Source organism: Sphaeramia orbicularis, chromosome 17 (assembly GCF_902148855.1).
Source record: "Sphaeramia orbicularis chromosome 17, fSphaOr1.1, whole genome shotgun sequence".
NCBI lineage: Eukaryota > Metazoa > Chordata > Actinopteri > Kurtiformes > Apogonidae > Sphaeramia > Sphaeramia orbicularis.
In genome coordinates, this window is record NC_043973.1 from 56,329,347 (window position 1) to 56,473,525 (window position 144,179).

General features: G+C 40.8%; 4 protein-coding genes and 2 pseudogenes across 4 annotated transcripts; 3 read left to right on the forward strand and 3 right to left on the reverse strand.

The window, feature by feature from the left end:
* Nucleotides 1–4,438: 4,438 nt before the first annotated feature.
* Nucleotides 4,439–25,419, reverse strand: LOC115437478 (ATP-dependent RNA helicase A protein-like; annotated as a pseudogene).
* Nucleotides 25,420–28,240: 2,821 nt separating this feature from the next.
* Nucleotides 28,241–55,770, forward strand: LOC115437502 (laminin subunit gamma-2-like). The gene is made up of 21 exons (XM_030160701.1): nt 28,241–28,428; nt 29,936–30,112; nt 30,447–30,564; nt 30,934–31,043; nt 31,229–31,360; nt 31,769–31,958; nt 34,538–34,650; nt 35,231–35,623; nt 36,343–36,576; nt 39,373–39,509; nt 42,486–42,645; nt 42,810–43,015; nt 44,112–44,191; nt 47,332–47,469; nt 48,683–48,827; nt 48,954–49,103; nt 51,333–51,447; nt 52,415–52,611; nt 54,119–54,277; nt 54,429–54,528; nt 55,134–55,770. Exons 1-21 carry the CDS (start codon nt 28,353–28,355, stop codon nt 55,385–55,387), a joined length of 3,384 nt encoding a protein of 1,127 aa, XP_030016561.1. The 5' UTR covers nt 28,241–28,352; the 3' UTR covers nt 55,388–55,770.
* Nucleotides 55,771–58,332: 2,562 nt separating this feature from the next.
* Nucleotides 58,333–61,140, reverse strand: LOC115437510 (tripartite motif-containing protein 16-like; annotated as a pseudogene).
* An 11,692-nt stretch (nt 61,141–72,832) lies between these two features.
* On the forward strand, nt 72,833–90,948 carry LOC115437499 (deubiquitinating protein VCIP135-like). Its single transcript, XM_030160698.1, has 5 exons — nt 72,833–73,770; nt 75,122–75,534; nt 77,455–78,937; nt 85,648–85,734; nt 85,990–90,948. Exons 1-5 carry the CDS (start codon nt 73,017–73,019, stop codon nt 86,745–86,747), a joined length of 3,495 nt encoding a protein of 1,164 aa, XP_030016558.1. The 5' UTR covers nt 72,833–73,016; the 3' UTR covers nt 86,748–90,948.
* Nucleotides 90,949–92,251: 1,303 nt separating this feature from the next.
* On the forward strand, nt 92,252–103,588 carry LOC115437528 (dual specificity phosphatase 28-like). The gene is made up of 4 exons (XM_030160756.1): nt 92,252–92,661; nt 96,051–96,461; nt 97,165–97,317; nt 101,421–103,588. Exons 2-3 carry the CDS (start codon nt 96,117–96,119, stop codon nt 97,297–97,299), a joined length of 480 nt encoding a protein of 159 aa, XP_030016616.1. The 5' UTR covers nt 92,252–92,661; nt 96,051–96,116; the 3' UTR covers nt 97,300–97,317; nt 101,421–103,588.
* A 1,142-nt stretch (nt 103,589–104,730) lies between these two features.
* On the reverse strand, nt 104,731–114,450 carry LOC115437512 (vitamin K-dependent protein C-like). Its single transcript, XM_030160738.1, has 8 exons — nt 114,116–114,450; nt 113,361–113,518; nt 113,256–113,280; nt 110,216–110,326; nt 109,014–109,154; nt 107,635–107,753; nt 107,319–107,436; nt 104,731–105,371 (listed from the first exon to the last, which is right to left on the reverse strand). Exons 1-8 carry the CDS (start codon nt 114,183–114,185, stop codon nt 104,794–104,796), a joined length of 1,320 nt encoding a protein of 439 aa, XP_030016598.1. The 5' UTR covers nt 114,186–114,450; the 3' UTR covers nt 104,731–104,793.
* Nucleotides 114,451–144,179: the final 29,729 nt, after the last annotated feature.

The following is a 144,179-nucleotide window of genomic DNA, read 5'->3' on the forward strand; positions in this document are numbered from 1 at the left end:
CCGAACTTTGTCCGAAGTCTGCGCTCAGTTCCCGGTCACCGACGGAGTCAAACGGATCCGACTGTCCCGTGCGAACATGCGGCGCCGGTGTGCGTCCGCGGCGCGTGCAGAGCCTGTTGCCCCGGTCCGGTCCTGGTCCTGGTCCTGTTCTGGAGTATGTCGGGCCTCAGCTCTTTGTGTCCACCGCCATGGAGAAACTCCAGCAGGAAAAGACGAGACCTCCGACTACACCCAGTCCGGCACTGCGCATGCGCCAGGCGCAGAGGACACTGCGGCCACTTCCGCGTCAAAACTTTCACCAAAGTGCGCAAACCCAGACCCGGTCCGGATTAAAGCGGTCCGGGAGCCACAGGGGCCCCGAACGCGCATCTGGACGGTTTTCTGAAAACGGATATTCAAAAGAAAAAAAAAACAGACTTTATCAATCAGCTGTGTGTTTGTATTTTGAAGGCTGAACTGATGAAAAGCACCTCCTTTGCACAGTTAGGATTCCTGTGGTCTGGAAAAGAATGAGGAGAAAACAACAGAAAGTCAAATACACTTAAATGATAAAAGATAAATAAAATAAAAAAATGTTAAAAAAAAAGTTGAAGTCTCAGTGGAAGAACTTTAAAGCTGAACTTAGATTCTCTGATGAAAACTGTGTTTTTACCTGAAAAGAAGAAAATGCAAGCTTTTAACAGAACATTTAGTTTGTTTGTTTGTTTTAATTTTAAAACGTCCTCATCATCACTGTTTTATGCATAAAGTGTTCAAGGTTTGAATCTGTTTTGTAAAGTAATATAAGAATAATTTCACAAAGTAAAACCAAACATTTAGAGTAAAATCTGAACCTTAAACAACAGGAATGAAAAAACAGTAAATGGGACTAAACTGAACCTCCAGTCAAACTGTTCATTTAAGGTGTTAATGACAAAGAGTTTGAGTTGAAACAAAGTGTTTTAACTTCAAGAAGAAAAAAAACAGAAATGTTTTTTAGTTACAATAAAAACTTACATCAAGTTCACTTTAATGAATTTGTCTTTTTTTGTGGTAAATGAATAAAAGTACAAATCTGTGAAACTGAACAAAACCAGACCTGAAATCAGAGAGAAATTCACTTCATTATGTCAAATCCAGCATTTAGACAAACACTAAAACCACTCAAATGCAGCAGACAAAATAAATAAACAATTCAGAACAAACTGAAGTGAGAAAAATTAAGGAACATGAAGTGGTTTTTCTCATTCATCTGAGCGCATCCCAGACACAGTTTGACTGTAAAAGCTCAGTTTGTTCTGAAAAACTTCAGTGGTTTTGGTTTAATGAATGTGCATTTGAAGGCAGGTTTGAGTCTGTTTCTGATCCTTTATTCATGTGTGTTTCAGGTTTAATTCAGATATGATCCGGTTCAATTGTTAATGTCACTGATTGATCATCCTTGTGTTTCTGTGAATTTTTCTCTATTTGTGGATGAAAAATGGATGAAAAACATTTAATATCATCAGTTTGTTCCCGAGTAGAAACATGAGGACTGAATCCAGGGAACAGGGATCTGTACGTTCACAAACAGCTAGACACTTATTTATGTGTGTGTATACATACTGTGTGTGTACATATTATATATATAATATATATAATATATATATAATATATATATTTTACACACATGCACACACTCTGTGTCCGACAGCTGTGGACCCACTGAATTCAGGTGTTTCTGTTCTAACGGGTCTGGGATCCAAACAATAAGGACTAATGTCAATATAGAGTTTATATTATGGGATAGATATCAGTGCATTGGTTCATTTGGGTTCAATTCTTCTCTTTGTTTCTAAAATGACTCACAGAGGTTTGGACTGAATTTATATCAACACTGATTTTAGTTTTTTTCTCCCTGACTCTGATTTTCAATGTTCTTCCTCTAAATGTCTTAATATTTTTCCTGCTCTGACTGAAATAATAATTTCCATTTTGTCATCATATCTGACTGAGGAAGAAAAACCTACCATTAAACTACAGTGAAATACTGATGTTTCTAAACTCTATGGACTAAATATGTGGACATCAGTCTCCAGCTGTCAGATGTCCTGTTCAGGAGGATCAGACACAAACAGCAATATTTCACTAAAGTTTAATTTCCTTAAAGGATCTGAATGACTAGGTCTTGGATCCTGGGGTTCCAAGTCAGTGAGTAAATGAGTAAAAAAGACCAAAATAATCAACAAAATGAACAAAATAATCAACAAAAGGACCAAAATAATCAAATGAACAAAATAATCAACAAATGAGTAAAAACAAAACAAAATAAGCAACATAATCAACAAAATAATCAACAAAATGAGTAAAAAAAATTACCAAAATAAGCAACAAAATGATAAAATAATCAACAAAATGAGTAAAAAAAAGACCAAATAATCACAAAATGAACAAAATAATCAACAATGAAAAATTATCAACAAAATGAGTAAAAAAGACCAAAATAAGCAACAAAATGAACAAAATAATCACCAAAATGAGTAAAAAAAAAGACCAAAATAATCACAAATATCCACGACTCTGATTTTCAGTGTTCTTCCTCTAAATGTCTCTAATTTTTCCTGCTCTGACTGAATAATAATTTCCATCTACTGTTGTCACATCTGACTGAGGAAGAAAAACCTACCATTAAACTACAGGGAATATTGGTGTTTTTCTTTGTTAAATGCTCTTCAACAGGACATGTGACAGTTGGACTAGGACTGAACCAGTGTGTGTGGGTGAACTGGTCAATGCGGTGGCGCCTCCTGGTGGTGTTTCAGTCAAACAGTAAAAACCTATGATCGTAGCTCATTCCATTATCCTGCTGAAGCTTTGAGGAGGTTCAGAGAAGGTGAATACGAGTCTATATATGCAGCAGATTGGACTTATGAACACACACACATACCGGATGTTTTAGACTGACTTTATCTAAGTTTCATTCATTTGTGTGAAATGTCACTAATAGTATTCTCAGTATTTTTATTTTGCATCATTCTCAGATTTACAGATACACAGTGGTGACTTATCAGTAGAGGGCGCTAGGGCACCGCCCACCTGTCTGACATGAAGAAGACGACGACAGGAATCACATCAATAAATTTACAAAAACATGAATATTTAAATGAAGGCACTCCACATGACCCCAGCCATGTGTACTGTGTCTAATGTGCTTCCCAGTGGAGTTTAAACATGTTTGGGTGGTTTACGGAACAGTCAGGTCACCTGTTCCTGTTTGGGGCCAAATCTGTGCCCAAGCCCCGCCCACAGAAACTTTAAGCCCCACCCACAGGAGGACACGTCACATCAGACATGTAGGGGAAGCCATGGCCTAGGTGGCTGGAGAGTCAGCTTGTGACTGAAAGGTCGCTGGTTCAATTCCCTGGACTGGAGGAGAGTTGTTGGCTGATGTGCCCTTGAGCAAGGCACTAAACCTCGCCCATTTGCTCCCTGGGCACCTAATATGGTGAGAACACTGTTCCTGACATGCAGTGTGTGATGCATGGTCTAATGATGGGTCAAAGACACATTTGGTGTGTGAACCCACGGACAAAAACTTAAATTGTATTCTACTCTATGGTACTGTATTCTATTCTACTCTACTGTATTGCATTCTATTTTACTGTATTCTACTTCATTCTACAGGGTGTCCCATAAGTCTCCATACACAGGAAAAATAAACGTTTCTTGACATAAACCATTTTTATTTATACAACATGCTCTATGACTGCTATTTTGTTGGGAACACATTTCAATGCATGTCTGCTGAAGAACTATAAGAAGAAATATAAAGAATACATGTTAGAACCATAAGTATTATGTCCCTATGTATGGAGGCTTATGGGACACCCTGTATACTAATCTACTGTATTGTATTCTATTGTATTCCTAAAAGAATCCAGACCTTCCTCAGAACTGACTTGACACCAGATGGTCTAAACACTTTAATCGACTCAGAGCCAATGCTGGACGCCCTGTGTGTTTATCTGTAATCAGCAGTAGATCAGTGGGTACATGTCCCAGACCAGGGTTCTGGTTCTGGTTCTGGCAGCAGCTACAGCTCACAGACTCACTGGTTCTTCTTTTGAAGTGACTTGAATACACTTGAATAGTGGTGCGTGTGCTTTGGCATCCCCTAGTGGTGATATGTGGTCATGGTGCATCTTCACCTGCTGTCACTGAGCTAACGGTGAGCGGCCAAAACATTAGAAACCACAGCCTCTTTGTGTTCAAGCAGAGAACCGGACCAGACCGGACCAGAATCACACTTGCTGGTTTTTCTGGTTGTGGAAAAAAACAAAGAGTCCGATTTCAGCCACAGTACAAATGTTTTTATTGACGACGATAATGAATCAGAACTAACTAGAACTAGAAACCGAACCAACAGCAGAACTCCAGAACCCACCCACTGCTCTGGGCGGGGCAGTGTTAGTATCCTCCCCTATACCTCCCCCTCCCCCTCCCCTGTAGCCTCCACCTCCTCTATAACTCCTCCTCCATATCCTCCTCCCCCTGTACCTCCTCCTCTTCCTCCCTGTACCCTCCTCCTCCTCCTCTCCCTGTACCCTCCTCCCCCCCCATATCCCCTGTATCCTCCTCCATATCCTCCTCCCCTGTAGCCACCGCCCCTCCTCTGTAGCCACCGCCTCCTCCGTAGCCACCTCCTCCTCCGTAGCCACCTCCTCCTCTGTAGCCGCCGCCTCCCCCTCTGTAGCCGCCGCCTCTCCATCAAAGCGGGACATCTTGGGAGGAGGTGGGCCGTCTCCCATCCTGTGAACAGAACCAGAACAGAACCAAACCCATGTGAGAGGAGGTCAGTCCCATCCAGGTCCTGATCCTGGTTCTGATCCTGGTTCTGACCTGGTTCTGACCCTAGCCCTAGTTCTGATCTTAGTTGTGATCCTGGTACTGACCCTGGTTCTGATCCTGGTCCTAGTTCTGATCTTAGTTGTGATCCTGGTACTGACCCTGGTTCTGATCCTGGTCCTAGTTCTGATCTTGGTTCTGATCCTCTGTGGTCGTGATCCTGGTTCTGACATTGGTTCAACCCTGGTTCTGACCTTGGTTGTGATCCTGGTTCTGACCCTGGTTCTAGTTCTGATCTGGTTTTGGTCCTGGTTCTGATCCTGGTTGTGATCCTGGTTCTGACACTGGTCCAACCCTGGTTCTGGTCCTGGTTCTGACACTGGTTCAACCCTGGTTCTAGTCCTAGATTGTGATCCAGGTTGTGGACTTTGGACCGTGCTTCTGATGGGGGCTCACCTCTGGTGTTGGGCACCATGTTGAGTCCACACGCTGACGGTTTGGACACATATCTGATGAGGTTGAGGAGCCGTTGGTTGGTTTGGTCCATCTGTCGGATGTATTCGGGGTCTTTGGTGACCTCCACCACCAGGGCTTCTAGGGCCGCCCGCAGACCCACGATGCCGCCCGCCACCTCATGAGGGATCTTCAGTTTGATCCTGAACACATGAAGGTCAAAGGTCGTTTCAAAGACTTTAAAAGTGAATATTGGTTCCAAATATTAAGTACAGAAAATCAAAACTGTAATAAATTCAAAGTACACTCCAATCTTTGACATAAAAGCAGATCTATACATGGGGTTTTCTCTGGTCCCCCCAGTTCCATGAAGTAATGGTACTAATGTAAGCAATGATGTTCAAAGGGATCATGTGGATGTGGACAGGGGTCTGGACTAGAACACATGGGGGCTAATGGGACCAAAGGAAGGTTCTAATGGCACCAAAGGAAGGTTCTAATGGGACCAAAGCCAGGTTCTAATGGGACCGAAAGCAGGTTCTAATGGGACCAAAGGAAGGTTCTAATGGGACCGAAAGCAGGTTCTAATGGGACCAAAGCCAGGTTCTAATGGGACCTAAGCCAGGTTCTAATGGGACCAAAGGAAGGTTCTAATGGGACCAAAAGCAGGTTCTAATGGGACCAAAAGCATGTTCCTCACCTACATGGGTTTTTCTTGTATTTTTTATATTTATTTCTTGTATTTTTTTTTTGCCACTTACGGGTAAGGAACCAAATAAGGTAATTTCATCTACAGAATATTCTCCTGAGACCCAGGACAGTACAAGTTTTAGCTTTTTTTACATTAAATAATTGCCTTTATTGGAAACAGCGTAATGCAACAGTTTTTAGATGCTTTTTTTTTTTTTTTTTATGGAATGTATTCTGCAGTGGACAACTTTTTTTTTTTTTTTTCAATAAAGCTGTGAAACTCTTGTCTCCTACAGAGGAAAAAAAAGCATTGCTGGGTCTCAGGAGGATATAACAATTGGAAAAATTCCATCAAAGTACTAAAGTCTTGTTAGGTCCTCCGATAACATACTACGGTTGAAGTTTTGAATGTCGTCGTGTTTCTATGAGTGAACTCTCAAAGGTCCAACCCCTGCGACCACCCGTCGTCTCTGCACTGACTGTGATGTGTGGATGCTCACCATTCGTCCAGCTCCACGGTGTCTCCGTTGGAGCTGACCTTCTTGCAGGCGTACAGCAGCAGCTGCAGAGGGCTCACCAGAGTCATCCCTTTAGCTGAAATCGCCCGGGTTCGGATCTGAAACGGCAACAAACTCGCTCATATCAGCCGCCGCGTTCCCTTTACTAACTGAAGGCCAACTAGAACATGGCTCATTTAGTTGGTTTCGACAATGAAGGAGAATATGGTTCTGATGAAGCACCACCGCTGTCAATGTTACCTTCTCACTGAAGACGAAGAATGGGCTGGGGTAGGTCAGGTCGTGGTTGCTGAAGGGGCAGTTGACGGACACTTTGTGGATGAGGGCATTGCGTCCCTCGGTGGTCAGGATCTTCCTCTTCTCTTTGTGGTAGCACACGTTGGGGTAAAGGCCGAAGGTCAGCAGGGACACCACCACGTCCAGGTTGTTGTCAGGTCCGACGTTGTTGAACATCTGCGTCATCAGACTCTCTGAGGGGACGAGAACGGCTTCAAACGTCTGACAGAGTGTCAGGTCACTTCAGGTCAGGGTTTTAGAGCAAACAAAAACTACGACTAAAATTAAAACTAGTGGTGAAAAAACAACTAAACCAGGAAATAAGAACTGAAGCTGAAGAAGACTGCAATTGTTTCATTTCCCCCTGTCCGTTGGGTATTTATGGAGTTTTAATCTGGACTTACACAGGAGTGGATCAGTCTCAAAGATGTATGCTTTTTATAATGAAATGTTGTTCTCAGCATGATAGGCCACTGGAAACTACTTTAACCTCCTGAGACCCACTGTCCACGTTTGTGGACAAGAGTTTCACAACTTTATACAAAAAAAAGAAAACTGTCCACCACAAAGGACATTCCATAAAAATTTTAAAAACTGCATCTGAAAAAACTGTTGCATCATGATGTTTCCAATACAGGCACTTCTTTAATAAAAAACAAAAAAGCTTGTACTTTGCTGACATTTCCTGGGTCTTAGGAGGTTAAAGTTTGTCTTCACTTTGTGTTGAACAACGTTCAGGGTTCATGTTGAACAAGAACTTAACATCTGTTCCAGACATTTGATGTTATACAGACTTCACATCCAAGTTTTCTCAGCTTCTATAAACAAAGACTTCCCTCACAAACCTGAAAAACTCAACTCTTCTGGTCAAATCCAGGAGCCAGACTGAAAAACCAAAACCTTGAGAATGTTTCAGCCATGTGTGCTCCCGATCAGGTACCTTCAGGGAATCCGGAGTTGACCAGGATCTCCTTCAGCTGGACTTTGGCCTCCCAGGTCATCCTCAGAGTTGACATGTTCAGACGTTTGTGTTCACAGAATCGAATCTCCGCCTCCTCGCCGTTGATCCTGAACAGCAACGCAGCAGCGTTAAGGTGACTGATCACTAACAGACCCCGCCCCTTTTAGCTAGGAGTGCTCAGACTCACCTGACGTCGTCCCATGCCTGGAACACTGACAACAGGGCCACGTGGTCAGAGAAGCGGGTACCAGCAAAGTTTCTGTGGACGAAGCCCAGACGTTTGCCTTCGCTGATGAAAGGCTCCGGGAAGCAGGAGGCGGCTGAAATGGTGCACATGGCATCTCCAACACTAGAGGGCGACACACACACAAACACCCATAGGCTTTAACAGACTCACACAGACACACAAAACTACAAAGAGACTGAAGACCAAAAGAAAAACTGACTGGAAGATGCAGCCCATGATCGCCATCTTCCCCAGACGAGGCTCGATGGGCAGTTTGGCCAGAATCCGACACAGAGGAGTGAGCTCGTCGTTGGTGTCCAGAGCATCCAGCTCTGAAACACAAGCACCACCTTTATTTAACAGAGGCTTTTCAGGGTTAAACTGTTTGCTGTGAGTTTAAAGTCACAGAAACACTGTTATGATAATCGTCTTAAAAAACAAACTCATGAAATCAAATCGTGTATGAGTCGAACCTCTTAGAGTGTGTTCAGCCTCGATGACTGCGTCCAGCGGCGGCGGCTCGATGGCCTTGGACAGGAAGTGTCCGATGGCGCCGAGTCTCAGGAGTTTGATGCTCAGAGCGACTTCATGCAGCGGCGTCCTGAAGATCTCAGGGGTCATGTGAGTCTCCAGGCTGAAGGGACAGGGAACAACTGTGAGCACGACCCGAGGAAACACCGCCGCTTTTATGCCGACGGACAACGCAGCATCGTACCGCTCAAACCGCGCTCGGCTGCAAAGGTGGAAGCAGAAGCCGGGTCGCACACGGCCAGCTCGGCCTTTCCTCTGTTCCAGGTTGGTCTTGGATGCCCAGACGGTGGCGTAGTTGGTCATGTTGTTGTGGGAGGTGAAGAGCTTCACCTTCTGCCTGTTGGACAAAGAACATGGAGTGAGACGCGCAAACATCAAAGAAGAAACTTCCACTTTTAGCAGCAATCAGACTCACTTGCAAGAATCGATGACGTAGACGACGTCGTTGATGGTGATGCTCGTCTCTGCGATGTGGTGGACAGGATCACCTGGAACATCAGATGTAAACGTCAGATACAACCAGAGGCAGTATGAGCTCTAACCTTCTGTGGTTTTATCACGACCTTTGTGATGCTGTCAGGAACCGGTTCAAACACCCTCCTCTGCTCCTCAGGGGGATCTGGGAGTGTAACGGCAGAATGCGGTACCTGTTATCCTGGAAGCAAAAAACACAACCCTCTCCATTACAACCTGACTGATTATGCGTTTATTACCAGTTTGGAGGATGATTTCATGGTTTGTTCGTACAAAGGCTTTGGTACACCAAGGTTATTATCGTTAATGAAACCTAACGAAATTACAAAAACTAGAATGGAAAAATCATTTTTGTTAACTGAAATAAATAAAAACTATAATTAAAAGAAAGAAACGATAAACTGAAACTGTATTGTGAACTTATAAAACTAACTAAAACTTATAAAATTCCCTTCGTTTTCGTCTTTATCAATGCCAGATTGATACGAAAGCGATTATTTGCTTTAGCAATTTTAGCTAGCGGCACCATACAACACTTGATGGTCTGTCACTTGTGGTTTCCAGTCGTTCTGGTCCCCACTCTACCTGGAAACATGGAGACTAAAGTTGGGGGAAAGCAGCAGAGTCCTGTCTGGGATTTATTTGAATACGACGACAGAGAAGAAGAGAAAAGTACGACTAAACTAAAACTATGCATTAGAAAAAAATGAAAACTAATATAAACTACCAAACCTGCTCTACAAATGAATTAAAACTAACTGAATTAGAGAAAAAAAAAGGCAAAACTAAATAAAACTAAACTAAAATGAAAAATAGGACCAATGGCCCTGTAGCTTACCGGCCAAATTAAAAGCTTTGGGAAATGTATCCAGATGCCATTTATTATCACCCAGTTATGTGTATTTATTCTACTGTATTACAGAAATAGCCCATGTTTTGGTCATATTCCAATCAATCTGTAAAAACTTCAAATTCCAACTTGATATCATTGATACTTACTGATTTATTGGATCAATCCAATTCCTATCTCTTATAATGGGGAAATATTTCAAAGTCGCACCAAATCCAGAATCAATCTGGATCGAAATAATTTCAATACCTTGTGTTGACATCATCATACAGAAGCTGTATAGCAAGTTTGAAGTCAATCAGAACTGGAGTTTCGGAGGAGAGGACGACTGAAATTTTTTCCCCATAAGAGCCCATGTTAAATTTTCCGTAAGTTCCCGGATCCAGAAGAAGATCCTGATCAGCATGTGGCCTTATGTTGTGGTCATCTCCCATCAGGGCTGGACTGTAGAAATTTACACTTGATATCATTTATATTTACTGAGTTATTGCATCGATCCACTTCCTATCTCTTATAATGGGGACATTTTCAAAGTGGCACCAAATCCAGAATCAGATCCGGATCAAAATACTTTCACTAACTTTTGTTGACATCATCATAAAGAAGCTGTATACCAAGTTTGAAGTCAATCGGAATTGTAGTTTCGGAGAAGAAGACAATTGGAAGTTTTGTAACGGACGACAGACGACGACACATGACGACTTTTAGAACCTTGGGTGACACTAACTGAATGAACAGCCCTCAGCTTTTCTCCGCTGTGGGGTTGGAGGCGATTCCTACCAAAGTGTGGGTTGGTCTCCAGGTGTCTCTGCATGGAGTAGATGAGGTTCCAACCCGGCAGGAAGATGAGCACAGCGCCGGCCACCTGTAACGTCTCGATGTATTTGAGGAGAGCCTCCACCAGTTCGAAGGACGTCTCCTTTTCATTAATCTGAGCCATCGACTGCTTGGTCTCCACCGTGTACCCGCTTCCAATGATGGCGTTACAGTTGGTCTGCGGACACGCCAACAAGAGTCCATACATGCATCACACATCAGACGACGGAACATACTACTGTCAAATCAGAACACGCATGCTTACGTCCTCATCCCCTCCTTCCTCGTCTTTGTCTTTTTCTTGCGGTCCACTGGTGGAGGGACAAAGTTTGTCATCTGGATGCAATCCTCCAGGAAATACTCTACAAACAGGAACAAGAGGTTTTGATTCAAAAATCCTCCCACAGATAAGATGTGAAAATGAGCGTAACCCCACAGGAGATGCTTCCCATGTCTAGGTTAGATCATACAAAGGTGATTTGAGTGGATTATTCCAGCTACTGGAAGTTCAACACATACACACTACTAGGGTTGTAAGAATTTATCAGTTCTGCAATATATCGTGATATTTCATTTCACAATACTGTATCAATAAAAAAGTACTGTATGAATATTTTTAGGTATTTATTCAGATGCAGATATTGTGGAGGTTCATTTTTGTTTTTCTTTTTGTTTATTTTATTTATTATTATTTAACACTCTTTTGTTCAATAATGTTAGTTCCTTTGTTGGGATTGAACTAAAATTGTTCTGATGTTAGTTCTGAACTAATAGAATATGAACATTTGAACAGGATCTGAAACTGTAATGTCTGTAAAAACAATTTCAGTTTGAACACAGAAACATTTTGTGATATAACATTAGATCTTGTTGGGATCAAATAAAAATGTGTTTAGCATTTGTGAAGATTTCTGGTGTAATTCAAGGAAATCATTTAAAAAAAAGAATGACCTTTTTAACAGTATCATGATATACGTGAATATCGTATGGTGATCCTAGTATTGTGATTTGTATCATATCCCCAGATTCTTGCCGATACACAGCCCTACACATGTCAGATCAGTGGTACCTTGAACAGGGAAGGTCCGACCAAAGACCTCGATGATGGGGCAGTTGAAGAAGTACTCTCTGAACATAGTGGTGTCGATGGTGGCCGACATGAGGATGACACGGATCTGCGGATAGGCCTGAACCACGTCCCTGAGGACCACCATCAGGAAGTCGGTCTACAGACAGGCAGACAGTTGACTCAGACTGATACCACTGGCTCCGCCTACTGGCTTCATCTTATAACCTGATGTCCTGTTCAGACAATCAGCTGAAATCTGAACTCACATTGATGTCTCTCTCGTGGATCTCGTCAACGATAACGTGGCTGATGCCTCTGATTCCTGCTTCGAGCTTCCGCAGCAGAACACCTGAAATGTGTCAACATCAACCCAACATGTTAAACACGCCAGTCTCTGTGTTCTGTGTCTGCGGTGTGTTTACGTACCGACAGTGCAGAAGAGGACGCTGGCGTGGGGGGGGCAGGACAGATTCGAACCGTACGCTGTAGCCACAGCTTTTCCCAAGATCTCCTCTCTCATAGGCAACTCGCTCGGCTACGGACACAGCGCTGATCCTCCTGGGCTGATGTTACCAGGAAATGCAGTTACTATCATTAGCCTGAGTGGCCGTACACACCTGTGGAGAAACGCTGACATTACCTGGGTGACCACGATGTTGCAGTCAGACGCCTGGCCCACCTTGATGAAGCGGTCCAGGATGTACTGGGGGACCTGGGTGGTTTTCCCGCAGCCCGTCGCTCCTCTGATGATCACCACGGGTTGTTGTCAACGGCCCGCATGATCTCCTCCTCAAACTGTTTGACGGCAGCTGCTCACGCTCTGCCAGGGTCTGAACAGCACAGCGTCACGTTACCGTTCTGTCTCATCGGCTCACTGCCCTCTAAACCTCCCAGCATGCACCTGTGGACGGACTGACCTTCTGCAGGTTGTCGTCATGCTCCAGCTGGTACATCAGCTCATTGTGCAGGTCACTACTGATCTGCTCTGGGGTACACTGGATAAAAACAAAGCCTCATTATTAATTATTAATAGGGCAGGGTAAAAAATTGATTTGATTGATTTCTTTTTAATTTTGCATAATCGATTAATGGTGGATGAGATCGATGTTTCAGAGTAGGACTGCGAGTAAATGACCCAGAAACTGTCGATGCAGAAGCACGGCCGGGTCCAGGCATCTTGGTCTTGCTCGCGACAGTTCTGGCGTGGGAGGAATGAGGAGGAAGGGTGGGGAAAACCCCTCAGCGGGAGGAAGGGGGGGAAAACCCCTCAGTGGGAGGTCCTCCTAGCCTCAAACTCGAACCCACAGTGTGGAGGAACTGGCCGGTGGAGGCGGGTCGCAGAACCCAGTCGTTGGAGAAATATTAACTTCAATCACTAGCTGAGGGCAGAGTTTGAGGAATAGTAAAGCGGAAATCACGAAGCTCGCCCACCCTCCCCCTCCAGTGAGTTTCTTTTACCAAGGGCCCAACATGATCTGTTTCAGGGGGGCCAAACTGGTGTTGGTGCCCCAGGGTGATAGTAATGTGCCTTAAGGCTGGAAGCACCAGGCAAAAACAGAATAAAGATGAGGAAGAAGTCTGTTCTGATCCACTGGAGAAACATGGACATGTTTGTGTCCTGTTCATTATTTCAGAGCAGATTCATCTATTTACTGCTGAAATGTCAGATTTATTTCCTTTCTAATATCAATATTGATTCTGTGTTGCATGGCTGCAGTAGTCAAATCATCAAGTTACAACTCAAAATTGTACTTTGATATCACGCAGGAATCTGAATCAATCAATTAATACTGAATTGAATCGCAATTAATCGTTTCAGAACCTTATGAATCAAAATCGAATCGATTAAGGAAAGTGGCCATGATACCCAGCCTAATTATTAAACAACGCATTCACAAGAAACTACAACTCATATGCACAGGAAATGGTTCTATGACATCAAACTTTAACAGGTTTAGAGTGTGTAAGGTGGACGTTCTCTGAGGGTCTTGGAGACTCACGAAGGCCAGGGGTCCCTCATCGATGTTGCTGCTGGTCCAGGGTTCCAGTTGACCTGCGGGGGGGACAGGGGACGACACCAGCGACCCTGTTTCTGCGACGGTTCAAACATGGCCATCTTCCCCTGGAGCAGAGACAGGGTGCTGGGGTCTGCGGGCTGCATGGGAGTCCAGGTTAGAGACCAGAACACAATCAGGGTCAAAGACTGAGGTTAGCATCGGTCCAAGGTCTTACAGGAGGGGGGATGTGGATTCCCAGCTCCTGGGATGACGCCAGCCAGCTGCTGCTCCAGGTCTGGAGACACGTTGACTTCAAACGCCTCCAACTGGACACAAACACAAAGTCACTGTCTCAACATTTCAATCCAGGATCAGACATCACGGAAGACTCTGAACACTCTGGACACACTTTGGATGAAACACAGAAGGCACCGAATCGGGGTTTAAAACAAGTGTATTTTTACACATCGTTAGCCTCATAGCGTAATTACCAAACTCAGACACAGATGGACCAAAGTCTGTGGACCCATTGAATCCAGGTGTTTCTGTTCTAACAGGGGTCTGGGATACAAAACAATAAGGACTAATTTGTTTCCAAAAAGACCCACAGATGATTTGGACTGAATTTATATCAACTTTGATTGTATTCTTTTTTCTCCCTGACTCTTGATTTTCAATGTTCTTTCTCTAAATGTCTCAAATATTTTTCCTGCTCTGACTGTAAATAATAATTTCCATCTACTGTCGTCACTTCTGACTGAGGAAGAAAAATCTACCATTAAACTACAGTGAAATACTGATGTTTCTAAACTTTATGGACATAAATATGTGGACACATCATGTCTCCAGCTGTCAGATCTCCTGTTCAGGAGGATCAGACACAGAAACATCAATATTTCCTTAAAGTTTAATTTCCTTAAAGGATCTGAAATGACTAGGTCTTGGATCCTGGGTGTTCCAAGTCAATGAGTAAATGAGTAAAAAAAGACCAAAATAATCAAAAAAATGAACAAAATAGTCAACAAAATGAGTAAAAAAGACCAAAATAGTCAACAAAATGAACAAAATAATCAACAAAAAATGAGTAAAAAAGACCAAAATAATTAACAAAATGAACAAAATAATCTATAAATGAGTAAAAAAAGACCAACATAATCAACAAAATGGACAAAATAATCAACATAATGAGTAAAAAATCGGACCAATGGCCCTGTAGCTTACCGGCCAAATTAAAAGCTTTGGGAAATGTATCCAGATGCCATTTATTATCACCCAGTTCTGTGTATTTATTATATTACAGAAATAGCCCATGTTCTGGTCATATTCCAATCAGATCTGTAAAAAATTCAAATTCCAATTTGATATCACTGATACTTACTGATTTATTGGATCAATCCACTTCCTATGCATTATAATGGGAACATTTTTCAAAGTCGCACCAAATCCAGAATCAGATCTGGATTGAAATAATTTCAATACCTTGTGTTAAAATCATCATAAAGAAGCTGTATACCAAGTTTGAAGTCAATCAGAACTGGAGTTTGGGAGAAAAAGTTGATTGAAATTTTTTCCCCATGAGAGCCCATGTTAAATTTTCTGTAAGTTCCTGGATCCAGAAGAAGATCCTCATCTGCATGTGGACATTATGTTTTGGTCATCTCCTCATCAGGGCTGGACTGTAGAAATTTACACTGGATATCATTTATATTTACTGAGTTATTGCATCGATCCACTTCCTATCTCTTATAATGGGGACATTTTTCAAAGTGGCACCAAATCCACAATCAGATCCGGATCCAAATAATTTCACTAATTTTGTTGACATGATCATACAGAAGCTGTATACCAAGTTTGAAGTCAATCAGAATTGTAGTTTCGGAGAAGAAGACGATTGAAATTTTGTAACGGACGACAGACGCCAACGCCGCATGACAACAATAGCTTACAGCCTGTCGGCCGGTAAGCTAAAAAAGACCAGAATAATCAACAAAATGAACAAACTAATCAACAAATATCCATGACTGATTTTCAATGTTTCCTCTAAATTTCTAACCATCTACTTTGGTTTTTTTGTGTATTTGCTCATTATGATGCTGTTTTCTTCATTTTTCATGCTTGGTTTGCTCATATTTGTTCATTTTGAGGCTTTTTTTTTTGTTCTTTTTCAGGCCTGTGTTTTTCATTTTTATTTATTTTGTTGATCATTTTGCTCATTTTACTGATTCTTTTTCCTAACCATCTACTGTCATCACATCTGACTGAGGAAGAAAAATCTACCATTAAACTACAGTGAAATACTGATCTTTCTAAACTCTATGGACAAAATATGTGGACACATCATGTCTCCAGCTGTCAGATGTCCTGCTCAGGAGGATCGGACACAGAAACAGCAATATTAATAATCAATAGGATATTTATCCCATAATATCAAACTCTATTCTGACATTAGTCCTTATTGTTTTGGATCCCAGACCCCTGCTAGAACAGAAACACCTGGATTCAATGGGTCCACAGACTGAGGTCCATTTGTGTCTGAGTTAGACAGTTGTGAAAATACTTCCAGAGTCTGCTTGACTGTCTGACAAGCATTTGACAAAAGCACTTAGCCAATAGCATGACAGATCAACTGTTACATAAGTGTCTGGTTTTACTTTTCACATATGGATGCATTATGTTTTGTATTTTTTTACACTGAGCGTGTACCGATGTCCACAGGTGGTCTGTGAAAATAAGAATCTTAACATTTCACTCCTCCATGTTGCTTTTGTACTGTTTTTTTAAATCCTCCTTAGACTGGACCATCCTGATGGGATCCAGATGGTCTAATCTGGATTATCAGGGTTCTAAATGGAACCGGTGGAGGTGATCCAGGCTGAGTATAGACTGTTTGCTTTTGCTCATTGTACAGATGCGGTCCAGCGGGATCAGGTGTGATTAGGTGGTTTCTGTCCACGTACCGTCTCTCCCTCCTTCTTCTTGGTGATTCCAGAATAAGCCTCAATGACTCCCAGGTGGTACAGCTGCCGGATCAGGGACAGGGCACAGGACTGGGCTGCCAGCTTCTTATTGGAGCCGTGTTCTCGAGCGGTGATCCCTGCAGGACGCAGTCAAACATTCTGACATGTGAAACATGCACTCACACCTGAACAATCTCGATCAACAGCATGCGGCGAGTGCAGGATTCCAAGACACAAAACAACATTTGTAAATTCAGCATTCTCATGTGTGGCCATGCGACAGTGGATCACATTACCAACAGAACTACTAACAGTTACAAACTATTACACATTCTCCCGCATGGTGAAAAAACAGCTACTGTCAAACCAAACCTATAGATTTAATGCAATGTAAACATGTTTAGAGTGTGTGTGACAGACTGCAGTGGGATGAATAAGAGTGAATGGTTGGATGTGAATGAATATTTTATACAGATGGAGTTATAAATATGCATTTTTTACTGTTTTTTAATGTTTTAGTTTTTATTAATGTCTGTTTTTTTACTGCTAACATCAGCCTGCCAAAGGACTACAGGTGGAAATTAGCACTAGTGCTACAACCTGGCACACTACATCTGTCCTGTTTAAGGTTCATGTATAATGTGCATTGTCCCCGTCTAAATAATAAAATAAATGAAATGAAATGAAACAGTGGCTGTTGGACACAGATGTGTTGAGTCTTACTTCTGCCGAGCTGCCGGACAAACAGCTGCATCTCTGCTATGAAGCTCCTGTGGATGCAAACACAAACACCTTCACTTCCTGTGTTCAGATGAAAGGCGGTGGTCCAAAGCCAAAGTGCAGCGGTAGACTCACCTGCCCCGCTGTCAGGGTGAAGCCTGTATGCTTTTCTGCCAGACTTGGGATTAAAAACACCATTGGACAGCTGAGTCTGCATCCAGCCCTGTGGTGAACAGCGACAGCAACATCACAACCAGACTGGGCCGAATGCATCCATGAGGCAGCTTTAGTTTCACCTAAACGCTGCCCCATGTCTTCTGTCTGTTTGGGCTGGGACCGTCTGCTGTCGCTGCCACACTCATGACTTTCTGTTCCTTCCAGATCAGATGAAAGCCTCAGTACAAGCAGGACTTTCCCGGCATATGAGCAGTGACCAAAAGTATGTGGACGTCCTGTTGATTCCGTAGTTTGTGTCTTTGGCGTTTATTCTGCAGTTTCAGGTTTCATTTTAGCTTCATCCAGTTTGATGAGACTATTTTTCCATTTCAACAGAGCAAGGACTGTTTTTACAGTCATTGCTTTTACAGCCTCTGTGGACCAAACAGATCCATAAACACGTGTTCTGCAGCCGTCCACACACTTTTGGTCACCTGAAAGTTGGGTTCACTGTGGATTCAAACGGTGAGATCTCTGTGGTGTAAGCCGACACACTCGGAGGTCTCTGGGTTCACAGCAGTCCAGCAGAAAAACATACAGGACCATCCAGACCGCCACCGTGCTCACATCACACAAGCATTCAGTATGCGTCATCTAATTTCCAGGTGAGTAGGTCAGAGTGAGGGTGAAGTCCGTTTCCGGTGTTTGATTCTAAACTGAACATTCCTCACACACTCACGCCGACTTCACCAACACCAATGCACCAACACATGGTGTGGGCGGGGTTTTGTCGTAGGTTCCTGCAGGTCAGACTTCATAGGAGGTACCTGCTCTAACACTACCACTGGGGCACACAGAACTCTGCTGCTGGTACCAGAGAAACCGTCAAAAAATAGTTTATGGACAAGAAACCCTGAGATGTACTCTTATTATTATGGAATGTGGGAAGTCTTTTAGTGTCTTCTGTCTTATTACTGCCGCCAAGTGAAACAACAGAGGTTATGTTTTCATCTGGGTTTGTCTGTTTGTCTGTTAACAAGATAACTCAAAAAATTATGGACGGATTTGGATAAAATTTTCAGGAAATGTCGATACTGGCACAAGGAACAAATGATTACATTTTGGTCATTTGTCTGTCTAGTAGCAAGAAAACTACAAAAAATTATGGATGGATTTGGATGAAATTTTCAGGAAATGTTGATAATGGCACAAGGAACAAATGATACATTTTTGGTGGTGATGGGGGGTGGGCTATTCTGCCTTGGCGGACTGCTTTTCCAGTTATATATTGTTTTTGAATCCTTCATGTGACTGAACAGGTCAAACGTAGCCTGACTCTTACACGAACACAGCTGGTATTTTCCGTTTACTGACGTCTACCTCATGTCTGTTTTTCTTTCCTTTCTTTTGAATGAATGCTTCTCTAATGGGTCCGTTTCATTCGACTGACATATCATGACTATGAGTCCAGCAGGTTACTGTTAATCTCTGTATGTACCCTTTGGTAAATTACATATGTATATAAATTGATTATTTTTTTTGTTTAAACAAATAAACAAAGTGAGCATTTCTCGTGGTTTGTTGTGTCGGACCCCCCCAGCTGATCCAGACCTGTTGTGGTCCGGTCCCACTTGGCTGTATTTATACTCAGCGCTGGTTTTCTCCTTCTGGAAGAACTGGTTCAGACGGGCCTTGGCGTTCTCCAGCGTCCAGTTGCCATGGAGACTGGCGTTCAGGTCCACTTCCTCCGACTCCAGAGTCTGTAAAAAAAAAAAAAAAAAAAAAAAAGACACTTTTGAACCCGGTTTGGGACTGGATTTCAGAGCATCATGTGAACAGCGATGTCTTACCGCCTGAGCTTCCTGTTCATCTCTCTTGGCGTAGTACTCCTTCAGGTTGGCTCCTCGCTCCCACTCAGCTCCTCCTCCTCCTCCTCCTCCTGCTCCTCCTCCTCCTCCTGCTCCTCCTCCCCACCCAGGTCCTCCTCCTCCAGAGTAACCCAGTCCTGTCACACCGGGATAGGGACACTGTGGCCCTCCTCTGAAACCACAAATATTTACTCTAAACAGGATCCAGGGCCACCATCAGAAACCAGTGTATCTTCAAACCCTTTCAACACTGACTGCAGGTAAAGGTTCACATATTAACCCTTTAACTCCTGATTCCAGGTAAAGGTTCTGAGGTAAATCTGCGTCTGTTTCAGGTTCATTAAAGCTGCTGTGAGTTTGTGCTTGTGTTCCTTTTTCTTCAGTGGTTTTGTTTTACTTTTGTAAAATTTGTCAAATTTTACAAAAGTAAGTCTTGTTATGTCCTCTAATAACACACTAAGGCTGAAATAATTCTATGACTATAAAAACAGTAGTGAAAAAACAGGCAATTACACATTAGAAAGTACTCGGAGAAATAAAGTAATAATAATAATAAAGAGTAATTATACTATAATACGCATAGTATGTCTCTCTCTCTCTCTCTCTCTCTATATATATATATATATATATATATATATATATATATATATATATATATATATACACACACACACACACACACACTTTATATAATAGCAAAACTACTAATAATAATCATAATGAAAATGAAAATGAAGTGATAAAGTGCTAATTACTTTATTATTATATTAAGTTCAGTTTGACTTTACCTTGTTCAGCTTTCACCACCAGGTGAGGGGGCAGTGGACCGGTGGACGGCAGGTTTCCAAAGCCTTCATTACCCTCCTCCTCCTCCGCCCCCCTTCTCCTCCTCCTCCTCCTCCTCCATCAGGTACATCACCCACCTGAGGACAGCAACCTGGGTTCAGTCGACACCAATCAAACCTGTCGAATCACCAACTCCACCTTTTCCTGTCAGCTGAACTTGTCACTGGATAAAGTGTGTAACGTTTTCAGACTCCGTTTCTGTCTAGAATAATGCTGCCTTCGGGTACCATGGAAATTAGGGTAAACACTAAGTATGAACTCCAAAACTGCACATGAACGCACCTTCATGTCGTATTTTCCACTGGAGAACTGGGAAAAAATTTGATCCATGAGATGATAATGACCTTTGACCTTTTCAACATGGTGGAGAGCAACAAGGGATTCAAGGTCAATAATAAACAATGGTTTTATTAGCGTTCTGCTGCTGTTAGCGGATGATTTTACAGATTTATAACATGCACAATTTCCAAAAACTGTTTAAAAAAGTACAGTATCAGATGAATGAACTCATCCAGAACTGTTTTACCTCAGTATCAGGTCACAATAAGCTGTGTGGCAGACAGTTTTCATTTCACTACCACAACAAAAGCACCTGAACACAACACACTGGTAATTTCAAATTCACTAGAGGAAAGGAACATCTTCCTGACAGCACCTGAATGCAGCATTAGACAAGTGACCCTTCCGTTTCCTTCAGAGGAAAGACTTAATCCAAACTGATGAGACTCCGAGATGTGGACTGATATTAAAAAAAAATAAGGCTGATATCGACCTTAATTTTTTTGTTTTTTTTTAATGTTATTAGATATTTGATCAGGCACCTGTGTGGGCAGCAGTTGAAGTTCAACAAATGTTAACAGAGTACTATGTGTACGTGTATTAATAATTTATTTTGCAGCATAAAAATCTTAATTATCTGAGTGTTTCAATTGTATTTTACATTCAATGTGATTTAAAATCAAAATATAATAAATTAGCCTTAAATATCAGCCATTGGCTGACCAAATTGTTTTTAAAAATCAGCATCAGCCTTAGAAAAACCCATATCGGTTGACCTCTAGATGTGTATTTAAAGGTGCGGGAGACTTCCGTGACCAATTTTTCATCAAATCTGTCCAACCTCTGTCATATCCTCAGTATCATGAATCTGTAAGCAGTGGTGGAGAATCCCAGCTCCATAAAGGAAAAGTCCTGCCATGTATTGGTTCTACCTGGCAGCTGTGGCTACAGATGTAGTTTACCACCACCAGAGGGAGAATGTGAGAGTGAATGAATAATGGGTCAATTATGTAAAGCGCTTTGGGTGTCTAGAAAGGCGCTATATAAATCCAATCCATTATTATTATTACCTGTTCACTTAACACAGGTGATTCCACTGATTATCCCACCTACCTGGATGAGGAGTTGTGCTCATCAAAATGGGCTGGTTCAGTAAATGGTTGGAACAAATACAAGGCAGGACTTTTACTTTATGGAGCTGGGATTCTCCACCACTGTCTGTAAGTCTGTCTGTCATTACTCACCTGAATCTCTTCCCTCATGGTGAACAGTTTCTTAGTTCCATCCACCAGAAACAAACCATGTGTTTACAAACAGAGTCAGTAGGGAACTGGGGTATCTGAGGAATTTTGTCGCGACATGCATTGTGGGAAACGCCGGTTTGTGCAGCCGCCTGACAGCGGCAGCTGGAACAGACACGACGCAGAAACGGCAGGAGCTCCCTTCCCTATATGCATATTCCTCCAGACATTTCTGCATTTCAGATGTTTTTGAGTGTTTTTTTCATCCATGTAATATCATATGGTTGTGCTGCCACAGTCAGGTGGCTGCACAAACCTCCCTTTCCCACAATGCCCGTCGTGACAAAATTCCGAAGATGCCCCAGTTCCCTCCCGGCTTTGTTTGTAAACATATGGTTTGTTTCTGGTGGATGGAACTAAGAAACTGTTCACCATGACGGAAGAGATTCAGGTGAGTAGTGACAAACAGATTCATGATTCATGATACTGAGGATATGACTGAGGTTGGACAGATTTGATGAAAAATTGGTCACGAAAGTCTCTTACACCTTTAACATTGGGTTAAAAAGACAGGTTACACACACACGCGCGCGCACACACACACACACACAGCTGTTCCAGGGGGAACTCACTGCTGCTGATCCATGAAAATAAGTCAAATTCAGAAACATGCCTCAGGTTTATCATTTTGGTTCAGAAAACACAAACAAACAGAACCGACCCCCAGAGATGGGACTTCAGCCGCCTTCATTTCTCCAACTCTGACCAGGTAGTTGACGAAGTCCCTGGCAGCATTGGTCTGGGCGTCCTTCTTATTGGTGGAGTTTCCCATCCCAATGTAGTTGAAGCCATCAATGCGGACCTGTGACAGACAGACAGTTAGATGGACTGACGGACAGTGGATAAATACAAAGACTGACCAAATGACTGACCTCGCACATAAACTTCTGTCTGTTTTTGTTCCCTGCAGCCCTGATGTCATAGTTCGGCGTCAGCTTCTTTTTTCCACACCAGGCATACAGGAAATTCTTGATGTCCGCCATGGTGGACGGGCAGACAGACAGACCGGACAGAAACACTTCTGCAACCTGAAAAACATGAAGGTAAGAATGAGAACACATACATGTTGGACAGAAGTGTGAAAGACTCTATCAGTCAAACTGGACCAACTGTCCCTTAACAGAGGCGGGGTCTACGCCATCACCTGTCACCTGTTGTGCCAAATTCTACTCCCTGCTGAAAACTGCCCCCTCAGTCCGCCATGAAGAGGACAGTGTGCACCAAACCCCCCGTCACAACTTGCTGAGAAATGCTCCCCGCTCACCCTGGCTGATTGATTTTACTCTTGTCTGACTGTAGGGTATGAAATTAAATGTGATTTATTCAACCTCTTAACACCATCATAGCTGTGTAGCAATTAACTAATAAATAATATTGTAATTTAATGCAGTTACGTTTTTTATCTGTTTGATATTAAATGAATAATTTTATTTCAGTTTAGTACAAAACACATACATATACAGAACATACTGCAGCAAATAAAACATTAACACAAAGTAATTCACACTCAATTTCTTCAGTCACTTAGAGATCATTTTACCTTTATAGCCCTGGACAATTTAACAAACTCAAGCTTTTTTAAAACTCAACAACGAGCAACACAATTTCAATTCACAATTCAACTGATTCCATAATTTGACACCAATAACAGACACACAGCCATATTAATATGATTATTATTATTATTATTAGCATTCACTCTTACTTTAGGTGTTTTTAAAGAATATTAAAAAATGTGCAAATTGTAAGGTATATAAAGAGTCTGGTTTGGACCAGCTCGATATGTAAAGTGTCATGAGATAACTTTTGTTATGATTTGGCACTATATAAATAAACTTTGATTGATTGATAAAACCTTCAAAACTTAAAGGAGTCGTGTGTGCAATCACATTCCAAATACTGTAGAGTGGTACCCCACCCCCACCCCCCCCAGACTAGGGGTTACCAGATCCAGTATGAATGTCTACTACAAGGAGCTACTATGGCAAGAGACCAGTCCTACACCAGTATTTATACTGGGCCCGGTCTCTTCACCCGGTCTCAGGTCACAGTCTCTTTTCCAAGGAGAGCTGGTGTCGGTCTTCAAATTCTTCTCCCCTTTCATCTGTCTCCATGTTTCTAAACCATCTCCTATACATCTCCTTGTTTTGTTTCTCACTTTGTCACCACGTATTTGGAATAATCAGAGTCCTTCTAGGTTTAGTAACATCAGACATTTGTGATCAGAAATGTTCAGATGCAGCTCAGTGGATCTGCCAACCTGGATGAACAAACACTACTCACTCTGTGATTGGCAGCAAGGTTCTAATAGTTTTATAATTTTTCATTATAGTTTTATTTAGTTTAGACTTTTTTTTCTCTAGTTTTACTTTTTTATAGCAGGTTTGCTAGTTTTTATTAGTTTCTGTTTATTTCTAAATGCTTAGTTTTAGTTTAGTTTTAGTATTAATGTTAGTTTTGTCGTCTCTTTTCTCTTCTTCTCTGTCGTATTCAAATAAATCCCAGACAGGACTCTGCTGCTTTCTCCCAACTTTAGTCTCCATGTTTCCAGGTAGAGTGGGGACCAGAAGACGACTGGAAACCACAAGTGACGGACCGTGAAGTGTCGTATGGTGCCACCAGCTAAAATTACTCGAGCGAAATAAACCGATTGAATATCAATCCGATATTGACAAAGACGAAAACAAAGGGAATCTTACCCATAATTTTTATACCATTTAGTTAGTTTTGTCAGCACACAATACAGTTTCAGCTAGTTATCGTTTTTTTTTTCTTTTAAGTATAATTTTTATTTATTTCAGTTAACGAAAATGATTTTTCCATTCTAGTTTTGGTCATTTCGTTAGTTTTCATTAACTACAATAAGGGTGATGGGCGGAGCATCAGACCAAAACACACAATGACAACATAAACATTAGTTGTGGGCTGACACGGAGTATTTCAAAGGTGAATACTGTGTCTGGACTACTACTTGAACAGCTGACGTTTGGAGCTCTTCTGGTGGGGCAGGGGGAGTTTGGTGCACAGTGTCCTCTTCATAGCTGACTTGGGGGGGCTGTTTTCGGCAGGGAGTAGAATTCAGCAAACATCTCCCCACGTATCATACAGTCCTAACTACTATGCCACGCAAATTCCACCGTAGACATAACGGACCCGTTAACCGCACAAAGGCCTGGATGTGCGGCCGGTACTGCAGACACACAACCGGATCCATAGGACCTCCAAGGCGTTTACACAGGGAGAGAACACAGACCCGGCTCCAGCACCAGCAGTGTGTAGATCTGATGAAGCCCCTCGGATGAGAGGTGAAACGTCATCAAGCCAAAATACAAGTCCAGTTACTTTAGATTTAACCGATTGAGGAGCATCCTGTACGACGCTTGTTAGCATTAGCATGTTAGCTGGATGATGCCGAGTCTGCAGCTAGCGTTAGCTCTGTTAGCTTCATAATGGTTCATAAATTCAGACACGGTCAAATACATACATAAACAGTCATTTAAACAGGCCCAGTCAGAAAACGGTAGCATAAATATAACAGCACGTATCACAGCTGAACAGATGACTTACAGACTCTCCAACAGACCGCTAACCCGCCGCTGTTTCCGTGATTGTGACGCACTTCCGGTGAGGCTGTGTATGTGTGCTCTACCGCCACCTGTCGGACCAGGTGCGGAGGGTGTCGGTATTGCATATAGTTATATAAAAATATTCAATTTTAATATCTATATATGTGTCATAATTTCAAATAGTTTGTTATAGTTTTATACAGTATTTGTTATGCCGTGAAAACATTCTTATGACATAAAATCTTCTGGTATAAATTTAAATATTTTTCTAACTGTATAAATAGATTTTAACATTTAATAAGCCTTTTCAGACATGTTATGAACTAAGATATTTCTACTAATCAAACATATTTTGTTATGACATGGAAGTGTCTTTGTATGATGTGAAAATAGCTCACTATAAATGCTAATATTTTTCTAACCCTAATATGTTGTTAAAATCCAAAACAAACAAACAAAAACTTTTAAACCTTCTTATAATGTCAGTATATCCTGTTATGAACTAAAGTATTCTATTATAATCTACTTTTTTGAAATATATAAAACGGTGTCTTGTGTAAAGCACAAATATCATGTTATAGCCTAAACATGTAATTTATTTTTCTATTGTATTTGATTCCTAGTGTCTTGTGCTGCTGTAAACTATCAATAAAGTCTATTTTATCTTATCACAGGTCATTTAATTATATTTGAAACATTGCATACTGTTGTATTTACTGTCATAAATAATAGTTTATGTTGGTATAAGATGAAATATTTGGTTCTGACAAAAAAAATTTCACATTATAACATGACACTGAGGTGAAAATGGTAATAAACCACAAACTGTTGGTGTATTTACGTCCAAATTCGTGTATCTTTCACATGTGTGTTTTTCTTTTCGGAAGTAGAATAAACTGTGTAAATGAGCAGGTCTGGTCTTCATGTGTGAACCAAAGGTCACGTCAGATGGAAAAAGTACAAACGGTTCCTGTGACTGAGGTGAAAGTCGGCTCGCTGTTGAAAACCCCCACAGGTGTGTGTTCAGGGTGTGGTGTTGACACGGCAACAGGACAGGGAGGGTGTGGCTCAGTGTGTGTCCAGGCTTATCGCCGGGGAAAGTGTTGAAGTGTGTATTAGAGTGTGTTTGTGTGCAGGTGTGTGTTTGTGTGCAGGTATGTGTAATCAGGGCGTGTTGGATGGGTCATGGTGTTTGTGTGAATAAGTGTCTGAGGTTCAGGGTGTGTCGAGGAAATTCGTCGCCTCAGGAAATAGTTTTACAAATGTAAAAAAAAAACAACACATTGGTAAAAACACACAATCAGAGATTTAACCCTTAAAGACACAGTTGTACTTTCATGTCAGTTCTCAAATTACTTTTTTTTTCTAAATTTATTTAACCTTTTTTAACTGATTTGTCACCATTTATTCTAATATTAATCTCTGCATTTTACATTTTTCATGTAAATCCTGTATTTTCCTACATTTAATTCACTGATCATGTAGACGTTCATTCAAACTAAAGAGTAAATTCAAAGGTTATTATATCAGAAACAGATGAAACTGAATAAACAGTGTCTTTTTCAGTCCAATCTGTCATTAACTGAACATAAACCCAGTATCTCCATCCACTGTCATTGATCCAACTCCATGGGTTTTATTGGAGAATCAATGTTGGAGAAGATGACGGTGTTTCCACAGTAACTACGGAGCCTCTGAACGTCCAAATATGGTTATATCTGATGACCATGAAAATATGAAGAACTGTATTTGACACCAATTATTGACATGTATTGATAGAATTAGTGGATCAACAGGTATTAAACAGTTTAGATCAGTAGATGGTTTAGGCTTTTGGGTCTTTAAGGGTTAATGACAGATCAGTGTCATGTCCACAAACATGGACCAATCGACCACATGGTCCCATGTGAGTCCGACTGTTGTGAAACCGTTTGGAAAAAAACAGGTTTAATTCAACATGACAGAAGTTTGAGTAAACTGTAAAAGCCCCTGTGATTATTTGGATTTTTTGACCCCGCCCCCAGGTAACCAGCTGGTCTGCTCATCACTAGTCCAGACATACGTCTGCAGGCTCCAGTGTCCATGTTCAACTGCATCTGAATCTGTAGGTTTGATATTCTGTTTTACACTCTGAGTCTTAAATCCTCTCCCATGTTGTTGTGATCGGCCCTTATCCATGGTCCTGAAACTGAATTAGGCCCCTCCACATCACAGATGTGGCCATCACAGAAAATTAAATGTTTCATGTATTTTTAGTTTCAATTAAAGATAAATGTTCAGCTGTTGGACATGTGATAGGACCAACCGTTAACTGAAAAAAGAAGTAGGCCTGTTGATTGGTGTTTTTTTTTTTCATAATAAAAAAAACAAAAAAAAATAAAAACATCCTCACCTCTGTTCATATATATATATATATATATATATATATATATATATATATATATATATATATATATATATATGTATAGTTATTTTAACTATTTTCTTTCCTTTTGAGGTGTAATATTTCTTCTTTGTGCGCACTGGGTGTTCTGGTGATACTGGAAGTTTAATGTCCTGAGGAATCAAGAAAGTTCTATCAAATCTAATCTAGTCTAGTCTAGTCTAATCTAGTCTAGTCTAGTTTAGTCTTCACTGGTGTGTTTCCTGTGTTTCCAGACTCCAGATGGTCTTGGACAGTGTTCCCATTCACACACATGTGGAAATCAGACTCTTCTTCTTCTTCTTCTTCTCAGATTCAAACGTCCTTTGTATGATCAGACTGAATGTTGTGGACAACGCCCCGGCCTGTCCTCCTCCTCCTCCTCCTCCTTCTCCCTCCTCCTCCTCTTCCTCATCGTCTGACGGCTGCTGCTGTTGTGATTCACATGTGAGTCAGTGCAGAATGTGGACAGGATGTGTCCAGACCTGCAGATCCACAGCCATTAAAAGCCTCGGCTCTGATCACATCTGCACTTTAGTTCACGCATCTGGACTTTTATGACATTCATCAAACATGAGGACCTTCTGGATGTCAGTGTGCGGCATTTTGGTGGCAGTTTGTGGCGTCCAGGCCACCTACACCTCCTACTGTGAGTGACTTCTTCTCCTTCATCTTCTTCTCACTCATCATCTTCTTCTCCTTCTTCCTCTTCTTCTTCTTTTTCTACTACTTCTCCTTCTTCTTCTTGGACCTTTTCCTGCCTGTTGATGGGTCTCGTTCCAGGAGTGGCTTCAGCCTCATACAGACCGTTAACATGAATATGGAGCTCATGTTAATGTTTCAGACAGTTTTAGAGGAATTATATGTGTGTTTCCACCATGTTCATACCAAACGTTTAAAGGTGCTGGAGACTTTCGTGACCAATTTTTCATCAAATCTGTCCATCCTCAGTCATATCCTCAGTATCATTTGTCCGTTAGTCTTTCTGTCATTACTCACCTGAACCTCTTCCCTCATGGTGAACAGTTTCTTAGTTCCATCCACCAGAAACAAACCATGTGTTTACAAACAGAGCCAGGAGGGAACTCGGGCATCTGAGGAATTTTGTGGTGACGTGCATTGTGGGAAGCGAAGGTTCGCACAGCCGCCTGACAGCAGCAGCTAGAACAGATACGACATGGAAACGGCAGGAGCTCCCTTCCTTCTATGCATATTCCTCCAGCCGTTTCCGCGTTTCAGATGTTTCCATGTTTTTGTTTCATCCATATACCATATGGTTGTGCTGCCGCTGTCAGGTGGCTGCACGAAGCTCCGTTTCCCACAATGCACGTCGCAACAAAATTCCTCAGATGCCCAGTTCCCTCCTGGTTCTGTTTGTAAACACACGTTTTGTTACTGGTGGATGGAACTAAGAAACTGTTCACCATGAGGAAGAGATTCAGGTGAGTAATGACAGAGAGACTTACGGATTCATGATACTGAGATTTGACTGTGGATGGACAGATCTGAGGAAAAACTGGTGATGAAAGTCTCCAGCACCTTTAAGGCTTTAACTGGTTTTACATGTTTGTTTCTCAAACTTAAACTAAATAAATAAAACCACAGTCATGTTGCTCCAGTGTCTGAGTAAAGTTTAAACATTTAAACAATAAGAGTAACGACAAAAAGACATAAAAATGTAACAGAAAAGCAGTAAAAAGTAACAAGATAAAAAAGACAAAAAAGCAACAAAAAAGCAGTGAAAAAGTAAGAAGATAAAAAAAGATGTAAAAAAAAGTAACAAAAAAGTTAAAAAAAAGTTACAAAAGAGAAAAGCTGCAAAAAAGATGGCAAAATGTAAAAAAGTAACAAGATTCAAACTTCTTTTCTCAAAATAAAAAATTCAACTGGATCCATAATAATAATAATGATGATAATAATAATAATAATAATAATAATAATAATAATAATAATAATAATAATAATAATAATAATAATAACAGGTTTTATTGTTTTCTTTTTACTGGTTGAGTTCAAGGTAGTGACTGAAAGTAAAAGGTCACGGATACAGGAAGTAGAAACAGTAGACAAATAAGTCCTGTCCTCTGTCCTCTGTTCTGATTGGTCCTGTCCTCTGTTCTGATTGGTCCTGTCCTCTGTTCTGATTGGTCCTTCAGCCACACTGCGCTGCGACTGTAACGGCAGGTCTCGTTACTGTCTTCGGGACGCCTGGGGTCTGCGCTGCGTCGACTGCCAGGGACACACCGAAGGACGCCGCTGCGAACGCTGCAAGGACGGCTTCCACCAGCAGGGGGCGGAGCCAGGCTGCACGCCCTGTCGCTGCAACACTTCAGGTAACGAACCGCAGACGCCTGTTCACATGACCATGAAAGTTTGACAACTGTTAGAATCAGATCATTGTAATAATCACATGTGATGCGTTCACTGTCACTTTGGAAATAGGAGAATCCATAAACCCTGGTTTAGTTGTTTCAGTCCATTATCCGATTTATTTCAGAGTTCGTACATACATAGCAACGTAGAATCCGACTTCTGTTCTTGTTGTCTACATCACTTCTGTTTTCTGTCATTTTTTTTCCCACGTTTAGATGTAACAGAACTAAATAAATCTGAATAACGGGTTTGAAGATATCGCAGTATTGGATTTAAACTGTGATCTGTCCGCAGGTTCAGTCAGCGCCACATGTGACAGCAGGGGGCGCTGCAGCTGTAAAGACGGCGTCACCGGAGAAAAGTGCGACCGCTGTCCCGATGGACCGATGGGACCCGACGGATGCACACGAAGGTGAAGCACAAGACAGAATAATGTCGCAGTTACAGCCTCAGCAGTTGGCAGAATCTGACTTTTCTCCTGTTCCTTCAGTTGACTTCGTTCATATTAGTTTAATCGACAGTCAGTAAGAATCATTTATATCAGCGATAAAAGTGGCAACACAGAGAAACAGACAAAAACACGGAAACAAGGAAACAACATACAACTAGAAGAGACCGACAGAATAGATGAAAATGACACGATGAGATGAAAATGATGTAAAAGTCGCAATTAGAAGAACATGACATAAGAAACAAAATGAGATGAAAACAACTTAAACGTCACAGGAAGGAGAAAACGGCATCAAATTCACACCAAACGTTTGCTTCTTTCTGTTCACAGGCGGCAGCTCAGAGAGGATTCTGGGAGTTGTTTCTGTTACGGTCACAGCAGCCGCTGTCGGGCAGAGTCCGGCTTCTCCGTCTACAACATCACCTCCACCTTCAGTGATGGTAACCTTTCACAGTAAAAGCCTCCTGACGTTCTGTTTTTCACAGTAAACGCGTCTGATGTTCTTTTTTTTTTTTTTTTTTTTTTTTTTACAGTAAAAGCGTCTGATGTTGTTTTTCATAGTAAAAGTATCTGACGTTGTGTTTTTCACAGTAAAAGCATCTGATGGTGTGTTCTCTGCTTCCAGGGCTGGATGACTGGAAGGTGGCGACGCTTCAGGGTGTTACCCCTGACAACGTCCACTTCCGCTGGTCACCGAAACACCAAGACCTGGAGGTGATCTCCTCCAACAGCCTCCCCATTTACCTGTATGCCCCAGGTGAGCACAAGCCCCGCCTCCTCCACCTGATTAGGATTATTACTCCTTTTCTCATTGGTTTCTTTCTTCTCCTCTTTCCTTTCTTTCCTTTCCTGTTTCCTCTCCTCTTTCCTTTCTTTCCTTTCCTGTTTCCTCTCCTCTTTCCTTTCTTTCCTTTCCTGTTTCCTCTTCTCTTTCCTTTCTTTCCTTTCCTGTTTCCTCTCCTCTTTCCTTTCTTTCCTTTCCTGTTTCCTCTCCTCTTTCCTTTCTTTCCTTTCCTGTTTCCTCTCCTCTTTCCTTTCTTTCCTTTCCTGTTTCCTCTCCTCTTTCCTTTCTTTCCTTTCCTGTTTCCTCTTCTCTTTCCTTTCCTTTGCCCTCTGTTGCGTCCTTTCCTGACCAGGCGTCCTCTCTCTCTCTCTTCTCCTCCAGATCGTTACCTGGGGAACCAGTTGCTAAGTTACGGACAGAACCTGTCCTTCTGGCTGCGTCTGGACCGCGGCGTCCGTCACCCGTCCGTCTATGATGTCATCCTGGAGGGGCAGGGTCTGCAGGTTTCGGCCTCGCTGGGTGACCTTCGCTCCATCGTTCCCTGCGGTCAGAAACTCCGCTACAGTTTCAGGTGAGGCCAAACCCCGCCACCCACGTTCAACTCCGCCCACACTGAGCGCTCCGGTCCGTCACAGATGAAGAATCCCGCTGCTGCGTCAGAACAAGTAGAAACAAAGTCTGTGAGTGGAATCTGCAGCCCAGCGTTGGGTTCTGCCATGCCCACAGACACTGACTGACACTCAAAGGAACATCTGAGCACCGACACCGTCCAAACAGCGGATCACACACCCATGAAAAATGGAGATGAGCCCCAGATAATTACACATACAGTTCATTCACAATTCACAAATGGACCTCAGTCTGTGGACCCATTGAATTAGGTGTTTCTGTTCTAACAGGGGTCTGGGATCCAAAACAATAAGGACTAATGTCAGAATGGAGTTTGATATTATGGGATAGATATCCTATTGATTATTAATATTGATGTTTGTGTGTCTGACCCTCCTGAACAGGACATCTGACAGCTGGAGACAGGATGTGTCCACATATTTATGTCCACATAGTTTAGAAACATGATCAGATGTGATGACAGTAGATGGAAATTATCATGTACAGTCAGAGCAGGAAAAATATGACAGACATTTAGAGGAAGAACATTTAAAGCTGCAGGAGACTTTCGTGACCAATTTTTTTATCAGATCTGTCCATCCTCAGTCATATCCTCAGTATCATGAATCTGTACGTCTGTCTGTCATTACTCACCTGAATCTCTTCCCTCACGGTGAACAGTTTCTTAGTTCCATCCACCAGAAACAAACCATATGTTTACAAACAAAGCCGGGAGGGAACTGGGCATCTGAGGAATTTTGTTGCGACGTGCATTGTGGGAAATGCCGGTTCGCTCTGCTGTCTGACAGCAGCAGCTGCTACAGAAACGAGGTGGAAGCGGCAGGAGCTCCCTTCCCCCAGTGCTTGTTCCTCCAGCTGTTTCCGCGTTTCAGCCGTTTCCACATCGTGTTTTTTTCATCCATATAATATCATATGGTTGCACTGCCGCTGTCAGGCGGCGGTGCGAGCCTTTGCTTCCCACAATGTATGTCGCGACAAAATTCCTCAGATGTCCCAGTTCCCTCCCGGCTTTGTTTGTAAACATATGGTTTGTTTGTGGTGGATGGAACTAAGAAACTGTTCACCATGAGGAAGAGATTCAGGTGAGTCATGACAGACAGACTTACAGATTCATGATACTGAGGATATGACTGAGGATGGACATATATGATGAAAAGTTGGTCATGAAAGTTTCCCGCACCTTTAAAATCCATCAGGTCGTATTAGCACCACATAGGAAAAACAAAAACACTTATCACTATGAGAATAATGTCGTAATATTATGAGAATAAAGTCATAGTTTAAAAAAACCCTCATAATTTAACAAAAATAATGCCATACTTCACGGGCGCTGCTACCAGTTATAGGCCCCATGAAAGTGTAAACGTTGTGGACCCTACAGAAATGGACTATGTTCTCAATTTGTCAGACCGGGGTGGGGGGTTGGGGTGGGGTCCACAAACAACGTCACTTACAATAGCATGAAAACGAAACTTAAACTTAACATGCTTTAAACCAGGGGTGTCCAACCCCCATGTTTTAGATTTTTCCCTCTTCCAGTCCACCTGACAGTTATTATCAGGCTTCAGGCCAGCAGGCATTATAATATTTTTCCACCTGTTTTTAAATTACAACTTCATTTTTTTTTGTAATATCATGACTCTTTCTGTATTTGACTTTATTCTCATAAAAATACAGGTTTTATCTCGATATTTTACGATTTTATTCTCGTAGTGACCAGTGTTTTTATTTTCTTATGTGGCCCTAATACGCCGCTGTATAAATCAGTCATAGACTTAAAAAAAAATAAGAATAAATAAATAAATCAATGTTGATGTAAATTCAGTCCAAACCATCTGTGAGTCATTTTAGAAACAAAGACAATAATTGAACCCAAACGAACCAATGCACTGATATTTATCCCATAATATAAAACTATATTCTGATATTAGTCGTTATAGTTTTGGATCCCAGACCCCTGTTAGAAAAGAAACACCTGGATTCCACAGGTCCACACACTTTAGTTCATACTTATGATCTGAGGAGAATGACATGTAAAATACCTGAACTACCAGATTAGTGAGAGGGAATTAAATGCACAGTTCAGCATTTCCACATTAAAATCTAAAAAAAAGTCTAAAAACCATGAGTTCAGTTGTAGATTGAGTTGACTTGAGTTTATTCACAGTTCCATCCTGTTTGATTCTGTCTTAATGTTAATATTTAATAAATTAACAGGTTATTTTACTGATTTACTGAGTGACTGAGGTCAGTCATGCACATGTTTAGGGCTTTTAATGTCATATGTAATAAGGGCGTTAACCTGAAAATACAAGCCGTGCGTGGACGAAGTCATACAAATGGAAAATCAACCATAAAACTGGATCTGACCAATCCCACTGAAGTCCTGAACAGAAGGGGAGGGGGGGGTGACCTTTGGTCCTTGTGTGAGTCTGGTGCCAGAGTCTTTGTAATGGGTTTTTTTCAGTCTAATAATCTGATTGGCTGTTGTAAAGGGGTGTGTTTGTGTCGGACCTACAGACTGGATGAACGGCCCGGCAGCAGATGGAGGCCTCATCTGTCCCCCTTCCAGTTCCAGACACTGCTCCAAAACCTCAGTGCCATCAAGATCCGAGCCACCTTTGGAGAAAACAGTGAGTTTTCATTATTCCTCCACAGTGTCCATGTGTGGGTCGGAGTTCAAATCCCATTAATGTGTCAACCTTTACCTGCAGTCAGGGCTCAGGGGTTAAAGGGTTAATATGTCAACCTTTACCTGCAGTCAGGGCTCAGGGGTTAAAGGGTTAATATGTGAACCTTTACCTGCAGTCAGGACTCAGGGGTTAAAGGGTTAATATGTCAACCTTTACCTGCAGTCAGGACTCAGGGGTTAAAGGGTTAATATGTCAACCTTTACCTGCAGTCAGGACTCAGGGGTTAAAGGGTTAATATGTCAACCTTTACCTGCAGTCAGGACTCAGGGGTTAAAGGGTTAATATGTCAACCTTTACCTGCAGTCAGGACTCAGGGGTTAAAGGGTTAATATGTCAACCTTTACCTGCAGTCAGGACTCAGGGGTTAAAGGGTTAAATAAAACCACTGAACCAACGCTGAGTCCTGTTGTGTTGGACTCAGTCGGCTGTAAACTCAAACTTCACCACTAGATGTCACTAATTTACACACTGACTCTTAACCTGAAGTCATCGTGGTTTCGTGTCTCCGTTGTCTCCACAGGTCGTGGTTACCTGGATGACGTGCAGCTAGCATCAGCTCGCCGTGGGCGTGGCATCCCGGCTCACTGGGTGCAGACCTGCGCGTGTCCACCAGGATACGAAGGCGACTTCTGCGAGCGCTGCTCGGTGGGTTTCCGGCGCAGTCGGCCGGCAGACGGGCCGTTCAGTCCGTGCGAGGCCTGCGGCTGCAGAGGCGGCGGCTGCGACCCGTTCACCGGGGACTGTTACTCTGCCGACGAGACGTCCCCAGAACCCAGCTGCTCCGATGGCTTTTACCGTGACCCGCTACCGCCCCGGGCCTGCGTGAAGTGTCCCTGTCCAGACGGGAGGTCCTGCTCGCTGCCCGCCGGGTCCTTCCAGCCCCAGTGTGACCGCTGCCCCACGGGAACCACCGGTATGTCCATGGGATCCACATTAACAGTCGATTCAAATGAGTCTGAAAATGTAGCCGCAAGTGGCAACGAATGGGTCCGAGCAGCGGAACCATCGAAGAACATGAGTGTGTAAACTCTCCACAGGTACAGGGACCAGGACACGGAACCAGAATGAAGGTGCACAAAACAATCTGACCAATATCTAAGCATTTTCTGTCATAAACCACACCCACATTAACCCTTACAGACCCAAACGTCCACCTTTAACCCTTAAAGACCCAAACATCCAAAGTCAGAGTTTCAAGACTAAAGTCAGAATTCTGAAATTAAACTTACAATTCTGACTTTTTTCTCAGAACAATAATAAAAAAAAAAAATTATATATTGGACCTTAATTACATTTTTTTCCCAGTGGCACTAATCTTATTCCATAGATCTGTACACTACTGAACATGTGTAAAGGATAAACTGAGGCAGATTATTGGTCAAATTACACTTTTACTTTTTCGCTCTTAAACCATGAAATAAATGCGGGTCATTGTTTCTGGGTTTATTGTGTTATGATGTGACTTTAGTTCATTTTGCTCTGAATGTGGAACCTTATACTGTGAGCTCGTCGTTCCTGCTGTAGATGATTTGAATCTATTGTCTGTCTGTGGAAAAGTGGTGACCTTTGACCTGTAGATCAGCTAGTGCTGAGGGGGTTGTGACGTGGTCCGTGTCCCCGTTTCGCCCTCAGGTCCTCAGTGCGACGTCTGTCTGGAGGGCTTTTACCGTGAACCAGTGCGAGGCGACGGCTTTCCACAGCCCTGCGCACGCTGCCAGTGTAACGGACACATCGACGTCAACGTGGCGGGAAGCTGCGACCGCCGCGACGGCCGATGTCTGCGGTGTCTGAACAACACCAGGGGGCGGAGCTGCGAGGACTGTCTGCCCGGGTTCTACCACCGTCGAGCTGGAGATGCCTGCAAACGTAGGTCAACGTCAAAGGCATGCTAGCGCACATCGGAAAAATAAAACACACGGAGTCATGACCAGAATAAAGTCGTAGTTGAAAAAAACTCATAAATTAACAAAAATAATGTTGTACTTTTATTCAATTAAGTCTTCATATTTTGAAAATAAACTGACAATAATGTGATAAAAAAAGTCATAATTTAAAAATTAAGTAAGTTAAGTAATTCGCTCCAAAGCCATTCGGTTCTTTACAGTAAAGTAAACCCAAACGTGTAAACACGCTAACTAATGCTAACGTGTTGATGGTAGGTTAACAGGCTCGTATTTGGCCGTGCTAGTGCAACACCGGAAAAATGAAAACACAGTTACTACAAGAATAAGGTCAGAATATTTTGGGAATAAAGCCATAATATTAAGAGGATAAAGCCATAGTTTAAAAAAAACAAAAGTCACAACTCAACGAAAATGTCATTCTTTAATGGGATTAAAGTTGTCAAATTTTGAAAATAAATTTGCGATAGTGTGATAAAAAGTAATAATTAAAAAATTGTAAGCCTCAAATAAGTTAAGTAATTCACTCCAAATCTGTTCAGTTCTTCTGACGAAACAAACCCAAACGTGCAAACTCACTAACACTAATGTGTTGATGGTGGGCGGGGCTAATAGTCTAAGTATTTGGTGGGCGGGGCTAATAGGCTCAGTATTTGGTGGGTGGGGCTAATAGGCTCAGTATTTGGGGCTAATAGGCTCAGTATTTGGTGGGCGGGGCTAATAGGCTCAGTATTTGGTGGGCGGGGCTAATAGGCTCAGTATTTGGCCTTTGTGCATAAACCCTGAATGAAAGTAGAACCTCACAGAATGTTCCAAGTTCTACATTACGACTTTATTCTTGTAAATTATGATATTTTTCCTGCCTGATTTTAAATTACGATGTTATTCTCATAATATTATGGCTTAAAGATTCCTTTTCTTTTTTGTTGGACAGATTTTAAAAAAGTAGATTTTTTACCTTTCCATGTAAACACACGTAGCCTTCGTCTGAAGGGTCATGTGATGTTACTGGGACAGGTCTTATCACTGTCTGATCCGTTAATAGATTTTTTTTGCAAACATCATTTCTTCAGTTTTCTACGGAAGAGTATTAGGGCTACTGGAAAAACAAAAATTTTAATTAAAGTCCAATATATTTTTATCTCCACCAGGAGGTATTGTGATCACTTTGCTTTGTGTGTTTATTAGCAGAGGGGGCAGATCTGTCTTGGCGGAGGTCTTATTATTATGAGAAAAAAGGCAGAATTCTGACTTTTTTTCTCAGCATAACTATAATTTAAAAAAATAATTCATTGGACCTTAATTTTTGTTTTTCCAGTGGTCCTAATCCTCTTCTATAGTTTTCTGTTCTAATGTGCATCTAAATTAAGTATAGGAAATAAAATAAAGGAAAATACTAAATACAGAGGATAATGTTAGAATAAATGATGATAAAACATTTAAAAAAGGTGAAATAGAGAGAAACATTCACTGAGGAACTGTCATAAATGAGCCCTGGGTGTGTATGGGTTAAAGACCCTACAGACCCCACAGAACCTACAGACCCTACAGACCCTACAGACCCCACAGACCCCACAGAACCTACAGACCCCACAGACCCTACAGACCCCACAGACCCCACAGACCCTTCAGAACCCACAGACCCTACAGACCCCACAGACCCCACAGACCCCACAGACCCTACAGACCCCACAGAACCTACAGACCCCACAGACCCTACAGAACCTACAGACCCTACAGACCCCACAGACCCTACAGACCCCACAGACCCCACAGAACCTACAGACCCCACAGACCCCACAGACCCTACAGAACCTACAGACCCTACAGACCCCACAGACCCTACAGACCCTACAGAACCTACAGACCCTACAGACCCCACAGACCCTACAGACCCCACAGAACCTACAGACCCCACAGACCCTACAGACCCCACAGACCCTTCAGAACCCACAGACCCTACAGACCCCACAGACCCTACAGACCCCACAGAACCTACAGACCCCACAGACCCTTCAGAACCCACAGACCCTACAGACCCCACAGACCCTACAGACCCCACAGACCCTACAGACCCTACAGACCCCACAGAACCTACAGACCCCACAGACCCTTCAGAACCCACAGACCCTACAGACCCCACAGAACCTACAGACCCCACAGACCCTACAGACCCTACAGACCCCACAGACCCTACAGACCCCACAGACCCTTCAGAACCCACAGAACCTACAGAACCCACAGACCCTACAGACCCCACAGACCCCACAGACCCTTCAGAACCCACAGACCCTACAGACCCCACAGAACCTACAGACCCTACAGACCCCACAGACCCCACAGAACCTACAGACCCCACAGACCCTTCAGAACCCACAGACCCTACAGACCCTACAGACCCCACAGACCCTACAGACCCCACAGAACCTACAGACCCCACAGACCCTTCAGAACCCACAGACCCTACAGACCCCACAGAACCTACAGACCCCACAGACCCTACAGACCCCACAGACCCTTCAGAACCCACAAAACCTACAGAACCCACAAAACCAACAGAACCCACAGACCCTACAGAACCCACAGAACCCACAGACCCTTCAGAACCCACAGAACCCACAGACCCTACAGAACCCACAGAACCCACAGACCCTACAGAACCCACAGACCCTACAGAACCCACAGACCCTACAGAACCCACAGAACCCACAGAACCCACAGAACCCACCCCCATCCTAACACATGTTCTCTGTGCTTCCAGCCTGTGACTGTGACGGTCCTGGTTCTGAGTCAGATCAGTGTGATGGCTCTGGACGCTGTCGGTGTAAACCGGGCTTCAAGGGTCAGAGATGTGAACGGTCCGACTGTCCCGCCTGCTTCGACCCCATCAAAGACAAGGTACACGCCCCTTTGACAGCTGGATCAGACCTGTTGGGTTGAACCCCTTTAAGACCCAAATGTCCATCTTTAACCAGAACCACCTACTGATGGAACTGTTCAATACCTGTGGATCCACTGACCAACTGGCCCACCGAAGGGTCCATTCTGGCCCATGGAATGAATTTCCAAAATGCAAAAATTAATTTGCAATTAAATGCAAAAATTTAACAATCAAGGATGATTTTAGTTTAGGTTCCACACAGGACAAAATGATTTCTAAGAAAGTGAAAAAAGCCTTAGTTCTAGAACACTTGTCTTGTTTTTCATCTAAATATGGGAAAAACATTTTTACATAACAAAAATATTCTTATAAAATAAATGAATAAACTTTTTCTTAATAAGATTTTCCAGCTATTATCAAGGTGATTTTATTTCTTGCCCTCAGCACTGTTGGCTAAAATTCTAGGATTTTTGTCGAGTTTTAAGGCACATATTGGTTTTTATAGCTGATAGTTTTTTACTTGATTTAAGAATTCTAGACAAGAATGTTTTTTCTGACTCCTTTGGCAGAATTTTTTGCTCAATATAAGACAATTTGATCAGATTTAGGAATATTAGGCTGATTTCTAGCTGGGCATTTTTTATATGATCTAAAGTAAAATAATAGCATAAAAACCTATAAATAATGAAAAACTAGTCCAGCTGAAACCTGGGCAAAATGAGAAACTGTTCTTATTTTAGTACCAAACTCTAAATTTTTAACAATATTAAACCTGTTACCAGATGTGTGTAACACAAATGTACAAATGATAATTGGACATAATTTTCTTACAAAATATAATTTTTTTCAGGTTATTCACATTTTTTTGTGAAAGCATAGTTTGTAAATGTAAATATTTTCACAATTTAATGTTTTTTATTGCACCAAAACAAAGAGAAAAAGTTGTCATCATTTATAGGTTATTCATTATATTTTATTATTAACTGGTGTAAAATACAGTTCTTCATCTTTTCATGGTCATCAGATTTGACCCATTTGGAGGTTCAGAGGCTCCGTAGTTACCGTGGAAACACCGTCATCTTTTCCAACATTGATTCACCAGTAAAACCCATGGAGTTGGATCAATAACAGTGGATAGACACAGTGGGATTATGTATATTATGTAATAAAAAAAAAGGAACAAAAACTAGTAAAAAAATTGTTTATAAAAAATAATGGGGAAAAATATGAAAATTGATAAAAGAAGAAAATAAGCAACCAAATAAACAAATATGGTCAAAGTGATCAATAAAAGGAGCAAAAATATATAATAAATCAACAAAATAATAAGTAAAATAAACCACAAACTGAACAAAATTGGAAAAAAGGGGAAACAAAAATGGACATAAAGTAACAAGTAAAATGAATAAAAATAAGTAAGAAAATAACGAAAACAAAATAATCAATAATATAGAGCAAATAAGCAAGAAAATGAACACAAAATTAACAAAAAATAATAAGCAAAAATGAAAAAAAAAAGCCCCAAACTGAATGAAGCTGAAGGAAAACTAATAAACCCATGGAGTTGGATCAATGCCAGTGGATGGACACGCTGGGTTTAAGTTCAGTTAATGACAGATTTAACTGAAAAAGACACTGTTTATTTAGTTTGATCTGTTTCTGATATAATAACCTTTGAATTTCCATGGAGCTTTGATTAACATTTACATCAGAATAGAATAGCCTTTCATGTCATTGCCCAGAAGTTACAACGGAATTGTGGCGTGTCAGGGGTATCCAAACCCGGTCCTCGAGGGTCAGGTTGGGACACCCCTGATCTACATGATCAGTGAATTAAATATAAGAAAAATAACTGATTTTGCAGAAGATAAAATGATATATGACTTTGGAAAATATAAATGTAGAGAAGTCAGTGAACAAACAGCTGTAGGTTTTAAAGGGATCCCCAGGGGTAAGTGTTATTCTACACTAACGTTCAACAAGTGAACATGTAAAAACAGTCACATCCTGTACATTTATGCTCATGAACCATTCAACACAAGGAAAATTCAGCCAATATGTCGGTAGCATTTATACGTTAAACTACAGGTCGATTTAAAGCTGCACTGTAAGACTGGGCAGTTGAGTTCACTTAAAAAGTCTTAGATAACTCGTTGCCTTAAAAAAATGTAGGTAATGAATAATGAAAACTTGAGTGCATTAAACTTAAATGCTTGATTTGAATGGAATTGCTATTTTAAGTACAACACACTAAATGCTTAAGTTAATTAAACTTAAAATTTGTTGTAGTGTCCATTGCTTTGTATAATCATTATTAGACTTAATATCATCAGTTCTTTGGACTCAATTCCAAGTTGATTTAAATTAAAATCTTCTGCAATATTTGCTTTGTATAATTGTTAAACTTAATATATTGTAGCGTGGATGGAAGTCAGCTCAGTGCCATTTTTCCAGTGCAGACAGTGCTTTTAATTTAGTGAGGCATAAAGACTTCCAATGTACAAGACCAATCCTAGATGAACAATGAATCCATAGTTCGTCCTGTGGCTCTGACTCATGGTGCAGCTCTACAAAAGTACAAAAACAAACACAAAAAGGCCAATAAACACTGACATACACACATTCAGTCCAAATGAACACTAACAGCACAACCCCACTGAACCCCTGCACAGAAAAAGAACACATTTACAACAGGCCCAATACCCACAATGCAGTGCACAGATAAAAAGGTGTGGTCATGACTAAAACTGAGTGATTTAAATCCATTCAACTTAAACTTTTTCAAACTTTCGATTATGTCTACAAATTAGTAAAATATACTGAACTGATAGCAATGGAATAAAACAGAAATCATTTAAGTACATTGGAATTAAAGCCTTTTAGTGAATACAAAGTCCAGGCTTACAGTGTGCGTTCATTCAACATCCAGAGCTCTACTTACTTCATGAATGGGATGTGGTGTTATGGGAGTAAACAGGCCGTTTGTGTGACAGGTGGAGGTGTACGCCACCAGGGTCCAGGATCTGGAGACTCAGCTGTCCCACATGGAAGGAGGAGGTTCAAGCCCATCCAACAGCAGGGCCCTGGAGGAGGAGCTAAGAGCAGCCCAGGAGCTGGTGGAGGAGCTGAAGGAGACCGCCGAGCAGATAGGAGGTGAGGAGAGAAGATAGAGGAGAGGAGGAAGAGAGGAGAGAGGATGTAGAGAGGAGGAGGAAAGAGGAGAGGAGGGAGGAGAGAGGAAAGCAGAGGAGGAGGAGGAGAGAGTAGGAGGAGAAGCTAATGTGTGAGCCCCTGTCCTGTGGTGTCCTGTCCCACAGACCTGGAGAGGACGCTGCAGACTCGTCTGTCGTCCATCAGCCGTGGACAACTGTCTGAGGAACAGGACATCCAGAAGATCGCAGACACTGCAGATGACATCCAGCAGAGGCAGCAGACGTACAGGAGGACGGCAGGACGGGTGGAGACACTGATCAAAGACATGAGACACAAACTGGACCAGGCCAAAAGCAACCTGAGAGCAGCAGTAAGAGTTGAACTAGAATAATAATAATACATTTTATTTGTAATGCACTTTACATTTTTATCTAAAAACCTCAAAGTGCTACAGGCAGGGCAAAATAAATATGATTAAAACAGAAGTTAGAAAATAAACATAGAAAGCAAATAAGACCAATAAAAACAGTACAATAAAGACAGTTCAAACAGGTGAAGCATGCACGGATGTGGGGAGATTATGGATATGCTTTCCTGAAGAGAAAGGTCTGGGAGGGCGTTCCCATAGGTCCAGCAGGAGGGGGACACCCTGGGGGGGGGGGGGGCACCCTGACACTGGTGTTTGGACAGACCCTGACCTGGCTTCTGTGCCTCTGGTATACGTTGGAGCTGGTTCCACTTCCCTGGAATGATGAGCCCCATGAATTTGTCATGTTTAACACCCCCCCCCCCCCCCCCCCCCCAGATAAGCCGACACATCAGCCCCTTTTCCACTTGTGTTCTGGAATATTCCCCCTTTCTTCTGTTCTGTCGTCTGTGTAAATGAAACAGTGGATCATGTGGTTCCTCCTCTCTTCCACCTCTGTTGGTAGGAACAGAGCTCATAAAGGTGGAACCAGGATTCAGGAACGCTATGGTTGGTATTTCTAGGTTCATGTGTAATGACTATAACCTTTGAATATTATGTGAAAATACAGAATACAACTTACTCTGCCCACACAGTTTCTTTATTACACCAATGACATATTTAGTTTACATTAATAATTCCAGTTCTCACTGATACTTACAATTACAAAATAGAAGTTGTGACAGTTAACCTAATAAATATTACCCCACTAAAAAAATCACTTTTTTTTCAGTGTAGTAATAAGAAGTTTACTTCATCCCATCTGCTATACTCATCTGAATAATCCATTTAGACACTGAACTTAATCTCTTGTCCCTGAAGGTTTATTTGGCTCCAACAGACACATTTGAACAAACATGTGGGACCAAAGTCAGACGCTGCTTTACTGATGTTTGAGGGTTTTCATGGTTGTTCAGGTTCTACACATTTTTATGACGTAGTTTCAGCTTCACATTCAAACCCAGATACTGACGTTGTTTCTGGCTCCTCCCTCTTTCAGGACATTCCTGTAGGAGATGCTCCACCGGGTCCAAACGTCCTCTGGTCTCTGGCCCAAACGGCTCAGAGTCTGGCCCAAAGGTGAGTCCCACAGTGGGGGGGGGGTGGCAAACATACAGCCCGTGGGCCAAAAACTGGCCACCAAAGGGTCTGATCCGGTCCATAAAAAACAAACATCCCACTGAAGGTATTAACAGTAAAGGACGTTGAACTAGTTTAGTTCAGGTTCCACATTCAGACCAATAGGATCTACAGTCAAATAAGAACACAATCACTTATAAATAAGGACCAATACAAAAAAATAATAAGAAATAAATAATGACATTACACTATGAAAATATTTAAATTTACAAACTATCCTTTAACAATAAACTGTGAATAACATGAACAAGTACGAACAACCAGAAATGTCTAAAGAAAATTAAATTTTGATCAATATTCTGCCTGTTATTAAATGTTTGTGTACTATAGAGGGTCTGCACGTGACGTCACCACTAGTGGAAGTCACCACAGTTCCGCCCACTGAGTGACAGAAAGAGGGAGATGAGTGACAGCGCTGGCTTCAATACTGTCTAAACTGAAGAACAATATTAAATAAAAAATGGGGAAGAGCTGTTGTATGATTGACTGTAGAAACAGGTTCTTAAAGCAGTGGGAGTTATCGTTTTACAGACACCGAAAGACAAAGAAAAGAGAAGTAGATGGATCCACAAATCCAGGAACCCAAACCTAGATCTGTGGGTCCTGTTTGGTGTCAGCTAACATTCATTTATGCTGAATTTTTGGGTCAAATCAGACCTGAAATGACGTATTCTTCTGGCTAACGGTACTTCTTAGTGCAGCTCTTGGTTTCATGATCAGATCTTTCATGGTTTTTGTCTCATTTTGTGATTGTGAACCTTGTGCTCCTACATGATTAGTAAACTAACTGAAACTGAGGCTAACCCAGTTTTCAAATACGGGGGAACTGGAGAATAAAGCTACGACGGAGTATTAGGACCACAGAAGAAAAGAAAAACACTGTCACTACGAGTATAAAGTCATAAAATATTGGTATAAAACCTGTAATTTTATGAGAATAAATTTGAATACAAAAGAATCACAATGTTATGAGAACAAAGTCATAGTTATAAAAAAAACCTCATAATTTAACAAAAATTTCATTCGTTTATGAGATCAAAGTTGTCATATTCCGACAATAAAGCCATAATATTACCAGAATAATGTGTTAATTTAAAAACAGGTGGTATAAATCTCCTAATTTCCCAAAATCCAGTGGTGCCCTGCTGGTCCACAGCAGTAGTATCTGTGTTGGATAAAGGACTGGATCTGAACTAGACTCAGTAAATCTGCTCAGTCCCAGTAGATCATGCATATATTCACTGGGGTCAGTCCACGGTCTACTGTAAATGCACTTTGGATCAGCTGGTTCTGGGCCCTAGTTTTGGACCCTGGCTGTCAGTCCTGATGAAACCATGTATATTTGTTTCAGTTAAAAATAGCGCTGATCCCCTCCCCCCTGGATCAGGTCTGGATCCTCCATTTGTGTCCACGTCAGTGTTCATGGACCACTTGTTCTTTGGTAGCTCGTACAGATCCATGTCCAGTCCAACTGTCCTTCATTTAAGTTCAGATTTCACATTTTCCCGCTCTGGCTGTGTTTACTGCTATACTCCGTCATGTTGAGCAGGTTGGTTTTTGCCACTCAGTCTGACTTAGAGGGGTGTGGCCTGGGGGGGAAGTGACGTATGTGCATACCCTCTATTGTGTCATGTTCAAGTGGAAGCATAATATTGTTAAAATTGCACTTATTTTTCTTGAGAAATTTCTCTTTTTTCCATTTTTTGTGAGAGGATAGTTTGTAACTGTAAATACTGTATGTTCGTAATTGAATGTTATTTTTGACACTAAATCAAAGACGCTGTCATTATTTATGGGTTACAGATACAGTCGGCAATGACGTCACAGCTGGGGGTGGGGAAATCCGAGGGGGGAAAAGGGCTTGATTTGATTTGATGTTTGGAGTACATTTCAGAACAGGCACTTATTTTTCCACAGTCAGTGAAGTACTTTAATCCGTACTTCTACTTTTACCAGACTTTTGTACACAAGTATCTGTACTTCTACTTAGGTACCGAATGTGTACTTTTGTACATGTTACAAGGAAATCTACACAAATTGCAAATGTCAAACAAACTTCACTATCATTTAAACAGTTAATCTAATATTCCTGACAGTCTAGGATTGTTTGGAAATGGTTCACATCCATTAAACTGATCTGAAATGAAGTGTTGACTGAAGACATACACAGGTTTTGTTGTTGAGTCCATAATCTGACAAACTTGGCCTCTCTTCTGATAGTTTGAAGCCATTTTGTCCTCCTTTGTGGTTCCATTTTATTATTTGGTAAAATGTTAAACTTTAATTGGTGATTTTTTTGGGTTCATTTGCGGAGCCAAAGGGCACTAGGGCTGTGTATTGGCAAGAGTCTGGAGATACGATAAAAACACAATACTAGGATCATGATTCGATATAGCACGATACTGTTAAAAAGGCAATATTTTGTTTGTTTCTTGTTTTTTAAAGATTATTTCCTGGAAGAATTGAATTACACCAGAAATATGTACAAATACTAAACACATTTTTATTTGATCAGAACAGGATCTAATGCTATATCACAAAATGTTTCTAATTCTCCTAGTTTCCAAAGGAACTAACATCTACCTCTCAGACAGTAAAAAGTGCTTTAGGATGCTTCAAATAACCATTATTTAATAAAACAGTGTTAAATAATAATAAATAAGATATAAACAATAAAGAAAAACAAAAAACAAAAATGAACCTCCACAATATCTGCATTTGAATAAATACCTAAAAATATCGATACAGTACTTTTTAATATCGATACAGTACTGTGAAATGAAATATTGCGATATACTGCAGAACTGATATTTTCTAACACCTCTAAAGGGCACACAGCGACTCTGTGGCATTATGGGTAATGGCAGAGACGGGTTTGTTTTCCCCCTTGGCTCTAACCGGATGAGATGTTTGTGGGGGTTCCCGTTGTTGCCGTCTGTATCTGTGGTGTTCCTCTTGTACTGGTCTGACCCACTTGAGCCCAAATGGGTGTGAATGTGGACCCTGGACTCACCAGAGTCAGACGTCCCTGCCGTGCAGATGGACGCTGTGATGTGTGATGTGTCCTGTCCGTCCTGCAGACATCAGGCCAAGGCGGAGGCTGTGGAGCGAACGGCCGACGAAGCTCTGAACGCCTCGGACAAAAGCCTGGCTCTGGTCCGAACCCTGATGAACACAGAGAAGGAAGTGACCGAGCTGACGGGAGACCTGAAGACGGCGTGAGTACCGACTGTTGATCTGAGACCAGGCAGTCAGGGACAGGGGCGTCCAAACAGCAGTAACCATGGCAACCAACACCACCCACCCACAACCGTGGGTAGTGGAGTAGACGAGTCGAGACGAGATTAGACTAGACGGGACTAGATTAGAGTAGACGGGATTAGACTAGATGAGACAAGCCTAGATTAGAGTAGACGGGATTAGACTAGACTAGATTAGACTAGACAAGACTAGATTAGACTAAATTATATTAGACTAGACGAGATTAGACTAGATTATTAGAAACTAGAAACTAGATTATATTAGACTAGATTATATTAGACTAGACAGGACTAGACTAGATTATATCAGACTAAACTAGATTTTATTAGATTAGGCTAGACTACACCATATTAGACTAGACTAGATTAGACTAGACTAGACGAAACTACATCATATTAGACTAGATTAGACTAGACAGGACTAGATTAGACTAGATTATATCAGACTAGACTAGATTCTATTAGATTAGACTAGACTACACTATATTAGACTAGACTAGATTAGACAAGACTAGACGAAACTAGATTAGATTAGATTAGACTACACAGGACTAGATTAGACTAGACGAAACTAGATTAAATTAGACTAGATTATATCAGAACAGACTAGATTCTATTAGGTTAGACTAGACTAGACTACACTATGTTAGACTAGACTAGATAGGACACGACAATATTATATTAGACTAGACTAGATTAGACTAGATTATATTAGACTGGACTAGATTAGATTACACTAGATTATATTAGACTGGACTAGATTATATTACACGAGATTATATTAGACTAGACTATAGTACATTATATTAGACTAGACTAGATTAGACTAGACAATATTATATTAGACTAAACTAGATTAGACTCGACTAGAATAGATTAGACTAGATTATATTAGATAGATTGTATTACATTATATTAGACTAAACCACATTAGATTAGACTAGATTAAAAAGAACAAAATAACAAAATCTACATGTGCAAAAACATGCATATCTACAAAATAAATACAATGTGTAAAAGTCTATTGTTGACGGCGTACTATATATAAGTAATAGAAGTACGTAAGTAATAATAATAATAATAATAATAATAATAATAATAATAATAATAATAATAATAATAATAATAAGTAGTTGGAGCTCCTGCAGACTGATGGTGGTTGCATGTGCAGGTATGATCAGACTTCGGCCCATGTGAAGACATTGGAGAACCAGGCGACACGTCTGAGCACCGAGGCCAAAGACCAGAGCAAAAGGGCCGATGGTCTGCTGAAGGACATATCCGACATGGAGCAAAACATCCCATCATCCCTGAAGGTAAGTCCCCAGGTCGGCCCCGTTTGACCTTTTGCTCTTCCTGTTGCTTTGTGACCTTCTCGGCTTGGTGTGACCAAACACTTTGTTCACTTAACACTGCTTGATCTGTGTTCCCATCATGCTCAGGGGGACGTGGACGCCATGGCTGCCCAGCTCCGGGGTCTGACGGAGGCGGTGGATGGGAACCTCATGAGCTTGGAGACGCTGCAGGACGCTGTGCAGGACCAAAAAACCACCACTGAGGACCTGCTGACCAAAGGCAAAGGTGCACAGAAGGTACTGAAGGATCATGAGAGTTCAACCCATGTTTAAACTGTCCTCTTGAAATCTGTGAAAAACAAACTGGAAACAAACACATATGTGAGTATGATGTTGATGGTGACTGCAGTGAACGTGTATGTGTCAGTGAAGCTGCAGGAAGTCCATCATAAACAGACGTCACACTCATCAGTATATATGACATGATTCTATCAGAGTTATGACTATTATTACTGACATCACCTTATAGAACTTATCCTGTCATCGTTAGGGCTGTAAAAAAATATCAGTTCTGCAATATATTGTGATATTTCACTTCGCAATATTGTATCGATATTAAAAAGTACTGTATCCGTATTTTTAGGTATTTATTCAAATGCAGATATTGTGGAGGTTCATTTAAGTTTTTTTGTTTCTATTTTATTTATTATTATTTAACACTCTTTTATTAAATAATATTAGTTCCTTTCTTGGTATTGCACAAAAATAATGTTCTGATGTTAGTTATGAATTCATAAAATATGATCATTTGAACAGGATCTTAAACTGTAATGTCTGTAAAACAGAATTTCAGTTTGAACACAGGAACATTTTGTGATATAACATTAGATCCTGTTGGGATCAAATAAAAATGTGTTTAGTATTTGTGCAGATTTCTGCTGTAATTCAATTCTTCTAGGAAATATTCTTTTAAAAAAGAAACAAAACCAATAAAAAAAAATTGCCTTTTTAACAGTATCATGATATATCGTGATATATTGTATCATGATCCTAGTATTGTGATTTGTATTGTATCTCCAGATTCTTGCCAATACACAGCCCTAGTTATCGTTACACTATGAAGACATACATACACATACATATGTACATGCATTTGTATATAAATATATATACATACACACACAAATATATACATACACATATGTATGTGGATATATATATACATGCTGTGTGTGTGTGTGTATATATATATATATATATTTTTTTTTTTTTATGAAAGGGAAGTGGACTGTGTGTGTGTGTGTGTATATATATATATATATATATATATATATATATATATATATATATATATATCATACTTCTGTATTTTTGCTCAGTTAACAGACTAGTGAAAATGGTAAATGGATAGGATCAGTATTTGGGCAGATATTATTCATTTTGAAAACAAAAGCCTTATAATCACGTTGCTATGTCCAGAATCACATGAACACTTTGGCGGTGACTGCTGGACAAATGTGGTACAGCATGCATGAATACACAACAAATGGCTATGCTGGGGGACTGGGATGTTGGCCCTAAGGGTCTGGATGTGGATTTTAAGAACACCCCCCTTTTCACACCCCACCCCTGGTACTGACGATGATGCTAATGTGGACAAAGGATCAATAGAATTCTATCTAATCTAATTTGATCTAATCTAATATGTTCTAATATAATCTAATCTAATCTGTTCTAATCTATTCTAATCTAATGTAATCTAATCTAATCCGATCTGTTCTAATCTAATGTAATCTAATCTAATCTGTTCTAATATATTCTAATCTAATCTAATGTAATGTAATCTAATCCGATCTGTTCTAATCTAATGTAATCTAATCTGTTCTAATATATTCTAATCTGGTTTTATCTAATGTAATCTAATCTGATCTGTTCTAATCTATTCTAATCTATTGTAATCTCATCTAATATGATATGTTCTAATCTAATATAATATGATCATTTCTAACCTGATATTATCTAATCTAATCTGTTCTAATCTAACCTAATCTGTTCTAATCTATTCTTACCTGTTCTAATCTAATACAATCTAATCTAATCTGTTCTAATCTAATCTAATCTAATCTGTTCTAATCTATTGTAACCTGTTCTAATCTAATATAGTCCAATCTAATCTGATTTGTTCTAATATAATCTGTTCTAATCTAATGTAATGTAATCTAATCTGTTCTAATATAATGTAGTCTAATCTAATCTAATCTAATATTATCTAATCTGATCTGTTCTAATCTAATGTAATCTAATCTAACCTAATCTGTTCTTATCCAATCTAATCTAACCTAACCTGATTTGATCTAATCTAATCTAACCAATGAACACATAGGATACTTCATTACCCAGACTCCTTCAGATGAAGAAACATCTGCTGATGAAACTGACCTGAACTAGAGGAACCTGTTGGAGACGTGTCAGTGCTGGACATCAATCACACACTGGACAATCTTTGTCTTTGATTTCCTGATGCAGGAGTTGGACAGACTTGTGGACAGAGTGAACGCTGCTAAAACCCAGACTGAGGACGCACTGAAACGCATCAACGGCAGCACTGATGATCTGGACAACATCCTGGACACGCTGGAAGGTATGGAGGACAGGAGGGGGAGGGGTTTGGAACAGTCTGCACCTGTAGAGGTTGTGTTCAGACTAGGATTATTTTATCAGAAACAGAGGAAAGTGAATAAACACTGTCTTTTTCAGTTCCATCTGTCCTTAACTGAACATAACCCTAGTATGTCCATCCACTGGCATTGATCCAACTGCATGGGTTTATTAGTTTTTATTAAATTTTATTCAGTTTATGACTTATTTTGTTCATGTTACTTATTATTGTTGATTTCTTATTCATTTTTGTTCATTTTATTGATAACGTAGACTGTTTCTGTTTATCTTATTGCTTATTTTATTCTTTTTGCTTAATTTTGGTTCATTTTTGCTTTTTTTATGTTATTTTGGATTTTGTAAAGTTTTAACTCATTTTTGTGCATTTTATATAACATTTAATATATGTAAACCCAGTTGTCCCAACTCCATGGGTTTGACTAGTGAATCAATGTTGTAGAAGATGGCGGTGTTTCCACGGTAACTACGGAGCCTCTGAACATCCAAATATGGTCATATCTGATGACCATGAAAAGATGATGAACTGTATTTTACACAAATTATTGACATGGATTGATAGGATTAGTGGATCAACAGGAATTAAACAGTTTAGATCAGTAGATGGTTTCGGTTAAAGGTGGAATTTTTGGTCTTTAAGGATTAAAGGTGGACGTTTGGGTCTGTAAGGCTTAAAGGTGGATGGTAACTGGACTGCACTTCTACAGTTCTTTTCCACACCTTCATGGTGCCCAAAGCTCTTTCCATGATGTTCGTGTTTGAGTCTTTAAGAGTTAAACACAAACACTCCGACCACAGACGTCTCACAATTACAAAGAATCCATTGTTTTCTAACGAATTCAAACCCACGTCAATAAAACCTGGAACATACTTTCATGTTCTTGATGTCAAAGGGAAACCATGGCATTTACACTTCCTCCTCTTTCTCGCAGTGTTCGACCAGCAGATCAACAGCAGCAGAGCTCTGGCTGACGCTGCCATCCGACGTCTTCCCGTTATTAACGCAACCATCCAACAAGTGCACACAAACAACGCTAAAACATCGTCCATCCTTGAGGACGTGGCCAGAGAATATGTCAAAGCTGAGGGAACCATCGGCCAACTGAAGGAGGCACTGAACCATCTGGAGGTAAGAGCTGAGAAGACAGCACATCCTGAGTAAAGCTGGAGGTAGTGCAGCTCCACCCAAAGCACCTGAAGGATCAGATGAACCTCCAAACATCTGCAGCTCAGACGGTCACCTGGCATCTGAACTGAGCTGAACCTGAAGTTTCACTGGGGTTCAAGTAACATTTGAACATCCACTCATTTTAAGGAAACCTAAGCAGTGGTGGATCCAGAAAAAAATCAAAAAAGGGGGGGGGGGGGGCAAAATTAACATTATAAAAACTTCAAATCACATAAAACTGCATATTTTTATTCTCATCCACAAATAAATTGAATCCAGTTGAACGTCACTAATGTGACCAGTTTATGAACGAAAGCACAGAGTTGGTTTAATAAGGTTGGACTCAGTTCTGACACTGAATTCCATTCCATTCAAATCATTGAACTTTAGACCCAACAGGATCCAGTCCAGGTCTAGGCCTAAGTTTGATCCCTGTGTGTGTTCAAACATATGCAGTTCTTCTGCCCGTTGGTTTTTCATACAGACCCAGATGCTGTTGAACAGACAGGTGTCTGTTCAGGATTAGACTGTAGTTTAGACTGAACTCCCTTTAACATGTAGACTCTGGTTATAAATAGACCAGCAGACCCCCCCCCAAATAAAAGAGATGGGAGAGACTTGAGGTGCATACATTTGCAGTTTAAAGTACATGTGGTCCAATAGTTTAGTACATAACACTACAGTCTATGACAGTGTTTATCAAAGAGGGTGGCTCTGCCCCCCAGGGGGTGTTGGGACACTGCTGGGGGACAGTGGAACGATAAAGTTTGGGGGGGGGGGGGGGGGGCTGAGACCGAAATGGGGGGCGTTCATCTGTATAAGTATCAATATCAAGCAGTATGTTATGTCCCCCCTATAATAAGGTCCGTGGCAGCACCCTCCCCAGGTAGCCAACTTGTTATGGACTGGGGGGGGCCGCAGGAGACTCAGTGATGACGAAAGGGGGTGTTTGTTTTTAGATGGGTAAACGGGGGCGTGGCGCCGAGAGCAGCGGTAGGTAAATCCACCTTAGCTAAGCCATAGGTCGAGTTCCAGCAGAAGATGTTTAAGGACAAACATCATGTATTAAACTGGGTTTGAGAGGGAACAGGTGGCTGAAAAGGGAGACAGGTGGCTGAAACGGGAAACAGGTGGCTGAAACGGGAAACAGGTGGCTGAAACGGGAAACAGGTGGCTGAAACAGGGAACAGGTGAGGTGGCTGAAATAGGGAACAAGTGGCTGAAACAGGGAACAGGTGGCTGAAACAGGATGCAGGTGGCTGAATCAGGGAACAGGTGGCTGAAACAGGATGCAGGTGGCTGAAACAGGGTGAATCAGTTTAAACAACTGAAATGGAACCCAAAGCCTGAGCCCGGAACAGCACCAAATGTCAAAAAGGGATCAAGTATGAAGTGACCGACTGTCACATACTGATGACATCACACTGTAACTGCCAACTGTACTGACTGAGGTGGGCTTTGTCTCCAGGGAAACATGGACTCTTTAGCGCCTCACGCTGGTCTGTTGAATGAAGCCACCAATCTGAACCAGGAGAGTCAACGGCTCAGAACAGAAGCAGCCGCTTCAGCGTCAGACCTGAAGTCACATGTGGACCAGGCCAAGGAGGAGGAGGCCCAGGCCCAGGAGGTAAAGACTCCCTGGAAGCATGTGATTGGACGTTAGCCCTCGTCTGTGTCGGTGCTTTGTGGAGGTCGTCTGGGGTCACCGTGGTAACCACGACAGCATCTCTAGATGACGACTGGTCTCAGATGAGTAACGATGGGTTTCCTCTCAACAGGCCGCTGTCGGAGCTGCTGCAGCTTTGGATAATGCCGAGGACACGAGGGAGGCCGTGGGAAGAACCCTACAGGACGTCAGCCACCTGCTGGCAAACATGAGTAAGTACAGGCCGAACACCGCCGCTGGCTGTTCAGTCTGTAGTTCAGCCTACATGCCTACAGGACCGCAGTCAACATGTTGATCTTAGTGATTTGTTGTTGATGTAGCATAGCTAACATAGCCTGACACCTCTATTAGCTAGACAATAACCTAGAACAATTTCCCGACTTTCCAAAACGGAGTCATAACTTCCAAACTGGTAGACTAAGGCTCATATGATATTTTTCCCGAAGTGCACATTAACGCAGCTTTCATTAAAAAATTAGAAGTACATGCTACATGTCCAAAAGTGTCAGAAAACCCAGATATTTCCACTGTGTCTGCTGTTCCTACTGTACAAACATTCACAGCAGCAAAGACACAAGAAACTCCATATCTGCAAACAAATGCAAAGTGTCAGTAATGTGAATGATTCCTCCTGTGTCTGCTGTTTCCTCCTCCTCTTCCTCATCTTCCTCCTCCTTTTTCTCCTCCTCCTCTTCTTCCTATTCCACCTCTTCCTCCTCCTCTTCCACCTTCACCTCTTCCTCCTCTTCCACCTCCGCCTCTTCCTCCTCCTCCTCTTCCACCTCCACCTCTTCCTCCTCCTCCTCTTCCTCCTCAGACCGGTCAGGCGTGGTGGACCATCGTCGTCTGAAGGAGTTGGAGGAGTCGGTGGTGGAGGCTCAGAAGGAGGTGGAGCGTCGCCTCCGGCCTCGGCTGACCCTCATGGAGGAGCAGGAGACCGCCCAGCGCCGCCGCCTCGCCGCCATCAACCAGGACATGGATGCCATCCTGAGAGACATTGCCAACCTGGAGGACATCCTGAAGGCCGTCCCACCGGGATGCTTCAACAGCCCGCCCATTGAGGAGGCCTGATGTCATTGGACAGAACAGAGGACCAACAGCACAGTGGGCGGGGCTTAGTACAGGTCATGAAAGAAAAGATATATTCAATGGCACAAGTACAATAATGTTCAACAAACGTATCGACGCCATGGAATGACACGTTTTGACAAGTTGCACTTCAAAGATTTTATACTGAATTTGTCCAAATGATTCCAGTAAATAAGTAACTTTGGGTTTTTCACAAATTTTACACAATAGTAGAAAGTACTAAATATTTAAAGCAGTGGGATGAATCCATAAAGACCCAGAGCTGCTTTTATGTTAGTTCACAAATGACTTTTTTCTCTATTTTTAACCCTTCATAACTAATTTATCACCATTTATTCTAATATTATCCTCTGTATTTGACATTTTTCAGTCTAAATCCTGTATTATTTTATTTAACTCTCTGATCATGTGGATGTTTGTTAAACCTCAGAGTAAATTCAAAGGTTATTTCATCAGAAACAGATCCAACTGATTAAACAGTGTCTTTTTTTAGTCCAATCTGTCATTAACTGAACATGAACCCAGTGTGTCCATCCACTGTCATTGATCCAACTCCATGGGTTTTACTGGTCAATCAATGTTTAATTTTTTTTTTTTTTTTTTTTGTAATTTTGTGGCCTATTTTCTCCATGCTATTTATTATTCAGTAAATTTACTTATTCACTTTTGCTCATTTCATTTATTATGTTATGTTTTTGTTCATTTTGTCACCCACTTTCATTTTTTCTTCAAATTATTTCAGTTGGTTTGTCCCATTTTGTTCATGTTACATTTTATTTTCCTGATTTATTGCTCATTTTTGTTCTCGATTTTTGCTCTTTTTTGCTCATTTTGTTGTTTTTGTTTGTTTTGTTTGTTTTGTTTACTTTATTTTAGTAAAAATTTCAGTTACTTTTTACAGTCATTATTTTGTAGATTTTTTAAACTAATTTTTGTTCATTTTATCCACTGTCATTGATCCTACTCCATGGGTTTTACTGGTGAATCAACGCTGTAGAAGATGACGGCGTTTCCACCACAACTAACCTCTGAACGTCCAAATATGGTCATAACTGATGACCATGAAAAGATGAAGAACTGTATTTTACACCAATTATTTACATCACAGGTGTCAAACATCCGGCCCGTGGGATGATTACGTCTCCGTATTCGCATATATAAGGTCCAGACTTCAGACCAACATTTCTCCAGTATTTCTCTATAATTGTTTGTCGTCATCAGCGGTTGTAGTCCATACTGAAAATATGTCCACACTTGGAGACCATTACCTCAAATGTTCAGTTGTCGGTTGAATGGGACAGAGCAGCACAGCCAACAACCTGGAGGGGGCGGGGCCTTAAGTGTCTCATGTGCATTTAAAGGGCCAGCGCTCCAAACCACCTTTATGGTGTCATTACTCAGAAATAGGGTTGAAGATGGACCTGTGTAGTTGAATTAATGAAGAATTCAGACCCAAGCAGAGCATTTACAGTTTATGGAGACCACAGGGAAATGTCTGTCATGATTATTTCAACTTAATAAAAAGAACACAATCAAAACAGTTTTTGAATAAGCTCATTTTATTATTGTTTAGCTAATTAGAAGGTGGTTGTTATTAAATTCAGACGGTTATTTAGTTGACATTTTAGTATACCCAGTCATTTAATAATTATTTAGTAATCATCTATTAGCCCCATGTTAGTCTGCTGGGGATTCCAAACATGAGTAGTCCCCTGGGGTATTTACACACCCCAATACAAAAATGTTCTTAGTGTTATTTTTATGTAAAATATAGACATACTGCTAGTTCAGGATATATCTACAATCCCTGTTGAATAATTTGAATTGCTTGTAGCTAGCTGATATTGATAAGACATAATACAATTAATAACAATAATAATAATAATAATAATAAAAATGTGTTTTAACACACTACCCACAAGTAGCATTTTATTCCATATTTAATTACAGAGTAGGCTACCAATACATAAAATGTAATTACATCTACATATGAATTGTATGTAATAATATATAAAGCATAAAAAATACCTGTGTTAGTGTAGTGGGGTGACTGAACACCCCAGAAGGACAAAGTGACGTCTACCTCCAAGGACAACTGAGCCACAACTGCGCCACACTACATGTGATCCACTCTTTGAGTTAGAAGAGTACTAGGAGGGAGAAAAAGAAATAAGTTGCCAACTAGAAATTACGAGCACTTAAGAATAATTGGGGTGACAAAACACCCCAGGGGACTAACGCAGGGTTAAAGCAAGGGCAAGGCAGATTTATTAGTATAGCACAATTAATACACAGGGCAATACACAGTGCTTTACAAAAATGGAAAAGAAGCAGGTTTAAAACACACAACTACAATTAAAACATAATCAATAAAACGTGTAAGCAATCAACTGAGGAAGTTTCATGGTGACATATATTAATTTAAAATTTGACTCTATTCACCTGTAGTGTCTCACCTTAATGCCATCTAAATATCCGTCTTCCTCTCCTGAATTACATACACAAGCTAAATTCCAGGTCCACAGGCTGTTTAAGGCCAATTTAGCTAAAACTCAAATGAACCAAACACATTTATACAGAGCAGAGTGCAAGCAAACCACATACGATGCTAGGCTAAAGCTAACGGCTAACCGCCTTTAGCAATAACAGTTCATTTTTACACTATACATCTTAATCACAATTTTCGAAACACTCACGGGAGCTTTACAAACGCCAATACCATCAAAGAAACTAGTGCTTGTAGTTATTCTTTCAGGTCAAATGTGGCTGAATGTGGCCCCTGAGCTAACATTAGTTTGACAGACCGGCTTTAATGGATCAGTTTTCCATCTGGAATGGAACCAACTGGAGCAGCTTCCACTGAATGGATGTCACATCAGGCCTTAAGGACAAAAGTCAACAGTTTAAGACTTAGAACTCACAGACAAAACTGTTTATTTGGTTTTTATTCATATTTTTATGCACAAAATCACATTTCCTTAAACGTCCCCATTATGTGATAACTGATAATTCGACTTATATTAAATCCTCTCATATTTAAAACATCAGTATTTTCTACGTTATTGAACTAAGTCATGCTTCAGGCTTTAAGGACAAATGGGTCCATTTTCTCAGATGGTGGACATGTATCTATTGAACTGGATCATCCAACATTTTCAGCCCGTTTACACAACCACAAAAAAACAATAACCGTTAATAATCAGATAAATGAAATAATTAGATATGATGCGTTTACATGCACTTCAGAAATCATGGAAAAACCGTGTTTCCGTGTTTCAGTCCATTATTGGATTTCTTTGGGGGTTTGTACATACGTAGTGATGATAGAATCCAACTTCCTGTTCTGGTCTTCAGCTCATGTTTGACTAAATCACTTGTGTTTTGTCTCATTTCTCTTTTCTCGCACATGCTCAGATGGAACAGAATGAACTCAATCAGATGAACAGGTTTCCGTGCATGAGCTCAGCCTCAGCCTGAGTTGGTTCATCATCTCCACTTCTACCGTCGTCTCCAAATCCATGTCCATGTATTTGGAACTGAACCAATCGGGTTCCACTATTATCTGAAACCCATTCCAGTCACATGACTGAGCCTGGTCAGTCCACGCTTCTTCTGTAGGAAACAGGAATGAACAGTAGATTTGAACTCAACTCCTCCAAAGTAGAAAACAGCTCCACTTTCTTTGACTTCCTCCAAAGCACAGACACCATGAAAGTCTTGTTGTGTGCTCCTCAGTTAATGACAGCTCTGTGAACATTGAAGACGCTTTTACAAACAGACTATTGGCTGGTTGACAGTCACATGGTGCTGACTACTAGAATCCTCACCAAAAACTCTGAATAAGACCGAATCAGGATTGTGAGTTCAGGAAGAAAAAAAGTTGATGTGTTTTTGTGTCGTGTGGTTTAGAGACAGATACGAAAAGACTGATCTGATCGACTGGATCAAAGTCAACGATGAGTTTAATGGAGTTTAGGAAAGAGGGCGGTGGATCCGACACACTCAAACCCAACTCCAGCGTACAGAGGTTTAGTGAATGTGGTCTGGACTCTGTGGATCAGAGTCATGGTTTCAGAGACGCTGTAGAAGGACAGAATACCTGCTGTGTGATCCAGGTACACTCCAATTCTGGAGGGAACTGGACCTGGGACACAAGACTGGACACTGTTATGATAGAATGCAAGAGCGTAACTGCCAAAATATAAAGACCAAGATTTGTTATTGAATCCAAATCCACATTCATTAGAGTCTCCTTTCTTCTTAATATCCTTATATGTGACTGCAACATCAACATACCCCCCCCTCCTCTCCACCTCCCAGTAACATCGACCAGTCAGACTCTCTCTGCTCAGGACCTGAAAACAATCACTGAATCTGTTTGGATAATCAGGATAGTTCTGTTTTTGTCTCTTATACGTTACTCTTTTATTCTTCTCAGACAGTGACAGAAGTTCATACACTGTGTTTGGATCCAGTGTGATTTCATGTGAATATTTTAAGAGTCCTGCTCTGGTCTGTGTTTCTGGTTCTAGTAGAACCTGTGTTTGAGTGATGCTCAGTGAGATGTTGGTCCGTTCCTCTGTCAGACTGAGCTGTAGTTTATCTCGGAGCTCTGACACAGCTGTCGTCACATCTTCAAAGTAACTCCGAGGACGGATGTGGATGTGGGATGAGTCTGGATCTTCTCTGAGTTGGGACACTGATGGATACTGGAGTAAAAACTGGTTGTGGTCATGTGTGTGTGACAGTTTGTCCATCTCAGCGTCTTCCTCCTCAGCTCAATGATCTCCTGCTCCAGCTTCGACTCCAGCTCTTTGACTCGACTCACTTCAGTTTCCTTCTTGGATCTGATCTGCCGCTCCACATCACTCCTTCTTTCCTCCATCAGTCGGATCAGCTCAGTCAGGATCTTGTGGTTCTTCTCCACTACTTCATCAGCACAGCGACTGATGGCCTCCACCTCCTGTTGAAGCACCTTCACATCTTCCTGTTTGTCTTTGATTCTCTGCTGGATTTTCTGTCGACTCACCTCCAGCTCCTTCTGCCTCTCAGTCCTCTCTGCTGCAGCTGAGACTGTGTCGTGGCCTTTATGTTCATCCACAGAGCACAGATAACAGATACACTGACGATCAGTGCGGCAGAACATCTTCATCACCTCAACTTGACGAGAGCAGACGTTCTCCTGGAGCTTCTCCAATGGATCCACCAGCTTGTGTTTCTTGAACTGAGGTACATCATAATGAGGCTGAAGGTGTTTGTGGCAGTAGGAGACCAAACACACCAGACAGGACTTGACAGCTTTCAGTTTCCTTCCAGTGCACACATCACAGACCACATCTTCAGCTCCAGCGTAGCAGTGATCAGTTGCAGCAGGTTCAAGTCCAGTCTTCTTCAGCTGTTCCACTAAATCTGCCAACATGGTGTTTTTGACCAGGACAGGCCTGGGTGTGAAGGTCTGTCTGCACTGAGGGCAGCTGTGGATGTTCTTCCCGTCCTCTCCATCCCAGTGGGTTTGAATACAGCTCATACAGTAGCTGTGTCCACAGGGAATAGTCACCGGATCCTTCAGTAGATCCAAACAGATCGAACAGGAAATTGTTTCCTGATCCAGCTGAACTCCTTTCTGCTCCATTTCTGCTTCATGTCTCAACGACTTGTTCGGTTTTACTGAGTCAAAGCAGTTTGAGCTCTGATCTGTTCAACATGTGCAGTGTTTCCTGTCTGCTGTCTGGATTTGCCTCCTGTTGGCTCCACCCACCTGTAAACTGTCAGATCTACAGGGGAGGAGTCCAGGTCATGTAAGGACAGAGTGGAGCTGCTGTGTTTGTTACGACACAGAAGACAAACCAGTTTTTCTCGGTCACATAGACCAGTTCTGTCAGCTGCAAGTGACGTGGGGCCAAGCGCAATATAAAGTGCATTGCAGTCGTCCTAGCTAGTCGTGACAAAAGGAAGGATTCAAATCTCAAAATGAAACAGAGGAAAAAATGGTTTAACTTTGGCACCACAGAGGACCTGGGGCCTCATGTATAAAGCGTGCATACGCACAAAAACCTGGCGTACACCCTTTTCCACGCTCACGTTCAGATGTATAAAGAGTGAAGTGACCGTGGAAATGTGCGGTCCTTCACGCCAAGTCCATAGCTGGCGTACGCACGTTTCTAGTGCTTTGGAACCATTGGCGACACTTAGAGGTGACACGGGGAAACTGTTAGCAATGCGAAAAAGGTCATTCCTCCGATTGATGTGCACATCGGAGATACACAGAAGAACAATGAACACACCGGCACGTCATCCTACTGTCAGAGCAGCACATCAACCAACAGAACCAGAACCAATTAGACCCTGTATCCATCAATGCCAATCCTGCCCGGATGGACATTCAGCAACAGCAAAGAGACAAGGACATAAAATTCATAGGTTGATAAATATAGTGTTCATGTCTGTGAGAACATTTTTTAGTCCGTCCAGTCGCTCATTGACTCCGCCGATTGTCCTCATGATGTCCTCTTGTGACTCGGGTCAGTACAGACCCATGCTGGTCTGATGGGCATCAGCAGTGGGCTGTGGTGGACCGGAGGACCGGCTAACACTGGGGAGGCAACAAGAAACCTCTGTGACAGGAGGATGGTACTGGGTCTGACTGTCTTCTGTCTCATTGTTGGAAAATAATAAATTGAGTGATTAAACATGAGTCAAAGTCTTTGATTTCCTCTTTGATTTCCTGACATGATCACACATGAACCTTTATCCTGTTTGTCTGTGATCAGACTGTGTATGACCTGTAGAATGAACTAATGTGTGACTGACACTAATACTAAATATATATTTACCTTGGGGGTGATCCGCATCAGCCCTGTAAGAAAAGTGTCACAATATCGGCGACTCTTTCCTCAAATGGTCTCAGTTCGTCTCTTTTCTTCTTCCGCCTGTTTCGGCCTCCGCTTCGCGTCCACCTTGACGTCATCGTCTGATCCTGCAGACAGGAGAATCCCAGAGGGAATCCCACCTGCAGACCCCGTTTATACTGATTTGCATTTTTAAATATGGGCGTGGAGAGGGAGGAGTCAGGCACTCCAACATATGCGCTCAATTCCACGCTGATTGAGATGTATAAAGGAAATGTACTTGGATTCGGGCGTACGCACAGTTTTATACATCTGGATTTTTTTGTGCATTCGGACTTTTCTGGATTTGGGCGTACGGCAGGTTTCAGTATGAAATCCACGCAAGTCTTTGTACATGAGGCCCCAGGGCTGTTTGGGGCTTGACATTACTCAGGTTGACATACTCAGTTGTACCAGAGGCAGGAGGTGAACCTGTCAATATGGGTGTAACAGAGACCAGCACCTGTGTGGAGATACAGGACTCCTGAAGAATCATCCCAGTGTCTGACAGAACCCTCATGTACTTCTCTACTGAAAAACTCAGGGTCAGTTCTGCTCACAGGAGGAGATGTTGTAGCTACATAAGTTCAGACCTTGCATTCCAATAGATATACATCTAAGACAACAGTCATGCCACGTTGCGGAGAACATCCCAGTAGCAAGACATGAACTGACGTCAACAGGTGAGGTCCAATCAGAAGACGGAGTCAGATGACATTGTGAAAGTCCAACCTATTGTTCGGGGTGGAGTCACCCAAGAAGATAAGTGTCAACTGGACCCAGATATTTGGGGCTTTTTGCAACTCTGGTTCCTGCGTGAGCTCTTGTCCAGAGAGACCAGTGCTGATTTTTAAATTTTCGATGTGATCAGAATAAATTCTTAACTGAGACCAAGGTGCATCCTGAACTCGTCTGTGGAGCTACCAGTCAACGAACACAAGAAACCCTAACAATTTGGTGACCCCAACATGATAATTAATGCCCTTCCACATGCGGGGGGGTGTTTTTGGAGAAGAATGGATCTTCCACTTTCAGAGCACAGGAGGCTTGTGCTCCTTTAATTTCAGTTGTCAGGTTCCTCCTTGCTTCCCTGAGTATCTGCCCATCTCCAGTCCTGGAAGCTGTGTCACGTCTCAGCAGAAGGCCAACCTCAGCATTGATCCAAAGCTTCTAGTTCACCTGGACAGGAACAGAGCTTCTGATGGTGACCTCCTCAAGGCGGCCATACACTGTGCGATTATTTCGATTGTTGCACGCAGCTCCATCTCAAACTGTGCGAATCAGTCGTACAGTCAGGCTCACGATTCATGTTCACACACTGCACGGACCGGCGCTCGTATGCGACCTGACCGCTCACACTGTAGGACCACACACCACTGGACGCACGACACGTTTGAGTGTTGTATCCGGAAATACAACGTTAAAATACCAAGGAATCCGTAAAAGTGCATATAGACGATTGTGTATTGGCGTGAGCCACAAAATGGTAGTGCTAAACAAAAACCAACGAGCTGCTTTGGCAATATGTGCCATTATCTGCGGGGAATCAAAAAAGAAGAAAAGACAACGATGTGTTTGGTGCAGGAATTGGTTGTCCAGACGTGGACAGTATGGGCTGTCATCCTACAGCAAAGAGAACTAGAGGTAAGCTGCAAAAGCTAAACTGCATTAGGCCAATAGCCAGCTGCTGTTAGCTTGTGTGCTACTGTACGCGTCTGTGTTCGCGCATGCACAGTGTGAGAATTTGAGGCACATCGGTTTGTGGCACTGCTTTGACAGTACGATACACTCACGAGGAGCGAGCAGGATTTCAAACATCTCCGTTTTCCTTGTGAACACACGATTGCTGGTCGTGAGGTGGTCGTGAGGTGCTAATCGCTTCTCTTTGCCCCATGTACACTGCACGAAGCACAACACACGATTAGAGGCACATCTGGCCCGATCCCAGAAATAGTCGCACGAGTGAGAAATCGTCTCTAAACTTGCACAGTGTAAGGCCGCCTTCAGTGCACCTCCTGATGGAACCAGTGACTGATGCAGCGGACTCCTCCTGGTGTCACCTTCTCCCTCACCAGTGGCTGCCTCCATGAAAATCCCACAGACCTGGTCTTGGAGACCAAAATGGGGGTGGGGGATGGATCTGTGTGAGTCCTGAATGTTTGTGTGTCCTTTGTCCAGTGTATTATTACCACGGGTTGGGATGGTCACATGTTGATGCAAACTGGGGAAGGTGTCCGTCACATTATTGGAGTCACCTGCGAGAATGTACAGCGGCTCTTGGTGCTTGTTTTGTAGAGAGCTAATGTGAGCACTCAGCTCCGCTAGTATCCAGTTAGCATTAGCAGGGGGGGGGGGGGGGGTGTTAAATATCCACTAAAACACTGCTGTGAGCTCTGGTGAAAGGTCGTGGGGTCGACATCTGATGGATAAATATTCATCAGCCTAAGAGACGTGGTTCTGGAGAAGAGAACTGTTGGTGCACCAACCTTTGTCCACACAAACACACTGTCCTCCGACCACAGAAATCAAGTCTGGACTGGATGAAAATCTGGTTCCTCTGGAGACAGCGTTTCTTCACAAGAATTTATTTCATGTATTCACTAAGAAGTAGGAACATATGTGTGTGTGTGTGTGTGTGTGTGTGTGTACTGGATACAGATTTGGACATTTAACAGTTTTTTCCTTCATTTTATTGATTATTTAGTTCATTTTTTTGTGATTCTGTACTATTTTCTAACAATCTTATTCATTTTTCTTGTCCATTTAATTTGTTTTTTGTGGATTTTGTTGTTTAGTTTTTGTTCATTTTATTTTTTCTTACTGTTATTTCATGTTTATTTTTTATTGATCATTTTATTCAGTTTTTGTTCATTTTGTTGTTATTCTATTTTATTTCCTAATAATCTTATTCATATTTTGTCCATTTATTTGGTTTTTTGTTCAATTTGTTGTTTAGTTTTTGTTCATTTTGTTTTTTTTTTAACTGTAATTTCATGTTTTTTTGTTGTTGATCATTTTATTCATTTTTTGTTCATTTTGTTGTGATTCTATTTAATTTCCCGATAATCTCACTCAGTTTTTGTCCATTTATTTGCATTTCTGTTCATTTTATTGATTATTTTGTTTCATTTTCTTGTGATTCTTTAATATTTTCTAACAATCTTATTCATATTTGGTCCATTTATTTTGTTTTTTGTTCATTTTGGGTTTTTTTTGTTATTTCATGTTTATTTTTTTGTTGTTGATAATTTTATTCAGTTTTTGTTCATTTTGTTCCTGTTCTATTTACTTTTCTAATAATCTTTTTTTGACTTTTTATTTGCCTTTTTCTTCATTTTGTCATTCATTTCATTTTTTTGGATTTCCTGTGTATTTTCATGTGATCAGTCTCACACCATTGGAGTTCCTCTTTGCTTCTTGTTAAACTGTCTCTTCTTTTCAGTGCTTTTTCATGGTTGATGGTGTGTCTGCTGTAAAATGAAGCTGCTGTTCCTCTTTCTTCTGTGTCTGTGGGTTTGTTTGAACCAGGTGAGACACCTCCGACATCATCCAACCTCAGGAATGTTGGGCATTAATGTCGACTCAGCGGTTCATCCACATGTTTTCCACATGAAAGCCACTCATCAGTCCGACAGAAGCAGACACGCCCACAGTGACAGGTGTGGAAGCCATGTGCTTTGGACTTCAGGTAGGTCACATGGTCACTGTTCTGTCAGATGGAGTGGAGTGGCTTTAACCCTTACACACCTACAACTATTGGACACACGACGTCCAAGGCCATGGTCCTCTACAACTGACCTGGAATCAGTCATTTATCAGCACTTAGCATCATTTGATCCTCTGGATTGGATAGTTTTCAGTTTAAATCCTGTATTTTCTATATTTAATTCACTGATCATGTAGATGTTCATTAAAGCTCACAGTCAATTCAAAGGTTTTTAGATCAAAAACAGAGAAAACTGAAGAAAAAGTGTTTTGTTTTTTTTTTTCTTTTAATATTATCCTTTATATTTGACAGTCAGGGTTTGGACTGTTTTACTCATCAGTTGCTGTGGATCCTGGTTTGAAAATACTGTCCCCTCATTATTTTCACCATCCCCAGATTAAAAATGACATTTTAGATGAATGAAGTTGACTATGGCCTGTTCAAATGTAAATGAACAACATTTATGAGCCTTGTAAATGTCAATGACCACTGTAGAAATCACACTATGGATCTCGGGTTCCACTAAGAGACTGGTAACAGAAACTCTACAGAAGAGCTAATAAGACCTCCAACACACACTTACAGAGGATTCAAAACCATATGGAAATGTACTTTAAGAATACTTAGGAATGAATCAGACAACTGTCCCTGTGCTCGTCCTGACAACAGTGCAACACTGGTTGAACACAAAACATTCATTCATTCATTTTCTGAACCCGCTTTATCCTCACTAGTGTCACAGGGGTCACCTGGAGCCTATCCCAGCCACTTATGGGCAAAACCAGGGTAAACCCTGAACATGTCTAACCTTAACCCAGTCTAAGGTTCACCTTCAATATTCATGGGTATAGTGTGTCCCAGTGTCTGACATTCAGCGTTAAACTTACAAATCTGAGTTCTTCCAAGTTCCACTGATCAAGATCCTATCACCTTCCATGGAAAAGATGGACATCCTGGTATGTCCTCACCACAGTGTCCCAGGGGAAGGAAGCAGTTCTGTCCATAGAAAGAAATCTACAGAAAATAACAAAAATAACAGCCTGAACACAAGTGGACAGACGATTACTAACACAGTCCTTATAACATACATTTAACACTATGCATCATCCAGTGTAAAAAATTAAATAGTACATTCTAAGAATATCTTTCTTTAGCAGTACAGTACCTGACAAAAGCACCTGAAACCATTTAACACTGTTTCCTTTAAGTCAAACTGGTTGAATACATGTCAGTCTTGTGTCAACACATCCACAGCAGTAGAACACACAGCGCCATGTTCACGTACATATGCAGTATTAAACTAATGTGATCAGACTGACAAACTATATGAAGAACTTTTTAGAGAACGAATGTATATGAATCCCTTTGTATGTTTGTATGTTAAAATTGTTGTAAGTTCTTTTCGCTTTGTCAATTGTATGTTTGATCTGTTAGCTGTAATCCTTGAAATAAAGTTTTTTTTTTTTTTTAAAAAAAAGGCACCATCTTAGCTTAGCTCCACCTCAACTCAACTGAAACGTTTTAACAGCTTAATATCACAACAACTTTCATATCCTGACTGCTTTTAGACATAGATTTTCATATGCTATCTTACATTCCACATTTAGCTAATAAATCTATTAACCAGCATAAATCGCCTGAACTAAGCTGAGTTAAGCTAAGCTAAGAGCACTGCTAACTTAGCAGGATATTCAGTCGGTGATATATATATAAAAACGTACGGGTACTCCCACAATCCAAAGACATACACTGATAGGTTAATGGGTTATTCTAAATCATCCATAGGTGTGAATGTGAGAGTGATCAATTGTCTCTATATGTTCAGTCTGTAATGAGCTGGCAAAATGTCCAGGGAGCACCCCACCTTTGCCCATAAGTAGCTGGGATAGGCTCCAAGAGACCCCCCTGACCTTAGTGAGGATAAAGCGGGTTTAGAAAATAAATGAACTAAAATGAAAGTAACTAAAGTAACTAAAATAACACTCAGAGGTCTGATCAGGAATCAATCTATTCAAATTGTCATATACAGTCAATGTTAGGACAGATTGTACGAGTACTGGACCCAGATGCAAGACCCTCAGACAGGAGTACAATTAAAAGGGATTTATTAGAAATAGTCAGAGTAACAGGTTCACACAGAGTGGTAATGAATATATCTTCAGCTGGACTGAGATGGGGAATCGTCTCGGCTTCGGATCTTAAGTGAACCACGTTACGGCCCAGGTCGGGAGCACACGAGGGGAACCCGACTAGGAGAGAGCAAAGGAGAATCAGTGGGCAGACCAGGTCATACACGGGCAGACTATCAGACAGGCAAACGTACATAGGGTCAGGCAGGCTCACGTACCAATAGTCCAGGCAGGGGTCAAAACCAGGAAAAGGCACCAAGGCGGAGGAACAGACAGGGGTCAGGCGTATACTCAGGTGTGATGGACAAACCAGGTCGAAGACAGACGAGCAGGCAGACGAGGAACAGGCAGAGTCGGAGGTCGATGGGCAAAACAGGCAGGCAGGATCAAAAAACACTGGTAAGTTATCACACCAAGGGTTGAAAACGAACTGGCAACAAACAGGGGAAAACACAGGGTTTAAATACACAAGAGGGCGGGAAGACAATTGGACACAGGTGGAGACAATCAGGGAGGAGGCAGGTAATCAGGGCAAAGGTGAAGACAAAGAGGAAGTAAAGACACCAGACAAGACACATGAGGGAAACTAACAAAATAAAACAGGAAATAACACACAAGACAGACAAAACAAGTAAAAGTCCAGGGACTGATATGACAGTTAAGGCCTGTTTTGTTTTGAAAATTCAGTTTTTAAAAAAAAAATTCAATATAAAATAAATGTTTGACAAGTTGTGTGTTGTTAGTATTGTTTTATTTCAAAGAAAAGAAAAAAAAGACCAATGTGACGGTCCAAAAGCCGACAAAGAAGACTGACTCGGATGTGAAATAACTCCTCCTCCTTTTGTTTTATGAATGATTTTAAACTGTTTTATCTCTTTTAATACTTTAGGAAACTGGAAAACTGCTACAGTTATCAGCCAACACATATTAAAATTATTGTTATTTTGATCTATTTGCTCCTTTTGATACTAATGTGTAATGCTTTTTGTTATTACTGCTACTGGTTGGCGCCCCCTTGTGGATTAATAATCCTCAATGAGTGTTTGTTTTATTTTCTGTTTAATTAAAAAAAATAAATAAATAAAAAGTTGTGCGTTGATGTGTTGTTTGTTTGATGCATGTTGCGACTTTTGTGCATGTGTTAATGTGAGGGGAAAAAAAGAATAATTGACTGTAGTGCCTTCATGTACTATGGAAATTATTATAATTACTATCTACGAACTCGATAATTGCACATGAACATCGTATTTTCCACAGGAGAACTGGGAGAAAAAATTTAACCTCCTGAGACCCAGGAAATGTCAGCAAAGTACCAGCTTTTTTTGTTTTTTATTAAATCAGTGCCTATATTGGTAACATCATGATGCAACAGTGTTTTTCAGATGCAGTTGTTAAAATTTTTATGGAATGTCCTTTGTGATGGACAGTTTTGTTTTCTTTTTTTTGGTATAAAGTTGTGAAACTCTTGTTCACAAATGTGGACAGAAAACCCATAGCTGGGTCTGAGGAGGATAAAGCACAAACTGTCGAGATTAAACTAACCTTTGACTTTTTCAACATGGCAGAGGGCAACGAGGGATTCGTTGCTGCTGTTAGCTGATGATTTGGCACATTTATAGCATACACAGTTTAAAAAAAAATTGTTAAAAATGCTTTGGCAGATGAATAAACATGTCCAAATTGGTTTTATCCAAGTAGCGCGGTCATGATAAATTGTGTCAGTCATTTTTTCATTTTGCAACGACAACAAAACCACTTGAACACAGCGTGTAACTATGAATTCACACATGAAAGACAGTACTTCCTGGTTCAACTTTGTTTTTGTTTTTTTTTGTTTTTTTTTTTTTAAATTAGTGCAACAAAATACAATTTCTTGTTGAGGCCCTACATATATCAGCATTTTAAAAAACTATGGGCATTAAAATAAAAATGCAATATTCATACTGATAAAAAAAAAATGGGGACCACCTCCATTCCAAACAGAGTAAAAAACAAACAAACAAACAAACCAAACAAAAAACAAACAAACAAAAAAACAAGCATTAAAATAATAAATACATTTCAGCAGCTTCACAAATTGTTTCCACGGTTGGATGGGAGTTTCTTAAAATATTCATAGAAGAGAAAAATATTTCAGTTCATTTGTCAGACAGTTTGACAGTTGTTTTACTGTTTTTGTTTTTGACCCACAATGAGAATGATGTGAATCAAAAGTGACTTATTTGTTCAGATTATTTTTATATAACATGATATCTTAAATTGTAAATACTTCCAGATCTCTAAGTTGATTTTGTAACCAGTTATACACATATTGTCAGAATTTCTGAACCACTGGGCAAGAAAAGAACAAATGTTGTGGGTTCAACTCCGTTTCACCCCTGGTAAGATGGCGCCAACGCAATGTCGACTTCCGGTTTCCCCTTTTCCGCCTGCTGAGAGAACTACAACTCCCATAGACGCATTTGGTGACGGCACATGAGGGCAGTACTTCCGGGATCATCTCCGTTTCACCCTGGTAAAATGTTTTTTCATTTTCTGAAACTCTGTGGTTTGACATAAATGACAGGTTTCATACGAAAATTCACCCGGAAGCCTTATCTCATGGAGTCATCACATACAAACTGATCACGGACAATAAGGAAAAGGACTTTTTCACAGATACAGTCGGCAACGACGTCACAGCTGGGGGCGGGGAAACCCGAGGGGGAACCCCCCCCCCCCGCGGAATTTCAACTTGTTTTGCCAACGCTAACAAGTTATGACATACTTTGTGTCGCTTTTGTCTTCTGACAAGGATCGATGTATTAAAACCTTAAATCCACTGGGGTTGGATTGTTGTCCATACATCTGGAAAAACTGGACCAATGATCAGCTCTGTGGACTGAGGTGTCATTTACACATCTGCTACTATTTTTTTTTTTGGACTTTCTTAATCACAATCTGGCCATACATTCTAAAGATTTCTAGAAAAAAAAAAACACTTTTTTTTCCCAGACTGAGCATCAATATCAAACTTATACCGAACAGTATTTGTATAGAACATTTTATTTAAAATAATAATAATAAAATAAATAAATAAACAAAGAAAGAAAGAAAGACATCTGCTACTAAATCCAGTCACCTGATAAGGGACTATATCACTTTTACTTTAAATATGATGAATTAAACTTAACAGAATTTCAGTACCTGACATTAAATAGACAAATTAATGTTAATTAATGTTGTTGTTGGTCCAATATGAGGTTCTTTGTCCTTCAGAGGGTTATATTTAATTTTATGCTTGGAGTCCATTTCAGAGCCAGCCTTTTTTTTCCTTTCCTTTCCTTTCCTTTATTTATTTATTTTTTTTAACATATACCATACTCAGTAAAGTACTTTAATCTGTACTTCTACTTTTACCAGACTTTTGTACACAAGTATCTGTACTTCTACTTAGGTATTGAATGTGTACTTTTGTATATGTTGCAAGGAAAACTACACAAATTACTAACGTAGTACAAAGTTCACTAGCGTTTAAACAATCTAATATTCATGATCCCCCTGACATAGTCTAGGATTGTTTGGAAATGGTTCCCATCCATTAAACTGATCTGAAATGAAGTGCTGACTGCAGACATACACAGGTTTTGTTGTTGAGTCCATAATCTGACAAACTTGGCCTCTCTTCTGATAGTGTGAAGCCATTTTGTCCTCCTTTGTCAGTTCTGTTTTATTATTTGGTAAAATGCAAAACTTCAGCTGGGGGGGTATTTGCAGTCCAAAAGCACAGAAAGCAACTCTTCAGCATTATAGCTAATGGGCTCTATGCACAGCCCCACTACTTCCTGAACTTCAGGTAGGTCCTTTATTTCCTGTCTTTCATTATTGGACACACTGATTAATCCAAGTGTGTCTAATTAATCAGTTGTTACAATAAGAAGTAGCAGACACACTTGGATTAATCAGTGTGTCCAATAATGAAAGACAGGAAATAAAGGACCTACCTGAAGTTCAGGAAGTAGTGGGGCTGTGCATAGAGCCCATTGGAGAGTCCGGTTTGTTTTTCCCCCTCGGCTCTAACAGGATGTGACGTTTGTGGGCGTTCCCGTTGTTGCAGATTGTATCTGGTCGTGCTAAATTCCATATGCACAAATCTAAATATTTGAAAACAAAACGTAGATTTTGCGGTTTTCACAATGAGTATCTTCATTTCTTAAAAGCCTGGATCTCTTCAAGAAGACAAATGCCTGCATTTAAAAAAAAAATATTATTGAAAAATAGGACTTACGGAAAAGCCCTAGCTTCTGTTTAACTTCATTTCTGTTTTTAATTCGTTTGTGTTTTTAGCACTCCTATTCCCTTTGCACATCTTCCTGTTTTGATTTGTAAAATGTTTTTTTTTTTTTAATTAAACAAAAATACAATACAATCATTTGTTGAGGTTTAACAATCCGCAAGGGGGCGCCTGTAAAATAATTTATGCCATGAGTTGTTTTGTTTTTTAGTTTGTTTTTTAATTCAACAGAAACACAATACAAACACTGGTTGAGGATTTGCCTATAAAAGGATTTACGCCTGGAATGTTCTTTACATTAAACTTGATGACAAAAAAAGAAGAAGAAGAGAAAAAAAAACCCTAGTAAAATGGCGCCACCGCAACACCGACTTCCGGTTTCCCCTCTTCCGCCTACGGACAGAACTACAACTCCCACAGGCCGCGACGTCATTACGTAGGCACGTTCAGTGACGGTCAGTTGCTAAAGAAAAAACAGCCGCTTCCGTGTTGTTCTTGTGTTGTTCTGGTGAATAACTGCCATTAGCGGACTCAAAGCTCGGCTGACAGCCTCGGCGGACGGTGACTAAGATGATTTTGTGAAGCGGGCGGACACTTTGAGCTTAGTTCACCCGTCATGTCGCTGCTGCAGAGCTCCAAGAAGAAGGACAAGCGCATATTGTCCGGTACCTGCCCAGACCCCAAATGTCAGGCTCGGCTGTTCTTCCCCGCTCACGGCTCCGTTAGCATCGAATGCACCGAGTGCGGCCAGCGGCACGAACAGAAGAACCTGCTGAACGTCGAGGAGGTGACGGACCCAGATGTGGTGCTCCACAATCTGCTCAGAAACGCCCTGCTCGGCGTCACCGGGGCCCCGAAGAAAGGCACGGAGCTGGTCAAGGTAATGGGGCTGTCCAACTACCACTGCAAGCTCCTGTCCCCGGTGCTCACCCGGTACGGCATGGACAAGCAGACCGGCAAAGCCAAGCTGCTCCGGGACATGAACCAGGGCGAGATGTTCGACTGCTCCCTGCTGGGGGACAGGGCTTTCCTTATCGAGCCGGACCACGTCTCCACCATGGGCTACGGGAAGGACCGGTCCGGGAGCCTCATCTACCTGCACGACACCCTGGAGGAGGTGAAGAAGGCCAACGGCAGCAGGGAGTGCCTCATCCCGGTGCACGTGGACGGGGACGGACACTGCCTGGTCCACGCCGTGTCCAGGGCTCTGGTGGGCAGGGAACTGTTCTGGCACGCCCTGAGGGAGAACCTCAAACAGAACTTCAAGCAGAACCTGGACCGCTACAAGGCTCTGTTCCAGGACTTCATAGACGCTGCGGAGTGGGAGGACATCATCAATGAGTGCGACCCCCTGTTCATCCCCCCAGAAGGTGAATCTGTGTTCAGGTGTTCAGGTGGAGGGTCCCATCCGTCAGACACATGATTTATGGAGCTCCGCACCATTCACACAAGTTCACTCATGACACTTAATGCACAGACACTTGGTGACAGCGAATGGAAAAAGTACCTTTAACAGGCAGTGTTAGTATTAGTCTTAGTCTGAATTGTGGATCAACAAACGGCAACTTAGCAACGCTGAGAACATCCCATAATAACTTTATAGCATCATAAGGCTCTGAATCAAACAGACCCATGTAGAAGAAACACTGACATTTACCGTCCAACTCCATTCTGTCCATTTCCAGCTGAGTCCAGCGGAAAAACCACCACTGTAGTTTGATCACTTTATCACAGTTGTTTCTTTCTGGTTCTCACCCTCAGAGTGACTCACTACTCCCTCTAGTGGTCACAGAAATCCCCCCAACCCCGTCAGTGGAAATAAATTCACTTCATTTCTCCATAATCCAATACATCGGCATATGTGGAAAAACTTCATAGATCTATATTATAAACGCTAATGAGAATTTAGGTCATTTTTAAAATATTTGAACATCGAAACACAACATAGAACCTTTAAGTATGAATGATAACTTTTAAGGATGATTAAGGCCTTGGTTTGAGACAAAAAAAAAAAATCTTTATTACTATTTAATTCATAAAGACCCAGTGCTACATTTATGGCAGTTCCCTGAAGAACTTTTCTATGTATTGAACCTTTTTAAATAATTTATTATAGTAGTATCCTCTTTATTTTGTGTTTTATTTTCAGTGAAAATCATGCATTTTTCTATATTTAATTCACTGATCATGCAGATGTTCATTAAAGCTCTGATTAAAGTTGAAGGTTATTCTATCAGAAACAGAGGAAACTGAAGATAAACAGTGCCTTTTTCAGTCCAATCTGTCATTAACTGAACATTAACCCAGTGTGTCCATCCACTGTCATTGATCCAACTCGAAGGGTTTGACTGGTGAATTAATGTTGGAGAAGATGACGGTGTTTCCACGGTAGCTACGGAGCCTCTGAATGTCCAAATATGGTCATATCTGGTGACCATGAAAAGATGAAGAACTGTATTTGACACCAATTATTGACATGGATTGATAGGATTAGTGGATCAACAGGAATTAAACAGTTTAGATCAGTAGATGGTTTAGTTCGATGGTGGATGTTTAGGTTTTAATGGGTTTTAAACCAAACTATACCTAAACTAAAGTGCTGAAGTAAATCCACCGTTCATCCAAACCACCCTCTACAAACTGAGAAACCGTCAGATCCTTCAGCACCACCTGGGTTTTCTTGGTAGATGAATAATATTTCCTTCCTTGTCCTCCCTTAAGGTGTGCCACTGGGCCTGCGTAACATCCACATCTTCGGCCTGGCCAACGTCCTCCACCGGCCCATAATCCTGCTGGACTCTCTCAGCGGGATGAGGAGCTCAGGTGACTACTCGGCCACCTTCCTGCCAGGCCTGGTGTCTGAGGACCAGTGCAAAGGGAAGGACGGGAAGCTCAACAAGCCCATCTGCATCGCCTGGAGCAGCTCCGGACGCAACCACTACATCCCTCTGGTGGGCATCAAGAACACGGTGCTGCCCAAGCTGCCGGCCCGCCTCCTGCCCAAAGCCTGGGGTGTTCCACAGGAGCTGATCCGGAGGTACATCAAACTGGAGCCCGACGGCAGCTGCGTGATTGGCGGAGACCGCAGTCTACAGGACAAGTACCTGATGAGGCTGGTCAACGCCATGGAGGAGGTGGGCCTTTCCACTTCACCGCACTTCGGTTTATTTCAAATATGCAACAAAACTAACACAATAACCCTGCCTTAGGCTACGTTTAGACCAGGAGGGTCAAACTCATTTGTTCCAAGGGCAGCATTCAGCTCAACTGGATCTGCAGTGGGCCTGACCAGTAAAGTAATAGCATTGTAACCTATAAATAATGACAACTTTTTCTCTTTGTTGTAGTGCAATAAAAAACAAAACAAAACATTCACTTACCTATTGCATTATTTGGTAACAAACATTATATTGTGAAAAATTTGGAGTTTGAAACTAAAATAAGTAGCATTTCTCAGTTTCTCATTTGTCCAGGTCATTGTTCTTCGTGGCAGTTCTTCAAGGTTCAACTGGACTAGTGTTACTTCAAAAAAGCAACACTAGTCCAGTTGAACCTAGAACTAGAAAAATGGAGTTGTCACTATTTATAGGTTAATATGTTGTTATTTTACTTTAGATCATATTAGTCTGTATGTGGAACCTAAAATGAGTTGAACACCATTCATTGTTAATATCTTCAGTGTAATTTTTGCACTTCGCAAATCATCCCGCAGGCCAGAATGGACCTTTTGGCGGGCCGGTTTTGGACCCCAGGCCGCATGTTTGAGACCCCTAGTTTAGACGGTAACGATCTGAACCAAAAATGCACAAGTGGCATTATGTTCTCACTTTTAATTCTGTATTTAGACGTGCATTTAGGGGGTAAAATCTGCATGCAGAGGGACATGCAGCAGTGTGTAAAATGTCCTATTAATGGATGTGGTATGGACACCAGGAGGCATTAGCACCACCAAGACCAAGCACCTGCCTAGAACCAAACTACTTCTATTCCTGTTCTGTCCTAGTGCCAAACGCAATCACAAAACAGGAAACAGAACATGACAATTGGTGAATCGACTCTTGGATGTAAATTAGAGGCTAGGGCAACTTGAAGGTCCGTCAGGGAAATAATCCCACATGTTGTTGTTTTCTTGTACTCGCGTCTGCAGTTTTCAACCCTTTAGACGGTGACGCCAGAGTGGAGCGTTTTTAAGATTTCCCCTCTGGAAGGTGGTTTCACTTTTCTGCCTTTTCAACCCCCCAAAAACACTGTTGCCGTCTAAACAAAAGGCACGCCTGATCAAAAATTTTGTTGTTTTCATCCAAGAGCATTGTGCTGTAAACTGGGCCTTAGTGCCTAGAGAGAAAACAGATGTATACACAGACTAGTGCGTTGACCCGTGGGGATCCACAGGTTCTAAATGTGGTCATTTTTATGCTGTTGTGTATTTGTGCATGTTGTACCGCATTTGTCCAGCAGTCAACATCAAAGCGTTTTGGCCACACCAACATGATTATAAGGATATTGTATTAAAAAAGACTAATATCTGCCAAAATACTGGTCAGATCACCTGACTGTTTTCACTAGTCTGTTCACTGAGTAAAAATACAGAAGGATGACAAACTGTAATATTCAGCTGTGTGTGGACACACACTACACTCTCTCTCTCTCTCTCTCTCTCTCTCTCTCTCTCTCTCTCTCTCTCTCTCTCTCTCTCTCTCTCTCTCTCTCTCTCTCTCTCTCTCTCTCTCTCTCTCTCTCTCTCTCTCTCTCACTCTCTCTCTCTCTCTCTCTCTCTCTCTCTCTCTTATTGCATTGGTCCCTTATAAAACCCCACACACGTCACATGTGTTTGTCTGTATTTGTTGTAACTGCTGTTGGTAAAAACTGTTCTTAAACCTGTCAGTTCTTGTCTTGAATGTTCTGTGTCTGTATTCAGAGTGTGTTCGGGGGCTGAATCTGTCCCACATGTCCCATCGCTCTGTTATAAATGAAAATTGCACCAGTCAAAGGCGGCGACTCTGTCTCCAACCTCCCACGTATATAAATGACCTGAGTTTGTTGTCGGTCCTCAGGTGTTCATGGAGAAGCACAGTATCCACCCATCGTTGGTGGCCGACGTGCACCAGTACGTCTACAGACGCACCGGTGTGATCGGCATCCAGCCTGAGGAGGTGACAGAGGCCGCCAAGAAGTCGGTGATGGAGAACCGGCTGCACCGCTGCCTCATCTGCGGCGCCCTGTCGGAGCTCCACGTGCCACCGGAGTGGCTGGTTCCTGGCGGGAAACTCTATAACCTCGCCAAATCCACGCATGGCCAACTGCGGCCGGACAAGAACTACAGCTTCCCCCTCAACAACGTGGTGTGTTCCTACGACCCCCAGAGGGACGGCCTCGTCCCCGACTACAAACTCAGCTCCCTCAACACCTGCAACTGGTGTCACGGCACCTCAGTCCGCCACATCCGCGGAAACGGGTCGGTGGTTTACCTGGACGGGGACAGAACCAACAGCCGCTCCCAGGGGGGGAAGTGTGGGTGTGGCTTCAAACACTTCTGGGAGGGGAAGGAGTACGACAACCTCCCAGAGGCGTTCCCCATCACGCTGGAGTGGGGCGGTCGGGTGGTGAGGGAGACGGTGTACTGGTTCCAGTATGAGACAGATCCGTCATTAAATAGCAACGTGTATGACGTGGCCATGAAACTCGTCACCAAACACTTCCCCGGCGAGTTCGGCAGCGAGATCCTGGTACAGAAAGTGGTCAACACCATCCTGCATCACACGGCCAAGAAGAACCCGGACGAGTACAACCCAGTGTCCATCGACGGGGCCCACGCGCAGCGTCTCACTGATACGGTGGAGACGCAGCCGCCAGCCGACCCGCAGCCGCCCACCAAGATCATCCTGACGGGTCAGAAGGCGAAGACGCTCCATAAAGAGGAGCTGACGATGAGCCGGGCAGAGCGCAGCCTCCAGCAGAGCATCAGCGAGCAGGCCTCCACCGCCCAGAGGAGACGCACTGACAAGCTGAAGCAGGAGCAGAAGGGCCGCGGCCGGACGCCCTCCCCCGGTGGATCGCCAGAAACCTCCTCCTCTTCAGCTCCGGCCACACCCACCAAGTCCTCCTCCCCCTCCTCGTCCAATAAGGAGAAGAAGATCCGCGTGACCACCAGTGACGGCAGACAGGCCATGCTCACCCTTCAGGCCCACACCACCTTCTCCGAGTTGCAGAGGAGCGTCGCCAACCAGTTTGGTGTGGCGGTGGCGCAGCAGTGCATCCGATATGGGTTCCCTCCCAAAGAGCTGCCTCCCCCGAAGGACGGTGAGGAGAATGAGCCGGTGGCGCTGCAGCACGGCGACAGGGTGACGGTGGAGATCCTGCGGGGCGCCGAGGACAAGAGCCCCGCCCCCTCCATCCCCCGAGCGTCCAGCTCACACTCCGCCCTGCATGCCGCGAAGAGCGAGGACGCCGCCACGACTGGCAGGATGAGCAGCCGCGAACTCCAGGACAGCATTGACCTTGAGATGTCGTCCCTCTGTCTCCTAGCAACACTGATGGGTAAGAAGCGAAACGATGGACGAAATATTGATTATTTTACTGATCAGGTCAGAATTCAGACGAAGCAAAGGAACCAGTTCAATATGAATCAAACAAAACAGATTTAAATTCACGCCAGCGCTGACCCGCAGTTTGAGCGGTTCTACTGGATCAGGCACCGTTGGCCTCGGACCATAACTGTCTAACTCAGACACAGATGGGCCACAGTCTGTGGAGCCGTTGAATCCAGGTGTTTCTTTTGTAACAGGGCTGTGGGATCCAAAACAATAAGGACTAATGTCAGAATATACTTTTATATTATGGGATAGATATCAGTGCACTGGTTCGTTTGGGTTTAATTTTTTTCTAAAATGACTCACAGATGGTTTGGACTGAATTTCTCTCAACATTGATTTTGTTTTGTTTTTTTCTCCATGATTCTGATTTTCAGTGTTCTTTCTCTAAATGTCTCTAATATTTTTCCTGCTCTGACTGTAAATAATAATTTCCATCTACTGTCGTCACTTCTGACTGAGGAAGAAAAATCTACCATTAAACTACACCAAAATACTGATGTTTCTCAACTCTGTGGACATAAATATGTGGACACATCATGTCTCCAGCTGTCAGATGTCCTGTTCAGGAGGATCAGACACAGAAACATCAATATTAATAATCAATAGGAGATTTATCCCGTAATATCAAACTCCATTCTGACATTAGTCCTTATTGTTTTGGATCCCAGACCCCTGCTAGAACAGAAACACCTGGATTCAATGGGTCCACAGACTGAGGTCCATTTGTGTTTGAATTAGACCGTTATAACATGACGCTAACGTTATGACATTAATTCTACTTCCTGCGGTGTCTCACTGTAGTTCAGAGAATGTGTCTGTGGCTTTGATAACATTTGCTGCATGTCCGTCCATCTTCAGTTTCTGTAACCTGACCCTGGTTCTGCTTCACCTTCACTCCATTTCACTGCAGCTTCCGTTCCAGTGCTGCAAAAAAACAACAGTCAAACTAATCAGAGCCGTCTGTCGAACTGCACGCCGTAAAAAGCACCATTCAGTACATGTCTGATCCGGACCTGGTGTGGGCCGTCCCGGTCTGGTGGTCGGTACTGGTCCAGTGCCGTTTGTCATTTTAATGGAGTCACACTCATTTTGGATGAGGCTCAAAGCAGGATTCAGCCAAAAAGAGAGAAAAGATGCAACGTCCACACAAATGAAAACAGCACAAGTCCTGTTCAGGTCCAGTCCTGTTCGAGTCCAGTCCTGTTCAGGTCCAGTCCTGTTCAGGTCCAGTCCTGTTCGAGTCCAGTCCTGTTCGAGTCCAGTCCTGTTCAGGTCCAGTCCTGTTCAGGTCCAGTCCTGTTCGAGTCCAGTCCTGTTCGGGTCCAGTCCTGTTCGAGTCCAGTCCTGTTCGGGTCCAGTCCTGTTCGGGTCCAGTCCTGTTCGAGTCCAGTCCTGTTCGGGTCCAGGCCTGTTCAGGTCCAGTCCTGTTCGGGTCCAGTCCTGTTCGAGTCCAGTCCTGTTCGGGTCCAGGCCTGTTCAGGTCCAGTCCTGTCAGGACTCCCCCCCCCCCCCCCCCAAAGGGGAGGCAAGGGCTATTGTTTTTGGTTCAGTTTGTTTGTTTGTTTACACTTTCGCAGTAAATCTATCGGTTGAATTCAGACCAAATTGGGTTTGTAGATTACCACTGACCCAGAGCAGATGTAATTACATTTTGGGAAAAGTAGGTCAAAGTTCACATTTTTTATGTTTCGTCTTTTTATATATATTTTTTTTCCCCATTGACTTATAATCCAGACTGATCTCATGAAATCACGTTGTATGTCACAGCAGTTCTTATGGTATTTAGCGTGTTCTACGTACGCATTTTCAACCTTTCACCAGCGCCATTTGATCAAATGTCAATTTACGCCAAGACCTCCAGTTCACATAAATCTAACTTTTTTCTTCTGTCTCTTCTTTTCTCTCTTCTTCGTCTTTCTTCTCATCTTTCTCTCTTTTCTTTTTCTTCTTTCTTTTACTTTCTCTTTTTGTCTTCTTTCTTTCTTCTTTTTCTCCCTTTTTTTCTACTTCTTTTTTCGCGTTCTCTTTTCCTCTTCTTTTTCTTCTTTGTTTTCCTTTTTCTATTTTCTCTTCTTTTCTCTTTTGTCTTTCTTCTCTAAAATTTCTCTCGTTTTCTTCTTTTTTCTTCTCTTCTCTCTTCTTTTTCTCTCTCTCTCTTTTCATAACCCTAACTGCTCATTGCGTGGTATTTGACACGGGGTGAACATACTTGCGGAAAGCTTATAATGCATACAGATAACACGCCAATTAAAAGCGATGTGTATATTTACACAATTCATGATATGACATTGTATAATGGGCAAAATCTCTCAAGTCTATAAAAACAAATTTTGTTTCAATTTACTTCAAACTTGGCACATATATAGAAGCAATTGATATGACATCAGCACAAGCATAGACATGATGACATCAGCTGGATCCACGACAAAATAAGATACAATACATGTGAGGGACAGGGCTTGTTGTACCTGGAACCACTTGTTTGTATTTCACTGTTCTACAATGTCTTAGTAAATATCTGCTTCAGACATTAAATGTGTTAAATCTGACATACTTTAATAAGATGAATCAGAAAAAAATGATAGAAGTCATGTTTAGCTCATGTTTTAATATATGTGATCATGTGTTATTACATATATATGTTAGTTTATGTTAATTTATCCAATAGATTTATAAATGTTCCACTGAGAGAACCTGTAAAGTGAATGTATTGTCATGTGCAGACAGTGTTTTGAAGTAGATCTGACACTAATATTCCTTTAGAATTAAACCCATTCTTTCATTAATTCTCCAATTTCACATTTTGGCCCCAGACTGTATCTGAGAAACTACAACCAACCAACATTTAGGACTGGATTAGTCTGTATTAGTGACTCAAATTTGGTCAAGTTTAACTACTTTTATTCTGGAAGCATTTTATTCATAGACCAGTGTAATTAGCTATTATTTAACCAGGAACAAAATCTGATTAATGAAGTAAAATAAGCAAAACAAAACAAAAAAAAAACTCAGAAATGGCCAAAGTAATCAATAAAATACATTTTAAAACTAACAAAAATAATAAGTAACAGGAACAAAATAAGCTACAAAATGAACAAAACTGAAGAAAAAATAATAAAGCAGGCAACAAAATGAACAGAAACAGCCAAAGTAATCAATAAAATGACCAAAAATAATCAGCAACAAGAACAAAATAAACCACAAACTGAACAAAATTTAAGAAAAAATAATAAAACGGGCAACAAAATGAATAGAAACAGCTAAAAATAATCAATAAAATGAACCAAATCAATAATTACAAAAAATCATCAACAACAAGAACAAAATAAACCACAAACTGAACAAAATTTAAGAAAAAATAATAAAACGGGCAACAAAATGAATAGAAACAGCTAAAAATAATCAATAAAATGAACCAAATCAATAATTACAAAAAATCATCAACAACAAGAACAAAATAAACCACAAACTGAACAAAATTTAAGAAAAAATAATAAAACGGACAACAGAATGAACAGAAACAGCCAAAAATAATCAATGAAATGAACCAAATCAATAAAAAAATGACAAAAAACAATCAGCCACAAGAACAAAATAAGCCACAAACTGAACAAAATTGAAGAAAAAAAAAAAGATTTGGCTTTGTCTCCAGTTTTCTCTGTTTCTAATATAATAACCATCAACTTTAGTCTGAGCTTTAATGAACATCTAAATGATCCGTGAATTAAATATAGGAAAATATATGATTTACACTGAAAAATGCTGAATAATGAGGATAATATTAGAATGAATGGTTTTAAATCATTGACTAAAGGTTAAATCTAAAGAAGAGTTCGTTTGGGAACAGTTCTGGGTGTGTAAGGGTTAAATCTTCTCCACTGATCTGGTTTCTGATCTAATCCTGTGTTTTCATCGCTGTGGATGATGTCAGCGTTTTTCCTGCTCGGCCGTTCAAATCCACCACGACTCGACTCGTTTCTGCAAAAACGATTCAGTTCGCTGGCTCCGAACCGGACCAAACGCAAACACCGCGCCGTGCTGACTCAGGCGTCTCCCCTGCCAGCGGGGTCAAAGGTCGTGGCTGCGTTCAGATAAACAGGGCGCGCGTCCGTCGACATTCAGGACGCTTTGGTGTGCACTTTGAGCCTGACGCTGCACTTCCTGTCCGCCGTGGCACGCGCTCAGTAGGGTCCTGCTCAGGAGATAAAAAAAAAAACAACAACAAAGCATTGGCCGCAGGAACACGTCAGATCCAGATAATGAACGGCGTCTGCTTCTGTCCTGGATCAACATGTGAAATCAGATGAAAAAAAGCAACGTACTGTATGTTCAGATGTTTTCATCCACATCGGGGACGCTCCAGGTTCCACATTCAGGCCAAGTTCATGTCCAGACCAATAACAGAAAAAACCTACAGTCGCAGAAAAAAGGATGAGACCATCAATAGACCAGTTTCATAATTTACTGTTATTTTTATTTTATTTTTTTTACATTAAAACAAAGAGAAAAATGTGGAGCTGTCAATATTTATGGGTTATTATGTTATTATTTTATTGGTCTGACCCAGTTTTAAATCAATTGGGCTGATCTACATGTATTTACACACACAAACAGTTGCGGAAAAAGTGATTAGATCAGGACTCTCAAACATGCGCCCCGGGGGCCAAATGCGTCCCCCCCAAAGGTTCCAATCCGACCCCTGGGATGAATTTACAAAGTGTAAAAATTCCACAGTCCAGGCTGTGGAACTCACTTTAATTCAGGTTTCACATACAGACCAATATGATCTACAGTCAAATAATAACAGCAGAATAACCTACAAAAAAGAATGACTGCAGATTTTCTTCTGGGTTTGATGTGAAAAAAATATTATTACATTATGTCTATAAATAATGACAACTTCAAGTATTTGTCTTTGTTTTAGTGCAAAAAATAACATTAAATTATGAAAATATTTACATTTACAAACTATCCTGTAACAATAAAATGTGAATAACCTGAACAGAAATTATAAATAAATATATAAATATATAAATTTGAACTCTTTTCTTCCTGTTCCTCAGTGTTTAGTGTCTTTGTAGATCTGATCCAGAATGCACATGGACAAATGAGAAGTGGAGGCAGAATATTGTTAAAATTGCACTGATTCTTCTTAAGAAATTTCTGTTTTTTTCAGGTTATTCACATCTTTTTTGTTTGAATAGTTTATAAAAGTAAGTATTTTCATAATTTAATGGGGGTTTTTTGCACTAAAACAAAGACAAAAATTCTGAGTTGTCATTATTTATAGGTTATTCTGTTATTATTTTACTGGTCTGGCCCACTGGAGATCAAATTGGGCTGAATATAGAACCTGAAAGAAAATGAGTTTGAGAGCCCTGGATTAGACCATCCGAAGTCATCAAAAACAATAGTTATGCAATCCAGTCCTAACTCCTGTGTGTGTCATGTGACTAAAACAGACAGAACAGAAAACATGGAATGAATAAAAGCACTGTTACTGTTGCAGATACTGATGGCAGAACTGAAGTGATCTGAGTTATTATCAAGAAAACATGTTAAATGGATAGATATCAGCTGTTAAATTAAACTACTATGAGCTATTTTTGTTGGTATCATTGTATTTGTCCAAACAAATGGACCTTTAGTTGGACCAGGCATTAAAATGAACAAGAAACTGAAGAAAACCAGGGGTGGTCTAATCATTTTTTCCACGACTGTATAAATAAACACAACTGACAGACTGATCTCATGAAATTGTGCTGTATGTGACGCCAGTTTATTGCATTTGGCGTGCTATACGTATGCATTTTCATCCTTTTGCGTGTTATTTAACACCGTATGATGGTGTGTCAGTGCACTAGCCACTAATTGCTAACCACTAATCCTAACCCTAACCGCTAATCACACTAGCCGCTAATTGCGCTAATGGTGTGCTATTTTACGTGGCATAAATCTACACGCTGAAAGCTTATAATGTGTACAGATAACATGCCAGTTAAAAGTGGCGCGTTATCTGTACGCAATTCATGATATCACGTTGCAACTGCAGATGTTTGTCTTTGTTTTAGTGCAAAACATTTTTTTAATAATGAAAATATTTACATTTACAAACAAAACAAAAAAGATGGGAACAACCTGAAAAAACGGAAGTTTCTGAAGAAAAATCTGTGCAATTGTAAGAATACTCTGCCTCCGTTTATCGTTCATGTTCATGACAGATCAGATCAACAAATACACCAAACATTTAATAACAATCAGAATATTGTTAAAATTACACTGAATTTTCTTTAGACATTTCAGGTTGCTCATATTTGTTCAGGTTATTGATCACGTTTTATTGTTGAAGGATAATTAATGTAAATATTTTCATAATTTATTACTGTTTTGTGCTAAAACAGAGAAAAATGTAAAGTTGTCATTATTTCTGGGGTCATTATTCTATTATTTTACTGTTGATCATATTGGTCTGAATGTTGAACCTGAACTCAAACCAGTTCAACACCTTTAACTGTGACATGTCTTCAGTGGGATGTTTGCACTTTGGGGTGGATCGGACCCTTGGGGGGCCAGTTTAGGTCCGTATGTTTGACCCCCTGGTCTGCAGAAACTCTGTAAAACACACACTGATGAATGTGTTTGTGTTTGTTCCAGGTGAGGATGTTTGGTCGTACGCAAAGAAGCTGCCACACCTATTCCAACAGGGCGGAGTCTTCTACAGCATCGTCAAGAAGGACATGGGTACGAGTTTATTATTATTATTATTATTATCATTATTATTATGTATCATCCTATTATTACAGTTATAGATTTAAATCACATCTGTTCATAGTTACTGCAGGTTTGTTCTTTAATGTTTCGTCGACGGTCTTTGTGACGGCATTGGTATCGTGGCCGTCATCAGATCGTGGAAGGATCTGATTCCATATGTGGAGTTTGCAGATGTTTCCTCGGACTGACTTTTCATTTCCTGTCTCTGCTTCTCGTGCGTCCCAGGTCTGATGGACGGGAAACACTGCACACTGCCTCACCTGACGGGGAAGACGTTTGTCTACAACGCCGCCGAGGACCGTCTGGAGCTCTGCGTGGATGCCGCCGGTCACTTTCCCGTGGGCCCCGATGTGGAGGAGCTGGTGAAGGAGGCGCTGGTCCAGCTGCGCTCCGAGACGGCCACCAGGGGCAGCAGAGAGGGCAGCCCGTCGCACGGCGTCCTGCGACTGGGCAGCGGCGGTGTGGTGCGGAAGAAGGAGCAGCTGCAGAATGTCACCGCCTTCCAGGGAAAAGGCCACTCGCTGGGCAGCACCGGAGGCTCCTCTCCTCCGGAGCACCGGCCAATCACACGTCAGCACAGCAGCGGCGTGGACCTCAGCGCAAGCGTGTCCCGAGGACCCCCGGACCTGTCAGACATCCCCGAGGACGCCACCCGGGAGCTGGTGCGCATGGCGCCGGGCTTTGTGACCATGAAGGACGGCCGCGGCCTCGACCCCGGCTTGATGGAGCAGCAGCGTCGGAAGCTGCAGGAGATGGTGTCGTCCATCCAGGCCTCCATGGAGCGGCACCTGAGGGAGCAGCAGGACGCCGCCGCGGGGGCAGCTGGCGGGGCCAGCCAGGAGCGGACAGCCGGGACTAAGATGCCCACAGCCGAAGCTCCGCCCGCGGCCGGGAAACTGGAGGCGAAGGCGGAGGAGCCGGAGGAGATGGAGAGTCAGGACGCCGGGCAGAGCAACGCCACCGAGCCCATGGATCACTCCTGATGCTCCTGAACGCTCCCCCGCGCCGCCGGCCGCCGCCGGGGTCACATGGCCTCGAGTCGGATCAGACAGCTTCGGTCTTCATCGTGTTTCGTCGTCTTTACTGCATGAGCACAGAGCGGCCGGAAAGGGATGGATGGACGGCGTTTCATTGTGACACATTGTGCGATCCATCATCGGTCCCGTGTCACGCCCCTCCCCCCTCGGCTGCGTCGGACAGGAAACAGCGTTCGATCCAGTCCTGCTTTCACAGAACGATTCCTGCCTTTTCAGGGTTAAAGTTTTCCTTCCGTTGATGATGAATCGTACACGATTGTCTTACAATTTATCGCAGAGTGGCCTGAGTGGTGACCTTTGACCCTGTGATTCCCAGCCCGCCTCTACGTATCTAACTTTCGCACTAAAAACACGCGTAACAACAGTTGATGTAAAAACACTGCATTAAGTGACGACTTGACAAACTGTAGCACAGCATCAGTTCATTATGCCATGAACTTCCTGTTTATTGTCCATCTGGTCGTCTCGTTTCGGTCCCTTCGACTCCAACGCCAACAGCCAAGTCCAGCTTTTTAAGTAGAACAAACAGATGGAGCTGTTAAACCCATTCCCCTTCCTGCCTCATGTGACCTGAGGCCGCAGCGTAACGTAGTAAATGATGAACAGTTGATGTCCCCGTAACTGGACCGGCGCCGTTTCAGTTCCAACAGTTTGTTCATTTTTTGCCAATTCCAGTTGATGTAAGTTGGACAAAGGAAGTCATACATGGACGACATCTTGTCAAAGCCCCGGACCATGACCCCTGGACGTGACCCTTTGACTGTGACCACTTGACCATGACCCTTGGACTGTGACCTCTTGACCATGACCCCTCCCCCTGACATCCACGGAGGTCGAGGCGTGCTGTACTTCACCTTCTCGTCCCTGAATGCTTGTGTTTTTACATCACGTGCCGTTACTTGCTCTGAGAGGTTGAAAAGCCCACGGTGTGGGTTGCGTTCCTGTAGATAGAAGAATCCTCCGAGTCTTACCGGAGCCGCAGGTCACATGACCACGGCCGCTCGTCCCGCTAACACGCTTCCGTCAAAGCGCACGCCGCGACAAGTGCACCGCCTCCGCAAACGCGTAAACGCCTTCATCACCGAAACCTGCTTTCACCGTGCGTCTCTGGGTATCTGTGACCGACGGCCAGACTCCTTCATCCCCTCCTCCGTCGCTGCACGGTGCCACCTACAGGTTAACGGAGGAACAGCAGCTGCAGGGTTCGCTTGATCCTTTATTTAAACCTCATGGTGTGTTCACTGTCCACTGAATATCACACATATATCACATGTACTGATGGGTTTAGGTTCCTTTAAATTCAAAACACAAATTAAAGTAAAAACTTCCCATTTCCATAAAATAATACGATACTAATTATTAATAACCAATTATAATGTTATAATGGAAATGATTTGAAGCAAAAAGAAGGAGTTTATTGAGCTGAAAACACAGAACAAAGCAGGAAATTAACTGTAATTTACTTGATTTTTTGTGGTTTGTTCCCAGATTTGTTCGTATTGGTACATGTAGGATTCAAATGGAGGTTTTGTTTTCTGTCCACTTACTTCCCTTCAAACTCAATAATTCTAGTTGAGATCATAGATCCATCAGCCGCTGTTTTATCCATGTTTGAGTTTATTTCCCACCAAAAAGTCTCTGTTCTTTAATAGCGGCGACATGATTATTTTCTGGTTTCTTTCGTTCTCTGTGGCAGTAAATGATTGAATAACGTCGGGCTGGTTGAACTGAAGTGAATTGGCTTCATTAGAAACTGGTTGAACTGAATGTTAGTCGAGTTAAAAACACTGAGATGGGACTGATTTGTGTTCTTACATCAGCCACTGAACAACATTTGGAACTTATGTTGGAACTTCAGATGTTGGCGTTGAAATGGTGTTTTGTCACAATTAAGTGAAATGAAAAAAAAAAAATAAAGAAAACTAATGAAAACCAGTGCATTCAACTGTAAAAAAAAAGTTTATGTGAAGATGATTTGAAGGATCCTCCTGAAAGTACAGGAGAAACTCCACATCCCATGATGCCTTGAGCACCACAAAGCCTCATGGGAGCTGTAGTTGACGAACCCAAACCAACAGAGACTGCAGAGGCAGAACCCAATAGTGGGTAAACAGCGCCCTCTGCTGGAGAACGTCCAGGACGACAGTTGAACCCTGGTGTGTTTAACATCTTTTATGAACGTAAGGGTCGTTTTGATTTCAATGACAAAGAAAAATAAATAAATAATTAAAAGTCCAGAAAAGTGGGTTTGAGGAGCAGCGACCTGATGACAAATGAACAGAGGGGGGCGGGGCCTCTGCCCCTTAACGCATTGGGTTCGTGTCAGCTGACCTATGCAAACGTCACTGAACTTCCACGGTCAAACCGTCCTCGACCTTCTGCAAATGCCTCAGAGGTCAGGACTCCAACAGGGTTCCCAAAGCACTTTTCCACCACAGGGCACGTCGGACGGGACTTCACTTCATTGTGGTCACAGCTTTCTCTCTTCTTTTCATCGTCACCTCAAGCTATGAAATTAATCAGACGTTTTTTTAAGGAGTAGAATAATAACAAGAATAATAATAAAGATCCATCACTGAACGCCTGCAAACATGAGGAACACTCAGAGTTAGAGTCTGAGGTGAAAAAGGAGATGAAATCGGTCCAATGTCAGTTGGATCATTAACGTTACGGCTGCAAAAGTACGTTAACGTCCATGAAATCTTTGACTTTTTTAGGACGTATGTTTCCTGAAGTTCAGTGTTTTGTTAAAGACGTTCTGTAAATGACCAGTTCATCTCATATGTCAAACCTTCATCTTAAATTTCTCCATAAACTAAGGAAATCAGCTTCATCAAAAGCTTTTCTGTATCCTGTTGTTTCCCAGAATGCCCTGTGGCTTCTGTCACATCAGCCATAACATTTACATGTTTCTTTTTCGTGTGAATTTGTGAGTTCTGTCGTTTTATTCGATCGTGGAGATGAACAAACGTCAGACTGAGCGTTTTGAAAGAGAGAAGGGGTTTTGGCATTGGTCGTTCCGTCCGTCTGTCGGTCCACAGGTCAGTCCATCAGTCAATCCATGGGTCAGTCTGTCAGTCTATCCACTGGTCAGTCCATCCATGGAACAGTCTGTCGGTCCAGGGGTCAATTCATTGGTCAGTTCATGGGTCAGTCCATCTTTCAGTCCGTTGATCCGTGGGTCAGTCGGTCAGTCCATGGGTCAGTTAGTTAGTCCATTGATCCATGGGTCAGTTGGTCGGTCCATGGGTGAGTCGGTCAGTCCGTTGATCCATGGGTCAGTCCGTGGTTCAATTGGTCAGTCCGTTGGTCCATGGGTCAGTCATGGGTCCATGGGTCAGTCATTGGTCCATGGATCAGTTGGTCGGTCCGTTGGTCGGATGATCCATGGGTTGGTTGGTCAGTCCATGGTCAGTCTGTCGGTCCATCGGTCAGTCCGTCAGTCGGTCCATCCATGGAGCAGGCTGTCGGTTCATGGGTCAGTCAGTTGGTCCACTGGTCCATTGTTCAGTCCGTTGATCCATGGGTTGGTCAATCCATGGGTCAGTCTGAGGGTCAACTGGTCAGTCAGTCAGTCTATTGGTCCATGGGTTGGTTAATCCATGGGTCAGTCTGAGGGTCAACTGGTCAGTCAGTCAGTCTATTGGTCCATGGGTCAGTCATTGGTCCAGTCTGTTGGTTGGTTGATCCATGAGTTGGTTGGTTGGTCCGTGGGTCAGTCTGTGGGTCAGTCCTTTGGTCCGTGGGTCAGTCCATTGGTCCGTGGGTCAGTCTGTGGGTCAGTCCGTTGGTCCATGGGTCAGTCTGTGGGTCAGTCCGTTGGTCCATGGGTCAGTCCGTTGGTCAGCTGGTCGGTCAGCTTGGCTCGGACGCCCCTCCTGTCCCAGACGTGGACTTTAGCGGTGCTGCTGCACTAATGACAGGATGGATGCACTTGTATAATCGTACATACTGTAGAATATTTGGAAATGTACAGAAACACAGATTGTTGAGCTCCTTCCGTTTTTTTTTAATTTAGTTGTTTGTTTTTTTTTTTAACTTCTCTCTCTCCCGTGCTAATAAACTATTGATGATACACGGCTTTCACATCGCTGTTTGCATGTGTGATGAATAATTTTCAACCCCAACAATAAAATCACTTCCTTCACTTGTTTCTTTGTCGTCACTGACAGATTTGTTCTAAAACGACCTCATCCTGTCCAGTTATGTTTAATTACAGATCAATAGATTATCAATAGTTTAGAACAGAAAAAAGTTGATAAATGTCATCACTTAAATATAAACTATAAACAGACTAAACTCAACACAGACATAACCTGTGACTGGACATGGAACCAGCTGATAATTCGACTGGATCTGGACTCGAACCGTTTGGATCATCACCGCTTCTTTCAAAACTGTAGCTTCGATCATTTTTCAGCCCAAAAATGGACATTAATGTTAAAAAACAAAAAACAGCAACTAAACAAATGTTAAACTTCTACACCTGAAAAACTAAACTCACCTCGTTTTATGGAATTTTACAACTGTTTTATGTCAATACTTCAACATAAAACTACAGATTCCAAAGTGTGACGATTATAAATAACTTTTTTTTCTTCTCCTTTTATGGCAAATTTTATTTTTATTTAAATTTTTTTTAGTTCATTCAGTTTATGGCTTCTTTTGTTTTTACTCCCCCCCCCCTTTATTATTATTTTTTTTAAAAATGCATTTTGTTCATTTTATTGTTAAATTTTGTCACTCGTTTTCACCGTGATATTTAGTAAATTTTCTTTTTCATTTTTGTTCATTTCTTTTCTTTTCTTTATTTGTTTCACTTTGTTGCTTATTTTACTTATTTTTCTACATTTTTTTTTTTTTTTTTTCCCAGTTTATGGCTTAATTTGTTCCTGTTGCTATGATTTATTTATTTTTTATTCACGTTATTTTTTTAACTTTGGCTGTTTTTGTTCATTTTGTTGGTGATTTATTTTTCCTTCATTTTTCTTTCTCTTGTTGCTTATTTTCTCCATGTTTTAAATTATTTTGTTTATTCTTATTTTTCTACGTTTTGTTACATTTTTTCCCCAAGAAAACGAACTGAACAAAACCAAATTAATAAATAAAATGACTAAAAATGGGCAGATGAACTGTTAAACCTCAGTTATTGACTTATTGATTGGACGGTGGATCATATTATTATTATTATTATTATTATTATTATTATTATTATTATTATTAGGTATTGATTAGTTTTAATCAGCTGTTCATGTCATTAGGGGTTCTAGACTTCATCTGGTTTTAATCCAGCTCCAACATCAGGTCCTGGTTCAGGTCCCTCCTGGTCCACATGTCTCCACCTGGGTCAGACCCTGAACCGGACGGGCTCTAGGACCCGGAGCGTCCCGGTGCCGGTGTAAATATAGACCCAGCAGCGGCTCCGTCTGAGACCCCGACAAGGAGGCGGACTGAGCAGACCCGGACCCGCTCCGTCCTCAGGAGAGCCGAACCGGACCGGACCGGACCAGGTGGAGGTCCGTGAGGCGTTCACGGACCGCGTCTGTGTGCGTTTCCGGATAGAGGACGCGAGTGTTAACGACCACGGCTCCGGTCCTCAGAGGTCACGGTGAACCGGGTCACGGTAGACCTGCTCTCAGGACCGGACCCGGACTCCTAAAACCCTCAGACCCTGAGACTCGGAGTTAATTTCCTGATTCCTTTCAAATGTCAAACTGAGACTAAAAGGCGCAGCTGAAGCCTTTCTGGATCAGAGCAGGACTGAGGTGTCATTCAGCTGGAGGACAGGATCTGCACAGGAGCCCACACATCTAACACAGACCAGCACCAGGACCAGCACCAGGACCAGCACCAGGACCAGGTGAGTCCGATTCATTATGGGAATTATTACGTCATGAGTAATTTATCAACAGATCTGATCTCCTGTAAGTGTGTCTGAGCTCATGTGTGATCCTTCTGAGGACCTGAAAATGTTATGAGACACAACACACACACACACACACACACACACACACACACACACACACACACACACACACACACACACACACACACACACACACACACGTCCTCTGTTCAGATAACAGTCAACACTGTTAGAAGCATATTTTAGATTTCTACAACAGGGGGTCAGACTCAGTTTAGTTCAGGTTCCACATTCTGCCCTGTAGCAGCTGTTGGTTGGTCATCAAAATTAAATCAACTCAAAAGTGAGTGAGCTTGTTCTCTGTAGATTTGGGTTTGGATTGAATTTATTCTTCCACTCAACAGCCTGAAAACTAGCTAATGCTGGAGCAGCTGCTGATTATACAGAACATTTACAGATAAATAATATCAGAGCAATACCTTGTTTTAATAAACTATCTGCATAAACACCTCATCCATGGGGGTACATGACATCAGAGCACAGAACTGGGAGAACATGGATCTAGTAGGAGTTCGCTGGTGGAGGTCAGAGGGTTGACTGACATTCCAGTGCATTTACACCAGCAGAAGGTCAGAAAAACAGGAGCTACAGGTGGACTGGAACCAGCATTAGCCTCAACTTGTCTTTCATACGTGTGCATTTGTTACAATGTTACACAAATATTTGGTAACAGGCATAATATTGTTAACATTTTTAAGTTTGGAATTTGGACCTTAAAAAAGGAATGATTTCTGCAATATCATGTGTCAGATTATTATTAACTACTTACAGATCTGATCTAAAAATGCACAAAAACAATGACTAAAATATTGTGAAAATTGAACTTCATTTTCAGGTTTACATTTTATTGTTTGTTTTATTCTTTTACTTGAGCTCGCTCTGGGCTGAATGTGGCCCCTGAACTAAAACCAGCTTTAACACCCCAGACTGTTCATATCTTCAGTGTCATTTTTGCATGGCGGCCCGCTTTGGACCCTTTGGAGGGCCGGTTTAGGCCCACGGGCCGCATGTTTGACACCTGTGTTCTACAACATTAACACAACTCTAACTGATGCACGAGGTCGTTTCCATGTCTCATCTTTGACGTGAATCCTTTCAAAGGCTCTAGTCCAGTGTTTTTCAACCTTGGGGTCTGGACCAAGGTTCTAATCGTTTTGGATTTTTCATTCTAGTTTAGTTTTATTTAGTTTTGACTTTTTTTTCTCTAACTCAGTTAATTTTAATTAGTTTTTAGAGCAGGTTTGCTAGTTTTTATTAGTTTTCATTTTTTCTAAATGCTTAGTTTTAGTTTAGTTTTTGGTTTTTCCATCTCTTTTCTCTTCTTCTCCGTCGTATTCAAATAAATCCCAGACAGGACTCTGCTGCTTTCTCCCAACTTCAGTCTCCATGTTTCCAGGTAGAGTGGGGACCAGAAGACGACTGGAAACCACAAGTGAACACAAGTCAAGTGTCGTATGGTGCCAGCAGATAAAATTATCCGAGGGAAATAAATTGCTTTTGTATCAATCCAGCACTGACAAAGATGAAAACAAAGGGAATTTTATCCATAATTTTTTTTATCTGTTTCAGTTTGTTTTGTAAACACACAATACAGTTTCAGTTAGTAATCTTTTTTTTTCTTTTAATTATAATTTTTTTTTATTTATTCCAGTTAATGAAAATGTTTTTACAATTCTAGTTTTTGCCATTTCGTTAGTTTTTGTTAACAATAATAACCTTGGTCTGGACCCCACATGGGGTCGCCTGAAATTTCTAGTAATTGATAAAAATAAAAAAACAAACTAATATAAATCTGTGTTGAGTTGTCAGAGCCAATCCCAAACTGTGGTTGTGAAACTGCAGCACTGTGGTTCTGTTTATCTGTCAAATGTTCACTGTGGTCAGTTTCAGATGCTGCAGCTCTTTCATAATTCATAGTTTGAGTTCTTGTTTGTTCAGTATTATTTGTCAGCCTTGTAAATCACAGCTGGACTGACTGTACAGATCCTGACCAAGGAAAATGAAATTCTCCCTTTGTGCAGTAATCTACACCTGGATTTACTGCCTCCGTCCACAACAATAGACATTATATAGACTAAATGTCAGTCTGTCTGTCTGATGGTCAAATGATGTAGAACTTGCAACATTCTGTGAGGTTCTACGTTCATTTAGGGTTTACGCACAAAGGCCAAATACTGAGACTATTAGTCCCGCCCACCATCAACACATTAGCATTAGTCGTCCACTCCAACAGAAGTGAAAGTTGCTGCTTCACTTGTTGCGTTCGCTGTAACCCAGGGGTGTCAAACATGTGTCCCAGGGGCCAAATGCACCCCCCCCCAAAGGTTCCAATCCGGCCCCTGGGAGGAATTTACAAAGTGGGAAAATTCCACAGTCCAGGCTGTGGAACTCATTTTAGTTCAGGTTCCACATACAGACCAATCTGATCTACAGTCAAATAATAACAGCAGAAGAACCGACAAAAAAGAATGACTCCAGATTTTCTTCTGGGTTTGATGTGAAAAAAATATTATTACATTATGTCTATAAATAATGACAACTTCAAATATTTGTCTTTGTTTTAATGCAAAAAATAACATTAAATTATGAAAATATTGACATTTACAAACTATCCTGAAACAGTAAAATATGAATAACCTGAACAAATATGAACAACCTGAAATGTCTAAAGAAAATTCAGTCCAGTTTGAACTGTTTTCTTCCTGTTCCTCAGTGTTTAGTGTCTTTGTAGATCTGATCCAGAATGCACATGGACTAATGAGAAGTTGAGGCAGAATATTGTTAAAATTGCACTGATTTTTCTAGAGAAATTTCAGTTTTTTCAGGTTTATTCACAACATTTTTTGTTTGTATAGTTTATAAAAGTAAGTATTTTCACAATTTAATGGGTTTTTTTGCACTAAAACACAGACAAGAATTTGCAGTTGTCATTATTTATCGGTTATTATTTTACTGGTCCGACCCACTGCAGATCAAATCAGGCTGAATGTGGAACCTGAAAGAACATGAGTTTGAGAGCCCTGGTTTAACCAGAAACTGTCATCAACAAGGATTAAGGCTTATGATTTATAAATGATGACTTTTTATTCGCACTATTGCAAATTTATTTTCAAAATATTACAACTTTAATCCCATAAAAGTATGCCCTTATTTTTGTCAAATTTTGATTTTTTTTTTTAACTACGACTTTATTCTTGAAACATTACGACTTCAGTCTCATTAAAGTATGAGGTTATTTTCGTGAAATTATTCTTCCGTACGACGTCCACTTCCCGGTAACTTCAGTATCAGTCCGTTCATTGTGCGTTCCTTTGCTTCCATAGTTCCCGTGGTCCTCCTGGTTCTGAGCTGAGCGCTGTACGGAGGCCCGTGAGGCTCATCTGTCCAGGATGCTGCAGCTGTGTCAGGTGACCAACGCCCTCTTCATCAGTAACGCGCGTTCGGCCTGCAGCGAGCAGCTCATCCAGCAGGAGGCGGTGACGCTCTGCATCAACGTGTCCAAGCAGCAGCCCTTCCCCTCGTCGGCCATCATCAAGCTGCAGGTCCCGGTCTACGACGACCCCAACGAGGACCTGCTCAGCCACTTCGACCGCTGCGCCGACGCCATCCACAAGGAGGCGGGGCGAGGAGGGCGGAGCGTCGTGTATTGTAAAAACGGACGCAGCCGATCCGCCACCATCTGCATCGCCTACCTGATGAAACACCGCAAACTGACGCTGAACGACGCCCTACAGGTGGGTGGGGGTCATGTGACCGTTTACGCCCATTTCAGACATAGAGAAGAAAAAATTCGTGGAAGTATGATCTGCAGACGTTAACGCCACGAATGTCTGCGGAGGTTCGCATTTGTCCGGGTCATCGTTCTTTGTGGTTCAACTGGACTAGTTTAGCTTTTTTCAAAACGTTTGGTGTTTCATCCAAGAGATGAATGTTTGTTCTGAAAAAACTAACTTTATTGTCATAGTTGAAGATAATTGCTAATTGCACATTTCCTCTTTTTATTTGGATAAATATTGTCTGACGGAGCAGTCTGGTGGAGTTTATTTGGATTATTCAAGTAAAAATCTAAGTTCTTTTTTATTTGAAAAACAAATTATTCAAGGAAAAGCAAAAAGTATTGATACAGTATTGAAGTTTCTGTCAATAAAAGTTAGAATTGCACCGCTGTTACAGTGTTGTTGGGGTTGGGGGGGGGGGGGGGGGGTCTGGAGGTTTATAGACCTTCAAAGGGGGGGCCACAGAAAAAGACTGAGAACCACTGGGTTAGAACAAGGAGAATCATAGATGCTAAAAATCAGCACGTGGAGATATTTACGGCGATGAAAACGAACAGAGCCTGTTTCTTTAGTGCAGTTCGTGCAGGAGTTCTGACATTTAATGTAGTTTTTTTCGTGGTGGTTGTGGATCTGGTTCATTTCCATCGTTGTGTCGTTGCAGAAAGTGAAAACGGCTCGACACGTGATCGACCCGAACCCCGGATTCATGGATCAACTGCGGAAATATGAACAGGAGCTGAAGAGGAGACGAGGGGCAGGAGGAGGAGGAGGAAGAGGAGGAGGAGACAAAGACTGAGGAGGAAGAGGAGCAAGAGTAGGAGTTGTAGTCGTCCTCTGGTCCTGGTTGTTGTCTTCTTGTCTTTTCTCACATCTTAACCCTAAACATCAGATTCCTTCATTTACCCCGAACCCTAACCCCTGGATCTGCTGAAACCAGACCCATCATAGATGAGAAAACCCTGAGGCATGTGGGACAGAGTTCTGCTGCGTTTGCTTTAAACCAGAACCATGTCAGCGTCCACAGGAACACACACATGTTCAGTCCAACCTTCTGTCTGTGGGTTGAGTCTGCTTCGAACGTCCACACGCGTCTGTATTTAGATCCAATCTGATCCAAGTGAAGGATGAACAGCAGCACAAAGCACAGTTTAATGGATAAAACACAGGGGTCGTATTTACTGTGACCTTTGACCTGAACATGTCTACGAGCCTTTAGTTCACATACTGATGTTTTATAGAAGTAACAAACTGAACAAAAAAAAAAAAAAAAGCAAAAACGAACAGAAAAAAATCTGCAAAATTAACCAAATAAAACAACAAACAAAATGAACAAAAAAGAAAAAAATAATCAACTGTAAATACAATCTAGTGTTTGTGAGCAGTCATTGAATATTTACTGTGGATTCAGCTTCGAAACTGTGTCTGCACTGCTGTCAATCAACTGTAGGAATAGAATAGAATAGAATAGAATAGAATAGACCATCGCTGCTGCAAATGCCCCTGGTACAACTCACTTCCTGTCGCTGTAAACAGTCTGTCTAAGAATGAAAGTTCACTTTTGTTCTTTTTATTAATTTTGTTGCTTATGTTAATTTTTTTTTTTTTTGTATTTTGTTCACTCCACTTGTTCACACAATCAACTGAACAAAAATGAACAAAATAATCAACAAAAGTAAACCAAACAAACAAATTCAACATAAATTCACGTAATAATCAGGTTTGATTCGACTCAGATGTTTCTCTGTGTTTGTGCTGTTTTGTATCATGGGGTCAAAGGTCACATTAAATAGTGACTTTAACCTTTTCAACAGTTAATTCAGTTTTTTGTGTCTTAAGGCTGGGACCAGATTTACTGGATTTTCTAGTTGTATGTGAAGAAAAGTGAAATAATTCAGTTTGATCATTTAACCGTTTAAAACAACACAGATGATGGTGGAATCCGACGTTTACACACGACTGAACGACCGAATCTATGAACGATATATGAACTGAACCATCCCAAAGTTTTCCAGTCTGTCATCACATCATCTTTGGATGAGCATAAAGGATTTAGTGAATGTGTAGTTTGCGATAAATGTGTTGATGATGAGAACGTATAAACTGGATTCACTTAAACCACAGGGGTCAAACGTGCAGTCCACGGGCCAAAACCGGCCCGCCAAACGGTCCAGTCTGATCCTGTTAGAGCTGATAATGTTTTGGCGACACATCATGTTACAAATAAAATATTATAAAAACTCATTTTACAAAATGCTAAGCACATAATGTTATAACTTAGAACACTTCGTGTCAGCTATTACATTATAAAGTAGACAAAAAAATTCACATAATGTAATAAACATTCTACAGTGACCCAATAATTTAGTGATTAAAGGTGTAATCATCCACTGTAGTTGCTTTGTGGTAAAAACTAAAGTATACAGCCCGACAAGTTTGGAATGACATAAAAAGTGACTTTTATTGAACTTCCTATACTTGACAGTGAATGATTACATCTTTAATCACTAAATTATCATTACATTCAGGCCAATTCAATCTAAAGTGGGTCAGAACCAGTAAAATACAATTATAAAAACCTATAAATAATGAAAACTGCACATTTTCTCCTTTTTTTGGTGTAAAAAAAGGAAAATTATATGAAAATGTTTACATTTACAAACTGTCCTTTTGCAAAAAAAAATGTGAATAATCTGAACAAATCTGATCAACCTGACATGTGTTAACCCAGGGGGTCCCACAGTGGGGTACCCAGACCCCCAGGGGTACACGGACACAAACCCAGGGGGTACTGGAAATGTTCATGTAAAAATCCATGAAATAAGTCATCATGTACCGAATATAAAACAAATAAATAGAATTAATGCAGAAATATTAAACACAATAAATACATTCATATAATAGTTTTATTGTCTTTGGGAACATGTGAAGAACATTTATATTTTATATGATTCAAAATGAGTTCATTTGAGGAGAGAAGGAATTATTTTATGTTGATGAAAGGTTCATTTATTCATTAATTACCAGTTTAATTATTTTTCTAATAAATGAAAGAGGGCACTTTTAGTTTAGATTTTGCACAAAATATACTATAAAAAGTGTTTTTTTTAATATATTACAATTAAATATATGTTGTTTGTTTACACAGTTTTGTAAATATAAACAGACACCTTTGGCACAGGAACATTTGGACTAATTTTTTCAATCAAAAATGCTGAAGTGAGAGTTGGGGGTACTTGGATAAAAAAGTCTATCTCAGGGGGTACTCCGCTGTAAAAAGTCTATTTCAGGGGTACTCCACAGTAAAAAAAAAAAAAAAAATCTATTTCAGGGGGTACTCTGCTGTAAAAAGTGTATTTCAGTAGGTAGTCCACTATAAGAAGTCTATTTCAGGGGGTAGTTCACTGTAAAAAGTCTATTTCAGGAGTACTCTGCTGTAAAAAGTCTATTTCAGGGGCTAGTCCACTATAAAAAGTCTATTTCAGGGGGTAGTCCACTGTAAAAAGTCTATTTCAGGGGGTGGTCCACTGTAAAAAGTATATTTCAGGGGATAGTCCACTATAAAAAGTCTATTTCAGGGGGTGGTCCACTGTAAAAAGTATATTTCAGGGAGTACTCTGCTGTAAAAGTGTGAGAACCACTGAGGTTAAGAGAAAGAAGTGTCATTTTAACATCACTGTGCCTGTTACTAAACGTTTGATGTCTTTGTAATTATAACAAACGTGTACATGACCAACTGAGGCTGAATAATGTATAATTTTGCACTAATTTTTCTTACGACATTTTAGGTTGTTCATGCTATTCAGATGTTAAGGAAGCTTTGTAGACATAAACATTTTTATGATGTAGTTTGACTTTTGTCAGTTTTTATTTGACTGGTTCTGATCCACTTCAGATCAAATGGGGCTGAATGTGGAACTGAACTAAAGTGAGTCCGACTTCACTTCAACTGAAGCAAAAGACAACCTTAGATTAGACCAGGCCTCTCAAACTCATGTTCTTTCAGGTTCCACATTCAGCCTGATTTGATCTAATAACAGAATAACCTATAAATAATGACAACTCAGAATTTTTGTCTTTGTTTTAGTGCAAAAAAACCCCATTAAATTATGAAAATACTTACTTTTATAAACTATCCAAACAAAAAAGATGTGAATAACCTGAAAAAACTGAAATTTCTCAAGAAAAATCAGTGCAATTTAACAATATTCTTCCTCCACTTCTCATTTTTCCATGTGCATCATGGATCAGATCTACAAAGACACTAAACACTGAGGAACAGACAGAAAACAGTTCAAATTGGGCTGAATTTTCTTTAGACATTTCAGGTTGTTCATATTTGTTCAGGTTATTCACATTTTATTGTTTCAGGATAGTTTGTAAATGTCAATATTTTCGTAATTTAATGTTATTTTTTGCACTAAAACAAAGAAAAAAATGTGAAGTTGTCATTATTTATAGACATAATGTAATAATATTTTTTTCACATCAAATGGAGAAGAAAATCTGGAGTCATTCTTTTTTGTCGGTTCTTCTGCTGTTATTATTTGACTGTAGATCACATTGGTCTGTATGTGGAACCTGAACTAAAATGAGTTCCACAGCCTTGACTGTGGAATTTTTACACTTTGTAAATTCATCCCAGGGCCGGATTGGAACCTTTGGCAGGACACATTTGGCCCCCGGGACACATGTTTGACACCCGTGGTTTAGATGAAATCAGCCAAAGCAGCTGCAGTTCTACCTTCTACCTCTAGATGGAAGCATTTCCACAGAAAACATGCCGTACACACACACACACACACACACACACACACACACACACACACACACACACAGAGTCCAAACCTCGGAGTTTGACTCGAGGCGTTGGTCCCAGTTTGTCCTTTTGCACTGATGCTGCTGTATTTTTATTTTCAGAGTGTCAGCGTTTCCGACCTGTAGTCCGACACCGCTGACAGGAAGTCCCTGAGCACTGATCTGAGGTCGGTGTCACCGCGGCTGAAACTTAAAGCTGATAGAGTCATCCAGGAGACGCTCCATCCTCCAGCCGTCTGTTCTCAGCCTTCACTCAGAAGCACACAGACACTGGCAGCTCCGTTTACGCTGGTTTTATTTTTAACGGTCCCTCCAGAAAAACGCAATTATGCGATCACGTAATTCAATGCATAATCAAGCAAATAGTAGTGATGGGAAGTCCAATTCTTTTAACGAATCCAATTCTTTCACTTTGTTGCGAATTGATTCCTTAATTTAAGAAAAAATCCTGTGAGCGTTGGTTGTGAACCGGTGGTGTTTCACTACGAAGCATTTGCTTCTGCTACCCTCAACATATGAGGGTGGTGAGGTCGAACCCGAAATATCTCTGTTTCTCATCCATCTATGAGCAATATAATTAGAAAAACATAACATGCACACTTGAAAACCCTTGTTTTTGCACATACGGACGGCAAAGGATCATTACAAAACTGAATATAGATTTTCCACTAGTTTATCAATAATAATACTACTGTCAACAGTTCATTATATTTAATATGCATCTATCTATCTATCTATCTATCTATCTATCTATCTATCTATCTATCTATCTATCTATCTATCTATCTATCTATCTATCTATCTATCTATCTATCTATCTATCTATCTATCTATCTATCTATCTATCTACTTTATGTTGCTTAAAACAACTTTGTGCTCTGTTTAATTCATGTTTTCTTTTACACTCTAATGTTTTAAACATGACAATAATAGTCGACTTCAGATCAACGATTTGTGAAGGATTCAGTGAATCAGTTCAGTGAATCGGCTCTTCTCTGCTGCTCTTCCATTCGGCCGTTCACTACCTCAGATCGGTCTGTCCGTCGCCGGCAGCTTGTGATGTTGCTGTGGAGACGACCTGCTGCGCAGTTCGTCACACAGCACTTCCACCTCCAACTGAATGAGTGATTTTGACTAGTTTATATGATAATAAACAAAATATTAACAAACTGCTGCTGAATCGATTCAGTTGCGTTCACGAATTGATTCAACTCGTTCACTTAAATGAATCAATTGTTCTGAATGATTTGTGGTGCACATTATGCACTTTACGCACAAAACGGGTGCATATTTACTGCAATAATAGCAGCAGGGTTCGCATGATTTCATGATCCCTGCATTTTTACACATAAAGTTTAAAAAAATTGCATTGTAACATGATACGAGTAGTGACACTAACAGAGAACCTCAGAAAAAATCCTGCAAGATGATGAAAAATGCAGCTCATTTGCCAACAAAAACATCTGCAAAAGATGAAGCAAACCAGTACCTGATGTCCTTCAGGAAACCAGGCTTTTACTTTTTTCACCACATGCACGTGTTCGTTAGAACACAAGAGAAAATCAGTGTTGTTTTGTGGCTACCTCTGCCGCTACCGCTGCCACAATAATACTAGCAAATTAGACTACTGGTATTATTAGATATTTTTGTATTCTTACAAGAACTATTATTTCCTCCCTCACTCCCCCCTCTCTCTTTCTCACTTTCATTCACTCCCCTCTTCCCTGTCGCCCCCTAAAGGGTCTATATTGTTTAGTTGCTCTTTAGATTTATTATCTTTTTCATTGTAGTATGATGTTGTCGTTGTTGTTTGTCACTACTCTGTTGTTGTTGTTTTTGGTTTGTTTATTTCTTTGATTTTTCCCTTTGTTTATGTGTTGTTGTTTTTCTGTCCACAATGTCTTGTTAACCATCACTAATAAAAAAAAAAAAGAACAGAAGAGAAGAGAAAATCCACGTTTTTCTAGTTCCCGCATATTTTCACAACTTCGTGCATTTTTTGCAAATTTCACCGCGTAAAATCCCATAAAACCCCACATATTCCAACACATATTCTCTTTTTTCTGGAGGGGCAGTTTTAAATTTATTAGATAAAAGTATTTAAGATATAAGTGAAATATATAAGAGCAAGAAGAATGTATTTATTCTGCTACTCAGGGTTTAGACAGCGGTTATTCCTGCTCATGTTCCTGCTCTGACAATAATCATTTTGATTTGTTCGGATTCTAATGACATTGTCTGTGAATGAAATAAAAACCTGTTAGACTGATGAGCCGTCTGATTGTTTTGTGTCTAAACGTGTTCCAGATGTGAAGACACAACATGTGGAAAAGGTTGAAGAGGAACCAGGATTCATTCACTGGAATAAAAGGAAATTAACTTATGATGCAAAGAGGTTACATCAGGCACTTTAAACAATGAGTTAATGTCATGTTAACCCTTAAAGACCCAAAAACTGAGGGAAAAGGGAAACGGGTCAGGACCAACAGAGAGGTTTTTAGAGACACCTGGTGGTGAAACCACAGACTGCACCACTGCCCTCGGACACAGCAGAGGATCAATGAACTGTGGTCCAGATTCAGACACAGAAGAAAAATCTGATGAATCAAACATGGACGTCATCTGAGCTGACGAAAGGTTCCACAAAACTAAGACAAAAATAATAAAAACGGACAAAAAACCCCAAAACTGACAAAAAAACAAAAACTGACCAAAATAACAAAAACTATGACAAAAATAACAAAAACTGACAAAAACAAAACTGAAAAAAATAAAAAAAACTACAACAAAAATAACAAAAACTGACAAAAACAAAAAAAACTGACAAAAACAATAAAAACTCCAGCAAAAATAACAAAAACTGACAAAAACAACAAAAACTGAAAAAAATAAAAATAAAAACTACAACAAAAGTAACAAAAACTGACAAAAAAAATAAAACTGACAAAAAAAATCACAAAAACTATGACAAAAATAACAAAAACTGACAAAAACAAAACTGAAAAAAATAAAAATAAAAACTACAACAAAAATAACAAAAACTGACAAAAAAAAACCCAAAACTGACAAAAAAATAAGAAAAACTATCACAAAAATAACTAAAACTGACAAAAAAAAACCCCAAAAACTATGACAAAAATAAGAAAAACTGACCAAAATAACAAAAACTGACAAAAACAAAACTGAAAAAATAATAAACTGAAAAAATAATAAACACTACAACAAAAATAACAAAAAACTGATAAAAACAAAAAACTAACCAAAATAACAAAAACTGACAAAAATAACACTGAGAAAAAAAATCACACCCAAGTTGGAAGGAAGCAAACACACAAAAGAGTTTATTTAACAGTATGTGTCACATGTGTGTTTGTGTTATGTGTGTGTTGTGTGTGCTGTGTGTGTTGTTTGCGTTACATGTGGACCCGGCTGCTTGGGGTGGACAGGTGGGTGTGGCCCATGCGGTGGGCGTGGCTCAGGCGGTGGGCGTGTGCTGTCCATTGTCCCACTCGTCCCTCACCCTGTGGATCCACTCGTTGTAGTTGGACACCTTGGTGTAGATGCCCAGCTTGTCCACGTGTCCGCAGCCTTCGCCCCAGGACACCAGGCCCACCAGGAACCAGGTGTTGCGGTACAGGGTGACCATGGGGCCGCCGCTGTCGCCCTCGCAGGCGTCGAAGCTCTTCCCCAGGATGCCGGCGCAGAGGACGTTGTGGGAGACGTTGTTGGTCATCTGCTGGGCGCAGACGCTGTGGTCCACCAGCGGGATCTTGATGACGTTCAGGGCCGAGCTGAAGCGGGTGCTGTCGATGTCGTCTTTGCCCCAGCCCGTCACCACGGTCACGGTGCCGTTGCGGTGGAGGACGCCCTCGGCCAAGTCGCGCCCCGGCAGACAGACGGGGATGATGTAGGTGGAGAAGGGGGCGGGGCTCTCCAGGCGCAGCATGGCGATGTCGTTGTCCACCGTTCGGCTGTTGTAGTCCGGGTGTTTGAAGGCCTTCACCACCCTCATGGTGACCTCGCTGCCTTCGTACCGGATACGCTCGTAGTCACCTGACGGACAAGGACACAGCTCAGAACCGTCCACACCACTGGTTCTACACCAGTCCACCTTTGGACCCGGGTCAGCACCAGGTCCATGTGTCCTAAAATGGAGTTAGGGGTTGGACTAGGGATGCAAATTATCCATTAATCCATTAATCATTAGTTGGTTGACCTTATCGATCGATTAACAATTAATTGATAAGCAATGATTTTCCTGAGAACCTGAATTTCCCTTTCGATAGGGTCTATTAGAATAAAAGCTAAATATTGTTGTTATACTATATAAAAAAACGTGTCATATTCCTTAATGATTGATTTATTGAACCATTGGATACAGAACAGACAATGCCATTTATGGAGCAGAACTAAAGACATTCAACAGAGAAATGAACGAAAACACATGGATCCGAAGAGGGGCAGTTTAGAACAAATGGGCATTTACGAGTTCGCATCACTGACAAGATGGAACCAGATTTCAGTGGAGATGCCCCCCCACTTTCCTGTGTCCACCAGGGTGACTGTGGGAGATAATGTGGGACATCCCTGTGTTCCAGATCAGGAGCCTGGAGGACGTTTTAACTTCTGTCTCACTGTCCAGATAGTCCAGATGACCATGGACTAGACCAGCCTCCAGGGAAAATGTTCCAATCCAATACTGACTCTACATTTGTGACTGTATTTAGGCGGGGGGTGGGGGGTGTGTGTGGGGGGGTGCATCGCTCCCACAAACAGACGGTCAGTCTGTGTTTGGCTCCACCATGTCCATAAAGCCATTCTAACTCATCAACGCCATGATCCAGTTCAATGACCGGCTATCCCAGCCGCACCATTGCAGAGCGGACAAACTGGCAGCCTTCGGACAGATGCGGACAGATGGACAGGTGTGGACAGATGGACAGGTGTGGACAGATGTGGACAGATGGACAGGTGTGGACAGATGGACAGGTGTGGACAGATGTGGACAGATGGACAGGTGTGGACAGATGTGGACAGATGGACAGGTGTGGACAGATGGACAGGTGTGGACAGATGGACAGGTGTGGACAGATGTGGACAGATGGACAGGTGTGGACAGGTGTGGACAGATGGACAGGTGTGGACAGGTGTGGACAGATGGACAGGTGTGGACAGATGTGGACAGATGGACAGGTGTGGACAGGTGTGGACAGATGGACAGGTGTGGACAGGTGTGGACAGATGTGGACAGATGGACAGGTGTGGACAGGTGTGGACAGGGTGACCCCCCCATTATTCAACTTCAGTAATTAAACCTAGTTTGGGCAGTGGCGCCCCCTACTGTCGACACCACAAATCCCACTGTGGAAAAGAGCAATTAAACAACAATTAATAATTTAGTCGAGCAAATTCTTATTGACAATTAATTGATAGTCGATTAAAGCTGCGGGAGACTTTCGTCACCAGATTTCCTCAGATCTGTCCAACCTCAGTCATATCCTCAGTATCATGAGTCTGTTCGTCTTTCTGTAATTACTCACCTGAATCTCTTCCTCATGGTGAACAATTTGGAAGTGTCATCCACCAGAAACAAACCATGTGTTTACAAACAGAGCTGGGAGGGAACTGGGCATCTGAGGAATTTTGTTGCGACGTGCATTGTGGGAAACGGAGGTTCACGCCACCGCCTGGCAGCGGCAGTGCAACCATATGATATTATATGGATGAAACAAACACGATGCAGGAATGGCTGGAGCTCTGCTTCCCTTCAGCCGTTTCCGTGTTTCAGCCGTTTCTGCATCATGTTTGTTCTGTGTGGTGTTTGTTGCAGCTGCCGCTGCCAAGAGGAGCTCTGCTTGCTCCGCTTCCGCATTTCAGCCGTTTCCGTGTTAGTTTCATGTGTTTGTGTACTGATTATTACACACTGAAGTCCAGACATGAGGCCAAATAAATAGTCCACAGAGTGTCTTCCGTGACCTTGAACATTTGGGCGTAACTCACCCAGTCGGACTCTGAAGCTCAGGTTGTTGCGGAGGCAGTGCGCCGCCGTCAGGACCCAGTTCTGATCGATGAGGACGCCTCCGCAGTGCAAACCTCCTCTGGCATTCAGCAGCATCACCTGCACAAACATCCAGCTCAGTCTCCACTGTGTCCAACAGTCACCATCACTCCCCCCTTCAACAGGTTGTCAAAGGTCCACGCCCCCGTCCGGACCTGAGCGGGACGCCGCCACACACGGAACCACGGCGAACCGCAGCCGGACGGGAAGGTGTGAGTCATAAGAGCATAACAGTCAAAACCTGGCGGACGGCATTACCTGCCACGGACTCTCCCCCTTCTTGCCCACCTCCCCTCCCACCACCCAGGGCTGAAGGCCGTCTATGGGGTCACTGTAGGACGACTTACTGATGAGCAGCTGACCGCAGGACGACGAACCTTCAGAGCAGAAAACACAGACACACCCACTTCAGCTTCAACCCACGGGTTTATTCGTGGAGGACACTTAAGTGACTTTTTATTCATTAGTCCTTTATAAAGTACAGGGTTCGTACAGGTGCTTGAAATCCTTGAAAGTGCTTGAATTTAAATGTTGTTTTCAAGGTGTGAAAAGTGCTTGAATTTTAGTTTAAGTGCTTGAAAGTGCTTGCAATTATAACTGTGATTTATTTATTTATTCATTTATTTTTCATATTATCTCTGCCATATTTTGAAAAACAAAACTTTATGTCAAAAAAGTAAATTCCCAGGTGTTCTCAGGTTGACTCCAGGTACATTTTAATCTTAATCTTTGTCTCAGTGCGAGTGTGTCTGAAGAACACCAAACAGCTTCCCTTTTTTGGATAAAACTGTGTGTTCTCCTTTAATTTCTTTTTTGCTGTTGTGAAACATAATTTTAAATGTTTATAGTGTAATACAATGAACGTCATTGTGATAAAAAGTGATAATAATAATAATAATAATAATAATAATAACAACAATCATGAATACATACAAATGTCCCATAAAAGTGCTTGAATTTGACCTTGAATAATGTGTAGGAACTGTTCTTAATCCAGGGCCGGATTTAGACTTGGTGAGCCCCCCCCGCCATCTGACACCCAGTGGTCTCAGAAAACTTTAAATATATTTACCTTTTATTTATTTAAAAAATTGAAAATAGATTCCCTTTCAATAATACAAACTGAATCCTCTAAGCTACTATTTAAAACATTTTCTTTCTTGATTTCACAAAAACATTATTGATTATGTCATGAAAAGATATGTTATACTGCTTTCTATGCACATGACAAAAATTTTGTTGAGACATAGTTGCTCAGTTCATATTTTATTCCCTTTAGATGTGAAAATAATCTTTCTCCTGATCAATTTACCATCAGACATAGAAATAGTGGTAATATTTCTTCCACATTAGGGAAAACTAAATAAATCTGGTGTTGAAAGATGATTTGATAATGGAAAAATGGGGAAAAGGACTTACTCACAGCATATTTTCTGACCTGTTTATGGTCAAAATAAGACCATTTTAGGCTCAGACCTTAAATTAACCTCTTACAACCAAATTGTCATCAGTTCATTGGGTGACAGTTTCTTCTAGATCTGCATTGATTGAAATAGTTGCTGCAGATTAAAACTCAATGAAATGAATCACTCAATCTCTACGAACTGGCAGGTGAACCAAGCCCCGCCCCCTCTCACCTGTGGGTTTGCAGGTGCGGTGGTCGTCGTGCAGTTTGTATCCACTCAGGCAGCTGCAGCGCCTCGACAGGCCATCCTCGCTCTCCTCACAGATGTGGTCGCAGTCGCCGTTCTCCTCCAAGCAGTCGGTGGCCGTTTGAGCTGAATGTTGACACAAACATTCCTGTCAGCGAGCTTTGATAAGAGGCGGAGCTTTAATAAGAGGTGGGGCTGAGACCGTGACTTCACAGCCCAGACAGGAAACCAATGAGCAAAGAGCTGATGATGTGAGCGTCAGTGTCTCCAAAGGAAGGCGGGTATTTACCATCTGAAGGTGAACCATTTGGAGGGTCAAACAGCCCTCCCCCTCAGACTCATCAAGAATCGGGACACCCCTACCCCTTAACATGAATGCGTAAAATGGAAGGGTAGGGCTAAGGGGGAGGGGCCAAGGACAGAAATCACACTACGACAGAACTATGCCGGTTTGTTTGAATTGTGGAAACTACCATCATCATACAATCATTTCCATATAATGTGGAACTGAGATGGTTTTCAACAATATTCATTCATCAGACCCCTCAGAATATTTTTAAACATGTCATCCGCTTCGAAATCAAAGGTTTATACTTGGGGTGTATACCACAAGAGTGGAGGAAGAAAGACAAAATATGTAATCAATGTGTCGCTGATCACCAGTTAAAAAAAAATAAGTGACTAAGAAATGGTTGACTTGAGAAAAGCCGTCCCAGTCAACATGGACATTTACAAAATGGAGAAAACAACTGCATTCTAAACTCAAACAAGTGACAAAGAAGGCGGAACTTACTAATACCTCTGCCCGCCTTTATATAAGGGGGTCTAAAAAGCCTTGATCTTGACCTTGAAAGTGATTGTATTTTATTTTATATTTTCTTTTCTTTTTAAAGTTGGAAAAGATTCAGTGTTCCATTCGTGGACAAATTAATTTGTTTTATGTGGGATTTAAATTTTTCTGATTGAATGATGAACCCCAGCTGTAATAACAGAATATGTGAGAAGAAACGCACAGTTTTTAGCTGAATAACATCACATTTTCTTAGAGGACGAAAACACTGCATGGATCAATAAAAGACTGAACTTACTAAGATGACTAACCACTGATATGGGACTGGTTTGGTTGACCATCTGAACCAGCCCATCATTACCCTTTACAGAGGTTCTAAACACACTGTGACACTCACGCTGGTTGCAGTATCGGCCTTCGTACCCAGGCCTACAGCGGCAGGCGTAGTCCTGGTACAGGTCTACACAGGTTCCATGAACGCACATGTTGGAGCGGCACTGGTTCCCATCTGAAACACAGAAATACATTTCCCATGATTCTCTGCTGTTCCGTTTACTCTGTGATTCGTATGTAAATGTCTGGATGAACTCCCATTTCTTCTTTTTGCATTTTTAAACTCTACTTAGAACCTTTTTAAGTAGGGATGCACCGATACCACTTTTTTCAAGGCCGAGTACAAGTACAAGTACTTACATTTGAGTACTTGCCGATACCGAGTACTGATACTAGTCTTTAATAATCCCATTCCAGTTGTTAGTTCCTTTTGTAAATGTGCTTTATTGTCGCTGTCATTAGTCTGACTGGAACAAAGTGCTGCTACTGACATTTAATGTGTTGGAATGAGTGTTTGTCAATTAATCCACCAGGGGGCGCCGCTCTGAATTAACCGTACTGGACAAAAAGTATCAGACCTGATACTGGTATTGGTACCACCAAGTACCCTCATCTTCTCAACTTTATTCATAAAACACTTTAAAAACAACACAGTTGACCAAAGTGCTGTTCACCGACACAATAACAAATAAAACACACCAAAGAATGAATAAAAAATTCAAGTAATTAAACATTAAACCAATGAAGGCCATGTTGTCAAACACAGATAAAAGCCAAACACAAACAGTATGTTTAAAGAGCAGATTTAAAAACAGTCAGTGAATGGTCCTACCTGATGTGCAAAGGTGTTTTTTTTTATATACTATATTTTTATCTCCACATTTAATATTACACAAAGTAGACCAGAAAAACAAAAAAACAAAAGACAGATCACAACAATTAGCGCATCCAGGTTCAAAGTCCAGACAAACCAAATACAGACAGATTGAGGACAAATTAGTATAGAATTATATAAGTTCAAGAATTTCTTTGATTAACATACATATTCCATTTTTACCCAATATTTTCTTTTACATTTATCAGTAGTGAGTCTTAAGGAGAAGGTCAGCCTTTCCATGTCATAAACATCATTCATAACATGTGTCCAGTCCAGAAGTGTTGGGGGATCTTCGCACAACCATTTTCGAGTTATGGCTTTTTTTTTGCCCCTGCTAATAATATTAACAAAAGATATCGGTCAGATTTCCTCATCTCATGTGGAGGGGGTGCCGCTCTGAATTAACCATACTGGACAAATACCATGAAGACGAGTAAAGTTTTATGAGAAGAAGAAAGTCAGTAATAACTAACATGGAGTCGACAGAGGTAACAGTAATGTAATACTAATGTTGATATTTCTGAGGGTAGTTGTCCTAAATGTGTCAGTAGTTTTTCTCTAACTCACACAGTGGCTCTTTGAACAGATCCTCCACGGTTCCGCTGGTATTCTCCGTCTGGGTACTCATCCGCCAGCACCTGGAAAACGGATGGAATGTACGCAGAGCACGGACAGAACGCTGCGTCTGTATCTGTGTCTGTAACGATACTTTTGTCTCTGTCGTTTATTTTGTTAAAGGTGCAGGAGACTTACGTGATGAATTTTTCATCAAATCTGTCCATCCTCAGTCATATCCTCAGTATCATGAATCTGTTAGTCTGTCTGTCATTACTCACCTGAATCTCTTCCCTAATGGAGAACAGTTTCTTAGTTCCATCCACCAGAAACAAACCATGTGTTTACAAACAGAGCTGGGAGGGAACTCGGGCATCTGAGGAATTTTGTCACAACGTGGATTGTGGGAAATGGAGGCTTGCGCAGCCACCTGACAGCGGCAGCTACTAAAGACACGATGCGGAAACGGCAGGAGCTCCCTTCCCTCTATGCACATTCCTCCAGCTGTTTCCGCGTTTCAGCGTCCTGTTTGTTTCATCCATATAATACCATATGGTTGTACTGCCGCTGCCGCTGGTAGGCAGCTGCACGAACTTCCGTTTCCCACAATGCACATCGCGACAAAATTCCTCAGATGCCCGAGTTACCTCCTGGCTCTGTTTGTAAACACATGGTTTGTTTATGGTGGAAGACACTAATGCCGCGTTTCCACTACGTAGAACCGGCTGGGGTCGACTGGACTCTGGTACCAGGTCCTATTCCTGGAGACCGTTTCCATTATAGGATACTACCCACTTTACAGTACCTGGTTGTTGTAGCGATGTGGCACGTTACTTCCATGTCGTCTGCTCAGAGTTGCTGATCACCTCTCTCGATGCGCGTTGTCTCGTCAAGCTCATGCTGAATTTTTAACGTTGGCCACCAAAGACTGAATCTCCTGAGTGAATGGTGTAGTTTTGTGGGCTGTCATCATGTGGATTAACCTACCGCTATATTTACTGTAAACTTCTGCATCTGTTTTTTGTAAAACGTCGGGACACAGAGACAACTGTCTGACCAATCAGTGGTCTGCAGTGTTTATACGTCACCTTTTAGTATCTGGTCCCCAGTCCTGGAACCTCGGCGGAGGTGATACCAAAAAACTAGTACCGGGTACCAGATTCCAGGTCCTTTTTTGTAATGGAAACACAAAAAGGCCGGGTCAAGTCGAGTTGAGCTGAGCCGGTACCATGTAGCGGAAAGACGGCATAAGAAACTATTCCCCATGAGGGAAGAGATTCAGGTGAGTAATGACAGACAGACTTACAGATCTGTGATACTGAGGATATGACTGAGGATGGACAGATGTGATGAAAATTTGGTCATGAAAGTCTCCCACAGCTTTAAATCTCCACACTGCTGACATTACTCCTCCTCTTCATACCTGCTGCACTGAACTGTGAACATCATGCTGCCGTAAAGTGGTATCGGTGTGGTTGTATCGGAGTACTTTTACGAGTACAAGTACAAGTACACACGCTGAGTATCGGACCTGATACCCGATACTGGTATCGGTATCAGTGCATCTCTATTTTTAAGATGCAACAGTGCAAAATGTAAATTCTTGCAATTTTTTGACTGGTCTTAAATTTTGATCGGGAGTATATTTCTGATGAGTATGAGCAGGTCTTACCGGTGTAGACGGTCCAGAACTCCAGCTGTGAACACAAAACACAGATGTGAAGGTGAGTCCAGTCCCACCTGATGCCAGGCATACCTCACAGCTGAAGGCTCTTACTGTCGCTTCTCTGGTGACGTGGATCTCTCGAGCTTCTTCAAAGTCGCACATCTCCTCCACACATTCCCGCTCCAGGTTTCCAGGTTTCAGCTCCTCAAAGATGGAGTTGGCGCGCCGCGAACGGAGCAGCATGTGGGCCTTCGGAGGATCCGAGAACACTGGACGGACCCAAGGAACAACACAGACCATCAGTTCAGACCCAATGCCAGTCAGCCCAAACAAGGACACCCAGAGCAGAAGCCAACCCAGTGAAAGCAAAGGCAAACCACTGAGAGTACACACAAGTACACACAGGCTACTTCAGTCAGTACTATTACACACATTCTACTTCCATCAGCTGTATTCGTAGTATTTGTGGTAAAAAAAACATGCGCAAAAACGCAAATGTCCCCTTTAGTTTTAAAGGTAAAAACATTCATGCTGCAGTAAAAACATAAAAAGTACACACATATACTTGTACATATTAAAGGTAAAACCAGGGTAATATGTAAAAACACACATGTGGAACCAGGTCTTAAAGGTACAAATAAGTTAACATTGGTTGGACTTGGTCCGAAATGTTAAAGAACCCACTTGGTGTAAATGGGTTAAAATGATGCTCAGTTCTTTTACAGATCTAATCCAGACCACATCCTGACAGTCACAGCTGTGAGTAAATTCAACCCTGGGTGTTGGCTTGTTGGTGCTTTACCCTCCGGACCCTCCTTTCCTCACACAGTTTATGTTTAACTCGATGACTACAGCCAACGTCATACCTGTCAGACTGATGACGGACGCCGACCACAGGCCGACCGTGACGAAAGCACACAGGAGGAGGCGGGACATGTCCGTCAAACCTACAGCCAATGAGAGACACGACAGATCCCAGAATCATCGTCTGTTTACCGTCAGCGGTTACAAAGACGCCGCAACACAGACAGTTATTATTCCAATTAAAGCCCACATTTTAGAGCTGCTTCGAAGGTTAATCGTTGAATTAAAGCAGGATTAAAATGAGGCCAACGTTGGACCAGCGGCATCTGTCGAACATGTTTCACATATTGAGCATCTTCAGCCGAGGACACAAACAACTCTGAACCTCTGCGACCTTTGACCTCACAGGCTGAATGGCAGAGGAGACTTCATCCGAAAGTCAAAGCATCAAATGGCGAGAGGTCGTGGGCACTCAGAGTTTGAGCGTTTTACTCACGTGAAGAAGCGAAGCAGCAGCGGAGACGACGGATCGCTGGGTTTCTGCGCGTTAATGACTAACTTCCAGTGTTTACTGAGAGTCCACAGTCTGCAGACCAACGCCGTCTGCCAATACTGAGGACACAAACACCTCCCCTTCAACCTCCACCCACTCACCAGACCATTGACAGCTGATCCAGATCGACTCTGGTTCAGTCCTGGGTGTTCAGGGTCAAGAAGGTGGCCAAGGTCCATGGGAACTCAAAGATATAATAATAATAATAGTCCCAGTGTCCCTGTCCGTCAGCGTCTGTTCTATGTGGATCAGAACCAGCTGAATGTGTGAGGTTGTCAGGTTCTGTTCTATGTTCCAGTCCTGGTTCTGTTCTATGGTCCAGTCCTGTGGTCTGGATGCAGATTAATCTAACTATAGAAGTGGGCGGGACTTTCACTGGAGGAGAACTCAGCTAAGGTTCCGTTCACACAGAAGGTCTTAACGCACAAATCAGACTTTTTGGTGAAATCAGATTTTTTTGTGTTTGTTCATATTCTACATTAAATGCGACTTCTATCAGTTCTGAGTCTGAACTGAATGTGACCCTGAAGTGACCCACATGCGCTAAAGAGGTCCTGATGGAATACCAGACCACGGAGACACACGTGTTTACAGAAGGAAATATGGTTTTCCTCCGCTCTGACCAACAACTGGGACTTTTGTCGCATTTCAATGACGGACAGGTTGGATAAATGCGACCTGGACGTTAAGACTGAAGTCACATTGGAAAATATCAGATCTGGATCAGATTTAGGACCACATATGAAAGTAGTCTGGGTCAGATTTAGGACCACATATGAAAGTAGTCTGGGTCAGATTTAGGACCACATATGAAAGTGGTCTGAGTCAGGTTAGTGCTGTTCAGACTGTCTTTAACAGATCAGATCAAGGTCACATATGGACACAAAAATCGGACTTGGGCCACATTTGACTGCAGTCTGAACATAGTCCAACCAAGGTTATTATCATTAACGAAAACTAACGAAATGACGAAAACTAGAATTGAAAAAACATTTTCGTTAACTGAAATAAATAAAAACTATAATTAAAAGAAAAAAAAACTTAACTAACTGAAACTGTATTCTGTGTTTACAAAACTAACTAAAACAGATAAAAAACATGAATAAAATTCCCTTCGTTTTCATCTTTGTCAATGTCGGATTGATACGAAATCGATTTATTTTACTCTAGCAATTTTAGCTGCTGTCACCATACGACACTTCACGGTCCGTCACTTGTGGTTTCCAGTCATCTTCTGGTCCCCACTCTACCTGGAAACATGGAGACTAAAGTTGGGAGAAAGCAGTAGAGTCCTGTCTGGGATTTATGTAAATACAACAGAGAAGAAGAGAAAAGATATATAAAAAAAAAAAAAACCCAAACTAAAATTAATACTAAAACTAAACTAAAACTAAGCATTTAGAAAAAAGCAAAACTAATAAAAACTAGTAAACCTGCTCTAAAAACTAATTTAAACTAACTGAATTAGAGAAAAAAAAGTCAAAACTAAATAAAACTGAACTATAATGAAAAATCCCAAACTATTAGAACCTTGATCCCAACTCAATCCAAGTCCATATATGACTTCTATCAGTGATCAACAGAAATTATGTTCATATCCGTAAACATTTACATGCTATAAACCATCAAAATATGGACCATTAGAAGGAAAGGCACATTTTTAATATTTCAAAACATTTCATCAAAAATTCCAAAATGAAAATTTCTCAAAACAGTGAAAAAACTGTTACACATTGTCCAAAGGAAGATACAAATAAAATTTAGAATGAATTCAACCAGCAGTTTCGTCAGTGAAGATGATTGAAGAAATTGCTAACGAAGAAGCTGCCGGACACAGCGCCTTCATAATAACTCATGACCAATCGGCCGGTCAGTTAAAAACGCCCCCTACTGACCAGTGGATCCTCCTAGAGCTGCCCTCCTCAAACCTAAAGCCTGTTTTCATGAGTAAAATGCACAAGGGTCACTGTTGAATGTATGAAATTAAACATGTAAAAGAGTGTTGAACTGGTAGAACATCACATGACCCACACCTGGAGGTTATTGTTTTTGACCTGTTTGTACTCCAGAACTGGCTTTTATCTACTCACATCAACTTATTAGAGATGTAGCCTGTGATTTAGTCCAGGCTTTTATTTGAGTAAACAGGGTGTATTATGAACCCTTACACTATGAGTGAAGTTCAGTTCAGTCCCAGTGTAAGGGAGGAGGGCTCTTAGGCTGAGTCTTCAGAGGTTGGAACAGCATCCAAGATGGTGTGTCGGTCAGGACACAAGAAGAAGAAGACAGGTGTTTCTTCAAGATGGTGGTGCTTTATTCTGATACTCAGAGTTTGTGCACTCACAGGTATACACGCATACAGTTCTGAAATAATAGTAAAAATAATAATAAACAGTATTATTTCCAACTTATAATTTCTTAAATGTACTGCACATGAACGGCAAATCATAAATACACAATTCTCCTGTGTATACATCCAGATTTATCCACTAACAACTAAAATGCATGCATATTAATAAAAGCATGGGGTGCATGAGCTTACAGCTCCCTCTGCTGGTTAATCAGGGAATAAACATAAAGGCTCCTAAACAGCGTACATATCAGCTCTCCATCCATCCATCCATCCATCCATCCATCCATCTTCTTCATCTTATCTGGGGCCTGGTCACGGAGGCAGCAGTCTAAGCAGGGATGCCCAGACCTCCCTCTCCCCAGACTCCTCCTCCAACTCCTCCAGGGGGACCCCGAGGCGTTCCCTGTCCAGCCCACAGACATAGGGCCTGATTAACTAAGATCGCAAATAACAGGCGCATATGTGCTTGCTAGCACTAAAATATGTGCGTGTTATTGATTTGCATGTCAGGGGTGATCAGCTCAGATTGCCTGCGCAAATGCCAACAGGCGCAAAGTCTTGGAGACCGCCCTATTTAAATGAGGATTTTGCGAGCACTACTGGTTGTCGTCATGGAGACAGTGTGCTGCATAAACTGCTCTGGGATATCCCAGCATTAAAGAATATGAAGTTGTTCTTTTTCCACTCAGAGGGGTGAATAGGTATTTCTCTGTTGTTGTTTATCAGTGGTGAAGTGTGTTATTAGTGAAATAAATACCTTCTCTCTTTATCTCACTCTGTTTGGTGAACGAAAACTTTTAAGTCCATGGGCATGATAAAAAAAAAAACAAAAAAAAAACATCTGCTTAGCCGGTTCAGGAGTCCAGTCACAACACCGTGGACAGCGTTGTGTGTGTATGTGCGTGTTTGTGTGTGTATGTATGTGTGTGTGTCTGTGTGTGTGCATGTATGTGTGTGTGTGTGTCTGTCTGTCTGTGTGTGTGTGCGTGTGTTGTGCAGTGCTAGAACCCATCCTGCATGCGAGAGAGAGGAGAGAGAAAGGAGAGAGAGAGAGAAAGAGAGAGAGAGAGAGAAAGAGAGAGAGAGAGAGAGAAAGAAAGAGAGAGAGAGAGAGAGAGAGAGAGAGAGGAGAGAGAGAGAGAGAAAGAGAGAGAGAGTGAGTCGTCTCTCAGTAGTTGGTCCTGGTCTAATGGTGATGTGCCACCGGTGGAACCAGGCGTGGGGGGCAGGCCCATAAAGTGGGGGGCCATACGTCTCAAATTATTATTTTTTTCTCCTGTCATTCCAAAAATGTTGATGTGATCAGAACACATTGGTTCTGTAATTATACTTCTCTTTTTTCTTTTGTTCAGACAAGGTATAGTTTTTTAGACATTACCTTTTGACAGTTTCAACTGTGACTCCAGTCTTCCTCAGAAGCGTCATCTGACGTGCTGCTGACGTGACGTGGTCAGCTCGAGGGACCAATCAGCCCGTCAAGCCTCCTCCACCTTGGGTGGTCTCTGGAGGCGGATTGTTCTTCACATTTTTTTGTGAAAGTATAGTTCGTAAATGTAAACATTTTCATGTAATTATTATTATTTTTTTACACTAAAACAAAGAGTTGTTATTGTATGTAGCTGTCATTATTTATATGTTATTATAATTTTATTGGTCTGACCCATTTTATTTCATATTGGTCTGTATGTGAAAGCTGAACTAAAATGACTGATTATTAATTGTTTGTTAATATCTTCAGTGTAATGTTTGCATTTTATAAATTCATCCCATGGGCCGGACTGGACCCTTTGGTGGGTCGGTTTTGGGCCTCAGGCCGTATGTTGGACACCTGTGCTCTAAGGTCTGCCATGTCTGGATTTGAATATAGAGCAGGAAGAATCAGTGGTTTTATGTGAAGCAGGAAAGAGCTGGCAGTCATTATAAACACTGATACTAAAGACATGATGAGCCTTCAGGGAACAGTGGATTACATAACATCCACTGCAATAAAGACTGAGGCATCGGATTACCCATGAGGCCTCTGGAATCACAAGTCTTCATGATATGCATGATGTAAGCAACACTATAGTGATGTCAAAATGTTTCACATACAGTTTGTTTTTAACTTTTCCCTTTCTTTTTTTTTTTTAATTTTTTTGTATTTCATCAACTTGAGCCATAAAAAACTCAGTAACTCATACTTTTAACCCCTTAAATGCCATGTTTGTAATGTAAACCATGTTTTTTTTAAACCCATCCCCCCCCCCCAATATTCTACCTAAAAACGACATATTTTTATTTTTTCATCCTGTTATATGTCAGTAATTAACACCAACATCAGTTCGTAGCCATTATTGTTTTTGGTTCTAGATCAAATGTTAAATGCTAAAATGCGTCAGTGTGCGTTTTGTACTCACTTGGTAGAAGGATGTTAGTGTAGGAATTTAACAGTGTTTATTACCTCCACCAGGAGGTATTGTGATCGCTTTGCTTTGTGTGTTTGCGTGCATGTGTGTTTGTTTGTTTGTTTGTTAGCAAGATAACTCAAAAAGTTATGGACGGATTTTCATGAAATTTACAGGAAATGTTGATACTGGCAAAAGGAACAAATGATTCAATTTTGGTGGTGATCGGGGGTGGGGGGGCACAAGAGCCCACTGATCTGCCTTGGCGGAGGTCTGCGCTCTCCGAGTGCTTTTCTTGTTATGGGATGATTTTAGTGGATGGATCAGAATTTAAACAATCATGCAAAAAAATTAACAACTTTTTAATTGTGATGTAAAACAAATTATGACAAATAACATGATACTTTATAACATGAAGTCTAAAGTGTGCATAATATGCTCACCTGGATACTGGAAGGTTAAAGATAAATCTCCTGACAAATAACTCAACAGTAGTTAGACTCAATAACTTCCATTAGCAAGGCATAGAATGACATGAGCTAGCATTTAGCATTAGTGTACTCACACTCCTGCAGCTCCACCTCTTTTTTTTTGTTCCATATATGGTCACTCGTGGCTCCTAAAAGTAGTAAGTAAGAAAGTAAAGTTTATTTATAAAGCGTTTTTCACAGATACAAATCACAAAGTGCTGTACATAAAATGGGTGCAAAAAAAAACCCAGTGTTACAATAATTCAATAAAATAAATAAAAAGGATAAATCCATCAACCAAAAGCTTCCCTAAATAAAAACATCTTGAGTTGCTTTTTAAAAGAGTCACTACACGGAGGGACAGGGGCAGGTCCTTCCAGAGTCTGGGGGGACAGGGGAAGGTCCTTCCAGAGTCTGGGGGGACAGGGGCAGGTCCCTCCAGAGTCTGGGGGGACAGGGGCAGGTCCTTCCAGAGTCTGGGGGGACAGGGGCAGGTCCTTCCAGAGTCTGGGGGGACAGGGGCAGGTCCTTCCAGAGTCTGGGGGGACAGGGGCAGGTCCTTCCAGAGTCTGGGGGGACAGGGGCAGGTCCTTCCAGAGTCTGGGGGGACAGGGGAAGGTCCTTCCAGAGTCTGGGGGACAGAACTAAAATACTGTTCTGATGTTAGTTCTGAACTAATAGAATCTGAACATTTGAACAGGATCTGAAACTGGAATGTCTGTAAAACAGAATTTCAGTTTGAACACAGGAACATTTTGTGATATAGCATTAGATCCTGTTGGGATCAAATAAAAATGTGTTTAGTATTTGTGCAGATTTATGGTGTAATTCAATTCTTCAAGGAAATAATCATTAAAAAAAAGAAACAAACAAAAAATTACCTTTTTAACAGTATCATGATATATCATGATATACAGTATCGTGATCCTAGTATTGGGATTTGTATCGTATCGCCAGATTCTTGCTGATACACAGCTCTAGTCAAAAGTCTAGTGGCAGAATTTTGTACCATCTGAAGTCTGTTGAGAGTCGTCTTATTGAAACAAGTGAACACAGAAAAGTCAACATAGTGATGGACAGAACACAAACTACTGCATGTACCTCAGTGAAGGTCAGAGGTCAATGATTCAGACACGTGGAATAACTTTGGGAACTTCATTCCACACAACGTTAGCTTCAGTAAAATGAACCGTTTACTGTCTTTTAACCAAGTATTCAGGGTAAAAGTCACCTGTTTGGGGTCTAAAGATACAATGAGGCCTGACGGAGATGACAGTCACGATAAACACCGACAGTAAAGACATGATGAGCCTTCAGGGAACGCAGGGGATTACATAACATCCACAGCATAAAGACTGAGGCATCGGATTACCCATGAGGCCTATGGAATCGGGAGACACGAGGATGAGCAGCTCGACCAACCTGATGTTACGACACTCCACTCACTGTGACATGTTCATCCACGTTGCACAGACGATGGATTCAGTAACAGACACGACCCTATGAAACCAAGATGGATGAGACGGTCAAAACATCTGCTGTAAAAGCTGAAACATTCGGACCATATCCAACATTAAAGATCGCAAGAATACGGTTTGGCCTTGAAATGAGGTCTGACGTCCATCTGGATTAGTGTTTCTCAACCTTTTCTGAATAGACGCCCCTGTACGTCGTCATGAGCCTCCAGAGAAATGCGGGCAAAACTCCTTGATTATGCGATGGAATATGCGGGTTTTTTAAGTGATGTTATGGGGTGAAATTGCGGGAATTTGCACAAATACATGAAGTTATGTTTTGTAGGCCAATTTCCATAATCGATTCGATTTCGATTCATAAGGTTCTGAATCAATTAATCGCAATTTGATTTGATTCGATCCAATATCAATTTGATTCAGTATTAATTGACTGATTCAGATTAATTTAGTGATATCAAAGTACAATTTTGAGTTGTAACCTGACTGAGTACTGCAGTCATGCAACACATCAATACTGGTATCAGTATTGATATTAGAAAGGAAATAAATATGACATTTCAGCAGTAAACAGCTGAATCTGCTCTGAAATAATGAACAGGACAGAAACATGAAGGGGGGGGGGGGGGGGTGCACACGCTCCGTGACTGTTGGTCGGGGAGCGGGAGGGGGTAGCGTAGCGGTCGGTCATTGTTGCTTTCCTCTTCCTCTAACTCCATACTCAGCCACAGGTGATAGTATGGACCAAAGTTATCATTCCAAGAACGACCGGCTTCCGCCACTCGCCTTGGAGAACCTCCGGGCGGCCAGTTCCTTCAGACTGCAGGTTTGAGTTTGAGGCTGGGAGAACCTCCGCTGGGTTTTCCCCACCCTTCCTCCGTGTCTTTTCCATGCCAGAGCCGTTGCGAGTGAGACCAACCCCCCAGGGGTTCATAAGACAGAGCCGGCCGCGCTTCCGCATACTCCCGGTCCTGCCCTGAAAAATTGATCTCATCCACTATTAATTGATTACGCAAAACTTAAACAAAATCAATCTAAGATCGATCAAATTTATTTTTTTTACCCAGCCCTAGTGTTTTGATGAAAAAAAAAAAAAGATTCTTCTCCCACACCCAGGGCTGCACAACTTTGGCCAAAAATAAAATCCTGATTTTTCCTCTAAAAACTAGATTTTTGATTTTTGTGTAAAACTACAAAAGACAACAGAGGTCGTCATGTTGTTTTCATGAGCAGCCCACAATGCAACACACTACTCCCTACCGCAAATCTGTGATGGTATCACGGAAAATCCATAGACACGCTAACGATTAGCATTTACAGGTTAATTAAAGATTTACAACGTCTTTTTATTCAGCAACAAAGGCTCACATCAGAGATATTTGATACTATTCATTCTTACAACAACTGAACATAAAATACTCACAGGCAAACGTTTTTGGGGCCATACAAACAGAGTGACAGAAACATGTCTGTTAGTTCTATGTCCGAACTAACTACGGTAACACGGAAAGGACAAAACATACGTTAGTGCAACTTATTCTGACCACTTCAGGGCCCCTTTTGCTTGCTTTGAACAACTGAACATCACATATTAATGGGCTTATTAGTATTAGTATTGATTAGTGGGCTTAAGACTCCTGTCAGTCACTCACAACTGTAAATACACTGGTGGGGACATAAACGTGTAAAAGTCGTGGTTTTTTACATGGACATTTTCATTTTAAATGTCGTCAGATGGTGGGGTTGAGAAGGACACAGTTGTTTGGAAGCACTGACGTGCAATTATTTTTATCAGCGGAGTACTTCCAGTCTGGAATATCACTGAAAGGCAATACATGCTGTTGATGCGTCCCCGCCCCCCCCCAACAACTATGCGATTAATCGCGATTAATGGCAGAAAGCCATGCGATTAATCACGATTAAAAATTTTAATTGCTGCCCACCACTAATATATATATATATATATATATATATATATATATATATATATATATATATATATATATGTGTGTGTGTGTGTATATATATATATATGTATATATATGTGTGTATATATATATATATATGTATATATATATATATATATATATATATATATATATATATATATATATATATATATATATATATATATATATATATATGTATGTATGTATGTATAAAAGGGATGTAATGATATGAAAATTTCATATCATGGTTATTGTGACCCAAATTATCACAGTTATTATTATCGTGGTATTGTTGAAATTGTGCTCAAAATGTTCAAAAAGTACTAATACACACTGAAATAATTTAACCAAGTTGTATTTTGAAAAAATAAATAAAATAACAGATACAATGTACCTTCTGTTGCAGAAACATTCAAATATTAACCCTTAGTGGTCTGAGCCTATTTTATCTGTTTTTCAGTCCTTTTGCTTTTGTCTTTATATACTATATAAACAAATGTTTACTATACCCATGTGTGGTATCTTTTTTTTTCAGCACAACTTCATCTATATCATCTGTCTATTATTTTTTCACTTTAACCTACTATAAAAATACAAAAGGCTAGAAAACACAAAAATATCAAATCCGATTTGAAAAATGTAAATAATTTATTGCATAAATAACACAAAGATGCTTAACGAACCTTTTCAAAGACTTTAAAAGTGAAGATTGGTTCCAAATATTAGGTATATACAATTAAAATTGTAATAAATTAAAACTATACTCAAATATTTGACATAAAAGCAGATCTTTACATAGGGTTTTTTCCCCTAAAATTGCAGCGATCAAACACGGTTATCATGATAATTAGAATTTAAACGGTAATACTAACCGTCTGCAATTTTACAGCAGTTTATCGTTATACCGGTAATCGTTACATCCCTAATATATATGTATGTATAACATGCATATATTGTTATGAACGTGTATACACATACGTAGAAATAAAAGTAAAATATAGCAGTCATACTAATAAAAAGATAAAACAGTAATAATTTGGATGTCATGTCCCTATTTTCCAGATACCATAATGTTCATATATGGTTCCCATAATTGTACAAATTCCTCCAGTTTTCCTTTGCTCATATCAGTCAGTCTTTCCAGCCCGATGCACTCTGATAGTTCTTTAATCCATTGCTTGCTTTATAGAAGCAGTTTCCATGTTCTTCCAGTTCAAAGCAATAATAGCTCTCTTGGCATTCAAAAGTCCAAAGTCCCAACACTTCAGTTTGTTTCTTAGTATGTGTAAAATCCTCAGGATATATTCCCAGTAAACAAAGTTTGGCACAAAATGCCCACACCCTGTTCTAACAAGGCTACGACTACATGAAAAATGTCTAATTCCATCCTCTGATCAGTAAACATCCACTCCATCACATCACTTTTCTAAATGACTTTATTACTAACGCTTTGTTTAGACCCACATTACATAACCACATTTTTTCCTGTATTGTTAAAGGTGCTGGAGACTTTTGTGACCAATTTTTCATCAAATCTGTCCATCCTCAGTCATATCCTCAGTATCATGAATATGTAAGTCTGTCTGTCATTACTCACCTGAATCTCTTCCTCATGTTGAACAGTTTCTTAGTTCCATCCACCAGAAACAAACCATGTGTTTACAAACAGAGTCAGTAGGTAACTTGGGCATCTGAGGAATTTTGTCGCGATGTGCATTGTGGGAAACGGAGGTTCGTGCAGCCGCTTGACAGCGGCAGCTGCTACAGACACGACGCGAAAACGGCAGGAGCTCCCTTCCCTCTATGCATATTCCTCCAACCATTTACGCGTTTCAGTCATCTCCATGTCGTTTCCACGTCATGTTTGTTTCATCCATATAATATCATATGGTTGCGCTGCCACTGCTGTTGTCAGGTGGCTGTGCAAGCCTTCGCTTCCCACAATCCACGTCACGACAAAATTCCTCAGATGCCCAAGTTCCTTCCCGACTCTGTAAAGGTACGGTCTGTTTCTGGTGGATGGAACTAAGAAACTGTTCACCATGACGGAAGAGATTCAGGTGAGTAATGACAGAAAGACTAACGGACAAATGATACTGAGGACATGACTGAGGATGGTCAGATCTGAGGAAAAACTGGTCACGAAAGTCTCCTGCAGCTTTAAAGGTTAGAATATTAAATTGAATCTGAAGTCTGTTATGTGTGGTGGAAGTGCTAGTTCTATGTCTAACCCTCCTCCTTTATCTGGGACTGGGGCCAGGAAAATGGGCTCTAAAACACCAGAAAAGTCTCCAATAACACCACAAAAAGTCGCTAAATTGGTCGGTAGTAGCTTTAAAAAAAAAAAAAAAAAAAGCCGACAAGATAATTTGAAAAGTCACCAGATTTAGTGAGAAAGTCACCAAGTTGGCAACACTGGTTTACCTTCTGTGGACATGAGCTGATGATGTTGTGTGTCGCATATTACATCACTACCCATGTTAAGTTACAATGCAACATTTTTTAAACTTTATACAGAAAAATGCCGGGATTATGAAATCATGCAAGACCAGCATATTTTGAATATTTTGCGCAGAAATATACTATTATTGTGGTGAAAAAAAGTGGACCCCTGCATAATGTGTGCCATATCCTCCAGAGATCCAGTAAATAAACATTTTCACCATTTTACATTAAATAATTGCCTTAATTGGAAACAGCATGATGCAACAGTTTTTTCAGATACATTTTTAATTTTTTTTAATACAATGTCCTTTTCAGTGGACATTTTTATTTATTTATTTAAAATAAAGCTATGAAACTCATGTCCACTACAGAGGACCAAAATACATTGCTGGGTCTCAGGAGGATATGCACTGAATTATGTGATTGCATAATTGCGTTTTTCTAGAGGGGCTGTGTAATGTAAACTATCAGCTGATGCCCCTATTAACACTGGCTTTTAATTCAAGTGTGTGACTTTTATTAGTTTTATCTACTGGTTGTGTTTTTAGATGCTATTGATCCTATTATTGTGTATCTGTTTTATCAGTTTTAGTAGATCTTATCTTCTATATTTATATATTTTGACTAGTTTTATCACATCTTGTATTTTACCTACGTCTTTGTTCACCACTGTGCGTTGTTGTAAATGTGCTTTAGAAATAAACTTGACTTTGACCTTGATGCAGAACGTCGACATTATAAGACACAGTTTTATTTTATCCACTGTTAAAATAAGCATCTATGAATTTTAGTTTAAAGAAGAGCACTGGATGAAACCATAAAGCAGATGTGAAAGCTATTCTAATTTATCTGATCCATCTCTTAGTTTGTTTTTTTGTATTTTAGTCTAGTTCAACTGTCCTTTAGATGGGTTTAGCACCTTTTAGTTGTTTTTTTTTTTCTTTCAGTTTAGTTTTTTCCACCTTTTAATTTAGTTTTACAGTTTTACCAGTGAGCTTTATACTTTATCCAGTGACTGAGACGGTCTGTGGATACATACATACATACATGTGAACCAGAGATCTTGGTGTAAATCAGCGGTTCTCAATCCTTTTCTGTCAGGGCCCCCTTTGGATAATGAAAAATCTCCAGGCTCCCCTCAACCCCAACAACACTGTAACAGTAATGCAATTATAACTTTTATTGAAAGAAACATCAATATCGTCACAAAATTTTTGCTTTTCCTTAAATAATTTGTTGTGCAAATTAAAAATAACTTAGACTTTTTGCTTGAATAATACAAATAAACTCAATAAGACTGTCCCGAGACAATATTTTTCAAAATAAAAATAGGAAATGCGCAATGATCTTACAACTATGACAATAAAGTTACTTTTTTTTGAAGAACGACGAACATTTTGATAACAAAGATGACCATTTTAACAATATCAGTGGCTGCAATGAGCCTATTTCCACTGCACATCTCAGAACATTAAAGCGCAAACTGTACAAACTGTACAAAAACAGAAACACTGCTCTTTTTCTTTTCCAGTCCTTGTCCAGTGTCCAAACCTAAACTCTTTGTCTAGTCTAGTGACAGATCACCATGGCAGTAGATTGGTTTGTTGTACGTCCATAAAATGAGTCCAGGGTGCTCAAATGCTAAAACATTAGTTCCACCTGCTACATGTTGTAACCTGAAGAAAAAAAAAACCCAGGAGTGACCCCATGACCCCCCTGGCAAGCCTTCTAGGGGGCCCACCCCACAGTTTGAGAACCACTGGCGTAAATTGACATGGCGTTGAATAACATGTGACAGATCAAATATGTGTACATGTATCAAATGCCATAAGAACTGGTGTGATATACATGATTTCATGAGATCAGTCTCAGAGTCTGGTTTCGACCAGTTCTAGACATAGTGTCATGAGATGAGTTTTATTATGATTTGGCGCCATATCAATAAAATTTCATTGATTGATTGATGGTTTATAGAACATTCTGTCTCCAATAGAAATAGATGTAAACCTTGGTGTGAATTTTCCTTATTATTCACAGCTGTATGTTGTAGATAAGACGTCATTTCACTGACCTTTAACTGTTGTGTATATAATATAGTAAATGACAGTCAAGGTTGTGTGACTGAAGAGTTCACCTATTTTTACCTCCGCCAAGGAGGTTATGTTTTTGCCAGGGTTTGTTTGTTTGTCTGTTTGTTTGTTTGTTTGTCTGTCCGTTAGTGTGCAACCTAACTCAAAAAGTTATGGACAGATTTGGATGAAATTTTCAGGGTTTGTTGGAAATGGGATAAGGAAGAAATGATTAAATTTTGGTGGTGATCGGGGGTGGGGGGGCCCACGGGGGGGGGCCACTGATCAGCCTTGGCGGAGGTCTGCGCTCTCCGAGTGCTTCTAGTTATTTATGATACAGACTGATTTGTTTTCTGTGTAAAAGGAGGAAAAACAAAGGAAGACGACACGAAATCCAGTCATCATTGAGTCCGATGGGGGGAGGGGGGCTTCTCATGACTCAGACTGGATCAGACCAGATCAGCTCTGGTCCTGTTTGGTGCTCGTCGTCTCTTCCCATGATGTCTCTGGGCCTCAGGACCCCCGGCCCACCTCCAAGGGACAGTGCTGGGCTGGAATGCAGGTCTAGTCCTGGGCTGCAACGTGCAGGTGTGAAGGCGCCGGGGGGGTGTCGCCCAGCACCGCGGGCTGTGGAAACCAGGACACTTTTTAAGGTTAACCATTCATCCGTCGTCTCCTTTTGTGGCTGGGCTCCGTTCTCTGGGCTCGGTTTCCCTTTGTGTCCTGCGCTGTTATGATTTGTCAGAATAAAAGGTGGCCCGGGGACATAAAGGCCTCGTCTCTGGTTCCACGGGCAACGGCGATGGGCTGACGAACAGTGCTCTGGAGGGCGTCCAGCGAGGGTGCGGTCTTCCCAGCGTACCTTTGGTTTGACGGTTGGAGGCCTGGCGCGCCACCGTCGGCTTTGTGCAGTTTCCTGTTTGTTCTGTGGACTTCCCATGAACCCCTTCATGGACGGGGTTTACGTGGACATGGATCCTCTGTTTATTCAGACTAACACAGTTCAACATTAGAGAAGAAGTGCATTTGTTCAGGACTCATTCACAACAACCTTTGCATTTATTTATGTATATTTATTTATTTATTATATTAATAATATATTGTCTGGTGCACATTGTACAAATTGCTGTTCTAATTGTGTTTTAATATGTATATTTAATATAATATATATTTAATACGTATATTTGGATCTGTCAGTCACTCACTTGCACACTTGTGGCTTTATTACCTCCGCCAAGGGGGTTATGTTTTTGCCAGGGTTTGTTTGTTTGTTTGTCTGTTTGTTTGTTTGTCTGTCCGTTAGTGTGCAACATAACTCAAAAAGTTATGGACAGATTTGGATGAAATTTTCAGGGTTTGTTGGAAATGGGATAAGGAAGAAATGATTAAATTTTGGTGGTGATCGGGGGTGGGGGGCCCACTGATCAGCCTTGGCGGAGGTCTGTGCTCTCTGAGTGCTTCTAGTTATTATTATTATTGTCATTTTTGTCACTTAAACAAATTTTTGGATTTTTTATCTTTTTATTTTTTTGTATTTGATACATATTGACTTGTGCTGCTGAGCTTTATATATATATTTATCTCTTTTTTTCCCTTTTTTTCTTTATTGTTTTGATAATTTCTTTCCTGCTGCTTTTTATTCTACTTAAATGGAGCGACTGTAACATTCAATAATTTCCCCTGGGATTAATAAAGTATTCTGATTCTGATTTGCTGTTCCAGCTGCTCATGAGTGGAACTCCAGTTCTAATTCCAGTTCAGTTTAAAATGAGTTCAAATGCATTAAAAACAAAACTGGTGCATTAATAATTGATATTGTTTTTTAGTCCTGTCTCTGTTGTACTTTTTAATATGTAAGTACAAACTGTATTTAACAGGTTTTGTTTTTATTTACTTTGTCTGATGTATAATTAATTGTAAATGTTTGTAGTTTAACACTCGTCTTGTACGTGTCTTTTCGTTTAGATATTTTAAATTTATATATGTTTTTAAATTGCATGTATATTTTAGGGTGAAACTATAACATGTGTCCAGGGACTGCAGATGAAACTCTGGTGCATTTACAGCAATGTCAGTTAAAGCACAGTATCTCTGTTAAATAATCCAATAAATGAACTCAAATACTTGACCTAGTATAGTTTCAGCGTCTGCACTGATACAAATAAATGATAAAACCACCTGGTATCGAATGATGTCTTCGGTCATACAGATAACATTACACAAATAAAGTTAAATCATATGTCACGGGGGTAAAATTACATCTTAAAGATCTTATTGTATCAAAGTCAGGCCACAACAAACCCCATCTGAGCATAAAGATGAGCTTCCATTACATACGACTCAACTCCACCCTTTAAACACAACACTTGTTTTCTTTTTTAAGACCCTCCGGTGATCTGCACCCAGGGTCATGAACGCTGAAACAAACCCAGCAGCCAAAATATTACAATCAAAAGACACGACACAACCACACCTAAAGCAGAAAATCAGCAGCAACAACAATAGAGTCTTTATAAATCCCATCTGATGTCAGTCTGAGAACCAAGGCCTTAAAAGGGAACTAATGTGTCCATATGTGACCTGGATCTGATCTGTTAAAGACAGTCTGAACAGCACTAATCTGACCCAGACCACTTTCATATGTGGTCCTAAATCTGACCCGGACCACTTTCATATGTGGTCCTAAATCTGATCCAGATCTGATATTTTCAACGTAATTTCACTCTGAACATCCAGGTCGCATTTATCCGACCTTTACGTTATTGAAATGCTACAAACGTCCCAGTTCTGCGTCCTCGGAGTGTTTCTTCTGCAAACACAGTGTGTGTCTGTGTGGTCACGTATTAAGTCAGGACCTCTTTTGCACATGGAGTAACGGCTCTGGTCTGGTTTAATGGTTCTGGTCTGGTTTAACGGCCCCTGGTCTGGTTTAACAGTTCCAGTCTGGTTTAACGACCCCTGGTCTGGTTTAACAGTTCCATCTTCAGACTGAACAGACCGTGGGTACCATGACGACACCTCCCTTTTCAGTCTGATGCTTCAACAGTTTCACAACAAACTCACTTTATTCACTTGGAAAATGATCCGTTAAAGCGACAAACATCATATGTACAAATGTGTTAAAAGGCCTCACATAATGACTCGTCTCTCCACTGACTGCAATACAATTATTTTTCTGGAATAAGGTCAGAAAAATGGTGCATAGCAGGAGGGGGCGGGGCTTCTGCTTTCTTTTTCACCTCATTTTGTATTTATTCTAACCATATCTGTGGGGAAAAGCCACCACAGATCCTAAATAAACACCAGTGACCTGACTCTGATCTGCACAGTGAGTTTACATCCGTTTGACCCCAAAGCCAATGGGCCGCCATGTTCAGGCTCAGAAACAACAACCACAACGCACGTGTTCAGGTCCACATGTGACGTTGATCAGCCTCTGTTGGGACTGGTCCAGACAATGTATGACTGTGATGGCACACCTGATAACGAACATAATACGTATTGGGTCAAATATGCTGAATATGGACCCAGTATTCAACTAAAACAGTGTGAATGGGATTTATATGACAACCGTGAAGGAAGCCTGGAGGAGACTGGGACAGATTCAGCACCAATAACACTGGGACACCAATAATACCAATAACACTGGGACAGATTCAGCACCAATAACACTGGGACACCAATAATACCAATAACACTGGGACAGATTCAGCACCAATAACACTGGGACACCAATAATACCAATAACACTGGGACAGATTCAGCACCAATAACACTGGGACACCAATAATACCAATAACACTGGGACAGATTCAGCACCAATAACACTGGGACACCAATAATACCAATAACACTGGGACAGATTCAGCACCAATAACACTGGGACACCAATAATACCAATAACACTGGGACAGATTCAGCACCAATAACACTGGGACACAATATAACACTGGGACAGATTCAGCACCATAACACTGGACACCATATACCAAACACTGGGACAGATTCAGCACCAATAACACTGGGACACCAATAATACCAATAACACTGGGACAGATTCAGCACCAATAACACTGGGACACCAATAATACCAATAACACTGGGACAGATTCAGCACCAATAACACTGGGACACCAATAATACCAATAACACTGGGACAGATTCAGCACCAATAACACTGGGACACCAATAATACCAATAACACTGGGACAGATTCAGCACCAATAACACTGGGACACCAATAATACCAATAACACTGGGATAGATTCAGCACCAATAACACTGGGACACCAATAATACCAATAACACTGGGACAGATTCAGCACCAATAACACTGGGACACCAATAATACCAATAACACTGGGACAGATTCAGCACCAATAACACTGGGACACCAATAATACCAATAACACTGGGACAGATTCAGCACCAATAACACTGGGACACCAATAATACCAATAACACTGGGACAGATTCAGCACCAATAACACTGGGACACCATAATACCAATACACTGGGACAGATTCAGCACCAATAACACTGGGACACCAATAATACCAATAACACTGGGACAGATTCAGCACCAATAACACTGGGACACCAATAATACCAATAACACTGGGATAGATTCAGCACCAATAACACTGGGACACCAATAATACCAATAACACTGGGACAGATTCAGCACCAATAACACTGGGACACCAATAATACCAATAACACTGGGACAGATTCAGCACCAATAACACTGGGACACCAATAATACCAATAACACTGGGACAGATTCAGCACCAATAACACTGGGACACCAATAATACCAATAACACTGGGACAGATTCAGCACCAATAACATACATCTGCCAAAAAAACACAGACTCTGTAAAGACTCCCATTAGAACCAGGCCCAGATGTATTCATGTAGTTTTTGCAATAAAAGTGTCAGAAAATGTGTTTGCCAATTCTTGTGCACCTTTTTTCAGGATGAACTTAACTTTCAAAATCTGTGCATTAATTACCATTATCATATGGAATAAATACTTTGAACTGTGCGTCAGTGTTTTTGCTGATAAAGTTTGGCTGTGGTGCACCGCCACGGCAAAATTGTTACCACCGCCATACCATACGTTTGATTAGGCCTGTAATGGTCCACATACTGAACCGAACCGTTTTGGTACGCACCTGTTCGGTTCGGTACACAGCTGTACCCAAACAACACAGTATGTTGAGAAAAAGAAAAAGGAACCAAAGACATCGGTTGATGTGGAACTTTAAATCCACGCAAGTTCCACATGGACATATTGAAGGAGCGCACATTGACCTGAAATATGAAATAGCAGCTGATATAAAGTAAAAAAAACAAACAAACAAAAAAAAAAAACACAAATATGATGTGAACCTGGAAGGAACAGACTGAAGACCCTCCACCATCATTACAGTCCTGTCTGGAATCACTGCAGTTCAGGTGAAAGACAACCACCCATGTCCAGTGGTTCTAAAACACTTACACACTCTCTCTCTCACACACTGTATAACAGAGGAATAGAACCCGGGACTAGGACGTTGAAAGTATATAAAGTTTCACGTTCGTTTCACGCCAGCGTTAGATATGGACCGCACCCCCACGTATATTAATGCGCCCCCCCCCCCGTGTTTTTGACAAATCACACACTGCACACGCACACACACACATACAAATACACACAGTGTCCTAAACAGTTTGCTCTCAGTCCTAAAATAAATCATGTGGATCATTTTGTTGTCAGTGTTTCTCTTCAGTTTGTTTCAACAGAATACCAGTTTACCCTCTTGTTAATGTTGCACTTCATGTGGAATTTTTTTGTTGTTCTTTTTCTGCAGAATGTGAACTGACAAAACTGGGATTAGATTTTTCTTGTTTGTTCAAAACTACCTTTCAGGGAAAAGTGCGATACTAATGTTTAAAATACATTTAGTAATATTTTATTTATTTTATTTTCTATTTGATTTGTAGCAGCAGAATTACATTATTCCTGTTTTTCTACATTCTACTGTCTCAAAAAATTGGGGGAAAAATGTTCAAAAATTCATAATAAATGCATTAAAGACATTTTGAGGGGTTTTCTTTCTTTCCATACTGAACCGAAAAACAAAACCAAAAAAAACGTGGCTTTCAAAACTGAAAATGTACCGAACTGAAAATTTTGTGTACCGTTACAGGCCTACAATTGATACAAAAAAAATCATCACCGTCACATCAAACTTGTTAGAGCTGCACGATATATCGTTTGAGCATCGTCATGGCAGTGTACATGTGCGCGACAGTCACATCTCAGGTCCTGCAATGTAGGAGGGAAATGAACTCAACGTGTTCTCATCTAAGTTCATCCTGGGGACCTGACACACACTGCACGCAGCCATCCACCAATCAGAATCGTTCTTAATCAGTTTGCCAAAGCAGATCACGCCCCCTGCACATGGAGTGAGTCGCTGGTAACAATGTTGAAAAATGAGAAACGAACAAGAGAAAAATCACCGAAAACTAAAACTTGGTGCCAAACAAATAAGCAGCGTCAGTTATCTGGAATTATTTCAGGTACAGAAGGATGAAACTGAAACACCTGTTCTGTGTCCACAGTGTCTGACACCTGCCAACACGACCATAGGAAACACAACTAATTAATTTGACCATTTATGTCGGCACCACACAGCTGTTACATCCTCCTGAGTAGTTTTTCATATCGCAATATACAGTGGTGCGCAAAAATATTAGAACACTTGTCAAATCTTCAGAAAGTGGTGGTTTATTTCTTCCCCAGAGCCTGAATTTCACTTTTTTGCCATTGCAAAAGGTAAAGGCAAAGGTACTGAGAATATTTCACCTACAAATTTATCAGTCCAGTCCTTTTTTTTTCTTTTTTACATTTTACTCTAATATTTAGTGTGGCTCCCCCTTGGTAACAGTCACAGCAGCGCATCTTTCTGTCATTGTGTCGATGTATTTTCTGAGAGTTTCAACCCCAATGTCATTCCACGCTCTCAGAAGCTCACTCCACAGAGTTCCCTTAGAGTTTCCTTAGATTGTTGCCACTCAGTCTTCTGTTCCCAGTGTAAACTCAGACTTGCTTCCTCCTCCTCTATCTTCTCTGTGCTTTCAGCTGTTGTCCTGTCAGTCTCCTCTCACTCCAGCTGTTGACTCATAAACTTGTCTTCTGGTTCTGTTGTGTCTTTGGTTCTTCCAGACCTCTTCCTGTCAGCATTTCCCAGTCCAGTTTCTGAGTGCCTTTGGATGGTGAAGGAAACTGGACTTACTGACACCTGGACTTTCTGGGACATTTCTCTGTAGGACACACCTACATTTTTCAGTGTTCTGATGCTCTGTCTCTGTTCTATCGCTAATGGCCTTTTCCTCTTTTCCATTTTTATAGTAACACACTACTTTCTGCAGTCCAATACTGTTCAAATAAGGCTCCCAACAATATGGTACCAAAGTGTGTTCCAACTCTACTTTTCTGAAGGAAGGAATTCACAAATGTTGGGACACCTGTAGGAACTGGTAGCACCAACTTTTGAGGCCTGATCAACCTCCATTGCTGCAGAACTGCTTTAAGTTGTTTACCCATTCCTTGTTCACTTTTTTGTATAATTCTGAAATGTACATTATTTTTCAGTTTTGTTTAACCTAACCTTTTTCTTTTTTTTTTTTTAATCTCTGGCAGTTCACCGCTTACCTTTGTACCATTTCAAGTTGTTCATTGGACTGAAACTGCTTGAAATTCAATCCAAAACTGGAAAAATTGGGGTGTTCTAAAACTTTTGACTGGTAGTGTATGTATTGTTATTATTATATCTGAACATTGATTAAAAAAAAGTCAACTGTACCTGAACAACACGTACAGTCACTAACAAATACTGAAAACCACATTAACCATGAAAACATTTACGATAAACGCCATTCCGCGATTTCTACACATCCAACATTTAGAGGCTGATTTTCTGTTTTTACGTAACGAGTGGCGTCGAAGCGAGCGCATCTGAAGGAGATCTGCTTTCAGTCCCAGCGTCTTATCGCACATCGACACCAAAAAAATGACAAAGAATCGACACAAGCAGAGAAGAAAGGCGAGAGTGAAACAGAGACGTGAAAAGGACGTAATCAGGACTTTTACTTTCCCAATAACACGACGCATTCTGCAGGGAAAGTAGAACAACGCCAGTACATAAGAGTTCCCAAACCGAACCACGGAGCTAATTTATGAAAGAGGGATGAGGATCGTTTTACGTCTTCTTCTGTTGGAATTCTGTCCTAAACCTAAACCCGTGCTCGTTTGTTTCTTCTCATGTTAATAATTAGTTTCTTTCATATCGTGTGACCAGACAATCCCATGAGGTTGTGTCAGAACGAAACCATTGTCCTGTGCAGTAAAAAGTACTCTAATAAAAAAGTAGGCTACTCTTTGTCACCTCGGAGCTTCCACAGTGTTGGATTACCGTATTGTGCTGTTCTGTGAGTGTCTTCTGTTGAAAAACCATATTCCACTGAGCAAAAAGACCAGTCATTTAATCTAACATGTTATGAAATCCGTCAAATTCTCCAAGTCAGATTCATTCTGTGAGTTATTTTTATCAGATTATGTGAAGCCGTTGAAGTGAAATCAGATCTGGAAGACAGACCCAGACGGGGATTTATTCTATCCTTCGTACTCAGATGAAAGATACGACTCATTTTAGGACATGGAGCAAAGACCGGGTGTGTGTGTGTGTGTGTGTGTGTGTGATCTGGATCTGCACTACTTTGTGAAGGTCTTGGTGGATCAGTGGAGGTCTGCATTGAAAGGAGCTGAATGCATCTGTAGACCATTGGAAAGCAGTGTTTTTCAGCCGTGGGGTCGCCTGGAATTTCTAGAAACTGATAAAAAAAAAAAAAAAAAAAAAAAAAAGCTTACTAATAAAAAAAATCTATGTTGAGTTGACAGAGAGAATCCCAATCCATAAAAGTCAAACTGCACAGCTGAAACTGAAGCACTGTGGTTCTGTTTATCTGTCAAATGTTCATTGTGGTCGGTTAGGGATGTAACGATATGAAAATTTCATATCACGGTTATTGTGACCAAAATTACCACGGTTATCATTATTATCACAGTATTGTTGAAATGTGCTCAAAATGTTCAAAAAGTACTGATACACACACTGAAATAATTTAACCAAGTTGTATTTTGGGAAAAAAAAAAAAAACTAAAAAAAAAAAAAAAAACCCAAAAAATAAAATAAAATAACAGGCACAATTTACTTTCTGAAGCAGAAACATTCAAATATTAACATGTGAACATCAAACATACAAATGTGCATTAAAGATGGCACCTTATGGACACTGTTTGACCATTTTACAGATCAAGTTTGAGTTGTTTTAGGGTCTCTCTCTCTCTTTCTCTCTCTCTCTTTCAAAGTGCGGTAATCAAACACGGTAATCATGAAAATTAGAATTTAAACGGTAATACTAACCGTCGGGAATCTTACCGCGGTTTATCGTTATACCTGTAATCGTTACATCCCTATGGTCAGTTTCAGATGCTGCAGCTCTTTAATAATTCATAGGTTGAGTTCTTGTTTGTTCAGTATTAATTGTCAGCAATCAAATTCTCCCTTTGTGCAGTAATCTACACCAAGGTTCTAATAGTTTTGGATTTTTCAATATAGTTTAGTTTTATTTAGTTTGACTTTTTTTCTCTCTAATTTAGTTTTAATTAGTTTTTAGAGCAGGTGAGAGTTTTTATTAGTTTTTATTTTTTCTAAATGCTTAGCTTTAGTTTAGTTTTTTAAATATCTTTTCTCTTCTTCTCTGTCATTTTCAAATAAATCCCAGACAGGACTCTGCTGCTTTCTCCCAACTTTAGTCTCCATGTTTCCAGGTAGAGTGGGGACCAGAAGACGACTGGAAACCACAAGTGACGAACTGTTAAATATCATATGGTGACAGCAGCTAAAATTGCTTGAGGGAAATAAATCGATTTTATATCAATCTGACATTGACAAAAACGAAAACGAAGGGAATTTTATCCATAATTTTTATCCAATTTAGTTAGTTTTGTAAACACACAATACAGTTTCAGTTAGTTATCATTTTTTCTTTTAATTATAGTTTTGATTTATTTCAGTTAATGAAATGTTTTTACAATTCTAGTTTTCGTCAGTTTTCAGTAACGACAAAAACCTTGATCTACATCTGGCTTTTCTGCCTCCGTCCACAATAATATACATTATATAGACTACATGTCCTCTAAAATTAACCTGGATTTGAAACAGAGGATAGAAAACTATTACAGGATTTTAGCAAAAAAATAAAAAGTCTCTGTTTTGAATGTCTGGGGTCACCAGAAATGTGTGATGTTAAAATGGGGTCAGGAGATTAAAAAAAAGGTTGGAACCACCACCATAAACTCTGCCCATTCCCTTTGGCCTTTTGTCTGGGCCAAAGTCAACCTCATTCTGCTCTGGTTGGACTTATTTAGACCTTCTGATGTGTGATCTGGTCCATCTTTAAAGGTTTCCATCATTAATCAGATCTCAGGTCCAACAGAAGCCTTCATGTCAGCCACAGTGGCTATGGAAGGGATTGGACTTTCACTTTTTTTTTGATTTTACTCAGTGCAGTTTTTACACTAGTATCTGGGTCTGTCCATGAAACTGGATTCCTTTTAGTTTCTGTCACTTTTCCATCTGTTTAGACCCAATAATAAAAGGTAAATGTAGACATATTTACCCCCAGGATGGACCTAATGATGACCTCAGATAAATGAGCCATCCCATAATTAATGAATTTATAATCAAATATTGGGTCCATAAATAAGACTCAAATATGGACATTAAATCTCCCTAGGTGTCAGTGCATTAGATGTGTAAACATGTGTAAATGGTCTTCTGTAGACTCTAAATAAAGACACTGTGTTCAGTGTGTGGATCCTAGAGGTTTTTCTACTCCACATGTGGGTTTGGCATCAGTCTCAGTCTCATTCCAGGTTTGGTGTGGAACCCATCGTGTCCACTGGCGTTACATACAGAACCTGAACATTTAAACACTAATAAATTGCCAGTGATTTTCCAACAGCGGTCATTTTTGTGAAACACTCTGTCTCGGATATTTACTTTGATTCCCAAAATGCACCTGTGAGAGAATAAAGAAATATTCGAAAAAATAGCAGCACACTATTTTGGTATCCTTTTTTCCTTAGTTCCATCAGGGTAATCATTGCTGCAGAATCATTGGTGCACTGCTGGAATGCTGACTAGTCCGAATTTAGATATCACAATCTAATCTAATTTTATCTAATCCAATTTAATTTCATCTAATCCAATTTAATTTAATCTAATCTAATCCAATTTAATTTCATCTGATCCAATTCAGTCTTATCAAATTTAATGCAACCTAATCAATCCAATTTAATTTAATCTAATCCAATCTGATCTAATCCAATCCGATTTAATTTCATCTAATCTAATACAATCTAATCCAATTTAATTTCATCTAATCCAATCCAATCTAATTGAATTTAATGTAACCTAACCTAATCCAATCCAATTTAATTTCAACTAATCCACTCCAATCTGATCTAATCCAATTCAATTTAACCCTTTCATGCATAAATTATGAGAACCTCAGTCAAGATTTTTTTTTATTGAGTGTTTTTATTCCTCTTTTGGCACGAAAAAAAAAGTTGCAATTGAGTATTTTTTCCTCATGGAATTATGAAAATGTTCATGCTTTTAACTTTTGAAGTAAAGAAACGTGAAGAAAACCCAATATCAGAAAGTGATATGAAAACAATGAAATAAAAACATTTTAATGCTGCTAATCTGATGTTTTCTCACATTTTAACATATTCTAATGCTAGTTATAACTCATGTCATGGAGATAATATGCAAAAAAAAAAACTTTTTGTTTAACAAATAACAACTGATTTACACTAAAACATATTACTCCAGATTAGGTTTATCAAGAACAGCAAAGTTACAGTAATGGTGTGAATGTCAGTGTATGGGATGATGCACAAGTGTCCACTGTGTCGGCTGATATGGAACTAAAACTACAAAACCCATGAATATACAAGAGAACAGCCGGAGAAGAACTGTCCACTGTAGTGACCAGTATGCATGAAAGGGTTAATTTAATCGAATCTAATCCAATTTAATTTCATCTAATCTAATGCAATCTAATCCAATCTGATCTAATCAAATTTAATGCAACCTAATCCAATCCAGTTTAATTTATCTAATCCAATTTAATTTAATCTAATCTAACAAAATCGAATCCAACTTAATCTAATCTAATGCAATCCAATTTAATTTAATCTAATCTAATCCAATTTAATATAACCTAATCCAATCTAATCTAATCCAATTTAAATTAATCTAATCTAATCCAATTTAATCTAATATATTCTAATCTAATTTAATCTAATCCAATTTAATCTAATCTATTCTAATGCAATCCAATTTAATTGAATTTAATCTATTCTAATCCAGTCCAATTTAATCTAATATAATCTAATCTATTCTAATCCAGTCCAATTTAATCTAATCTAATCTATTCTAATCCAGTCCAATTTAATCTAATCTAATCCCTGCATTTCCCTTGCTGACTGTGTACAGTAGATGTGTTCCACATATATTACAGTCGTCCTCAGATTTGACTCAGTTGTTCAAAGTCGGGTGCAGGTTTTTAAATGGTGCGTTGGACAGAGGTGGAATAAGGTCCACAGTGTTTGGAGGTGGGACTGACCCTGTGCTGGAGTTGGATGAAAAAGTCACTTTTCCTTGGGTTTTCACCGTTTCTGATATAATAATTCTAAATAACCCTCAAATAATCAACGAAGTGAACAAAAATGACTAATAAATCAAAATAATAAGTAACATGAACACATTCAGTGTATTTTGAGTTTAAGTGGGCCGGACCAGTAAAATAATGACATAATAACCGATAAACAATGACATCTCCAAGTTTTATCTCTTTGTTTTAGTACAACAAAAATCTCAAATTACGCAAATATTTACATTTTACAAAAAAGATTCAATAACCTGAAGAAAATTTAATTTCCATTAAATCCAGGTGTTTCTGTTCCAACAGGGCTCTGGGATCCAAAACAATAAGGACTAATGTCAGGAAAGAGTTTTCTATTATGGGATAGATATCAGTGCATTGGTTCGTTTGGGTTCAATCATTATGTTTGTTTCTAAAATGACTCAGAGATGGTTTGGACTGAATTTCTCTAAACACTGTTTTTTTTGTTTTTGTTGTTTTTTATCTGACTGATTTTAAATGTTCTTCCTCTAAATTTCTAAACATTTTTCCTGCTCTGACTGTAAATAATAATTTTCTTCCACATCTAACCATCTACTTTCATCACATCTCACTGAGGAAGAAAAATCTAACATTAAACTTGAAGGAAATATTGATGTTTATATGTCAAATTTGTATGAACAGGACATCATCGGCTGTAAACATCATGTGTCCTAATATTTATGTCCATATAGTTTAGAAACATCAATATTGTCATTGATTTATTCATTTTGTTGATGATTTTGTTCATTTTTGTTAATTGATGTTAAATTTGTTGATTATTTTGGGATTTTTCACTCATTTTGTTGATTATTTTGGTATATCTTTTTAGTTAATTTTGTTGATTATTTTGGCATTTTTCACTGATTTTGTTGATTTTTTGGTATTTTTCACTCATCTTGTTGCTTTTGTTGGTATTTTTCACTCATTTTGTTGATTATTTTGGTTATTTTTGATTATTAGACAGAAATATTGCCTATTAAATTTTAACAAAATATTGATGTGTATATCTCAAATCGTCATGACCAGGACATCTGACAGCTGTAGACATGATGTGTTCCGATATTTATGTCCATATAGTTTATATATATCAATATTTAACACATCAGTGTAATAAAACAAACTTAATGTTTAGGGAAATTAAGTTAAAACCATCTCTGAGGCATTTTGGAAGCAAAGATAACAAATTCAACCAAACTGTGTGTATATACATGTATATGTATATTTTATCTATTGTCTTTTTTGTTTTGTTTTTTCTCGTGATTTTTTGTCAATTGTCTTGGTTTTTATCTATTGTCATCTATTATTTATTTATTTTTTATTTACTTATTTGCACAAATAAAACAGCAAAAGAAAAAAAAACAACATTCAAACAAGTAACAAAATTGTGCAGGAGAGGTTAGAAGCCAATAGATGCTTATATGAACACCTCCCCAAACTGAACAATATGCAAGAAAAAAGTTTTTAGTTATTAGTTTTTTGTTTTTGTCTTTATTTTTGTTTGTTTTGGTTTTTGCTTATTATTATTTTTTATTTCTGGTGACTTGTAGTTTCCTGTTCTTGTGATTTTATAAGTAAAAATAATAATGATTAAAAAAAAAACGAAAACAGAGCTTCATGTTTTTTTTAATTACTATTTTTTCTAAGAAGGGACATGATGTGTAAAAATAAAAGTGTCATCCAAAAAAAAAAAAAAAAATTGTACCCAAACTAACCAATTTAATGATATTTATCCCATAATAGATTATGGGATAAATAGATTCTGACATTAGTCCTTATTGTTTTGTATCTCAGACCCGTTAGAACAGAAACACCTGAATGTATTATTAGTCTCTTCCCGTTCGTCCTGAATATGTTGAAAAGTGGGATCAGACTCCAAACCAGGGGACTGGCCTGTCCATGGGTTTGGTCATTTCCTTCAGTCCATCCAACAGTTTGACCCAGTGCTGGTTTGTTTTCCGTGTTCCTGCCGAATAGAGAGAACACGGTGTTTTGTCTCAGTGAAAGGATGCAGAGGAGGGTGGGGAGATGGGAAGATAAACGGGCAGATTTTCTTTCTGCTCTGGTGATATTTTTTGCTGTTTCATGGTGAAGGAGGTCACATCTCAGGCACAAGGCCCAGTTCTCCTTCATCTGGGACAATGAGGACGAGCCAACCCCCTCCCCTCGCCCTCCGCCTTTGTCTGACACTCGCCAGCTGAGACTCACGCTCAAAGACGCCTGGGTTTGGGCGAGGCCTATAAATCCATCAAAGCCTCCTCACTGCTTCTCATCCTCACCTGAAACCTCATCACACACCATGCAGCGCCACACCGGCTCAGCGGTGAGTCTCAAACCCGACCCTTTCGGTACCATCTGAAAGCTTCAAGTACAGGATATGTAGAAAAAAACAGCGACTAAAAATTAGTTCTTTGGGGTTTTAGAACCAAAAACAGCCTGGGCCTCTGAAAGCTTCAGTAGATACATGTGGAACTTTTCAACTACTGACGACGCTCAGATTATTTCTCAGCTTTTCTCATTTGGACGTAGTCACCGAGGTTTGACCAACAGTGGCGGATGTTTGTGTTTACGTTCAGTTTGTCTTTCCAATGTGATTCATCACCATTTATTACAACAGTATCCTCTGTGTAAATAATGTATTTGCCTGTTGTTATTTTACCGATCATGCAGACGTTCATAAAAGCTCAGAGTAAATTCACAGGTTATTCTAAGTAGGTATTAGATTAGAACAGATACAACTAAAGGAAAAGTGACTTTTTCAGCAAAATATCGCATTAACTGACCATAAACCCAGTGTCTACAAGTTTATTTTGTTCATTATTTATTTATTATATTTATCATATCATTTGTTTTTTGTTCATGTCGTTGCTTATTTTATTAGATTTTCTTTAATTTTGTGTCTTATTTTGTTCATGTTACTTATTATTTTGTTGATTTATTGGTAATTTTTTTGCTCATTTTATTAATTATTTGAGGGTTATTTAGAATTATACCAGAAACAGTGAAAACCCAAAGAAAATTGACTTTTCAGTGAAGATATCATTAACTGAACATAAACCCAGTGTGTCCATCCACTGTCATTGATCCAACTCCACGGGTTTTACTGGTGAATCAATGTTGTAGAAGATGACAGTGTTTCCACGGTAACTACGGAGCCTCTGAACATCCAAATATGGTCATATCTGATGACCATGAAAAGAACTGTAGTTTACACCACTGATTGATATGTATTGATAGGATTAGTGGATCAACAAGAATTAAACAGTTTAGATCGGTAGATGGTTTTTTGTCGGTGGCTGATGTAAGGGTTAATGACACATCTTCCTGAAAAAGTCACTTCTGTATTAGTGTTTTCACTTCTGATTCAGTAACACTTGAATCCTCTGTGTCCATGATCAGTGGATTAAATAGAGGATAATATTACAACAAATTAGGAAAGCTTGAATGTAAAGCCAAAAATCATGTTGAAGTCTAAAACATCCAGTGGAAATAGTTCTCTGTGTTTAAGTGTTAAAAGTAGAGGATGCATTTTCATATCAGTCGATATGCATCAATCCAAGTCAAATCACTGTTTCTTTCCAGTGTAAAAGCAGATTTTTGGTCCCAAGTGAAAAAAAACAGAT

Coding starts and splice junctions, on each gene's coding strand:
- LOC115437502 (XM_030160701.1), top strand. CDS start 28,353: ATGAGGACCTTCTGGATGTCAGTGTGCGGCATTTTGGTGGCAGTTTGT. Junction 28,429..29,935: donor GGCCACCTACACCTCCTACT/GTGAGTGACTTC, acceptor TTGGTCCTTCAG/CCACACTGCGCTGCGACTGT. Junction 43,016..44,111: donor AAAGCAACCTGAGAGCAGCA/GTAAGAGTTGAA, acceptor TCCCTCTTTCAG/GACATTCCTGTAGGAGATGC.
- LOC115437499 (XM_030160698.1), top strand. CDS start 73,017: ATGTCGCTGCTGCAGAGCTCCAAGAAGAAGGACAAGCGCATATTGTCC. Junction 78,938..85,647: donor TCTCCTAGCAACACTGATGG/GTAAGAAGCGAA, acceptor TGTTTGTTCCAG/GTGAGGATGTTTGGTCGTAC. Junction 85,735..85,989: donor CATCGTCAAGAAGGACATGG/GTACGAGTTTAT, acceptor CGTGCGTCCCAG/GTCTGATGGACGGGAAACAC.
- LOC115437528 (XM_030160756.1), top strand. CDS start 96,117: ATGCTGCAGCTGTGTCAGGTGACCAACGCCCTCTTCATCAGTAACGCG. Junction 96,462..97,164: donor CGCTGAACGACGCCCTACAG/GTGGGTGGGGGT, acceptor GTGTCGTTGCAG/AAAGTGAAAACGGCTCGACA.
- LOC115437512 (XM_030160738.1), bottom strand. CDS start 114,185: ATGTCCCGCCTCCTCCTGTGTGCTTTCGTCACGGTCGGCCTGTGGTCG. Junction 109,155..110,215: donor AGGCCGATACTGCAACCAGC/GTGAGTGTCACA, acceptor GTCAACATTCAG/CTCAAACGGCCACCGACTGC. Junction 107,754..109,013: donor CCGCACCTGCAAACCCACAG/GTGAGAGGGGGC, acceptor TCTGCTCTGAAG/GTTCGTCGTCCTGCGGTCAG.